Source organism: Dendrobates tinctorius, unplaced genomic scaffold, assembly GCF_039654945.1.
Source record: "Dendrobates tinctorius isolate UK_male_01 unplaced genomic scaffold, ASM3965494v1 ptg000082l, whole genome shotgun sequence".
NCBI classification, from domain to species: domain Eukaryota; kingdom Metazoa; phylum Chordata; class Amphibia; order Anura; family Dendrobatidae; genus Dendrobates; species Dendrobates tinctorius.
Genome location: NW_027361750.1, coordinates 22763095 through 22907273, shown reverse-complemented (window position 1 = coordinate 22907273; position 144179 = coordinate 22763095). Strand labels below are relative to the sequence as shown.

General features: G+C 45.6%; 1 protein-coding gene and 1 long non-coding RNA gene across 2 annotated transcripts; both read right to left on the bottom strand.

Annotated features, from left to right (window-relative positions):
• Positions 1–26017: 26017 nt before the first annotated feature.
• Positions 26018–131189, bottom strand: LOC141096999 (uncharacterized). The gene is made up of 4 exons (XR_012233824.1): positions 131153–131189; positions 109980–110070; positions 43635–43863; positions 26018–26651 (listed from the first exon to the last, which is right to left on the bottom strand). It is a non-coding gene; the product is annotated as an uncharacterized lncRNA (long non-coding RNA).
• Positions 120174–130956, bottom strand: PENK (proenkephalin). Its single transcript, XM_073583970.1, has 3 exons — positions 130648–130956; positions 130268–130408; positions 120174–121107 (listed from the first exon to the last, which is right to left on the bottom strand). The coding sequence occupies exons 1-3, from the start codon at positions 130651–130653 to the stop codon at positions 120466–120468; spliced, it is 789 nt and encodes a 262-aa protein (XP_073440071.1). The 5' UTR covers positions 130654–130956; the 3' UTR covers positions 120174–120465.
• Positions 131190–144179: the final 12990 nt, after the last annotated feature.

The following is a 144179-nucleotide window of genomic DNA, read 5'->3' as shown; positions in this document are numbered from 1 at the left end:
GACAACTTATCCACCACTTGGTCCCAGATCTGGTGCATTCTCTCCACCACAGTGTCAACACCTGGGCAGGCAGAAGACTCCACCTGCCCTGAAGAGAATCGAGGATGAAACCCAAAGTTACAAAAAAAAGGTGACATCAAAGTGGCAGAACTAGCTCTATTATTTAAAGCAAATTCGGCCAAGGGCAAAAATGAAACCCAATCATCCTAATCAGCAGAAATAAAACATCTCAAATAAGACTCCAAAGTCTGGTTTGTTCTCTCCGTCTGCCCATTGGTCTGAGGGTGAAACGCAGAGGAGAAGAACAACTGAATTCCCAGCTTGGAACAAAAAGTCCTCCAAAATCTAGAAACAAACTGAACTCCTCTGTCAGACACAATGTTCTCAGGAATTCCATGCAAGCGAACCACCTGTTGCTAAAACAAGGGCACCAACTCTGAGGAAGATGGCAACTTAGGGAGTGGTACAAGATGGACCATCTTAGAGAATCTATCACAAATCACCCAAATAACAGTCATTCTCTGAGAGACAGGCATATCAGAAATAAAATCCATTGAAATATGGGTCCATGGCCTCCTGGGCACCGGCAAAGGCATCAACAACCCACTAGAGCGAGAACAAGGTTTAGACCAGGAGCAAGTCCCACAGGACTGCACAAAATTCCTGACATCATGAGACAAGGCGGGCCACCAAAAAGACCGACTCCCCAAATCTCTAGTACCAAAAATACCTGGATGACCAGCCAATGCGGAGCAATGAACTTCAGACATTACTCTCTTCCTCCACTGGTCAGGAACATACAATTTTCCAATGGGACAACGCTCAGGTTTGTCCTCCTGAAACTCTTCCAGAGCACGTCTCAAATTGGGCGAGATGGCAGAAAGAACTACCCCCTCACCTAAGATGGTAGCAGGCTTGGTCACAATAGGAGAGTCAGCAAAGAAGCTCCTAGAGAGGGCGTCTGCCTTGACATTCTTAGTGCCCGGAAGAAAACAGACCACAAAATCAAAACGTGTGAAAAACAAGGCCCACCTAGCCTGTCTAGGATTCAAGTGTTTGGCCGACTCAAGATAAATCAAATTCTTGTGGTCAGTAAGGACCACGACTTGATGTTTAGCTCCCTCCAACCAATGTCTCCACTCCTCAAATGCCCATTTCATGGCTAACAGTTCCCGATTCCCCACATCATAGTTGCGCTCGGATTGGGGAGAACTTTCGAGAAAAGAAAGCACAGGGATTCATTTTAGATGTTACCGGATCTTTTTGGGACAAAACAGCTCCTGCACCAATCTCAGAAGCGTCCACCTCTACCTGAAACGGGAGTGAGACATCAGGTTGCCGCTAAACCGGAGCAGAAGTGAACCTCCGCTTCAGCTCCTGAAAGGAAGAAACAGCCTCTGGAGACCAATTCAGCACATCAGCACCCTTCTTAGTCAAATCAGTCAATGGTTTGGCAATACCAGAAAAATTAGCTATAAATTTAAGATAAAAATTAGCAAAACCCAAAAACTTCTGAAGGGCCTTCAAAGAAGTGGGCTGAACCCAATCATAAATGGCCTGTACCTTGGCCGGGTCCATTTCAATAGTTGACGGAGGCAAATTAAATCCCAAAAATGAAATCCTCTGTACACCAAAAAAGCATTTCGATCCCTTAACATACAGGGAATTCTGCCTCAAAATCCGGAACACAGTCCGAACATGTTCCACATGTGAGTCCCAATCCCTGGAAAAGATCAAAATATCATCCAGATAGATGATCAAAAATTTATCCACAAAGTCCCGGAAAATATCATTCATGAAGCACTGGAAGACAGAAGGGGCATTAGTGAGCCCAAAAGGCATCACCAGGTACTCAAAATGTCCCTCTGGAGTATTAAACGCCGTCTTCCATTCATCCCCATGCTTAATGCGAATAAGATTATACGGCCCCCTGAGGTCAAGCTTGGTAAACCAGCAAGCACCTTTAACTCTGGAGAATAGATCAGAAATCAGGGGTAACGGATACTGATATTTAACAGTAATTTTGTTGAGGGAACGATAGTCAATACAAGGCCTTAATGAACCATCTTTCTTGGCCACGAAAAAACCCCCAGCACTGTTGTGAGTTCATTTTCCCCTTCACCATTGAGGTCTGATGAACTCCCTCTTCTGGTGAAGGAAGGTAGTGAGGCTGATTACCAAGCATCTGGGCAGGATGATGATGACTGGGTGACGGGAATTGCTGACTGGATATAAGGCAGCCGACGCCCTTCTGCCTTGCTGGTGATCTCTCTGAGGGATTCTGGGAGACCAGTCTGATTCCTGCTCCTCAAAAGCTAAGTTTTCTGCTCTGTTTTTTGCATTTGTGTTTTGGTTTTGTTTTTCTGGATTTCTGCCATTCCCTGCTGGGGTGTGCTGAATTCCTTTTTGCTCTGTCTTGAGAAAATACCTGAGTACTGATATAGTCTTTTTGAAGCCTATCGTCTTCAGGGCTTTTTTCCCTATCAGCTGTTGGCTCTTGTTTTGATAGGGTTTTGGCGGATTACAGACAGCAGCTTTTCTATCCTGTCCTATGTAGTTAGCTTGGGCCCCATCGTTTGCTCAGCCTATCTTTCTATCTGTGTGAGTGTTTTTTCATCTTGCTTCACCGTCATTATATGTTGGGGGCTGCCTATTGCTTTGGGGTCTGCTCTGGGGCACTTTAGATTTCCCTTTCTGTCTTTAGGCTATGTAGTTCTCCAGCTGTGATCGAGGGGTCTAGGGCACCGTAGGAACCCCCCACGGCTACTGCTAGTTGTTGTTGATAGGTTCAGGGGTCTGTAATCTGATAGCTGCCAACTTCTCTGGTTTTCTGGACTTAGCTAGTATTTCTGTTTTTGCCTCCTACGGTGACTCATTCATAACAGAATCACCAGCCATACCGCAGATTCTAGGGTACTCAATAGCAGGAAAGAATTGTGTAAAAAAAAAAAAAAAGTGTGTCTATTTTTTCCTCTATATCTCTGAGGCCGTAGGGGGAATTTTTTTTCTCTCAATGTAGATAAAGCAATTGTCTGATCGTGTGGAGCAGCTCGCTGCGGAAGTGCGGGGAATTTCCGCCTACCTTGCTCATTCACATGCTGCTGAACCAAAGATCACTACTCCTGATGTGTTTTTTGGGGACCGGACTAAATTTTTGAATTTCAAAAATAATTGTACATTATTTTTTGCCTTGAAGCCTAACTCGTCAGGGAGCTCCGCGCAGCAGGTTAAAATTGTCATCTCTTTGCTGCGTGGCGATCCCCAGGATTGGGCATTTTCTTTGAAACCAGATGATCCTATTCTGACTAATGTGAACGCATTTTTTCAAGCCTTGGGGTTGTTGTATGATGAACCTAATGCTATTGATCAGGCTGAAAAGACCCTGTTGGCATTGAGCCAGGGTCGAGATTTTGCAGAATTGTACTGTCAAAAATTCCGATAGTGGGCGGTCCTTACTACCTGGAATGATAATGCCTTGGCAGCTCTCTTTCGGAAGGGTTTGTCAGAAGCCGTAAAAGATACTATGGTGGTATTTCCTGTTCCCTCTGGTCTTGACGATTCTATGTCATTAGCCATTCAGGTTGATCGGCGTTTACGTGAACGCAGGACTGCACGAGAGGTGTTGCCACCTGTTGAACAAGTGTCTGAACCTATGCAATGTGATAGAGTTTTGTCCATGGAGCAATGTCAGGAGTTCAGAAGGCGTAATAAGCTGTGTTTTTTTTTGTGGAGATGCCTCGCATATTATTTCTGTCTTTCCTAAACGAGAGAAACGTTTTGCACACACGTTTTCTGTGGGTGGTGTTCAACCTAAGTTTCTTCTGGCAATTACTCTGATCTGCTCCCTGTCCACATTTTCCGCCAAGGCTTTTGTGGATTCGGGAGCAGCCCTGAACCTAATGGACTTGGATTTTGCTAAACGTTGTGGATTTCCGATGACACCTCTGCGGATGCCAGTCCCTTTGAGGGGGATTGATGCTACTCCTTTGGCGAAAAATAAACCTCAGTTTTGGACCCAGGTGGTAATGCGGGTCGCCCCAGACCATCAAGAAAATTGCAGATTTTTGGTGCTGCATAATTTGCATGATACCATTGTTCTGGGGTTTCCCTGGTTGCAAATTCATAATCCAGTTTTGGATTGGAAATCTGTGTCTGTGGTGAGTTGGGGTTGTCGGTGTGCCCTTAGTGAGGCTCCGGTTTTTTCCACCTCACCTCAGTCGCATGATGTTCCTGACTATTTGGCAGATTTTTATGATGTATTTAGTGAGAATGAGTCTGCGTCTTTGCCTCCTCATAGGAGTTATGACTGTGCAATTGAACTGAGCCCGGGGTGTAAATTTCCCAAGGGTCGGCTCTTCAATTTATCTGTACCCGAGCATGAGGCTATGCGATCCTATATTAAGGAGGCGTTGGAGAAGGTTCATATTAGACCATCCTCTTCACCCTTAGGTGCTGGTTTTTTTTTCGTGGCCAAAAAGGATGGTTCATTAAGGCCGTGTATTGATTATCGTGCCCTCAACAAAATTACTATTAAATATCAGTATCCGTTACCCCTGATTTCGGATCTATTCTCCAGAGATAAAGGTGCTTGCTGGTTTACCAAGCTTGACCTCAGGGGGGCGTATAATCTTATCCGCATTAAGCATGGGGATGAATGGAAGACGGCGTTTAATACTCCAGAGGGACATTTTGAGTACCTGGTGATGCCTTTTGGGCTCACTAATGCCCCTTCTGTCTTCCAGTGCTTCATGAACGATATTTTCCGAGACTTTGTGGATAAATTTTTGATTATCTATCTGGATGATATTTTGATCTTCTCCAAGGATTGGGATTCTCATGTGGAACATGTTCGGACTGTGTTCCGGATCTTGAGGGAGAATTCCCTGTATGTCAAAGGATCGAAATGCCTTTTTGGGGTACAGAGGATTTCTTTTTTGGGATTTATTTTGTCTCCGTCAACTATTGAAATGGACCCGGCCAAGGTACGGGCCATTTATGATTGGGTTCAGCCCACTTCTTTGAAGGCCCTCTAGAAGTTTTTGGGTTTTGCTAATTTTTATCGGAAATTTATAGCAAAATTTTCTAGTATTGCCAAGCCATTGACTGATCTGACTAAGAAGGGTGCTGATGTGTTGAATTGGTCTCCGGAGGCTGTTTCTTCCTTTCAGGAGCTGAAGCAAAGATTCACTTCTGCCCCGGTTTTGCGGCAACCTGATGTCTCACTCCCGTTCCAGGTAGAGGTGGATGCTTCTGAGATTGGTGCAGGAGCTGTTCTGTCCCAAAAGGATCCTGTAACATCTAAAATGAATCCCTGTGCTTTCTTTTCCCGAAAGTTCTCTCCATCTGAACGTAACTATGATGTGGGGAATCGGGAACTGTTAGCCATGAAATGGGCATTTGAGGAGTGGAGACATTGGTTGGAGGGAGCTAAACATCAAGTCGTGGTCCTCACTGACCACAAGAATTTGATTTACCTGGAGTCAGCCAAACGCTTGAACCCTAGACAGGCTAGGTGGGCCTCGTTTTTTACACGTTTTGATTTTGTGGTCTTTTTTCTTCCTGGCACTAAGAATGTCAAGGCTGACGCGCTCTCTAGGAGCTTCTTTGCTGATTCTCCTGTGGTGACCAAGCCTGCTACCATCTTAGGCGAAGGGGTAGTTCTTTCTGCCATCTTGCCCGATTGGAGACGTGCTCTGGAAGAGTTCCAGGAGGACAAACCTGAGCGTTGTCCCAGTGGGAAGTTGTATGTTCCTGACCAGTGGAAGAAGAGAGTGATGTCTGAAGTTCATTGCTCTGCATTGGCTGGTCATCCAGGTATTTTTGGTACTAGAGATCTGGTGAGTCGGTCTTTTTGGTGGCCCACCTTGTCTTGTGATGTCAGGAATTTTGTGCAGTCCTGTGGGACTTGCTCCCGGTCTAAACCTTGTTCTCGCTCTAGTGGGTTGTTGATGCCTTTGCCGGTGCCCAGGAGGCCATGGACCCATATTTAGTGTTGAGCATTCCGATACCGCAAGTATCGGGTATCGGCCGATACTTGCTGTATCGGAATTCCGATACCGACTTCCGATATTTTTTCAATATCGGAATTCGGCATCGGAATCGGAAGTTCAAAGTTGATTGACAGCCTGACGTCATCATGATGCGCGGTGTGTGCGCATCATGATGCGCCGTCATTTCGGGCCTTCCGGGGGTCTCTGCCGGCCTGCCGGGGGGCTGTGCCGGCCTGCCGGGGGGCTGTGTGGACTGCCCGGGGTCTGTACCGGCCTGCCGGGGGGCTGTGCCGGCCTGCCGGTGGTCTGTGCACCCTGTGGGGGTCTGTACCGGCCTGCCGGGGGGCTGTGCCGGCCTGCCGGTGGTCTGTGCACCCTGTGGGGGTCTGTACCGGCCTGCCGGGGGGCTGTGCTGATGTCCGGGGGTCTGTGCAAGCATCGTCCGATGGGACTACAAGTCCCATCTGGCGATGCCTGCTACCATGACAGTGATTGACACATTAGCCAATGATGGGACAGTAGTAGTCCCATCATCCGGCTAATGTGTTAAATGTTAAAAAAAAAAAAAAAAAATACTACATACATACTACATGCATGCTACATACATACTACATATATACTACATACATGCTACATACATGCTACATACATGCTACATACATACTACATACATGCTACATGCATGCTACATGCATGCTACATACATACTACATGCATGCTACATACATACTACATGCATGCTACATGCATGCTACATACATACCACATGCTACATACATACCACATACATACTACATACATACTACATACTACATATATACTACATGCATGCTACATACATACTACATGCTACATACATACCACATACATACTACATACATGCTACATACATACTACATATATACTACATACATACTACATACATACTACATACATACTACATGCATGCTACATACATACTACATGCATGCTACATACATACTACATGCTACATACTACATACATACTACATACATGCTACATACATACTACATGCTACATACTACATACATACTACATACATACTACATATATGCTACATACATACTACATACATGCTACATACATACTACATGCTACATACTACATATATACTACATGCATGCTACATACATACTACATGCTACATACTACATATATACTACATGCATGCTACATACATACTACATATATACTACATGCATGCTACATACATACTGCATGCTACATGCATGCTACATGCATGCTACATACATACTACATACATACTACATGCTACATACATACCACATATATACTACATACATACAATACATTCATACAATACATACATAGACATACAGTACATATAACATAGAGTAACATACTTACCAATACTTGTCACATTGTTCCCCGAAGCCATTGTCTTTTCCAGAATAAATATTAACATAACAAACCACAAAAATACTCACCCACGATCCGAAGCAGTCCACGAGTGTGTCCCACGACGATCTTGGGTAGAGAACTGCAGCATCAGATGATGCTGCCGTTCTCTACGGGCTGCAGGAATCCAATGACGGAAGGTAGGTATCCTTCCGCACTGTATTCCTCCGCCACTTAAAAAAAAAAAAGTCCCTAGTCTCACTTTATGCCATTGCTGCGTGGGAAATTCCCACACAGCAATGGCATAAAGTGAGACTAGGGACTTTTTTTTTTTTTAAGTGGCGGAGGAATACAGTGCGGAAGGATACCTACCTTCCGTCATTGGATTCCTGCAGCCCGTAGAGAACGGCAGCATCAGCTGATGCTGCAGTTCTCTACCCAAGATCGTCGTGGGACACACTCGTGGACTGCTTCGGATCGTGGGTGAGTATTTTTGTGGTTTGTTATGTTAATATTTATTCCGGAAAAGACAATGGCTTCGGGGAACAATGTGACAAGTATTGGTAAGTATGTTACTCTATGTTATATGTACTGTATGTCTATGTATGTATTGTATGAATGTATTGTATGTATGTAGTATATATGTGGTATGTATGTAGCATGTAGTATGTATGTAGTATGTATGTAGCATGCATATAGCATGCAGTATGTATGTAGCATGCATGTAGTATATATGTAGTATGTATGTAGCATGCATGTAGCATGTATGTAGTATGTATGTGGTATGTAGCATGTAGTATGTATGTAGCATGCATGTAGTATATATGTAGTATGTATGTAGCATGTAGTATGTATGTAGCATGCATGTAGTATATATGTAGTATGTATGTAGCATGTAGTATGTATGTAGCATGCATGTAGTATATATGTAGTATGTATGTAGCATGTAGTATGTATGTAGCATGCATGTAGTATATATGTAGTATGTATGTAGCATGTAGTATGTATGTAGCATGCATGTAGTATATATGTAGTATGTAGCATGTAGTATGTATGTAGCATGCATGTAGTATATATGTAGTATGTAGCATGTAGTATGTATGTGGTATGTATGTAGCATGTAGTATGTATGTAGCATGCATGTAGTATATATGTGTTATGTATGTAGCATGTAGCATGTATGTAGTATGAATGTAGCATGTATGTAGTATGTAGTATGAATGTAGCATGTATGTAGTATGCATGTAGCATGTATGTAGCATGTAATTTTTTTTTTTTCTTTTTTTTTACATTCAACACATTAGCCGGATGATGGGACTACTACTGTCCCATCATTGGCTAATGTGTCAATCACTGTCATGGTAGCAGGCATCGCCCGATGGGACTTGTAGTCCCATCGGACGATGCCTGCACAGACCCCCGAAGCCTGCACAGACCACCGGCAGGCCGGCACAGCCCCCCGGCAGGCAGGCACAGCCCCCCGGAGCCTGCACAGACCACCGGCAGGCCGGCACAGCCCCCCGGCAGGCCGGCACAGCCCCAAGGAGCCTGCACAGCCCCCCGGCAGGCCGGCACAGCCCCCCGGCAGGCCGGCACAGCCCACCGGAGCCTGCACAGACCACCGGCAGGCCGGCACAGCCCCCCGGCAGGCCGGTACAGACCACCGGAGCCTGCACAGACCCCCTGGCAGGCCGGCACAGCCCCCCGAAAGGCCCGTACAGACCCCAGAGAGGCTGTACAAGGGCAGGAAAGGGTTTTTCTTATTCCGATACCGGAAGTCCCATAGACTTGAATGGGACTTCCGGTATCGGAATCGGCGATACCGATACTTTTTTTAAAGATCGGCCGATACCATCCGATACGATACTTTGAAGTATCGGACGGTATCGCTCAACTCTACCCATATTTCAATGGATTTCATCTCTGATATGCCTGTCTCTCAGAGAATGACTGTTATTTGGGTGATTTGTGATAGGTCCTCTAAGATGGTTCATCTTGTACCACTCCCTAAGTTGCCATCTTCCTCTGAGTTGGTGCCCCTGTTTTTACAACAGGTGGTTCGCTTGCACGGGATTCCTGAGAACATTGTATCTGACAGAGGAGTTCAGTTTGTGTCTAGATTTTGGAGGACTTTCTGTTCCAAGCTGGGAATTCAGTTGTCCTTCTCCTCTGCTTTTCACCCTCAGACCAATGGGCAGACGGAGAGAACAAACCAGACCTTGGAGTCGTATTTGAGATGTTTTATTTCCGCTGATCAGGATGATTGGGTTTCATTTTTGCCCTTGGCCGAATTTGCTTTAAATAATAGAGCTAGTTCTGCCACTTTGATGTCACCTTTTTTTTTGTAACTTTGGGTTTCATCCTCGATTTTGTTCAGGGCAGGTGGAGCCTTCTGCCTGCCCAGGTGTTGACACTGTGGTGGAGAGAATGCACCAGATCTGGGACTAAGTGGTGGATAAGTTATCTCTCTCCCAGGAAAAGGCCCAGCGGTTTTCCAACCGACATAGGACCATTGGTCCCCAGTTTAAGGTTGGTGATATGGTTTGGTTATCATCAAAAAATATCGCTATGAAGGTGACTTCTCCTAAGTTTAAGCCTAGATTTATTGGACCTTACAAGATTTTGGAGATTATTAATCCGGTCTCTTTTCGTTTGGCTCTTCCTGTCACATTTAAAATCCATAATGTGTTTCATAAGTCCTTGTTGAAGAGGTTTGTTGAACCAGTAGTTCCTGGAGTGGCACCTCCGGACCCTGTATTGGTTGAAGGTAACATGGAATATGAGGTAGAGAAGATACTGGATTCCCATCTGGCTAGACGGAGACTCCAGTATTTGGTTAAGTGGAAGGGTTATGGTCAGGAGGATAATTCCTGGGTCTCTGCCTCTGATATTCATGCCAAAAGATTGGTGCGTGCCTTTCATCGGGCTCACCCTGATCGCCCTGGTGGCGTGGATGAGGGTTCGGTGACCCCTCCTCAAGGGGGAGGTACTGTTGTGAGTTCATTTTCTCCTTCACCATTGCGGTCTGATGAACTCCCTCTTCTGGTGAAGGAAGGTAGTGAGGCTGATTACCAAGCATCTGGGCAGGATGATGATGACTGGGTGACGGGAATTGCTGACTGGATATAAGGCAGCCGACGCCCTTCTGCCTTGCTGGTGATCTCTCTGAGGGATTCTAGGAGACCAGTATGATTCCTGCTCCTCAAAAGCTAAGTTTTCTGCTCTGTTTTTTGCATTTGTGTTTTGGTTTTGTTTTTCTGGATTTCTGCCATTCCTTGCTGGGGTGTGCTGAATTCCTTTTTGCTCTGTCTTCAGAAAATACCTGAGTGCTGATATAGTCTTTTTGAAGCCTAGCGTCTTCAGGGCTTTTTTCCCTATCAGCTGTTGGCTCTTGTTTTGATAGGGTTTTGGCGGATTACAGACAGCAGCTTTTCTATCCTGTCCTATCTAGTTAGTGAGGGCCCCATCATTTGCTCAGCCTATCTTTCTATCTGTGTGAGTGTTTTTTCATCTTGCTTCACCGTCATTATATGTTGGGGGCTGCCTATTGCTTTGGGGTCTGCTCTGGGGCAGTTTAGATTTCTCTTTCTGTCTTTAGGCTATGTAGTTCTCCAGCTGTGATCGAGGGGTCTAGGGCACCGTAGGAACCCCCCACGGCTACTGCTAGTTGTTGTTGATAGGTTCAGGGGTCTGTAATCCGATAGCTGCCAACTTCTCTGGTTTTCTGGACTTAGCTAGTATTTTTGTTTTTGCCTCCTACGGTGACTCATTCATAACACAGCACCCAAGGGTGAAGAGGATGGCCTAATATGACCCTTCTCCAACGACTCCTTAATATAGGATCGCATAGCCTCGTGCTCGGGTACAGATAAATTGAAAAGTCGACCCTTGGGAAATTTACACCCAGGGTTCAACTCAATTGCACAGTCATAACTCCTATGAGGAGGCAAAGACGCAGACTTATTCTCACTAAATACATCATAAAAATCAGCCAAATAATCAGGAACATCTTGCGACTGGGGTAGAGGTGGAGTAAACAGGAGTGTCACCAAGAGCACACCGACAACCCCAACTCACCACAGACACAGACTTCCAATCCAAAACTGGATTATGGATTTGCAACCAGGGAAATCCCAGAACAATGGTATCATGCAAATTATGCAACACCAAAAGTCTGCAATTTTCTTGATGGTCTGGGGCGACCCAAATTACCACCTGGGTCCAAAACTGAGGTTTATTCTTCGCCAAAGGAGTAGCATCAATACCCCTCAAAGGGATAGGCTCCGCAGAGGTGTCATAGGAAATCCACAACGTTTAGCAAAATCCAAGTCCATCAGGTTCAGAGCCACTCCTGAATCCACAAAAGCCTTAGCGGAAAATGTGGACAGGGAGCAGATCAGAGTAATTGCCAGAAGAAACTTAGGTTGAACACCACCCACAGCAAATGTGTGTGCAAAACGTTTATCTCGTTTAGGGCAGACAGAAATCACATGAGAGGCATCTCCACAGAAAAAACACAGCTTATTACGCCTTCTGAACTCCTGACGTTGCGCCCTAGACAAAACTATCACATTGCATAGGTTCAGACATTTGCTCAACAGGTGGCAACATTTCTCGTGTACTTTTATGTTCACTTAAACGCCGATCAACCTGAATGGCTAATGACATAGAATCGTCAAGACCAGAGGGAGCAGGAAATCCCACCATAGTATCTTTTACAGTTTCTGACAAACCCTTCCGAAAGAGAGCTGCCAAGGCACCATCATTCCAGGTAGTAAGGACCGCCCACTTTCGGAATTTTTGACAGTATAACTCTGCAGAATCCTGACCCTGGCTCAATGCCAACAGGGCTTTCTGAGCTTGATCAATAGCATTAGGTTCATCATACAACAACCCCAAGGCTTGAAAAAATGCGTCCACATTAGTTAGAATAGGATCATCAGGTGTCAAAGAAAATGCCCAATCCTGGGGATCGCCGCGCAGCAAAGAGATGACAATTTTAACCTGCTGCACAGAGCTCCCCGATGAGTTAGGCTTCAAGGCAAGAAATAATTTACAATTATTCTTAAAATTCAAAAATTTAGACCGATCCCCAAAAAACACATCAGGAGTAGGAATCTTTGGTTCAGCAGCATGTGAATGAGCAAGATAGGCGGAAATTCCCCGCACTTCAGCAGCCAGCTGCTCCACACGATCAGACAATTGCTTAATCTCCATTAAGAAAATTCCTCCTACGGCCCCAGAGAAAAAGAGGAAAAAATATACATAAAAAAATAAAATTCTGACACTTTTCTTTTTTTTTTTTTTACAGTTCTTTCCTGCTATTGAGTACCCTAGAATCTGCGGTATGGCTGGTGATTCTGTTATGAATGAGTCACCGGAGGAGGAAAAAACAAAAATACAAGCTAAGTCCAGAAAACCGGAGAGGTTGGAAACTAGCGGATTGCAGACTCCTGATCCTATTCACAACAACTAACAGTAGCCGTGGGGTGTTCCTACGGTGGTCCTAGACACCTCGTTCACAGACGGAGAACTAAATAAACCTAAAGAAAGAAAGAGGAAATCTAAACTGCCCCAGATTAGACCCCAAAGCAATAGACAGCCCCCCACATGTATTGATGGTGAAAAACTGATGAAAACACAAACACAGACAGAAAGACAGGCTGAGCAAATGATGGGGCCCTCACTAACTAGATAGGACAGGAAAGAAAAGCAACTGTCTGCAATCACGCAAAAACCCTGCCAAAAATAATGTCCAACACGTGTGATAGAAAAGGCCCTGAAGTCACTAGACTTCAAAATCACTATATCAGCACTCAGGTATATTCTGAAGACAGAGCAAAGAGATCAACTGATCAGAGACAAAAATGGAGTTCAGCCAGTCCCAACCAGGGCTGGCTGAACACAAACACTAAGTAAACAGACAAAATCTCATGGAACAATAGCAGAGCAAAAAACTTAGCTTTAGTAGACAGGTCTAAACTGGAGGCCAGAGCTAAGAGCAGAGAGGATCACCAGCAACCCAGCAGGGCGTCGGCGGCCTTATATCCACTCAGAGATTCCGGATGTCCAATCACACTCCACCTGTTCAGATGACAGGTTTTTCCCATCCAAATCAATTTCACTACCTCCTTTCACCAGCAGAGGGAGTTCATCGGACATCAAAGGTGAAGGAGAAAATGAGCTCATAACACACAATACTTTAGGAAAATGGAAACCTGATGAAGGCGTTAGAACAACTCCGAAATAAAATTGTCAATAAAATTCCCCTCTTACTAATCTCCTAGACATCCTGTTTCCTTTGGACTCAGCAGTGCTCTCAAATGCTGCATTTTTCTTTCTTTTTACCTTACGTCATATAAAACACTCAAGTTCAGAGAGAATCACTGTACACGTACAAAAAATATAATGCTTCAGGTGAGTATTTATTTGATGCTGATAGGTGAAGTGACAATTTAAACGACGTTTCGGCCAATTTATGGCCTTTATCATATAGTCGCCCTTTCAAAAAAGCATCATGGGAAAACCAGGTAAGTGGTGTCACCGCAATGAAATATGACATAGAGCCTATTAGGTCCCGTTTAGAGTCAATGCCCAGTGTAAGCAATGGGTTCAGGAGGAGCCGGTCTCCAGGGAGTATGGGCTTGATTCATTTGTGGCGCAGTGGAGGATGCAGGCACTTCTGTGTCCCTGTGGTGTATAAAACACTCAAACATGTACTGGGCTGAGCATCACAATTTCTTTAGGCAGCAAGCCTAACGGACCTGTTGTATATTGCTTTTTAACACACACAAGGTTATGTTGTTTTTAATAAGTTCACTGACTATTCAGTCATTGCAATACATCAACATTAACATCATATCCAAATACAGAAAGATATGCAAGCTCAATGCAATATAATATCAATGCTTGTTTCTAGAGTAAAATGGAAATAAATTAACTGGATTTCACACTAGCCATTAAACAGACAAAACTTAAGATAGAAATAAAGTGTACATATTAAAAAGCAGTAGTGCATATAAATAACATGGGGTACTTAGTAAACACTGTTTTTGATCTAAAAAGCATAAACCACCCACCAGCACTAAGGTGTACCCACTTGGAACCCTCCTACCTTTAGTATTAACCCCATTTATCCCGCAAAGCTGTATGCATCTTAATGACCATGCCAAATTTTACAATTCTGACCAGTGTCATTTTATGTGGTAGTAACTCTGGAACGCTTCAATGGATCCCACTAATTCTGAGAATGTTTTTCGTGACATATTGTGCTTCATGATAGTGGTAAAATTTCTTCGATGTGACTTGCATTTATTTGTGAAAAAAATGGAAATTTGGCAAAAATGTAAAAAATTTTGAAATGTTCAAACTTTTAATTTTTAAGCCCATAAATCAGAGTTACACAAAATAGTGAATAAATAACATTTCCCACATGTCTACTTTACATCAATACAATTTTGAAACATATTTTTTTTTGTTAGGAAGTTATAAGGGTTAAAAGTTGACCAGCGATTTTTCAACAAAATTTACAAAACCATTTTTTTTAGGGAACACATTGCATTTGAAGTAACTTTGAAGGCTCTATACGACTGAAAATACCCCAAAATGACACCATTATAAAAGCTACAGCTCTCAAGGTGCTCAAAACCACATTCAAGAAGTTTATTAACCCTTGAGATGCCTATCGGGAATTTTTAGAATGTGGAAGGGAAAATGAAAATGCTACTTTTTTCATAAAAATTTTACTTTAGACCCCAATTTTTTTATTTTCACAAGGTTAATAGGAAAAATGGACAACAAAATTTGTTGTGAAATTTCTCTTGAGCATGCTGATATCCTATATGTGGGAGAAAACCACTGATTGGGTGCATTGCAGGGCTCGAAAGGGAAGGAGCGACATTTGACTTTTTGAATATTTGCTGGAATAAATAGCAGACGCCATGTCGCATTTGCCTGAACAGTGCAAACCTCAGACAAGTGACACCATTTTGGAAACTATACCCTTCAGGGAACTTATCTAGATGTGTGGTGAGCACCTTGAACCCACAGTAGCTTCTTAGAAGTTTATAACATTGAGACATGAAAATAAAAAAATAAAATTTTTCCCATAAAAATGTTTTTAGCCCCAAATTTTGCATTTTCACAAAGATAAAAGGAGAATTTGCACCATACAATTTGTTGTGCAATTTCTCCTGAGTAGGCTTATGCTCAATATGTGGGGTAAAACTGCTGCTTGAGTGCATGCAAGGCTCTGAAGGGAAAGAGCGCCATTTGACTTTTTGAATAAAAAATTTGCTGAAATAATTAGCGGATGCAATGTCATGTTTGGAGAGCCTCTGATGTGTCTGAACAGTGGCAACCCCTCACAAGTGACACCATTTGGGAAACTAGACCCCTAGGGGAACTTATCTATATGTGTTGAACACCTTGAATCCCCAGGTGCTTTCCAGAAGTTTATAACATTGAGCCATGAAAAAAAGAAATCACATTTTTCCCACAAAAAATTGTTTTATTTTAGCCATAGATTTTGCATTTTCACAAGGGTAACAGGAGAAATTGCACCAATTTGTTGTGCAATTTTTCCTTAGTGCGCCTATACACCATATGTGGGAGACAACAAGTGTATAACATTAAGCTACGACAATAAGAAATATAAAATCCTTCCCACAAAATGGTTTTTTTTTATTTTTTTGCATTTTCATAAGTGTATTATGAGAAATTGCACCATACAATTTACAGTATTGTGCAATTTCTCCTAAGTACACAGATACCCCATATGTGGTTGGTCAGATTTTGCTGGACTAGTTTCAGGGTGCCATAGAACACCAGAATCCCCCATAAGAGACATCATTTTACAAACTACACCTCTCAATGAATTAATCTACAGGTGCAGTGTTCATATTGACACCACAGGTGGGTCACAGAATTTTATACCATTGGGCAGTGAAGAAAAAATAATTACATTTTTGCCACCAAAATTTAGTTTTAGCCCCAGATTTTAAATTTTCACACTGGGAAATTGGTAAAAAATGGCACCAAAATTTGTCCTACAATTTCTGCTCCATGTACAAATACCCAATATATGACTGTATAGTACTGCTTTACCACACGGTGAGACTCGGAAGTGACACAGCACTATTGCCTCCTGGAGTACAAATTTTCCTAAAATAGTTTGCAGACTCCATAGACAGAACCCCTACATGCTAGAAAAAGCAGAATCCCCCCTCAAGTGAGCCCATTTTGGAAATTATACCCTTTTAAGAATTTATCTACAGGGGTAGTCACAATTTTTACTCTATGGGTGATTTTCAGAAACAAGCAGCAGTGAATGTTGCTGAGTGAAAATTGCAAACTGCCATTGTAGTGACCAGTACGTTGTAGTGACCAGAACGTCCTGCCCAGCTCATGCTTCGGTAGACACGCACACATAAATTAGGCGGGCTATCTTCATTACAGAAATGCCAAATATGTGGACGCTAAATGTGATTTAGGCACACTGTGGCGCTCAGAAGGGAGAGGTGTAATTGGAATTGGGAGCGCAGAATTTGTTGAATTTCTTTTGCGGGGGCATGGAGCTATATCACTTTTCCAGAGCCTTTGTGCTACCAGTGACGTCGAATCCCCCTATATTTCCATTGACAGATGACAGACCTGAAAGAGGATTTTTTTTGTGGATTGAGTTGAAGCTTTTATTGGGAAAATTTTACATAATGTTTGGGATCACTTTTATCCACACTGAGCACTTACTTTGGGGTTCCCTTCTTAATCTCTGAGTGACATGTTTCAGATGAAACCCCTGAGAGATTCATCCACCATAATGAGGCAGCAGAGTTACTCTGGATGTCGTCTGGCCCCTGTACAGCAGCGTCAATCTGTGGCACTCCTCAAAAGACGCTCACTTCTCACAGCCCAGATGGCATCCACAGTGTTTATATCTGCTTCATCATGAGGAATTTTCTGCTGGGTGATCCGTCTGAGTCTCGTATTTCAGAGATTTCACTCAAATCCCGGTGTAAGCAATCATCGCAGAGCGTAGGATAAATGTGAGCCGAGCTTTACTGCAATCTTTGGGAGGCAGAAAGAAGAAATCAACAGCAGGTGAAGTATTGGTTTTGTTTATTTTTAAGCCATTCCTCATGCGGTATAAGTGATTAGATTACTTTATTCTTGGAGTCAATGCGATTTCAATGATACCAGGTTTATATTGGGTTTTTCTGTTTTGGTGCTGTCACTCACTAAAAGACGCTTTTATTTTTCTCGCCCTGCTCCCCGGGATACTTCAGATGGTGAAGATGCCAGGGCTTCCGCCCTTGCCTTATCTCCTAAGTTAGCCCTTTGTCTGTTCTCTTCCCCCACCCAGGGAAGAGGGGGCGCTAACATGCACCGTAGTACTGTGGTAGGGGGCCGGATTGGGGGGGGTGGTCCACTGCTTACCACGACCAGACGATGCAAAGACGAGACGGAGGCAGAATCCAATTGTAACAGGTCCGAGCTTATTGGCCGTCCTCCTGACGACCATAGCCATACACCGCAGCATGTTTACAGCGCTCCGTTTTCAGGCTGGGTACCTTCACTTTTCCTCCAGTCATGATGACGTCCCTCGCGGATCTTTCTCTGGGGCTGTCCTAGACCAATCTACTGCCAGCGCTTCACCTGCCCGAGGTTGTCATCCAATCGGTACCCCCAGGGCCTCATCTGTCCTGCGGTCCGTTGTGTCAGGGGCCACCCCCCTGACTGTCTCTTCCTGTCAGTCCCCTGGTCGAGCTCTTCCACCGTTCTCAGTTTTCTGTCCTGAGTCTTCTCCCCCTGAGCTCCTCCCAGGACTAGCCTCCTCTGGAAGCCCAACCTGTCCTATTTATCCCCTCTCTCACTGCGAATTTCCCTCCTGGGTTCCTATCTCCCCGCCCCCCATGACTAAGCAGTTTCTATAGCCGTAAGCTGATGTTAAGTCCTGAACTACACTCCCCCCTGCCATCTTGCGGTCAAATTTCGGTACTGCACTCCCTTTTCTCTTTCCCTTCTGTTACCTTTCTGTCATTGCCAATCTCCGTCTGTAGTGCACAAATTGTCCCCTCCTACTTTCAGTCAAGGCTGTCCGTCAAGTCACCTTCCCCACAGTACACCAACCTGACAAACAAGGCAACACTGACAAGGGTTAACAGAAAACTCCAGTCATACAAAATATTCACTCACATATACAGAGAAATGCACCGGGGTGTGGAGGTATGGAAATAAAGCAAAATAAAGTAGGATAAGGAATTACCATGCATGCAAACCAATCAACAGTCACTAATAACTCCTTCAGCTCTCCTTCTTATACCAACTCCTCTCCCACCATTAGCCTTGCAGCAAATTCTATCTTGACAAGGATTATAAAGAGAAAAGCAGTGACTAACTGAGCACAGCTGTGAGCACAGGGATTTCCAACATGGCCCTGTTCTGCCAGAAGAAATAAACACATTTAAAATGAAGGAGAGGTGCTTCTTCTCAGTGCCGGAGTAGGAGCAATCAGACGCTGCGGTCTTCTGGCACCACACTGTCAAGGTAACCCCGTGACACATGGCCTCCCTATATTTGAGTTGGGCATTACATTTATATAACTTCCCATCACTGGATGTTCATAGTTGGGCTCCAGTCCTGCTTGACCCTTATTCATATTGAGTTCATTTATTGGCACATGGTAAGGCTTTAAGACTAGAGGTTAGAACCTTACAGACTGGGTACACCTTGCTGCTAGTGGAATGGCTTTTATGCTTTTTTTGATCAAAAACAGGGTTTACTAAGTACCCTATATTATTTATATGCAGTATTGCTTTTTACTCACAGCAGGGTATATGTTCATTTTATTTATATCTTAGGTTTTTACTACAGTAAAAAGTGGCATCATGTTGTACAGTGGATGATGAAGAGCTTCTATGCTCCTATGCTAAATTATTGAATTTTATTTGAAAAGAGGAGACGCTACATCAGCAGCAGACAAAACCATTTTGTGTCTTCTACAGCAACGGAATTCAGACAGGCGATAAATAAATATGTGGGCCATATTACTCTGAGAATATCAACATTAATGTATCTCATTTTGACATATGAGCTAGCGTGTAGCTTTGCAGTGAAGATGATGATTAGTAATGTCATTAATACTTTACATTGTCCACTCTCTAATGTATATAAACATTACTGAATGTTGTGCTTGTTCTCCCAAAAGGAAGAATAGTAATGTTTGATTGATTCCAAGGATCACAGAAGTCGCACATTCCATTATTTTCGGGATTGATGATGTGATTTTCTATGTTTACATTACAGTTTGGTTGAGGTTGAACATTATTCATGATGTAATTGAAGCTTAGCAGGTCTGTAGCCACAATCCCTTTCCTTCACATGTTATCTGTATTTATAGGCCTTGTATAAAAAGTGTTCTTTCGAGCATAAATGTAAAAGGAGATCTTTTAGTTTTTATTTTACTGAATATCATGTCTTAAGGGCCTGTCACACTAAGCGATATCGCTAGCAATATCGCTATAACATCACCGATTTTGTGACGCAGCAGCGATATTGCTAGCGATATCGCTATGTGTGACACTTACCTCCGACCGGCTCCCCCGCTGGTTATCGCTGATCGTCCTGGGCCGTTTCTCCTCGGCCACTTCCTGCTGGGCTTCCTGCTGTGGCGACGAGCGACGCGTGGATGCAGGCGGGAAGACGTCTTCATTGCCTCATCTGACAGATAAGTAGCGACCCCCGACCGCTGCTATGTTGCTGGTGAGATCTGCCTGTTTGGCAGCTCACTAGCGACCACTTAGCGATGCACCAGCGATCCTGACTGGTGCATCGCTAAGTGTAACGGTACCCTTAGTTAGAGTATATTTATGTAATTTAAATGAGTATGATGACATTTAAAAGCATTGTCTATTCTAATACCAACAGATAAAAATGGTATTAGGAATTATATATTAGTTGCACACATTAAAGAAATTAAGGCAAACTTCTCACAAATCCGCCACTCACTTTGTTCTAGGAATGAAGTTGACGCGCCCCTGGGACCATGGGATACTCGTACCGGGCCAGTCGTCTTAAAGGGATATGTCACAGTGGCAGTGACCCGGTCCGTGGCCCCAGGCGGTCATGTAAAAGGGGAGTATTGATTAGGGATAAAGTTTATGTGGTGATTAGTGACGCCAGTTGGAGTGTTTGACTGTAGTATAGCCGGCACTGAAGATGATCCTTGGGCAGGGCCGGACTGGGACTAAAATTCAGCCCTGGCATTTGAAGTTACACAGGCCCACTAGTCACATGGTGACTATATAATATCTTTGTACACTTGTAGGTTACAAGAAGTGAGAGGAGATTAACACGACTATATAACATGTAGTCAGAGCTGTGCCCAGTATTTCAGCTCAGTCCTATTTATTGCTTTTAGGTACAGTACTCCTCCCAAAGCTCTGTCCCCTTTTGTACGAACAGTGACAGAATTCCTGGCAGAACTGCTATCCATTGGGCAACCAGACCCCCTGGTCATAGCTGCCCCTATCATACCTCCCAACTTTTGAAGAAGGGAAAGAGGGACAAAGACTGCGGCGCGTGCAGCGCACCGCTGCAAATTTTAGGCCACGCCCGGCCACATCCATTTCGCAACTAGTTACACCCATGTCCATGCCTAATCGCACCCATTTAGCACTGCTGATCACACTAACTGGTACTGAGGGCACAGTGGCTGGCATTATGGGCACACTAACTGGCACTAAGGAAGAGAGAAAACAGAGAGAGAGAAAAGAAAACAGAGAGAAAGAAAGGAGAGCGAGAGAGAAAGAAAGAACAGAGAGAGACAGAGAGAACAGAGAGAGAGAAAGAAAGAAGTAAAGAAAAGTAAGAAAGAACAGAGAAAGAAAGAGGAAAGCAGGGGAAAGAAAGAACAGAGAAAGAAAGAAAGAAAAAAGAAAGATTAGAGAGAGAAAGAAAGAACAGAGAGAGAAAGAAAATGAGGGAAAGACAGAACAGAGAATGAGAAAGAAAGAACAGAGAAAGAAAAAGAGAGAAAGAAATAAAGAAAGATTCTATAAAGATACTATAGCAGCCCGGCTCCCATTGTAGTGCCCACCTGAGCCTCCCGATGTAGGACATATCATGATCCGCTCACATGGCCGGCATCCCCGATTCCAAGGTGATCCTGCTGTCTGTGCTGTCGGAGGAGGACACGGTGATGGATCTGAAGCGTTCCTGGTTCCGTCACAATCTCCTCAAGAAATTATCTCATTTCCGGTCAGCTTCCAGCACATCACTTCAGGTAGAACGTCATGTGTGTGTTTTAAAATGCTCTTCGGGGCTCCGCCATGGACTCCTGTGTCCGTGGGAAAAGCCTGCTTTGTATGCTTCGTACACACTTGGCTCCGCTCCGTACATCCCGTACACATATGGCTCCACCTCGTACACACGCGGCTCCGCTCCGTACACCAAGTACACACATGGCTCCGCTCCGTACACCTCGTACACACACGGCTCCGCTCCGTACACCTCGTACACACACGGCTCCGCTCCGTACACCTCGTACACAAGTGGCTCCGCTCCGTACACCTCGTGCACACGACTCCGCTCCGTACACCTCGTACAGAAGCGGCTCCGCTCAGTACACCTCGTACACACACGCCTCGCACACAAGCGGCTCTGCTCCGTACACCTCGTACACATGCGGCTCCGCTCAGTACACCTCGTACACACAGGGCTCCGCTCCGTACACCTCATACACACACGGCTCTGCTCCGTACACTTCGTACACACACGGCTCCGCTCCGTACACCTCGTGCACACAACTCCGCTCTGTACACCTCGTACACAAGCGGCTCCGCTCAGTACACCTCGTACACACAGGGCTCTGCTCCGTACACCTCGTACACACACGACTCCGCTCCGTACACCTCATACACACACGGCTCCGCTCCGTACACCTCGTACACACACGGCTCCGCTCCATACACCTCGTACACACACGGCTCCGCTCCGTACACCTCGTAGACACACGACTCCGCTTCATACACCTCGTACACACACGGCTCCACTCCGTACACCTCTTACACAAACAGCTCTGCTACATCTACCCTGTAAACCCCTCCTGACCCCACACATACTTACCTCATCCAGCACCATGACAACAGCACAGCAGAGTCTTGCAGACACCAAGAGGCAAGGCTGAGCGCACAGGACCTCTGATGAGGTCACAGGAGGGGCGGAGTCAAGGAGTCACATGATCAGGGGTCTGGACAAAGGCTCCTGATCATGTGACCCCCTGACTCCTCCCCTCCTGTGACCTCATCACAGGTCCTGTGAACAGAGAACAGAACAGGCAAGTGAGTGGCTGCGGGGGGGAGGTCTCATGCTACGGCAGGATTGGGTGAGTGGGGGGGGCGTGGCGGCTTATCTCCCCGCTGTGCGGGAGGGTTGGAAAACTATAACCGCTGTGCCCGCAGAGGGCTGGTGGCAGGAGCAACAGCCAGGCCAGTGGCCGCATCAGCTGGCAAGCGGACAGATGATCGGGCGCTGTCGCCCGCGGCCCACATGACAGCGGCCCAGCGGGAAAATGCCCGGTTGGTTATATTACCAATCCGGGCCTGTCCTTGGGGGAGTAGATGGTGATGGCAGTGCAGATGTTTAACCCTCTCCAACCAGGGCTGGCCCCCAGAGATTGTAATGGAAGTAGAAGGCATGGAGTAATAAGGCAAGTCACATTATCATTTACTGTAGTTCAGGTTCAGTTCAGAGGAGACATTACAACTCTCACCAGGATACAGTCTGCTCTGCAGAATGAAAGTTATCCTTCACTCTGCTGTGTCTTGGTGTAAGCTTCCTGCTATTCTAATCCCTTCTGCGACCAAGGCTTCCCATAGTCTAAAACTATCCAGTATAGCCACTACTCACTGTGTTTTCCTCCTTTGGCAACTTTCAGCTTGGATCCTGTGTAAAGCTCACGTTCCTTCTTGCACAATCCTCACTGATCCTAGTTCGCTGCAGTAATCCCGGGGAAAACACTGTGCTGTTGGTTGTATAAACTCACACAGTCTCTCAGCTTACCACCCTGCTCTGAAAGCATGGATGGCCTAGGGGCTGATACCCTGATGCTTATTAGCTTTACTCCTGAGGGAGCACATGTCATCATGGCTTCCAGGAGTGTTCTTCTCCTTCTTCTTCACTGAAACAACTCTCGACTCCTCCTCCTCCCAGTTAGGGTATGTCTGCAAAGCTCTAAGCTTCAGACAAGTAAGGGAGTGAGGTAAATTGTGTGTGTGTGTTGTGGTCTCTAGCAGAGAAAGCATAACTCCCATTGCTCACAAAACACACACAAAACAGTACATATTTAACCCTTTTGTGGAGGTAAAGACGCAGGGCACCACATTCCCCCCTAGTTAACCCTTGCAGGGGTGCGACTCACTGCTTCAGTTGCTGCAGGTCGTTGCTCCTGTAGGAATTTAGGTATGCATGGTATTCTGTTCGAATCCTGTTCGTGACGCAAAAAAAAAAAATGACGCCCCCCCAGGGGCCGTGGGATACTCGGTACTGGGCCAGTTGTCTTAAAGGGATGTGTCACAGTGGCAGTGACCCGGTCCGTGGCCCCAGGTGGTCATGTAAAAGGGGTAGAATTGAATGGAATAAAATTTATGTAGTGATTCGTGACACCACCTGTGGTTTCTGGTCAGTGTGACCAGCGCTGCAGTGTTGCTTCTCTGGGACAGATGTTATAGGCAGCAGTGATGTTAAAGCTCTCCACAGGTAGAGCTGTAGTCCCAGGGCAGTTGAGGTGAGGTTTGTAGATGGTGAGTTCGTGTGGAAAGGAGGATGTAGCAGAGCGAAGTTCAAGACGCAGGAAAAATGCAGATGACACTATCACATGTAGTTCCAAAGGCTTTACTCAAAGTCTGTCTGCAGTACAGGTGCCCACTTCGGTGCTGCATCCTCCTGGTGAGGGGTCCAGCCAACTTCCAGATAAGATGAAGTACACCTTTCCAGCCTTTCCTGTCAGTATGTACCTTTCTTGGCCGTATCCACACACTATGCTGCTTTTACTCCTTCCTTCCTTCCAGCACTTCAGAGTTATGGTTCTGGGCCAGCAGCTGCGAATCCTGCCCAGACAACGTATAATCTTCCGTTTCTGTGATCCTATATAGCCGCCTTTCCAGTCAGACTAACTGTGGTAGGGGCGATGGTCCATAAAGTAACCAAAGCTATCGACTTGCTAATAGCGCCCTGGGGTACGCGAACTAGGCTAGGGGCCGTTCCCTTTGCGACCAGTTTCTCTCTCCACCTGACTTGTAGTCAGCGTGGATAAGGGACCCATGGGGAGTACGCTCCAGCCGTGGCCCAGAAAAACCTTCCTTCCTAGGGTTCATTCTTTGCAATCCAATCTGTTGTGAGTTCATTTTCCCCTTCACCATTGAGGTCTGATGAACTCCCTCTTCTGGTGAAGGAAGGTAGTGAGGCTGATTACCAAGCACCTGGGCAGGATGATGAATACTGGGTGACGGGAATTACTGACTGGATATAAGGCATCCGACGCCCTTCTGCTTTGCTGGTGATCTCTCTGAGGGATTCTAGGAGACCAGTCTGATTCCTGCTCCTCAAAAGCTAAGTTTTCTGCTCTACTTTTTGCATTTGTGTTTTGGTTTTGTTTTGCATTGTTTTCCTTGATTTCTGCCATTCCCTGCTGGGGTGAGCTGAATTCCTTTTTGCTCTGTCTTCAGAAAATACCTGAGTACTGATAGTCTTTTTGAAGCCTAGCGTCTTTAGGGCTTTTTTCACTATCAGCTGTTGGCTCTTGTTTTGATAGGGTTTTGGCGGATTACAGACAGCAGCTTTTCTATCCTGTCCTATCTAGTTAGCTTGGGCCCCATCATTTGCTCAGCCTATCTTTCTATCTGTGTGAGTGTTTTTTCATCTTGCTTCACCGTCATTATATGTTGGGGGCTGCCTATTGCTTTGGGGTCTGCTCTGGGGCAGTTTAGATTTCCCTTTTTGTCTTTAGGCTATGTAGTTCTCCGGCTGTGATCTAGGGGTCTAGGGCACCATAGGAACCCCCCACGGCTACTGCTAGTTGTTGTTGATAGGTTCAGGGGTCTGCAATCCGATAGCTGCCAATTTCTCTGGTTTTCTGGACTTAGCTAGTATTTCTGTTTTTGCCTCCTACGGTGACTCATTCATAACACCAATCCGTCCAGCAGCCTCTAATCCGTAGAGCTGCTGAAGACACGTCCTTCTGCTTCCCTCCCTCAGAGGGATCACTGCCTCACTTTCTATCCTGCTCCCGCTCTAGGCTACGCTCCGCCCACCTCCCAGCACTCTTCGTGTTCCAAGCAGGGGCCATAAATGGTGCTCTGCTACACTATTGGTTGTGGGATGTGGGTGCTGGAGTCTGGTCAGGTGCACTCACCTTGCCTGGTTGTGGGATACCTGTGACGAGCGTCAGCTTAAGCTGAGTCATTTTTCTTGAATGAGTGGACCCTCTGAACCGTGGCAACCACCCAGCTAGGGCGAGCTGACCTAGTGAGAACCACCCCCTATACAGGGAGTGTCAGGGGCAGGACCAAGGGGGTGAGCCACCACGGCTGCTGGACCAGACGGCCGGCTCAGGAAGCAAGACAAGACGAGACAAGGCATTAATTCAAGTAAACTTCATTCAGGAACACTTCAGGGTACAACAGATGCAAAGATGAACACACAAAGAACATAAAGCAAGATGCATGCTAGGGCACGCCGAGGTCCAAGGCATGAGGAACTCTTCAAGGTAAAACAGGTGCAAAACGTGAACACACAGAATCCATATAACAAGGTGCGTGCCAGTGCACGCCAAAGTTCAAGGCAGGGTGCGAGGCATCGGACTCCGGAAGGCTGGCAAGGACTGACAGGGTCCAGGCATCTGGCTCCAAACCTCCGGCAGTGGTCAGCAGGCTTCAGGAATACGGGAGACAAACTAGGAGACAAAACAGGGTGCGTGCAAGGAGACACGCCAGGATCAGATTCACAGAACGGAGACCTGCGCATGCCGAGGGGCATGTCAGGGATGGGTACAACGACGGAGGCCTGCGCGTGCGAGGGCACACTAGGGAGAAGCACAAGGACAGTGGCCTGCACATGCGAGGGCACACCAGGGACAGGTGCAATGGCATTGGAATCCGGGGTCCAGACATCGACCGACAGGTTCCAGGAATCAGGCTACGGACATCTGCTCCGGACATCAGGTCGCAGTCATCTAGGTCCAGACCTCTGGCATCGGTCGGCAGGTTATGGAAACCGGCAGGCAAACTAGGGTTCAGAGCAGAGCAAAGAGACAAAGAGATTAGTGCAAGAGTAGCATGAAAAGGCACAGTGTGAGAACCAGCGTGCGTACAAGGGAGCACGGAAACCACAGCTGGGGCACCGGCAGGTGGTACCGACGGTGGCATAAGCAGGCGAGCACGACTAGAGGCGGCACCGCTGCGGCTCACGCAGCCGGTAACCACTATAGCACTGGACGGGGGCACGGCTGAGGCACACAGGCGAGTATGGCTAGAGGCGGCACAGCTGAGGCACACCAGGCAGGCACAGGTGACCAGGCATGTGCATGGAGGCTCGGAGCCACAAGGCAGGGCTAGGCAAAGATACAGGACAGAGACGCGTGCAGACAGCACGGCAAAGCCTAGTACGAAAAGTGCAAGAGCGCACGAAGTATCAGAGACAAGGCATAGAGTAGTAGACAGGACCCTGCGCATGCAAAGGACATGCCAGGGGCAAAGTACAAGGCAAGGCCTGCGTGTACCGAGGGGCACGCCTGGGACAGAGCACAGAATGGTGGCCTGCATGTGTAGGAGACACGCCAGGGACAGGGCACAGAACAGAGGCCTGCACGTGTAGACTGACACGTCAGGGACAGGGACAGAATCTAGCAGCGGAGCGTAGGCCGAAGCCCAGAGCCGGGCAAGGGAGAACCTTGGGACTAGACAGAGTACAGAGCGGGGGCCTGAACGTGTCGAGAGGCATGCCAGGGACAGGGTACAGAATGGAGGCCTGCACGTGTAGAGAGACACGACAGGGACAGAGTCTAGCAGCGGAGCATAGGCCGAAGCCCAGAGCCGGGCCAAGGGAGAGCCTTGGGACTAGACAGAGGACAGAGCGGAGGCCTGCACGTGTCGAAAGGCACGCCAGGGACAGGGTGCAGAACGGAGACCTGCACGTGTAGAGAGACATGTCAGGGACAGGGACAGAGTCTAGCAGCAGAGCGTAGGCCGAAGCCCAGAGCCGGGCCAAGGGAAAACCTTGGGACTAGACAGAGTACAGAGCGGAGACCTGAACGTGTAGAGAGACAAGTCAGGGACAGGGACAGAGCGGAGGCCTGCATGTGTAGAAAGACTCGTCAGGGACAGGGTACAGAACATAGCATAACAACGAAGCATAGTGAGGACAAACAAAGCACGAAGGACAACACGAGACAAAACACGAGACAAGAGACGGAATACGAGCACGGAGCGTGTGCAGAGACGCACAACAGAGCAAAGTGCAAGGGCACAGAATAGAGGGAGCGACCCAGCAGACCAAGCAGCCATGCAGGGAAGCAACACAATACTCAGGCCCTGAGCATAGGAAGGGGCGGTCTGATATAGAGCATAGCACCACCACTTCCGGGTCAGGACCAGGGAAGAGCTTCCAGTTCAGTTCCTCCAGGATCACAAAGCGCAGTCACATGATCAGGATTCCAGACATGCAGGGATGATTGCAGAACCGGACAGTGCAGGATTCTAGGAAAGGTCACATGATCAGGGTTTCAGACATGCAGAAACGATTGCAGAACCGGACAGTGCAGGATCCTAGGAAAGGTCACATGATCAGGGTTTCAGACATGTAGAGACGAATGCAGAACCAGCCTATGCTGGAACATAGAAAGGACACATGATCAGGGTTTCAGACATGCAGAGACGAATGCAGAACCAGCCTATGCTGGAACATAGAAAGGACACATGATCAGGGATTCTAGACATGACAAGATGATCACAGAAGGCAGAGCAGAAACGCAGGCATCCTGCAGCTCAACAGACATGAGGTGAGTGTGCACACTGCTCTAGGGAACATGCAGGATAGCAGACACGACATGCGCGTACACACCGCTCCAGGGGTTCTTGAGGCAAAACAGACATGGCAGACATGACAGACATGGCGGACATGACAGTACCTCCCTCCTTAAGCCCTCTCTTACTGGGGCTGGAAAGAAGAAAAAAAAAATTCTTCGGCAGAATCCAGAGTTAGTACAAAACACTCCAACAAAGTTGATCCGACATCTGAAACGGACACCTGCACCAGTCAAGACACAGGAGCCGCGGACGCGACACGGGGATCCAGTGGGGAGGACTGCGGGTAGACAAGCAAGTCTTCTTACTCTGGCTGCCATCATTTCCAAACAAGTTCAGAGGTCAAGGGCCGGGTCTGATTTACATCAGAAGAGTGGCCGGGGTACCGCCATTTTCAAGCGAGTTCAGGAGACATAGAGCAGATCAGATTCTTCATCAGAAGGTTAGCCGAGGTACCAGCGGAGTCCATGGCCTGAGTATTCTGTGACGAGCGTCAGCTTAAGCTGAGTCATTTTTCTTGAATGAGTGGACCCTCTGGACCGTGTCACCCACCTAGGGCGAGCTGACCTAGTGAGAACCACCCCCTATACAGGGAGTGTCAGGGGCAGGACCAAGGGGGTGAGCCACCATGGCTGCTGGACCAGACGGCCGGCTCAGGAAGCAAAACAAGATGAGACAAGGCATTAGTTCAAGTAAACTTCATTCAGGAACACTTCAGGGTACAACAGGTGCAAAGGTGAACACACAAAGAACATAAAGCAAGATGCGTGCAAGGGCACGCCGAGGTCCAAGGCATGAGGAACTCTTCAAGGTAAAACAGGTGCAAAACGTGAACACACAGAATCCATATAACAAGGTGCGTGCCAGGGCACGCCAAAGTCCAAGGCAGGGTGCGAGGCATCGGACTCCGGAAGGCTGGCAAGGACTGACAGGGTCCAGGCATCTGGCTCCAAACCTCCGGCAGCGGTCAGCAGGCTTCAGGAATCCGGGAGACAAACTAGGAGACAAAACAGGATGCGTGCATGGAGACACGCCAGGATCAGATTCACAGAACGGAGACCTGCGCATGCCGAGGGGCATGCCAGGGACGGGTACAAGGACGGAGGCCTGCGCGTGCGAGGGCACGCCAGGGAGAAGCACAAGGACGGTGGCCTGCGCGTGCGAGGGCACGCCAGGGACAGGTACAATGGCATCGGAATCCGGGGTCCAGGCATCGACCGACAGGGTCCAGTAATCAGGCTACGGACATCAGCTCCGGACATCAGGTCGCAGTCATCTAGGTCCCGACCTCTGGCAGCGGTCGGCAGGTTACGGAATCCGGCAGGCAAACTAGGTTTCAGAGCAGAGCAAAGAGACAAAGGGCTTTGTGCAAGAGTAGCACGAAGAGGCACAGTGCGAGAACCAGCGTGCGTACAAGGGAGCACGGAAATCACGGCTGGGGCACCGACAGGTGGTACCGATGGTGGCATAAGCAGGCGGGCACGACTAGAGGCGGCACCGCTGTGGCTCACGCAGCCGGTAACCACTATAGCACTGGACGGTGGCACAGCTGAGGCACACAGGCGAGCACGGCTACAGGCAGCATGGCTGAGGCACACCAGGCAGGCACGTGCACGGAGGCACGGAGCCACAAGGCAGGGCTAGGCAAAGATACAGGACAGAGACGCGTGCAGACAGCATGGCAAAGCATAGTATGAAAAGTGCAAGAGTGCACGAAGTATCAGAGACAAGGCATAGAGTAGTAGACAGGACCCTGCACATACAAAGGACATGCCAGGGGCAAAGTACAAGGCAAGGCCTGTGCGTACCAAGGGGCAAGCCAGGGACAGAGCACAGAATGGTGGCCTGCATGTGTAGGAGACACGCCAGGGACAGGGCACAGAACAGAGGCCTGCACATGTAGACAGACACGTCAGGGACAGGAACAGAGTCTAGCAGTGGAGCGTAGGCCAAAGCCCAGAGCTGGGGCAAGGGAGAACCTTGGGACTAGACAGAGTACAGAGCGGAGGCCTGCACGTGTCAAGAGGCACGCCAGGGACAGAGTACAGAACGGAGGCCTGCACGTGTAGAGAGACACGACAGGGACAGAGTCTAGCAGCGGAACGTAGGCCGAAGCCCAGAGCCGGGCCAAGGGAGAGCCTTGGGACCAGACAGGGGACAGAGCGGAGGCCTGCACGTGTCGAGAGGCACGCCAGGGACAGGGTACAGAACGGAGACCTGCACGTGTAGAGAGACACGTCAGGGACAGGGACAGAGTCTAGCAGCGGAGCGTAGGCCGAAGCCCAGAGCCGGGCAAAGGGAGAGCCTTGGGACTAGACAGAGTACAGAGCGGAGACCTGAACGTGCAGAGAGACACGTCAGGGACAGGGTACAGAGCGGAGGCCTGCACGTGTCGAGAGACACGTCAGGGACAGGGTACAGAGCGGATGCCTGCATGTAGAGAGACACGTCAGGGACAGGGACAGAGCGGAGGCCTGCACGTGTAGAAAGACTCGTCAGGGACAGGGTGCAGAACATAGCATAACAAGGAAGCATAGCGAGGACAAACAAAGCACGAAGGACAACACGAGACAAAACACGAGACAAGAGACGGAATACGAGCATGGAGCGTGTGCAGAGACGCACGACAGAGCAAAGTGCAAGGGCACTGAATAGAGGGAGCGACCCAGCAGACCAAGCAGCCATGCAGGGAAGCAACACAATACTCAGGCCCTGAGCATAGAAAGGGGCGGTCTGATATAGGGCATAGCACCACCACTTCCGGGTCAGGACCAGGGAAGAGCTTCCAGTTCAGATCCTCCAGGATCAAAGAGCGCAGTCACATGATCATGATTCCAGACATGCAGGGATGATTGCAGAACCGGACAGTGCAGGATCCTAGGAAAGGTCACATGATCAGGGTTTCAGACATGCAGAAACGATTGCAGAATCGGACAGTGCAGGATCCTAAGAAAGGTCACATGATCAGGGTTTCAGACATGCAGAGATGAATGCAGAACCAGCCTATGCTGGAACATAGGAAGGACACATGATCAGGGATTCTAGACATGATGAGATGATCACAGAAGGCAGAGCAGAAATGCAGGCATCCTGCAGCTCAACAGACATGAGGTGAGTGTGCACACTGCTCTAGGGAACATGCAGGATAGCAGACATGAGATGCGTGTGCACACCGCTCCAGGGGTTCTTGAGGTAAAACAGACATGGCAGACATGACAGACATGGCAGACATGACAGACATGGCGGACATGACAATACCACACCTCTGGGGGAGGTGCAGTACCTCTGTGGCGACTAGACCCTTAGGGGTGCCACACAGTGAGTGACAGCTCAGCTGCCCAATAGATGGCAGGGGTGTACTGGGCTGTCAGAATTGTTTATGGGATTGTCCAGCTGCCCAGTCAGGGACTGGGAGGTGCTTATTATCCTTATTCTACTTAGGGATAGTCCAGCTGCCCAATCAGGAGTTGGGTCGTGTTGGGCTATCCCTATGCAAATTAAGGATTGCCCAGTAGCCCATTCACAGGTTGGGTCTGTTAGGCCTCATCCAGGTGTCAGTCTTTCATGGTGATTGTCTGCTATTTACCTGTCTGACAATGATCAGACCACTGCCAGCCATAGCTTTGCTCGATGGTGTGTGTGTCCTTTGCTTCTGTGTTCTGTTGTTCTGATCTTTTGCTGCCTGACCTCAGACCTTGTTTTTCACTATTCATTTGCTTAGACCCTTTGTCTCAATGCGTTACTGTTTTGGAATTCTGACCTCGGACTGTGACCGACTTACTCTTTTTGTCTTGTCTCTCTGCCTTACATACCCAGTTGTTATTTAACTCCGGACTTCTTGATTCCCCTGCTTCCCGGCTTATCTGTGAGACATAACTATAGCCAGCATCATTAGGATGTGCCTCCATCTACTGTATATGAGGCCTCCTGACCAGGGCTGCCAGCTTGACTGTTTATTGTTTTTCTTGACAACTTATCAAAAAATCACAGAAAGATAATATTTTTTATGTACATACATTATGTCTACAGCCCATAATTCTGATAAGAAGACATCATCTGCAAACTCTAAAACGATGATAATTATGGTAAAAATAATCTGTATACCGGATATACTCGAGTATAAGCCGAGTTTTTCAGCACATTTTTTTGTGCTGAAAATGCCCCCCTCGGCTTATACTCGAGTGAGGGTCCCAGAAGATGGAGCGGTAGGGGGAGTGGCGGGTCACAAGAGTCAGGAGCTGGCAGCTGCGGCTAACTCCGGTGCCCACTGCTAAACAAAAATGAATATTCACTGCGCTGCCAATGAATATTCATTTCTCTGTAATAGCTCGAAGAGTGTCAACCGTGGCTGCCGACTTCCAGCAGTGGACAGGCAATCACGTGTGCCCACTACTTAAGAGAAATTAATTTTCACCTCTCCCTACTCACATAGTTATGGAGCTCAGTTAATATTCATTCCCTTAAGTAGCGGGCACACGTGATCACCCAGCCGCTGCAGCTACTAGCACCAGAACAAGATGCTGTGAGGGAGCGCTGGGACGGTAAGTAGGATGGTTTATTTTTTTAATGCTTTTCTGATATGAGCATACCAGGATAGGGATGAGGAACCATACATACCAGGATAGGGATGAGGAATCATGCATACAAGGATAGGGATGAGGAATCATGCATACAAGCATAGGGATGAGGAGCCATGCACACCAGGATAGGGATGAGGAATCATGCATACCAGGATAGGAATGCGATGGCCATGCATACAAGGATGGGGATGAGGAGCCATGCATACCAGAATAGGGATGAGAAACCATGCATACAGGATAGGGGCGAGATGGACATGCATGCAAGGATGGGGATGAGATGGCCATGCATACAAGGATGGGGATGTGGGGACTATGCACACAAGTATGGGGATGAGAATGCCATGCGTACCAGGATAGGGATGAGGAGGCCATGCGTACCAGTACAGTTATGAGGAGGCAGTTCATACCAGGATAGGGATGAGGAGGCCATGCGTACCAGTACAGTGATGAGTAGGCCGTGCATATCAGGATGGGGTTGAGAGGACAATGCATACCCAGCTTATACTCGAATCAATAAGTTTTCCCAGTTTTTCGTGGCAAAATTAGGTGCCTCAGCTTATACTCGGGTTGGCTTATACTCGAGTATATAAGGTAATTTTCTTCAGCTTCAAAAAAATCAGGGATGCTTTACATTTTTTTATGGACAGGTCACAAAAGTGCCCTATTTTTATGAGCTGTTCTGGAATTTCTGGATGGTTGGTAATCTGCTCCTTACTTACCCCAAGACATTTTTCTGCCAGGAGATAAATTGGCTCCTGTATTTGGCAGTAACTTGTCTACCTTTCCCAAACTAAATAAGCATGCAATTTTGGCTGATCTTACATATAAATGGGAAAGTTAGGTGAGACAGATGTTCACCAGATATGTATTTTGCAAACAAATATCTTTCAATATTGTATGGCTATCCTTAGTGTGGGAATAAACATGCCAATAATTTAGCAGATCTAATTCATAATAATTGTTGTGAATGATATAATGTCACCATCACCTCAAAATGGGCTTCCAAGTTCAGACATAACACAGGACACTCTGTTTAGTGGAATCTAAGAAGCTATGTGTTTTTCACCCTTTCACCCCTTTACAGAGATTTAGATTTCACTGTAAGTGCTAATATCTTGGGTCTGCAGACTAGCAACAACTGGTGGACTGAGCTAAAATCAGACAAGCTGGGATCAGAGTCAAAGAATAAACTAGACTGAATGAAACACAATCAGAAGCAAAGACAATGGTGGGAAAAGCTGGGTCAGATTCCAGGAGAGGCAGAAAAGGTAGTCACACAAATGAAAAGTCAAACTGTCTGACAGGCCTAGATTTAGCGGGGGGGGGGGGCCTCCCACCAATATAGGGATAAATGTTGTGAGTTCATTTTCCCCTCCGTCACTGAGGCCTGGTGAACTCCCTATTCTAGTGAAGGAAGGTAGTGAGCCTGATTATCAGGCACCTGGGACTAATGAAGACGATTGGCTGAGTGGAGTCTCTGACTGGATTTAAGGCAGCCTACGCCCTTTCTGCCCTGCAGGTGATTTCTCTGTGGACTCTTGGACACCAGTCTGATTCCTGCTCTCCTAAAGCTAAGTTTTCTGTTTTGCCTTTTTGCATTTAAGATTTGTTTTTGTTTCTCTTTCTTTTTGGATTCTGCCACTCCCTGCTGGAGTGTGCAGTGTTCCGTGAGCTCTGTCTTCTGAAGGTACCTGAGTGCTGATTTAGTTTTTGAAGCTTAGTTGCTTCAGGGCCATTTTTATATCAGCTGGTTGGCTTTTGTCTCTGATAGGGTTTTGGCAGATTGCAGACAGCAGCCTTCCTATCCGTTCCTATCTAGGTAGTTTTTGGGCCCCGTCTTTGCTCAGCCTGTCTTTCTGTCTGTGTAAGTATTTTCATCTTGCTTCACCGTCATTATATGTGGGGGGCTGCCTATTGCCTTGGGGTCTGCTCTGGGGCAGTTAGATTTCCCCTTTCCTTCTTTAGGCCTATGTATCTCTCCGGCTGTGATCGAGGGGTCTAGGTCATCGTAGGAAGCCCCCACGGCTACTGCTAGTTGTGTTGATAGGTTCAGGGGTCTGCAATCTGATAGTTGCCAACTTCTCTGGTTTTCTGGACTTAGCTAGCATTTCTGTTTTTGCCTCCTACGGTGACTCAATCATAACAGATAAATATTTCAAAACATGTAAAATACACATCTCTCTTTGCTGTGAACTGTTTCTAATGATAAGGAACATTTAACAAAATAGTAACTATTGAAAGTGTACGGTCCTACATCTCAGTGGCTGGCGCAGAGCGGCAGAGTCATGGCACCTGCGTCAGCATCCACTGACCTGGCTAGCCAGACTTCCTTAGTACCTGTACCTAATGCTTAGCTTATGGCATGCGGCAGCCTTCTCCGATCCCAACAGAAGCTTCTAGGCGCGCAGCGCTACTATTTAGCTATATCGCTCCCTCAGATGAGATCAGATGAGAGTTTGTTCAGTCCAGCTACCTTCGAGGAAGGAGGCGGAGCCACGATCTCGGCACGAGAAGAGGATTCTCCACCGTGGAGCGCCGCAGGACTTCACTCTGGATCTTCAGTCACTGAAGATCCAGAGTGAAGTGGTTCAGTCTTTACAGTGTCACGGTGGGTGAGTATGATGTCTGTCTGTCTGTGTGTCTGTCTGTGTGTGTGTTTGTGTGTGTCTGTGCATCTTTCTTGCAACTCCTGTCCTACACAGTACCATACTGTATATACAGGTCCACACTATATCCTGCATTACATTGTGTCTGTGTATACTGTATGTATATAGTGTGGACCTGTATAGTGCTGTGTATACACTTTATACAGCCCCTCAGCCTCTATTCTATATACAGCCAGCACAGCAACAGCCTTTGATATATACAGTCAGGTAAACAGCCTCTGATAAATACAGCCCAGCAGGAGCCTCTCACACATATACAGCCCAGCAGAAGCCTTTAACATATAGAGCCCAGCAGCAGTCTTTGATATAGACAGCCCAAATTTCTACAATATACATACATATGTACATATTTTAATCCTCAATTCCCTTTCAGGACTTCAAGGGTTGACAAGGTCATTTTGCTACTTTTAGATTACCATTATGGACAATTGTGAAGGAGATAGGCACAGACATTGCACAAGAATTTGGGAGTCTGGGGCTTCTAAAAGACGTAAGGCAAAAGAAGCAACAATGAAATCAACAGAAGAGATAGCGAAGACAAGAAAATTGGATGAGTTCTTCAATGTTCATTCAAATCAAGTGTCAGAAAGGAGTAATGACCTTGTAGAACCTGATCAACCTGACAATGCTTCAGTGGAAATGGTTGCTGATCCTTGCAAAGAAAAGGCTGAAGTAGTAATGTGTACAACTGAAGAACACAAAGAAAAGGAAACTGATAGTGGCACATCTTATGAAGAAGGTGAAGTTGAGGGCCCACCAGGGGGCGATGACGTTGGACTTTGGCCATCCATTATTTCAGAACAGATGCGAGATTACTGGCTGAAAAGGGGTGTATCAACAATCCAGCACTGTGATGAAAGTTTGTTCATTGCACACTCGGTTCAGCAACCTAGAAAGGACCACAATATTCCAAGAATGTACACTCTTGGGCTTTTCTGTCATCAAAATCATAATGGAGAAGTCATAACAAGGAATTGGTTATGCTTCTCTCCCTCTAAAGGATGCATTTACTGTTTCTCGTGCAGATTGATGTGCTTTATTACAGCATCTGCTTCTTCTCAGCTTTTGTCAAATGGATTCTGTGATTGGAAACATTCACAAGAATGTATAAGAAGTCATGAGCAGTCAGCGGAACATCTGAACTCTACAATTGCTTTCACTATGAGGTTAAAAGCGATTGGGCGAATTGATACGGAGCTAACACAACAGGTCAAGGCTCAGGAGCATTATTGGAGGTCAGTATTGAAATGAGTAGTAAATGTTATTTACTTTATTGCCGAGCGTGGCTTAGCATTTATAGGAGATAACGAATTGGTTGGATCATCTAGAAATTTAAACTTTCTGGGCATTCTTGAACTCATCACCCAGTACGACGACTTTCTTGAACAGCATATCAAAACTCAAGCCAATCGCGGCAAGGATCATACAAACTACCTGTCATCTACAATTATGGAGGAAATTATCAATGTAATGGGCGAACAAGTCCTCAGAGAAATTATTTCTCAAGTTAACAAATCAAAATACTACTCCATCACTTTGGACTCCACACCCGAGAAGCTCACGTTGACCAACTAACCCTTGTATTGAGGTATATGGAGAAAGATAGCCCTGTGGAACGCTTTGTAACATTCAAGGAAAACAAAGGCCATGGCGCTCAATACATGTTCAATGCCTTGTTGGAATTTTTGAAGAGACATGACCTAGACCTGGGAAATTGCCATGGTCAAAGTTATGACAATGCATCTGCAATGAGTGGCAAATACAATGGCCTGCAAGCCAAAATGAGAGAGAAGAACAATCTTGCATCCTGGATTCCATGTACGGCACCCTCTTTAAATGTGGTTGCTAAAAATGCTGTAGAAAGCTGCTCGAGTGCTGTACATTTTTTTGACTTCCTTGAAAAGCTGTTCCTCTTCTTCACAGTTTCAATGCATCGACATCAGCTCCTGACTGAGGCTTTGAAAAATATTGACTCAGCAACAGCAGTGAATGTTAAATGTGTCACAACAACGTGTTTGTCCTGCAGAGCTGACGGTACTAAGGCCCTTAAGCATGATTAGCAGCAGATTAAAGATGTACTTAAACAGATTGCTGATGACTTTGAGGAAAAAGCTGTGTATGGTGTGAAGCAGAAGGACGGTTAAGACAAATGAATCAGCTTTAAATTGGTATTAACCCCTTCACTACCAAGGGTGGTTTGCACGTTAACTACCGGGCCAATTTTTACAATTCTGACCACTGTCCCTTTATGAGGTAATAACTCTGAAACGCTTCCATGGATCCCGGTGATTCTGACATTGTTTTCTCATGACATATTGTACTTCATGTTAGTGGTAAAATTTCATTCATATAACTTGCGTTTTTTGTGAGAAAAACGGAAATTTGGCGAAAATTTTGAAAATTCCGCAATTTTCCAACTTTGAATTTTTATGCCCTTAAATCACAGAGATATGGCACACAAAAAAGTTAATAAGTAACATTTGCCACATGTTTACTTTACATCAGCACAATTTTGGAACCAAAATTTTTATTTGTTAGTAAGATATAAGGGTTAAAAGTTGACCAGCGATTTCTCATTTTTACAACACCATTTTATTTTTACGGACCACATCACATTTGAAGCCACTTTGAGGGGTCTATATGATAGAAAATACCCAAAAGTGACACCATTCTAAAAACTGCACCCCTTAAGGTGCTTAAAACCACATTCAAGGAGTTTATTAACCCTTCAGGTGCGTCACAGGAATTTTTTGAATATTTAAAAAAAATTAACATTTAACTTTTTTTCACAAAAAAAATTACTTCAGGTTCAATTTTTTTTATTTTACCAAGTGTAACAGGAGAAATTGGACAGCAAAAGTTATTGTGCAATTTGTCCTGAGCACGCTGATACCTGATATGTGGGGGGGAACCACTGTTTCGGCGCATGGCAGAGATCAGAAGGGAAGGAGCGCCGTTTGACTTTTTCAATTGAAAATTGGCTGGAATTCTGATCGGACGCCATGTCGCGTTTGGAGAGCCCCTGATGTACCTAAACAGTGGAAACCCCCCACAAGTGACCCCATTTTTGAAACTAAACCCCTAAGGAACTTATCTAGATATGTGGTGAGAACTTTGAACCCACAAGGGCTTCACAGAAGTTTATAATGTACAGCGGTAGAATTAAAAAATCATATTTTTTCCACAAAATGATCTTTTCACCCCCAATTTTTATTTTCCCAAGGGTAACAGGACCCTAAAAGTTATTGTGCAATTTGTCCTGAGTACGCTGATACCCCATATGTGGGTGTAAATGACTATTTGGGCACATGGCAGAGCTCGGAAGGCAGGCAGCGCCATTTGACTTTTTTGGCTGGAATTGAGATCGGACACCATGTCGCGTTTGGAAAGCCCCTGATGTACCAAAACAGTGGAAACCCCCCACAAATGACACCATTTTGGAAACTAGACCCCCCCAAGGAACTTATCTAGATGTGTGGTGAGAACGTTGAACCCCCAAGTGCTTCACAGAAGTTTGTAACGCCCTGGCGTGAAAATAACAAAAATTTTTTTTTCCACAAAAATGATATTTTTGCCCCAAAATTGTTATTTTCCTAAGGGCAACAGGAGAAATAGGACCCCAAAAGTTGTTTTGCAAATTGTCCTGAGTAGGCTGATACCCCATATGAGGGGGTAAAACACTGTTTGGGTGCATGGCAGAGCTTGGAAGGGAAGGGGCACCATTTGACTTTTTCAACGCAGAATTGGCTGGAATTGAGATCAGACGCCATGTTGCGTTTGGAGAGCACCTGATGTGCGCAAATAGTGGAAACCCCCAATTCTAACCCTAACCCTAACCCTAGCCCTAGCCCTAACCCTAACCCTAACCCTAACCCTAGCCATAACCCTAATGGGAAAATGGAAATAAATACATTTTTTTAATTTTATTATTTTTCCCTAACTAAGGGGGTGATAACGGGGGATTTGATTTACTATATATGGCGGTTTTTATGTTTGGCAGCTGTCGCACACTAAAAGACGCTTTTTATTGTAAAAATAGTTTTTGCATCACCACATATTGAGAGCTATAATTTTTCCATATTTTGACCCACCAAGTCATGTGAGGTCTTATTTTTTGCGGGACGAGTTGACGCTTTTATTGGTATCATGTTCGGGCATGTGACTTTTTTTGATCGCTTTTTATTTCGTTTTTTGGGACGCAGAATGAACAAAAACCAGCGTTTCATGAATTTCTTTTGGGTGGTGCGTTTACACCGTTCCGGGTGCGGTAAAATTTATAAGGCGGTTTTATTCTTCGGGTCAGTACGGTTACAGCGATACCTCATTTAGGTCTTTTTTTATGTTTTGGCGCTTTTATGCAATGAAAACAATTTTATATAAAAAATAATTATTTTTGCATCACTTTATTCTGCGAGCTATAACTTTTTTATTTTTTCGCTGATGATGCTGTATGGTGGCTCGTTTTTTTGCGGGACAAGATGACGTTTTCAGCGGTACCGTGGATATTTATATGCGTCTTTTTGATCGCGCGTTATTGCACTTTTTGTTCGGCGGTAGGATAATAAATCATTATTTTTTGCTTCGTTTTTTATTTTTATTTTTTAAGGGGTTCACTTAAGGGGTTAACTATTGGGACAGTTTTATAGGGCGGGTCGTTATGGACGCGGCGATACCAAATATGTGTACTTTTATTGTTTTTTTTTTTATTTCCAAAAAATGAATTTATTGGGAATATTTTTTTTTTTTTTTTATTTATTTAGCGATTTTTTTAAAATTATTTTTACACTTTTTTTTTAATTTTTTTACTTTATTACAATGTTCCAGGGGGGACATAACTGTCCTGTGACAGATCGCTGATCTGTCACATCACAGATCACTGTGACAGATCAGCGATCTGTCACAGGCACTGCACAGGCTTCCTCATGCCTGCGCTTTGCAGGCACTGAGGAAGCCAGCTTCCTGCAGGCCCCTGGAGGTCCCCGTCGCCATATTGGATCCAGGGACCTGCAGGAAAGGAGCCCCCCGCAGCAGCGCTGCACATTGCGCTGCCGTGGGGGGCTCAGGGAAGCACGGAGGGAGCCCCCTCCCCTGCCGATGCTTCCCTTTAACCCCCGGTACACCGCGATCGTGTTTGATCGTGGTGTGCAAGGGGTTAACGTGCCGGGTGTCAGCTATGATAATTAGCTGACACTCGGCCGCGATTAGCGGCGCTCACCACGTGGGCGCCGCTGATCGCGATGATGTAATATTCCGTCCATGGTAATTAGGTCCATGGTCACATGGACGGAATATTACGTCAATTGTAGGTAAGGGGTTAACACCACCTTCTGGAATGTAATCCTGCAAAGAACAGATGCTACTAGTAAATATCTACAACACGCAAAACTCGATCTAAACACTGCAGTGATGTCACTGACCAGCTTAAAAAACTATGTCGCATCAAAGTGTGACTCCTTCAAAATTTATGAGAAGCAAGGCGAAGAGCTATCTGGTTCTCTGGTTCATCTGAGTATGTTCAGATGATAACTCAACACAGGCGCCGAAACGCGTGTCTCAATCCATTGGATTATGGCCATATGGAAGACGTACAACTCAGCCCTTCTGAAAAATACAGAACAGAAACTTTCTTGCTTATCATTGATCAGTTTATCGCTTCTCTTGACCAACGTCTTCAAGCAAATAAAAATATATCAAGCAAATTTAGCTTTTTTAGCCATCTGAAAGAACTGTCTTCAGACAAGCTTAAGGCCACAGCAGAGCAACTTGTCAGGTCTTATTCAGATGACTTGGACATTACATTTATCGATTAACTGTGTCAGTTTGTAAGATTTGCCAATTTATTCACAGACGAGGAGCCAAAAGATATCAGATATCAGCACTGAACTTTTCATGTACAAGCTTATCATGGAAAAGGGTGTGCAGGACACTATCCCAAATATTGAGATAGCTCTAAGGATATATCTAATTTTCATGGTAACAAACTGAAGTGGTGAGCGTTCCTTCTCAAAACTCAAATTAGTTGAAAACATGCAGTAGGAACGACTTGTAAATTTGGCTATCATGAGCATCGAGTCAGATATTCTGCATGAATTGGACTTTACTGACATCATTAGTGATTTTGCAGCACGAATATCAAGGAAAGTGCCTGGATTGTAAAAAGTGAATGATTTTACCTGAATTCCTCTGGGCAAATGATTTTTGTAAATAAACTTGCGATCGTTTCATTTTGTGTTTATGCATTACATATTGCAACACCTTGAAAAATGGGCCTCCCTCCAAAATGGGCCACCCACCTCTTAAATCCGACCCTGATTAGTATGATGTTCTAAACAGCTCTCGTGTATACTAAGATGATCCCCACAACACACCATACATTATAATGGCCCATAAACAAAACCCCAAACAGTATGATATTCTACACATCCCCCTATCCAGTATGGTCCCCGCAGCCCCCAGTATGATGACCTCCACAGCCCCATATACAATATGGTCACGCCAGGTACTCATATATACTTTGCTGTCCCACATTCACAGCCACTCATTACAAGACCAAATTGCACATCCCCTCATTTCATGGCCAAAATGGACATCCCCTCATTTTATGGCCCCCTCACAGCCCCTCATTTCAACCCCTGAACAGATCACATGTAATTATATGTTTTTTTTGCACTTTTTATATTTTTGATGTGCATTTGGTCCCAGATTGCTCTGTAAACTGTGACCTCTGTTCACACAAGATGCCTAGGCAGCCCGCCATAGGGTGTCATTAATAGGCTGTAAGCCAGATGCTCTGCATCCTCTGTGTGTGAACAGTGCCGCATACAGATTATATTTGTATGCACTGTTGTACCAAATGGCCAATCCCTGATTGTAGGCTGGCTGTCTTATCGGTATTACTGCACCTGAGTAGCCGCCATCTTTATTTGGGTCTGCTGCACCCTGTTAGTATATTTGTCTTGAGGCCTAGACAGGTAAGCATCTCTGCTTGTTTTTTGGTGTTTCTTCATTTCTTGACCCCTGCACAGCCCCTCATTTTATTCATCCCATCTGCACAACCCCTCAGTTTATTGCCCCGTCTGCACAGCCCAATAATTCCCCCATTTGCGCAGCCACCCATTTTATTTTTCCTATCTGCACAGCCCCTCGTTTTACCTCCTCTTCACAGTCCCTCAGCTGATTCTCCCATCTGCACAGCACCTAATTTTATTCCCTTATCTGCATAGACCATCAGTTTATTCCCCATCTGCACAGCTCCTTACCTCATTTTATTCCTTCATCAGCGCAGCCCTCATCTCATTTCATTGCCCCCATCACCACAGCCCCTCCACTCATTTTACCCCCCATCTGCACAGCACCTTCCTCCATTTTATGCCTTTCTGCACAGTAATATAAGAATTAAAAAATGCTCATACTCACCGAATCCGGGCTCCCGGTCTACCGTCTCCTCCGTGCAGCAGTGAACGCTGGATGGTGCGATGACACTGCGCCGCGCCATCCAAAGTCCCCTGCACGTGCATCTTCTCCAACAAAGCGCAGTCCAAAAGTGTCCTGTGTCTTGCCAGAGATCCCAGAGGAGCAGGGGAGATGACCGTTCCTCTGCTCGTGTCCCATGCGGCACACACAGCGCATGGAAGGAGTGACGGTCGGTGCGCAGGACAGAGCGAGGGGTGAGTAGTGTCAGTGGCTGACATCGCTAACCTCCATGCCTGCGCACCCCTCGGTTAGGCAGGAGGAAGCGTTCTATGCAGGTGCTTATGGATCGCCCCCTGTTGTCGGCAGGGTAGGGCCGTGGGGTACTCGGCACCGGGCCTGTTGGTTTCAATGGGAGAAGTCACGGTAGCTGTGACCCGGTCCGTGGCCCTGGGCATCCATTGTAAAAGGGAGGATGTTGAGCGTGTGGATGATGATTAAAGTTTATAAGTGAATAATTTGTGACGCCACCTGTGGTGTTCGGCAATGAAGATGTTAAGCCGACGCTGCAGACAGATCCTCTGGGACAGATGGTGTGGTGCAGCAATGATGTTGTGGCCCTCCACAGGTAGGGCTGTAGTCCCAGGGCAGTGTAGCTGAAGAGATAGTGGAGAGACGTAGATGGTGCAGCGTTAGGCACAGCGATGACTGAACCCTCAGGGGTGCCACATACCCCCGTTAAACACAGCACGTCTGCGGGCTGCAAGTGAAACAAAGATGAAACAAAATAAGAAACATACAAAATTTTTGAAATGCTAAATAAACAATTCTTATACTAAACTTCCCAATGTGGGAGGTACGGACTCTTGAACGTTGCATAACATCTTAACTATCTATAATTTAACATTTTACCTAATCCTAAAGTGCTATTGGAAGTAAACTCACTACCAGTTCAAGTATTATCATTAACACAATTCTCTTCTGTTATTCACGTTTTCCATACTCTCCTTCCGTCTCTTTCTTGACCTTGGGAGACAACCGCTGATGCCTGGTTCGTCACCTGTATTCAATTTTTATTCAAATTTTCAAAATATTCATTCCTAATCCGATACCTACATATTACTATCAGCTAAACTCTGTATAAAATCTGTTCTATTACTATCAACATTTTCATAAGGCACATTATACAATACTTCACATTAAGACATCAATAATTCTTGCACGTGCTGGACACCGCTCCCAGCCGGGATTTCTTGCAGTGTCCTTGGGGTTGGAGCAATGCTCCAGGTCGAGGTAGTTCTTATCTATAGAAAACTTATGTAAAACCAAGAGAGGGCACCTTAAAAGGCGCAACTATTTACAAGAAAGTTTGTGAGTCATTCCAAGTTCATGATCACTGCAGTTCTATATCAATGCTGCCAACGCAACTAGGCAAGAAAACATAATAAACAATGAGGCACAATGATGCCAATACCCTCCTGGGTAACAGTTTAGTTATTTGTGGGCGTGTTCTTTATTGGGGATCTCCTCCTGGGGTGGTGAAGCTGATTTCTTTGGCTGCTTCCAGGGGAGAACTTCAGGCTTTCCTCTTCCTGTTGATGGTTGCACAAGGGATGAGGTGGCAGCTGGTGGAGCTGCTGCCTGTGGTACAGCAGGGGTAACAACTTGTACCAATGGATGTTGTACTGGAGTGGACGTGGCTTGCCTGGCCTTGGCAGGTACAATTACTACAGTAGGAGGTATCCCTGCCGGGGGAACATAGGCGTTTTCCCGCTTGTAGGCCGCTATGAAGTCCTCCGGTATGTGGCCTACATTCACGGCATACCAGCCACGGAGCCCCTCATGCCGGGTAAAGGTGACATACTCTCCCGGGTGTAAGTCATGAGCAGGGTGTCCCCTCCGGAGGTGGGACTCTACATTCCTCTGGCTGAAGAAGAGGTCAGAGATCCTTTGGGGGGCTGAGATGAAACCAAAACCCCGTTCCTGGTTGACATTGAGGACCTGACCCCATCCTGCTGAGTCTCGGGGGCCATAGTGACCAGCATGGACCTTCTCCTTCCGGTCCATGTCAGGGTCCAGCACTGCCAGTCTCCGCTGTTCTCATTCCCTCTGCTCGGCTGCAAGCTGGCGGAGGGTCTTCTGGCAATAGGACTCTTCTTCCTCCTCCACCTCTTGGGGACGGCCTCTACCCACTGTGGACAGGGGCACTACTGCTAGGGGTTCAGGTGTTTCCCCCCAGGGACTAGAATCCCGGTCGCAGACCAAGTCCAGCACGACCTGCCCGGATGCTGCAGCAGCTGTGCACCCCGAGGCCTTCCCAGCTGCAGGGGCGGCGGTCATACCTGGAGCCTCCTGGCGGTGTTGTGTTGGCTCCGGTTCAGGCATAAGGCGGCAGTCGGTGGCAGTGGCGGTGACTGGAGCTGCCTGGTCAGAGGCGGGAGACGGTGGTGGAGCGGATGGCGTCTCCAGGTCTGCAGGGGCCTCCGGTGGGACTGGCGCGGCTGCGCTAGGTCCAGGCAGGAGCACAGCTTCTTCCTGTTCAGCTCCCGGGCCCTCCGGTAACTCCTACTGGCAGGCAGCGCTCAGTGGCGGTTGCAGCGGGGAGATGGCAACAGGCACTGCTGATGGCATTGCAGCAGTCACAGGTTCCACAGATGCTGCCTGAGGGAGAACCAGGGCAGCGGTGATGGGTACCGGTGGTGAAGGTACCGTTGGTCTAGGCCCTGCCTGGGCGCGCTGCAGGTTCAGGGTCCAGAGAGCCTCTTGTTTCAGCCGCAGGCGGTGGGTAAGCTGGGCAATTTTGTCCTCCTGCTGCTGGCGGTCCATTGTGGAAGCGGTGTTGGAGCCTTCAGCTACTGCGCCGGGGAAGTTCAGCTCAACCTCCTTGCGCTCTTCGGGCCTCCTTCCTTCTTCCATCATGGCGTCCTGGCGTTCTCTCTCCTTCCCGGGCTCCTTTCCCGCCACGGGGCTTCGCTCCTCCTTCTGGGGGTGGCGTCTTCTTCCTACTCCTCCATACCAGACCAGTATACGAACCCCTCTGGGGGTGGGCCATGTCGCTGTAGCATAGAAGTTTAGGCAGGGGAGGCCCAGGACAGTTCACGCTCTTTTCTTAGGACCACCCATGTTGTCACGCCCTTCTTCACCGTGCCGACGGCCATTTTGAGAGTCCATTTTACAGTCTATAATTTTGGTTATTTTGCACATTCTCAGCAATTAAGTCCAATAAATCTTCAGCACACAGAACCTGGTGGCACCGGGCCTCGTCATCCTGTTCGTGACGCCAGAAATGGATCACCCCTTGTAGTCGGCAGGGTAGGGCCATGGGTTACTCGGTACCGGGCCTGTTGGTTTCAATGGGAGAAGTCACGGTAGCTGTGACCCGGTCCGTGGCCCTGGGCGTCCATTGTAAAAGGTAGGATGTTGAGCGTGTGGATGATGATTAAAGTTTATAACTGAATGATTCATGACGCCACCTGTGGTTTTCGGCAATGAAGATGTTAAGCCGACGCTGCAGACAGATCCTCTGGGACAGATGGTGTGGTGCAGCAATGATGTTGTGGCCCTCCACAGGTAGGGCTGTAGACCCAGGGCAGTGTAGATGAAGATATAGTGTAGAGACATAGATGGTGCAGTGTTAGGCACAGCGATGTAGCTGTGCTGAGTGTGCTCGTGCAGGAATAAGTGGAGGACACCATGGCATGTAGTTCTAAAGCTTTACTCAGTCTGTTGTGCGTACAGGTGCCCGCATCCGTGCTATGTCCTCCGGGTCAGGAGCTCAGCCAACTTCCAGGCAAGATGAAGTACTCCGTTCCAACACTCTGCCAACATGTGCCTTTCCTGAACGTCTCCCTTCTAGCGCCTATTTGAAGTACTCACAGTACTGAGTTACACTGGAGTTCCTCCTTTCAGATGTTCTTAGAACTCTACTTGTACGGCAGACAGCTGTAGCCTGCTTCGGGGACTCCTTGCTACGAACTCCCAGCTCACTCTCGTTGCTGTTGTGCCCCCAAGTCTTGTGTGGGAATAAAGTGGTGACAACTTCTATTCTTCCGGTGTCTGCTGCAGGACCATTAGTATCCATACAACCTCGGGGACCGGACCCCGGCCATGCGCTTAGAACTTGAGGAAGGGCTCTGCTCTAACCCTAGTCCTTAGTTCTCTTCTTCTCCTTATGTTCCGTGCTAATCTTTCTTTCTTATGGAGAATTAGGCTTTCTGAATATAACTCTTTCATGTGCCAGCAGACTCAGGTCACTGAAGTTTGCTGCAGCACTTCCTTCAATCCATCCCACTCTGGGGAGCTTCTCTCACCGACTCCTCCAATCCTAATCATCTCCCGCTCTTTGGTGCAGACTAAGCTCCACCCACCTCCCAGCACTCTTCGTGGTCCAAGCAGGGAGCCACCAAAGGTGCTTTGCTACACTACTATGTTGTGTGGGATGCAGGTGTTGGAGCGTGGTCAGTTGTCACCTTACCTGGATGGTGGGGTACCACACCTCAGGAGGAGGTGCAGTACCTCTGCGGCAACTGAACCCTCAGGGGCGCCACACTTACCCTGCCTATCCCTCATCCTAGCCCATTGTGGGTTATATCATGCTCTACCTGCCCTCTGTGTGGAGTCTGTCACTTTCTACCTGCCCACTGTGTATAGTGCAGAGGTCTGTCACTCCCTACCTGCCCTCCATGTATAATGCAGGGGTCTGTCACTATCTACATGCCCTGCATCTGTAGTGCAGAGGTCTGTCACTCTCTACCTGCCTTCCATGTGTAGTGCGGGATCTGTAACTATCTAACTTTCCTCCATATGCAGTTTGGGGTCTGGCACTCCCTACCGGCCATCCATGTGTAGTGCAGGGGTCTGTCACTGTCTACCTGCCCTCTGTGTACTGTGTACTGAGGGGTCTGTCACTCCCTACCTACCCTCTATGTGTAGTGCAGGGTTCTGTCATTCTCAACCTGCCCTCTTTGTGTAGTGCAGGGGTCTGTCACTCTCTACCTGCCCTCCATGTGTAGTGCAGCAGTCTGTCACTCCCTACCTGCCCTCCATGTGTAGTGCGGGGTCTGTCACTCTCTACCTACCCTCCATGTGTAGTGCAGCGGTCAGTCACTCCCTACCTGCCCTCCAAGTGTAGGCTGGGGTCTGTTACTCCCTTTCTGCATTCCATGTGTAGTGCAGGGGTCTGTCACTATCTACCTGCCCTCCATGTGTACTGCAGGGTTCTTACACTTTTTACTTGCCCTCTGTGTAGTGATGGGTCTGTCTCTCACTCTCTACCTGTCCTCTATATGTAGTGTGGGTTTTAACTCTCTTTACCTGCCCTCCATGTGAAATGTTATCTCACAATCTACCTACACTTTCAGCACCCTGGGCCTACCAAAGAAAATCATTCTTGGGGCCCACTTTGTAGCTACATAGAAATAAATACAATACTGTTATGGCTGCGACTGTGGACGTGGCCCAGTCAACGCCTCCACGTCGCCCGACTACGACGACGTGGGGTGAGCGTCCCAGGTGGGTATGGAATTTGGACCCACTGGACCACATAGGGTAACCTGGACCAACCCAGACTAGGGAAGGACAGCGAGCAGGGTCTGTGGCAGCTGACCATGTGGACAAGATGGTGACAAGCAGAACTAGATAACACCGCACTTCAGGTATGAAGAAACATAAAGTTTACTTAAGCGAAATCAGAGTACATAAACAGAACATAATGAGGCCAGGCTCCCGATTCCGCACATCAAGGAAGGGTATACATCTCAGGGTAACAGACGAAGGCAAGAGGACATCACGGGTTGATGCAGTCCACAGTCATCTGGCACGGGCTTACTAGGACAGCCTCTCTCTCAAGCTGTAGGCGTAGCACAGGCTCAGCAGGAGAACATCAGACACTGACCCAGGACAGACGTCATCACAGGGTGGATCCTGCAGAACCAGCGGAACTTCGGGACACAGGCAGAACATCAGGATTCAGACTGGACATCAGGACACAGGCAGGTTATAAGGACATCTGGTGACAGGCTGAACACCAGGACATCTGGTCACAGGCAGGACATCAGGACATCTGGTCACAGGCAGGACATCAGGACATCTGGTCACAGGTTGGACATCAGGACATCAGGACACAGGCAGGACATCGGGACACAGGTAGGACATCTGGACACAGGCTGGACATCGGAATACAGGCATGGCAGCCCAGGTCATCGGCTGGGACACGGATGGTACAGGATCAGGAATAACAGCGTGGCAGCTCAGATCATTGACAGAGACACAGACAGCGCAGGACCAGGAACACCGGCTTGGCAACTCAGGACATCAGCTGAGACACGTACGGCACAGGACAAGGCAGAGGTGGTTGGGCTTCAGATACCAGACAGCGGTCGCCAGACTCCGGACATCGGACACCATCTCCAGGCACAAGTCAGCGGCTGTCAGGTTCCAAACTACGGTCATCAGGCTTTGGGTATCGGACCTAGAAAGGAACTCAAGTGGGATGGTGCAAGCACTGTCGGGTAGAACCAGGGCCGGACGGAGTTAGCACCTCAGAGCAGGCTGAGCAAAGCATAGTAAATGCTCAGCATAAACACCGGACTCCATCTTTAAAAGACGAACCCAGGTTAGGTCCCAGTCACTGGGTACAGAGTTACAAACACAGGGGGACTTCAGGAACATAACACAGAGGACACAGTTCAGACAGGGTCAGGTACAGGAATAGATACAGGATCAAGGGTTCAGGCCTGAGAATGTAGCCCTCAGGGAGGCCGGAAACAAAACACAACAGAAACGGACCTGGATATGCAGCCTCCAGGAAAGGCGAAAAAACAGGCATCAGCTTTCCCAGAACTGAACCCTGGCAGAACAGGAGCTGAACACCAAACACACATGGCAAGACTCAGAACCTTAATGCGAAGCTCTGGCAAAGCCCAGCAGCAAAGAGTAACTTTATGTAGGAGCTGCCCCTCAGCAATAGGCTGGGGAAAGCAACTCAAGTGCACACACTAACCCTAATAAAAGCAGGGAAGGTGTGGCCGCGTACACCCTAAGCACAGGCACTGAGGCTTAGGGCACTTGGCAGCGGCTGCAAGCCTGGTCACATGTGGAAAGTCATGTACCAGCTGCAGAGGACCTTGCAACCCACGGATAGCTTCCACAGCGGCAGCCAGGGACCGCACATGCGGATGGTCATGCAGCAGAGCAAAGACATCACAACACATGTACAGCTACGCAGCGGAGCAGGGAGCTGAGCAGCATCCATACAGGTAACAGACAACAGTATCCCTGCTAGTTAGGGGGAGAGGAGCAAAGGGTTAAAGCAGAGACATGCAGAGTAACGCAGGAGAAACAAGGTACAAACCCACCGGCGTTACAAATACCACCAATTGTATTGTTATACATGCTAATATCAGGGTGTAATATAGGGTAGTACACTTCTTAATAATATAGTAAGGTTTGGCACCCACATTTTGGTACAAACTCAATGATAAATGTCTCCTGGTGCTTATTAACTGTAACGATAATGTAAAAAATATCCTGTATGACTTTTCTGGAACATTCCAGAATCTTCCATCCACTACACTGACCAGAACGATCCATGGCTGTCACAACAGCAGATGTGACCCCCCCCCTTGCATTCCCCCTACCCAGGATAGATTTTTGCCTGTCAGCCCAGCAGGTGTCTGCTCACTCACAGGCTGTAACCCTACACCCTTTCCTCACCAGCCCTTTCCTGTGCCAACCTCCTCCCTCCCCAGCTAAGGAATGTTAATTAGCTAGTAGAAAGAATTTCCTTTGTCTGAAGCCCATGTGCTGGGATAAATGTGGGAAGTATTAAAGAGGCCGAATCTTGGATCCAATCCGCGACAGAAATATGAAAATTACATGTCTGCGAAGGGCGCCGACCCAGCTTACTAGCCCATGTTTTTCACGGTTCCAGCGGCGACAGAATCAGAGAAATGGATTTCTCCTGAACCATGGAAAATAATTAGTCTGTGTTTGGTCTTGAATTAATGCCAGTGATGATCTGGAAAAGATAATACCATGTGCGTGTCTATACGAGGTACCCTCTGCAAGATATAGTTATTAGAAGTTTTGCAGTCAGATTTTAGCTCCAAGAGTAAGGGGAAGACCATCACAAGCCAGCCCCTTCAGTGATGTCATTAGCCCAAAGCTATAAGGCATTGTCCCCTAAACCTTCATTCATTCGAGCCTGAGATGCTGTGCCAGTAGGATCTCAAATGCATGGAGACGTCTGGCTCCACCCCCCAGCATGGTTCTGCCAGCCATGATCTAAGCATTATGTAAGTGTATTGTTTTAACCCTTATTTTATTTGTAGTCGTATTGTACATATATTATTGTCTCATTTTATAAAGCCTTTTTATCTTCTATAAACACTGCCCATTTTTGGGAATAAACTATAAAATGTATTAGTTCTGTCTCCTTGCTGTGTGGCGAATGTACACGTGCCTGAAGTAATCACGCTACTAATTTGGGGGTTTGCTACGGACCCTCATAATTAACTTATTGATGAAGAGAATCGTAGCTGGTGGCAGCGAAGTGTGGTCCCGGTTGGGTGGATGAAGCTTGCAGCGACGGAAAGGGTTTTATAATCTGATTGTGTGGCTGCGGCCAAAGCATTTATAATTCCCTCGCTGCAGCGGCCTAACAACCAGTCCACAGTGAGCCGCCTGTCTGGCAACCAATTATCCAAGATGTAGTTCCCTGACTGACCTGAGGGTAAGGGGGGTGCCGGAGAGCTGCAAGTTCCAAAGTGGAACTGGGAAAGTGGGATATCCATAAATCCCGACAGCTTGTAACATTGTGGCAATGGTGGGATAACCAAAATAAACCCCCCTGCAGGAAAATTGTTAGGGCAAGACTAGCTTGCTGTGTTTTATCACATGGTGCCAGTGGTGGGATGACTAAGATAAGCCCCCCTGTGCCTATGATAGCCGTGTGCAGCCATGGGTCACATCCCCCTGTCCGTGACATACCGGTGTCAGTGGGTGGGATCGTGACATTAACCATATAGAGTCTGCCTATGGGGGGGTGCATTATACAATATAGAGTCTGCCTATGAGGGTGCATTATACTACAGAGTCTGCTTATGGGGTATGCATTATACAATGCAGAGTCTGCCTATGGGGTTGCATTATACTATAGAGTCTGCTTATGGGGGATGCTTTATACAATATATAGTCTGCCTATAGAGGCCTATAGGGAGTGCATTATACAATATAGAGTCTGCTTATGGGTGGTGTATTATAAAATATGGCATCTGCCTATGTGGGGTGCATTATACAATATAGAGTCTGCCTATGGGGGGTGCATTATACTATATAGAGTCTGCCCACGGGATACGGGGGTGCATTACAAAGTGTAGAGTCTGCCTATGGGGGTGCATTATTCCATACAGAGTCTGCTTATGGGGGGTGCATTATACTACAGTTGAAACTAGATAAATAAAATGCCTTAAAACATTCTCTCATTTGGCAAATAACTGTGGTAATCCTAATTAACCTAAAACAGGAAAGGTTTATTCTGATTTCATGTCAGATTTTGAGAAAAACATGCATATGTGTTTTATATAGTGTATGTAAACTTCTGGTTTCATACATACAGTATATACAGTATGTGTCCCTATAGTTAGATTTCCTTTCTGTGGTAGAAAGATACATAGATTTGGATGATTACCACTGTCCCTTCATTGTCGGTGCCGTTGCATCCAAATAACCTGTTCACAATATCAAAGTATGTCATTGGGTGGGCAAGGGTTAAACAGTTAGTTTTGATGACATCACAAAGCACATAATCATCATAGACATCATATGACATCACAATTGGCATAGAATGAGGAAAGTGCAACACATGAGCCATCTTGTTTCATTAGAGTCTGACAGCTTGAAGGAAACAAGTTCAGGTAGGGAACTCTTCACTTATGACCTCACTCACAAATTGTATAGATGGGGGGTTAGAAGTGGGATTCAGAACTGCATCATTCACCTGAAAATCTTATCAAAAAGGGCTACAGTATATCCTATGTCCTGTGATTGCTATAATGATTCTATGATTAAAAAAGTTATTGATCAGATTCTAAGGAAAATCTGCACATTTGGGTTCTTTATTAAGCCAGAGTGAGCCCGGCCTAACAGGAGTTACCAATCTGGACTACCCCTTCCCTAAATGAGGACTTGCTGGCAGTCAGCTGATCATTGTCACTGGTCTTGAAGACACTCAGCAATCAGCTGGTTTTGCCCTCTATGACACCCATGTACTCTGATAAAAGCATATAGAAAGGGGTGGGCCAGTGAGACAACGCCACTTGGTTCCATTTTAGGGTAGCTTTGCCATTAGTGTGAAAACATTATCATAACATATATTTAATTGCAGACTGCCACAGTTCTCCATTGTCAGCTCTCTTGGTCCTGTTGGATCAGGGGTGACCGGGAACTGACGGTTTATCGTGATCAGGAATTGCAGTATGGCATCCTGTGTTTTCCTTTAGTGCATAGAAAAGTAGGTGATACAGATTAGAATAAAAAGATGCAAATGCTTAGGTTTTAATATGCGTCATGACTCAACAAATGAGGCTGGTGGTTATTTGTGGCCTGTGATTTTGTTTTATTAATTCAACTCTTGTTGGAAACTTGATACATAACACACCACTGGCAGTTATTACGACAGGACACATGACATCACAATGCTCATGACATCACAATGCACATGACATCACAATGCACATGACATCACAGGGCACATGACATCACAGGGCACATGACATCACAGGACACATGACATCACAATGCACATGACATCACAATGCTCATGACATCACAGGGCTCATGACATCACAATGCACATGACATCACAATGCACATGACATCATACATATCACAATCGGTACAGAATGTATAAAGTTCTTATCCTGAACCACCTTGTGTCCCCAGAGGAAGCATCTTGAGGAAGACAAGTCCAAGTAGGTAGCTGCTCAATTAACACTAAGGCCCCATTCACACATTGTGTAGCTGTGGGGTATAGTGGTGAAGTTTAGAACTGCACCATTTATTCCTAAAAAATCTCCTCAAACATCTCTCTCTTGTGTATTAGAATGATTCTTTAAATAGAACCTACCATTTAATCCTCTTTTTTGTACTGATAGGTGTTATGTCTCATCTAGTTCAGAAGATCTGTTGCAATGAAGCACGGACAGATGACGGTGGCGCGGCTGGAAGGCTAAGCAGAAACAACGGAGAACGTAGGAGCACGATGGAAGCAGGAGAACCACAACTGGAACCACAGGATATCATAAGTAGAATTGATTTAACGGCAAATGAGGCCAGAGTTGCAGACTCCGATCAGGCACAGATCAGAGTTGCATCAGTTTTCTTCAGGCAAGGAGAGGGGGAAAAAAGGTTTCTCCACCTTCTGCATTATGTCAATCTGTGAAAATCAGACACACTTAGATGTCATCCAAGTGGGGACCAATTTTTTCATGGGCCCATAGACTTGCACTGACAATTTTGATCTGACACTGGGATCAAAAATTGGACTTTTCTCCGATTTTTTTTTTTTCCATGGAGCACTGGGTCCGAGCAAAAATCTGACATTTGCACAACCCCATAGAATATCATAGGTATGAGTGTTATCTGTCAAAACCACGGATAGCAAACTCATTTATTTATTTTACTTGTTTACATAGCGCCATTATTTCCACAGCGCTATGTATATATACTATAGAAAAAGATTAAATATTTATAAATAAATATAGATATATTTATAGATATATATTCACTCATATATATGCTCTCCGATTCTCATAGACTGACAAAATGGAGAAACTTTTTTTTCCTCTCTCCACTGATACTACTCTGATCAAAGCCTGATCGGAGTCTGCAACTCTGGTATGGCTGGTTGTATGGCTAGGTATATTTATCTATGGTTGTTGTATGGCTAGGTATATTTCTCTATAGTCGGTTGTATGGCTAGGTATATTTATCTATAGTCGGTTGTATTGCTAGGTATATTTATCTATAGTCGGTTGTATGGCTAGGTATATTTATCTATATTCGGTTGTATGGCTAGGTATATTTATCTATGGTTGTTGTATGGCTAGGTATATTTATCTATGGTTGTTGTATGGCTGGGTATATTTATCTATAGTCGGTTGTATGGCTGGGTATATTTATCTATAGTCGGTTGTATGGCTGGGTATATTTCTCTACAGTCGGTTGTATGGCTAGGTGTATTTCTCTATAGTCGGTTGTATGGCTAGGTATATTTATCTATGGTTGTTGTATGGCTAGGTATATTTATCTATGGTTGTTGTATGGCTAGTTATATTTATCTATAGTCGGTAGTATGGCTGGGTATATTTATCTATAGTCGGTTGTATGGCTAGGTATATTTATCTATAGTCGGTTATATGGCTAGGTATATTTATCTATAGTCGGTTGTATGGCTAGGTATATTTCTCTACAGTCGGTTGTATGGCTAGGTGTATTTCTCTATAGTCGGTTGTATGGCTAGGTATATTTATCTATGGTTGTTGTATGGCTATGTATATTTATCTATGGTTGTTGTATGGCTAGGTATATTTACCTATAGTCGGTTGTATGGCTGGGTATATTCATCTATAGTCGGTTGTATGGCTAGGTATATTTATCTATAGTCGGTTGTATGGCTAGGTGTATTTATCTATAGTCGGTTGTATGGCTAGGTACATTTATCTATAGTCGGTTGTATGGCTAGGTATATTTATCTATGGTTGTTGTATGGCTAGGTATATTTATCTATAGCCGGTTGTATGGGTAGGTGTATTTATCTATAGTCGGTTGTATGGCTGGGTATATTCATCTATAGTCGGTTGTATGGCTAGGTATATTTCTCTATAGTCGGTTGTATGGCTAGGTATATTTATCTATAGTCGGTTGTATGGCTAGGTATATTTATCTATAGTCGGTTGTATGGCTAGGTATATTTCTCTATAGTCGGTTGTATGGCTGGGTATATTTATCTATAGTCGGGTGTATGGCTGGGTATATTTATCTATAGTCGGGTGTATGGCTGGGTATATTTATCTATGGTTGTTGTATGGCTAGGTATATTTATCTATAGTCGGTTGTATGGCTAGGTATATTTATCTATAGTCGGTTGTATGGCTAGGTATATTTATCTATGTTGTTGTATGGCTAGGTATATTTCTCTATAGCCGGTTGTATGGCTAGGTATATTTATCTATGGTTGGTTGTATGGCTAGGTATATTTCTCTATAGTCGGTTGTATGGCTGGGTATATTTATCTATAGTCGGTTGTATGGCTAGGTATATTTATCTATAGTCGGTTGTATGGCTAGGTATATTTATCTATAGTCGGTTGTATGGCTAGGTGTATTTATCTATAGTCGGTTGTAGGGCTAGGTATATTTCTCTATAGTCGGTTGTATGGCTAGGTGTATTTATCTATAGTCGGTTGTAGGGCTAGGTATATTTCTCTATAGTCGGTTGTATGGCTAGGTATATTTATCTATAGTCGGTTGTGTGGCTAGGTATATTTATCTATAGTCGGTTGTATGGCTGGGTGTATTTATCTATAGTCGGTTGTATGGCTAGGTATATTTATCTATGGTTGGTTGTATGGCTAGGTGTATTTATCTATAGTCGGTTGTATGGCTAGGTATATTTCTCTATAGTTGGTTGTATGGCTAGGTATATTTATCTATAGTCGGTTGTATGGCTGGGTGTATTTATCTATAGTCGGTTGTATGGCTAGGTATATTTATCTATAGTCGGTTGTATGGCTAGGTATATTTATCTATGGTTGTTGTATGGCAAGGTATATTTATCTATAGTCGGTTGTATGGCTAGGTATATTTATCTATAGTCGGTTGTATGGCTAGGTATATTTATCTATGGTTGTTGTATGGCAAGGTATATTTATCTATAGTCGGTTGTATGGCTAGGTATATTTATCTATGGTTGTTGTATGGCAAGGTATATTTATCTATAGTCGGGTGTATGGCTGGGTATAACTATCTATGGTTGTTGTATGGCTAGGTATATTTATCTATAGTCGGTTGTATGGCTAGGTATATTTATCTATGGTTGTTGTATGGCTAGGTATATTTATCTATAGCCGGTTGTATGGCTAGGTATATTTCTCTATAGTCGGTTGTATGGCTAGGTGTATTTATCTATAGTCGGTTGTAGGGCTAGGTATATTTCTCTATAGTCGGTTGTATGGCTAGGTATATTTATCTATAGTCGGTTGTATGGCTAGGTATATTTATCTATAGTCGGTTGTATGGCTAGGTGTATTTATCTATAGTCGGTTGTAGGGCTAGGTATATTTCTCTATAGTCGGTTGTATGGCTAGGTATATTTCTCTATAGTCGGTTGTGTGGCTAGGGATATTTATCTATAGTCGGTTGTGTGGCTGGGTGTATTTATCTATAGTCGGTTGTATGGCTAGGTATATTTATCTATGGTTGGTTGTATGGCTAGGTGTATTTATCTATAGTCGGTTGTATGGCTAGGTATATTTCTCTATAGTCGGTTGTATGGCTAGGTATATTTATCTATAGTCGGTTGTATGGCTGGGTGTATTTATCTATAGTCGGTTGTATGGCTAGGTATATTTATCTATAGTCGGTTGTATGGCTAGGTATATTTATCTACAGTCGGTTGTATGGCTAGGTGTATTTCTCTATAGTCGGTTGTATGGCTAGGTATATTTATCTATGGTTGTTGTATGGCTAGGTATATTTATCTATGGTTGTTGTATGGCTAGGTATATTTACCTATAGTCGGTTGTATGGCTGGGTATATTCATCTATAGTCGGTTGTATGGCTAGGTATATTTATCTATAGTCGGTTGTATGGCTAGGTGTATTTATCTATAGTCGGTTGTATGGCTAGGTACATTTATCTATAGTCGGTTGTATGGCTAGGTATATTTATCTATGGTTGTTGTATGGCTATGTATATTTATCTATGGTTGTTGTATGGCTAGGTATATTTATCTATAGCCGGTTGTATGGGTAGGTGTATTTATCTATAGTCGGTTGTATGGCTGGGTATATTCATCTATAGTCGGTTGTATGGCTAGGTATATTTCTCTATAGTCGGTTGTATGGCTAGGTATATTTATCTATAGTCGGTTGTATGGCTAGGTATATTTATCTATAGTCGGTTGTATGGCTAGGTATATTTCTCTATAGTCGGTTGTATGGCTGGGTATATTTATCTATAGTCGGGTGTATGGCTGGGTATATTTATCTATGGTTGTTGTATGGCTAGGTATATTTATCTATAGTCGGTTGTATGGCTAGGTATATTTATCTATAGTCGGTTGTATGGCTAGGTATATTTATCTATGTTGTTGTATGGCTAGGTATATTTCTCTATAGCCGGTTGTATGGCTAGGTATATTTATTTATGGTTGGTTGTATGGCTAGGTATATTTCTCTATAGTCGGTTGTATGGCTGGGTATATTTATCTATAGTCGGTTGTATGGCTAGGTATATTTATCTATAGTCGGTTGTATGGCTAGGTATATTTATCTATAGTCGGTTGTATGGCTAGGTGTATTTATCTATAGTCGGTTGTAGGGCTAGGTATATTTCTCTATAGTCGGTTGTATGGCTAGGTATATTTATCTATAGTCGGTTGTATGGCTAGGTATATTTATCTATAGTCGGTTGTATGGCTAGGTGTATTTATCTATAGTCGGTTGTAGGGCTAGGTATATTTCTCTATAGTCGGTTGTATGGCTAGGTATATTTATCTATAGTCGGTTGTGTGGCTAGGTATATTTATCTATAGTCGGTTGTATGGCTGGGTGTATTTATCTATAGTCGGTTGTATGGCTAGGTATATTTATCTATGGTTGGTTGTATGGCTAGGTGTATTTATCTATAGTCGGTTGTATGGCTAGGTATATTTCTCTATAGTTGGTTGTATGGCTAGGTATATTTATCTATAGTCGGTTGTATGGCTGGGTGTATTTATCTATAGTCGGTTGTATGGCTAGGTATATTTATCTATAGTCGGTTGTATGGCTAGGTATATTTATCTATGGTTGTTGTATGGCAAGGTATATTTATCTATAGTCGGTTGTATGGCTAGGTATATTTATCTATAGTCGGTTGTATGGCTAGGTATATTTATCTATGGTTGTTGTATGGCAAGGTATATTTATCTATAGTCGGTTGTATGGCTAGGTATATTTATCTATGGTTGTTGTATGGCAAGGTATATTTATCTATAGTCGGGTGTATGGCTGGGTATAACTATCTATGGTTGTTGTATGGCTAGGTATATTTATCTATAGTCGGTTGTATGGCTAGGTATATTTATCTATAGTCGGATGTATGGCTAGGTATATTTATCTATGGTTGTTGTATGGCTAGGTATATTTATCTATAGCCGGTTGTATGGCTAGGTATATTTCTCTATAGTCGGTTGTATGGCTAGGTGTATTTATCTATAGTCGGTTGTAGGGCTAGGTATATTTCTCTATAGTCGGTTGTATGGCTAGGTATATTTATCTATAGTCGGTTGTATGGCTAGGTATATTTATCTATAGTCGGTTGTATGGCTAGGTGTATTTATCTATAGTCGGTTGTAGGGCTAGGTATATTTCTCTATAGTCGGTTGTATGGCTAGGTATATTTCTCTATAGTCGGTTGTGTGGCTAGGTATATTTATCTATAGTCGGTTGTGTGGCTGGGTGTATTTATCTATAGTCGGTTATATGGCTAGGTATATTTATCTATGGTTGGTTTTATGGCTAGGTGTATTTATCTATAGTCGGTTGTATGGCTAGGTATATTTCTCTATAGTCGGTTGTATGGCTAGGTATATTTATCTATAGTCGGTTGTATGGCTGGGTGTATTTATCTATAGTCGGTTGTATGGCTAGGTATATTTATCTATAGTCGGTTGTATGGCTAGGTATATTTATCTATGGTTGTTGTATGGCAAGGTATATTTATCTATAGTCGGTTGTATGGCTAGGTGTATTTATCTATAGTCGGTTGTATGGCTGGGTATATTTATCTATAGTCGGTTGTATGGCTAGGTATATTTATCTATAGCCGGTTGTATGGCTAGGTATATTTATCTATAGTTGGTTGTATGGCTGGGTATATTTATCTATAGTCGGTTGTATGGCTAGGTATATTTATCTATAGTCGGTTGTATGGCTGGGTATATTTATCTATAGTTGGTTGTATGGCTGGGTATATTTATCTATAGTCGGTTGTATGGCTGGGTATATTTATCTATAGTCGGTTGTATGGCTGGGTATATTTATCTATAGTCGGTTGTATGGCTGGGTATATTTATCTATAGTCGGTTGTATGGCTGGGTATATTTATCTTTAGTCGGTTGTATGGCTGGGTATATTTATCTATAGTCGGTTGTATGGCTGGGTATATTTATCTATAGTCGGTTGTATGGCTGGGTATATTTATCTATAGTTGGTTGTATGGCTGGGTATATTTATCTATAGTTGGTTGTATGGCTGGGTATATTTATCTATAGTCGGTTGTATGGCTAGGTATATTTATCTATAGTCGGTTGTATGGCTGGGTATATTTATCTATAGTTGGTTGTATGGCTGGGTATATTTATCTATAGTTGGTTGTATGGCTGGGTATATTTATCTATAGTCGGTTGTATGGCTGGGTATATTTATCTATAGTCGGTTGTATGGCTGGGTATATTTATCTATAGTCGGTTGTATGGCTGGGTATATTTATCTATAGTTGGTTGTATGGCTGGGTATATTTATCTATAGTCGGTTGTATGGCTGGGTATATTTATCTATAGTCGGTTGTATGGCTGGGTATATTTATCTATAGTCGGTTGTATGGCTGGGTATATTTATCTATAGTCGGTTGTATGGCTGGGTATATTTATCTTTAGTCGGTTGTATGGCTGGGTATATTTATCTATAGTCGGTTGTATGGCTGGGTATATTTATCTATAGTCGGTTGTATGGCTGGGTATATTTATCTATAGTCGGTTGTATGGCTGGGTATATTTATCTATAGTCGGTTGTATGGCTGGGTATATTTATCTATAGTCGGTTGTATGGCTGGGTATATTTATCTATAGTCGGTTGTATGGCTAGGTATATTTATCTTTAGTTGGTTGTATGGCTAGGTGTATTTATCTATAGTTGGTTGTATGGCTAGGTGTATTTATCTATAGTCGGTTGTATGGCTAGGTGTATTTATCTATAGTCGGTTGTATGGCTGGGTATATTTATCTATAGTCGGTTGTATGGCTGGGTATATTTATCTATAGTCGGTTGTATGGCTGGGTATATTTATCTATAGTCGGTTGTATGGCTGGGTATATTTATCTATAGTCGGTTGTATGGCTGGGTATATTTATCTATAGTCGGTTGTATGGCTGGGTATATTTATCTATAGTCGGTTGTATGGCTGGGTATATTTATCTATAGTCGGTTGTATGGCTAGGTATATTTATCTTTAGTCGGTTGTATGGCTAGGTGTATTTATCTATAGTTGGTTGTATGGCTAGGTGTATTTATCTATAGTCGGTTGTATGGCTAGGTGTATTTATCTATAGTCGGTTGTATGGCTAGGTATATTTATCTTTAGTCGGTTGTATGGCTAGGTGTATTTATCTATAGTCGGTTGTATGGCTGGGTATATTTATCTATAGTCGATTGTATGGCTGGGTATATTTATCTATAGTCGGTTGTATGGCTGGGTATATTTATCTATAGTCGGTTGTATGGCTGGGTATATTTATCTATAGTCGGTTGTATGGCTGGGTATGTTTAGCTATAGTCGGTTGTATGGCTGGGTATGTTTATCTATAGTCGGTTGTATGGCTGGGTATGTTTATCTATAGTTGGTTGTATGGCTGGGTATGTTTATCTATAGTTGGTTGTATGGCTGGGTATGTTTATCTATAGTTGGTTGTATGGCTGGGTATGTTTATCTATAGTTGGTTGTATGGCTAGGTATTTTTATCTATAGTTGGTTGTATGGCTGGGTATGTTTATCTATAGTCGGTTGTATGGCTAGGTATGTTTATCTATAGTTGGTTGTATGGCTGGGTATGTTTATCTATAGTTGGTTGTATGGCTGGGTATGTTTATCTATAGTTGGTTGTATGGCTGGGTATGTTTATCTATAGTTGGTTGTATGGCTAGGTATTTTTATCTATAGTTGGTTGTATGGCTGGGTATGTTTATCTATAGTTGGTTGTATGGCTGGGTATATTTATCTATAGTCGGTTGTATGGCTAGGTATATTTATCTATAGTCGGTTGTATGGCTAGGTATATTTATCTATAGTCGGTTGTATGGCTAGGTATATTTATCTATAGTCGGTTGTATGGCTAGGTATATTTATCTATAGTCAGTTGTATGGCTAGGTATATTTATCTATAGTCGGTTGTATGGCTAGGTATATTTAACTATAGTCGGTTGTATGGCTAGGTATATTTATCTATAGTCGGTTGTATGGCTAGGTATATTTAACTATAGTCGGTTGTATGGCTAGGTATATTTATCTATAGTCGGTTGTATGGCTAGGTATTTTTATCTATAGTTGGTTGTATGGCTGGGTATGTTTATCTATAGTTGTTTGTATGGCTGGGTATATTTATCTATAGTCGGTTGTATGGCTAGGTATATTTATCTATAGTCGGTTGTATGGCTAGGTATATTTATCTATAGTCGGTTGTATGGCTAGGTATATTTATCTATAGTCGGTTGTATGGCTTGGTATATTTATCTATAGTCGGTTGTATGGCTAGGTATATTTAACTATAGTCGGTTGTATGGCTAGGTATATTTATCTATAGTCGGTTGTATAGCTAGGTATATTCATCTGTAGCTGGTTGTATGGCTAGGTATATTGATCTGTAGCTGGTTGTATGGCTAGGTATATAGTTATATTTTGTGGACTATATGACGCACTTAACTAAGATGCCTATTAGTTAGAGTGTATATTGTATATTAGAGTGTAAGCTCCTTGGATCAGGGTGTATTTTGTATATTAGATTGTAAGCTCCTAGGAGCAAGGTGCATTTATCTTTTCCCTTCTAGATCGACTCTCCTGAGCCTTTAATTCATGCAGATATACAGCAATATGCAGCAGGACAGATGTGATCCAGGGAACTATCCGATCGCCACAACTGGGGTCAGGAAGGAATTTTTTTCCCCCCTGAGGCAGAACTCTCCGGGGGGTTTCTTTGCCTTCCTCTGGATCTTGCGGTCCAGTGGCTCTCAGCCGCTCCTCAATGCCCACAGCTAGTTCTGTGGTCTGTATAGAGACTGACCTGAGAGTCATTGTGATCATGGTTTAATTTCTTAAAGGGCCGGTAATATTTTTATTACAGTATTGCTTATTGCTATTCCAATAAAAAAATAATAAGAAAGAAAATAAAAAAGTGTCATGGGAGTTTTTTTCTATTCACTTTCTTTTTACACAGTTACAATGATGGGTGTGATCATTACTAGTCTCAGTACTCTACAAGTTGAACCAGAAATTAAGGGGGCCGCTATTTACAGAAGGCAGACCACATATCTCTCCACCCATTGTGGTATCGTAATGTCAGCTCCTGTCCCAAGTTACATTAAAAGTGTTATGGAGACAGTACCCTAAAATAGTATATGTCCTACACAAAATACTGCCAGATAGAAGATTGAAGACAGGGACACAGAGCTGCAGAATGCAAGAGACACAAACAGTGTCGGACTGGGGTGCCAAGGGCCCACTAGCAACCAACTCCAGGGCCCCACTTTTACAGCTACATGCAAATGTGACATTATCCTCAATCACAAATTTATATAGCAATGAACTGGGAAGATTGTTACATGAATAAGATGCTGCCTCTGTAAGTACATAGTGAATAAAGGATATTTTGCCAAGTACTGCTATATAAGAGGGTGGTGGCACACTAATGCACAGGATTTATCCGGTTCTCCTGTGGGCCAGTCCTAGCCTGGGTATAATATGTGTAATAAATGTAATACTTTGTGTTTGTGGTGGAGATCTGCGCTGCTACATAATGTAGAGACAGACATAGTTAAAGCTTAGGACTGGCCCATAGTGGGAGGGGAACCCTCCCAGTAAAAGAGGACTACTTCATGATAGATAGGGAAGTACAGTAACCAAGGTCAAGTTCAAATTGCAGTGGGGGGCACTTATCGTTCCAGGCAGTGGGAGGCCTTACTAGAATCTCTTGCGGACATTCCTGCAACATCCAGCTCCTAGGGTTCGGTACAGATACTGCCAAGAGTGCCTTATTCTCTAGTGTACAGAGGAAGCGGATGTGAAACTACAATAAGAGAAGGTAACGGATGCCCGGTGCACTGAGGGACTGGACAGGAAATCCCTGGAAAACCAGTTAACATGAGGATAGTCCAGGAGGAACGGAGAGCAATGATGGAGACATACTGTACTAAAGAAACAAAGAATAAGAAGTGTTGTGCCAGAAACTGCATGTTACAGTCTGATGAACATAAACCGCTCAATAAATGTTTGCTTGTTACAATGAACTGTGTGTTCCCTGAGGTATGTGTGGCGTCTCCTGAGGAGGGAGATCTGGGGAAAGCAAAGGTCTGCGGTTTACAGGTGAAAGTGATGCACCCCACACTTGACAGTAAGTTGGGACTGGGACCAGGCCGGTTTTAGACAAAGTGGGGCCCTGGGCAAAAGTTTAAAGTGGGGTCCTAAATGCTCACATATTGCACCATCACACAGGCACATTTCTGTTGTATTGGAGGGCACTGTACTGCATAAGGAAAGTGCCCCTGACTGGGGTGCCTTTCCTCCCCTCCCCTTAGGGTTAATTGAGCTGGCCCACCCATGTTGCTTTGGGGCAGGTATTTAGTATTGTAGGGCCAATGGGGATCAGGAAGGGGTTAGTACAGCCCCTTCCTGTAGTTATATAGCACCAGTCACCAGGCCGCCCTCCCTCTTTCTCATGGCAGCTAATCCTGGAAGTGCTTGTCGAGCACTGTCTGGCGGTATTATGGCAGACCCTCTAATGGAGGCCCTGCGATTGCGCGTGCTGCAAGAGGGAGAGTCCTGGCTGCATAGTTTCCTGGCGGGGATTGACACTCACCTAGCATCCCCACGGGCTGCGGCTTCTCTGGGGGCACCTGGTCCTGGCGCGGCTTCACCGCGGTCGGGTCTGGCCGCCGCCGCGGTGGTACAGGAGGATCAGCCGGCGGCGGTGGGGGTGAGTGGAGGCAGGCGGTCCGAGCGTCGATCCCGCCCTCCTTTAAGGCTGCGCGATGCCTCGCCGGCGCTGGCTGGGGTTTCCCGGCGGCGCACGGCTAGGCGGAAGTCGCCGCCCCCAGACTTCCGGTCCAGGGACACAGATCGTGCAGCGGCGCCTGCACGTGGGAAAAAGAGGCGCGGGTCCAGGGTTAGGGAGGCGGAGGGTCCCGGGCAAGCGAGCGGCATATCGGTGGTGGTTGGGAGGGATCAGGGCCAGTCGGCACGGGGGAGTAATTTGGTTGGGGACGTGGGAACAATAATGGGAGGGAGGCACAGTGCGTCCTCCTCTGGGTCAACCGAGGACCGGGTCATTGAGCAGCCCATTGCGAGCAGGGTGGAGGAACGGGGGGGGGGCAGTGTGTCCCAGATTACTTTGGCGGGGGTTCAGGCATCCTCTCCTCTCGTAGGGTTGTGTGTGCCGAGCACTACAGTGCTTGCTCCTGCGCCGCAGGGTGGTGGCGTTCAAGGGGATGTCGGTTTGGGCCAGGCTTCGGCTACTGCCGTAGCCGGTGATAGCAGGGAGACTTCCGTGGCTGCTCCAGTGGCTGATTACCCCCCGAAAGGGAGGCGAGGCAGGCGTAGATGCCGGGGATCCTCCTCCTCCTCTTCCACTTACTCATCATCCCCGCAGACGCGTCGGCACGGGCACCACGCATCGCAGCGTCGCCATAAGAAATCAAGGCACTCTGGCCGCAGAGCGTCCTCTCGTGGTCGTCACCGTCCCCGGTCCTCGAGACGTGGCTCTCCATCTTCAATGTCAGAGGTGTCCAGCGCGTCTGTGAGTCCCGAGCTGATCCGTGGTCCTTCTCCCGAGCGTCGGGAGTCGAGGGCTCGATCAAGGACTTTCAGCCTAGTCGAGACGGGCGCGACTCCTGAGGCTACAAGTCACGGCATCAACGTTCTGGCGGGTCATCCGGGAGCCGGAGTTCCTCCATCTATGGGAGTCCCTCCTCCAACGGTGAATCCGGGTGAGTGTTCCCTGTTGGGATCTTCAAGTGTGGATAACGCAGCTATGATATCGGTTTTGCGAGCGTTGATAGGGCAATTGCCCCCTACGGCTGGCACAGCAACGGAGTGTCAAAAGGTGGATTCCCCATTAGCAGGGGTGTATAAGGATACCATGTTTTGTGGGGTTAGTGCGCTAGGGTCGCACATTGATGATGATACCAAAAAGAAGATTTGGAGTAATGATTATATAGATATTTGGTCGCTGGTCTCGGTGGACCAGCACACCGTGGATAAAGAAAGGAGGTCGGTTGAGAGGTTTTCAGAGAGAGTTCGTCCCAAGGTGGCTAAGACTATGAATAATTGGTTGCAAGCTTTCGCTGTACTGGGTTGCATCATGGGGCTGAAGCATCCGAGCCGCTGCTCCGAGCTGTTTATTTACCAGGATATGATTTACAATTCATATAAGGCTCATGGGGGATCGGCTTGGTGGAAGTACGATGAGGAATTCAGGAGGCGTTTAGCCCTTCACCCGGAAATTGGCTGGGGGGTGAAGGCGACTGAGGTGTGGCTGCGCCTTATGATGACTCAGAAGCAGTATCCCTTTCCGTCAGCGGCTGCTGGACAAGGATCAACAGGTTCCGGTTCAGTGGTCGTGCGGAGACCGGGTACCTGTTGGTTGTTCAATGAGGGACATTGTCGTTTTTACGGCCTCTGCAAATTCCGACATGAATGTTCGGCATGTGGAGGACCCCACCCGGCTTCCAGGTGTTCCCGCCCTGCGGGAAAGCTGCCAGTCAAGCCGCAGCAACCTGAGAGGAAAGACGCCGGTGAACGTGGTCGCGATGGAGCCATGGTTGGACCGTTATCATAATAAGGAGGCTGCAGGTATGCTGCGTTTTGGTTTTTCAGAAGGTTTTTTCACCCCTTTTAAATTGCATAGGTCCCTCGGTTTTGAGTCAAATTTGAAGTCTGCTCGGGAACACCCGGAGGTCCTGGTGGCGAAAGTGCAGAAGGCGGTAGCGTTGGGTAGTATGGCTGGTCCATTTGTATTCCCGCCTTTTCAGGATTTTAGAGTATCACCGTTGGGAGTGGTGCCGTAGAAAGACCCGGGTTCCTTTCGTTTGATTCACCATTTGTCTCACCCGAAGGGGTCTTCGGTGAATGATGGTATTTCCCCTGAGGATGCGTCAGTATCGTATGCATCTTTTGACAGGGCTGTGGCTTTGGTCAGGGACGCGGGTAATGGAGCCTGGTTGGCGAAGTCTGATATTGATTCGGCGTTTCGTTTGCTTCCGGTGCACCCGGACTGTTTTCATTTGTTGGGTTGTCAAATAGAAGGAGAGTTTTATTTTGACATGTGTCTTCCCATGGGATGTTCTATTCCGTGTTATTATTTTGAACTTTTTAGTTCATTTTGGAGTGGGTGGTGAGATGGGAGTCTGGAATGAGGTCTGTCACTCATTACTTGGATGATTTCCTTTTTGTCGGCCCCAAGGACTCAGAGGTGTGCAGCACTTTGCTTTCAACATTCACATCTATTGCGCGGACCTTTGGTGTACCTCTGTCACCAGAGAAGACCATCGGTCCGGTTCAAACCTTGTTGTTTTTAGGCATTGAAATTGATACGGTGGCAATGGTGTATCGATTGCCAGGCGACAAGATTTAGAAGTTGGTCTCGTTGATTGAGGGTTTCATGTCTGTTCGGAAGGTTACACTGTTGCAGATGCAATCACTGTTGGGATAGTTGGTTTTTGCGAGCAGAGTTATGCCGGTAGGTAGGGCATTTTCACGTCGGCTGTCGTTGGCTACGAAAGGGGCCTCCAGCCCGCACCACAGGGAGCGGTTGACGAGGGTCATGAAGGCGGATTTGGAGGTGCGGCTCTCTTTTTTGCAAACATTCAACGGGCATACTTGCTTTATGTTACCGTGCCGGACGGCACAGTATTTGCTTTTGTTTACATCAGTGGATGGTGTCGTTGGTTTCACGGCAGGTTTTGGGAACCGTCTGTGTCGGGAGACTTGGTCGGAGTTTTGGACCAGGTTGGGTTTTGATCGTGACAGGACCCTGTGCGAGATTTTTCAATTGTTGTATTGATTGAGTTATGGGGCAATTTGCTGTGCAATCAGGAGATTCATTGGAAGACAATTACTCCAGGGGTGTCTCGCTGTCTCAATCATATGTCGTCTAGGTCTCCGCCGGTCTTGGGCCTTCTTCGTAGATTGGCTTTGCTCTGTTTGAAATTCAACATTTGGCTTCAGGGCTCAATTGGTACAAGGCCCTGATGTTTTGTTGCTTAACTTTTCTGATTTTTCTGACCTCCTTGGTCAGCTCATAGGTATAGCAGGTAAAGTTTGCAGTTCTGCGTTTGCAGCGGCTCTTGTGTCCGCTGCTTTTGGACTGGCATTTTTCGGAGCCTTACGGGTAGGGGAGTTGGTTCCACGTTCGAAGCTTGATTTGTGGTGTGGTTTGCGGTTTGAGGACGTGGTTTTCTTGGAAGAGTCCGTGCGCGTGAGAATACGAAAATCGAAGACTGATCTTTTGGGTAGGGGTTCCTGGGTTCTGCTGCGTGCTGCTAGATTCTCGTTGTGCCCGGTTGCTTTACTTCGGTCGTATGTAGCTGTTAGGACCGGAGGTAGTTTTTTCTTTTCGCATGCAGATGGTTTACCTTTAATTAGGTATCAATTTCAGGCTGTGTTTAATAGATGCTTGAAGGGGTTAGGAGTTCCAGCTGGTGAGTATGGCACTCATTCTTTTCGCATTGGGGCAGCTACGGAGGCGGCAAGTGAGGGTCTTCCTGATGCCGAAGTTCAAAGGATAGGGAGGTGGAAGTCGGCATGCTTTGCTCGTTACATTCGTCCGGATTTGTTATATTAACAATTTCTTTTTCCGCAGATTCCGTCAGACCGACTGTATGGTTGCTGGGACATTCCTACATCTTCTGGGCGGCGCAACGAGCCGAGTGTCGCCCGGGTGGACGGCACCTTGGATTTCGGGACGTAGCGTTTATGTGGAGAGGCATTAGGGGCCTGCAGTGGCCGCAAGTTTTACCTGAGGTGGTTTCGATTGCAAGGGGAGCTCGGGGGCCGAGCATTCTGGTGCTACATGCGGGGGGTAACGATCTTTGCTCGTACAAGGTGGCGGAGCTTTTGACTATGATGCGGGCTGATATGGAACGCTTTCATAGTTTTTTCCAGGAATTGGTGCTGGTTTGGTCAGAGATTGTCCCGAGGGCGGTGTGGCAAGGGGCTCGAGATGGTATGGCAGTTGAGCGCACGAGGAGGTCTATCAATGCCGGTATCTCTAAGTTTGTGCGTGAGAAATTCGGTGTGGTTGTTCGTCACAGACAACTGGAAGGAAATAACAGTGCCCTGCTAAGGCCTGACGGGGTGCAATTGGACGACATCGGGCTTGATATCATCTTATCCGGTTTGCAGGATGGGGTAGAGCAAGCTTTGTTATGGATGGGTGGGGGTCGGAGTCCTGTTTAGAAAACAGGATCCTCCGTGGCGGTGTAAGAAGGAATGGCACAAAGCTACGGCTCGCTGGCTGACTTGCCTGCGATTACAGAGCAGGGCATTTGCGGCGAGTGTGTGTTAAGAGAAGCTAAGTGCCTCTAAAATGGTTGTTTGAGATACATTCAATAAAGCTGTGACCGACCTTCACCCATCATTTGGTTTCCGTGTTTGATTTATTAATGGTTAAGTGGGGTAGAGGAAATGCTATTGGGGTTCTAGCCCTGAGTCACAACAGTCTGGAGGGCACTGTACTGCATAAGGAAAGTGCCCCTGACTGGGGTGCCTTTCCTCCCCTCCCCTTAGGGTTAATTGAGCTGGCCCACCCATGTTGCTTTGGGGCAGGTATTTAGTATTGTAGGGCCAATGGGGATCAGGAAGGGGTTAGTACAGCCCCTTCCTGTAGTTATATAGCACCAGTCACCAGGCCGCCCTCCCTCTTTCTCATGGCAGCTAATCCTGGAAGTGCTTGTCCCACCCTCCCTCCCTTTTGTATGATTGTTTACTAATGTTTATTCTATTCTGTTTTGTAGTTTCAAGTCACAGCGGTGTAAGAAGGAATGGCACAAAGCTACGGCTCGCTGGCTGACTTGCCTGCGATTACAGAGCAGGGCATTTGCGGCGAGTGTGTGTTAAGAGAAGCTAAGTGCCTCTAAAATGGTTGTTTGAGATACATTCAATAAAGCTGTGACTGACCTTCACCCATCATTTGGTTTCCGTGTTTGATTTATTAATGGTTAAGTGGGGTAGAGGAAATGCTATTGGGGTTCTAGCCCTGAGTCACAACAGTCTTACATGCGCAGAGTTCAGGCCGCTAAATGAGTGTGATCAACAATATTGAAGTCATTCAACGCTTGTTTCCTGGCCTCTTTACTCCGGCTGGGGAAAAATGATAGGGACAGATGCTGAAATCTACAAGTCATGAAGCCTCATACACTTTCAGACTCCCTGCACTCATCACTGTCCCCAATCTCCTCTTTTTCGTGTCCTGATCTGGCTGTACATCACTACAATGACATCACACTCTCAGAAGCACCCTGGACCAAGTAGCAACCCTCACCCTCAGAACACAGAGTAAAACAGCCCTGGCTCACATTGCAAACTCGATTTCTCCAGCGATGCTCTAGAAGTGCCGCACGCCTATGGAAGAAAACTTTATCCACTACAAATTTATGTTATGGACCTATAACGCTGCCCTTCACCTCGCCAAACAGGCATAAAGGACACTCCTCTCTCCTGGTTCTCTTCCTATCTTTCTGATTGCTCTTTCAGTTTTTCGTTCGCTGGCTCCATTTCCTTTCATCTTCCTCTAAGGGTGTGTGCAGACGCTGCGGAATCCGCTGTGGATTAATCCGCACGGATTTTGCAAAAACCGCAGTTAAACCGCAGGTCAAAAGACCTGCGGATTATCTGCGGGTTTTTCCTGCGGTTTGGTCCTGCGGATTCACCATCTCCACAATGGTGGAGATAGGAACCCGCTGCGGATTCCGCAGAAAGAATTGACATGTCACTTCTTTCTGCGGTTTCAAAACCGCAGCAAATCCGCGCGGATTTTTCCGCAACGTCTACACAGTGGTTTTTTTTTACCATTCTTTTGAATGGTACTGTACACCGCAGCTAAAACTGCTGCGTGTCCGCAGCGGCCAAAACCGCTGCGTGTCCGCAGCGGAATCCGCAGCGTGTGCACATACCCTTACTATTGGGGTTTCTCAGGGCTTAGATCTTGGCCCACTTCTCTTTTCTCTCTACATGGCCCCAGTTGGACTGACCATCAGCAGATTTGGCTTTCAGTACCATCTTTATGCTGATGACACACAGCTATACAAGTCATCACCTGATCTTACCCCCCCGCTGTGCTCTAGAACACCAATGACTGTCTGTCTGTAGGCTCAAACATCATGTTCGCTCTCTATCTGAAACTCAACCTTTCCAAAACTGAACTTCTGCTTCCGCCGTCTACTAACCTCCCTAAATCTGACATCTCCCTCTCTGTGGGTGACACCACAATAACTCCCCGGCAGCAGGCAGCACTGTCTGGATGTTACGTTTGACACCAATCTTTCCTTCACCTCCCATATACAATCTCTTTCCCGCTCTTGCCTCTTACGCTTAAAGAACATCTCTAGAATCCACCCTTTTCTCACCTTGGAAACAACGAAGACCCTCACTGTCGCCCTGATCCACTCCCGCCTGTACTACTGTAATGCTCTATTAACTGGCCTCCCCTCACCAGTCCATCCTTAATACAGCAGCCAAGGTCGTACATCTGTTTAATCGTTACTCAGACACGTCCACTCTTGCTAGTCATTGAACTGACTGCCCATTCCCTTTTAGGATCCAATTCAAACTGCTCGCTCTCACACTCAGTGAGACACCCTGCTACATCTCCTCCCTTATTCCTGTTTATTGACCTACCCACTCATTACGCACTGCAAGCGACTTTCGACTAACCTCTGCACTAATCCGTACCTCCCACTCCCGGCTCCAAGACCTCTCCCAGGTCGCGCCAATCCTATGGAATGCTATACACCAAGAACTTAGGACTATCCACAACTTACACAGTTTTAGGCAACCCCTAAAAACACATTAATTAGGGCAGCCTATCACATTCCCTAATCGAAGTGTGTGTGTGTGTGCGCACCACAAATACTGTCTGGTGATTAGCTCATGCAACCTTTATCTATCCCCACTCTCTCAAGATGGCTGGACTATCAATGTAAATGAACCCCTGTACCTTGTCTTCCCCCATCTCATTGTAGATTGCAAGCACTCACAAGCAGGGTAGTCTTATTTTGCTTTAATTATTGTATTATTTTTAATGTTGAAACTTATGACTTGTGTATGAACTGTTAAACTGTAAAGCACTGCGGAATATGTTGGCGCTATACAAATAAAGATTATTATGTATTTATATAGTCCTTGATACAGTATAATGCAGGTTCTATAAAGTACACAGTTTAATGCACTGACATTGGTTCTTGATAGAGTATGATGCAGCCGCCCTTATAGAGTATAACGCAGTCCCCCTCAGAGTATAATACAGTCCCCCTCATAGAGTATAATACAGTCCCCCTCATAGAGTATAATGCAGTTCCCATCATGCAGTATAATGTAGCCCCACACACACAGTATAATGTAGCTGTAATGGTAATGTGAAATATAACGTAAGATTCCCCGGATTTATCACATTGCAGAATCTTCTATTTACATACTGAACTATGCTATGTCAGTGTGGGGGGCTTGACCCCCCCTTCCTTTCCTTAGCTTGTCACACATTGCAGCCTCTGCCTGCATCTGCATTCACAGCTTGTAACACGTCACCAGCTCTTTCCTGTCTTCTCCCCTCCTCACTGCAAGGAATGTTAATTAGCCAGGAGAGGATTTTCCTTTGTCCTCAACATGTGAGTGTATATAAGTGTGGGAAATATTAAGGAGGCCGTACCTCAGAACCCGTCTGTGACAGAAATATGAAAATTACATATTGGGACGTGCGCCGATCGGAAATTCTAGCATCAATAGAACCAGAGAAATGGAGTTCTCCTGAACAGAGTGGAATAAACAGCTAGTGTTTGATGTAATTACAAAGCTAATTTCAATATAAGATGAATGATGGTTCTGCCGATATTCTGCTAGGTTCTCAAGCCCAGATATGATGGTTATAAGTATTCAGAACCCAAATCTGTACTTTGAGATAGGGGAGGACCGTCACCAGCCAGCCCCTTTGGTGATGTCACAAGCCCAGACTTATAAGTCTGCAACTGAGCCCCTCCCCCCGGTCAGTTGCTGCTTGGGAGCTCTGTGCCACAAGACCTCATCCATGAACTACGATGTCAGGCTCCACCCCCAGCATGGTTCTGCCTGAAATGACCTAAGCAATATGTAAGTGTATCTCTCTGCTTTTAAATCCCTTTTATTTGTAATCGTATTGTACATATTTTAATTCTCATTCCGTAAAGCCTTTTTATCATCTGTAAACACTGCCCATCTTTTGGGAACAAACTATAAAATTTATTAGTTCTGCCTCCTTGCTCTGTGACGAATGTTCACGTGCCTGAAATAATTACGCTACTAATTTGGGGTTTGCTAGGACCCTCTTAATTAAATTATTGAGTAAAAGAATCGTTAGCTGGTGGCAGCGAAGTGTGGTCCCGGTTGGGTGGGTGAAGATGGCAGCAACAGAAGGGTTTTATAAGCTTTTGTGTGGCTGTGGCCAGAGCATTTATAATTCCCTCGCAGCAGCGCACTTAACAGCCAGTCCACAGTGAGGGGCCTGTCCGGCGACCAATTATCCCAGGTGTAGTTCCCTGACTGACCTGAGGGTAAGGGGGGCGCCGGAGAGCTGCAAGTTCCAAAGTGGAACTGAAAGTGGGATATACATAAATCCCGACAGCTTGTAACATATTGTGGCAGTGGTGGGATAACTAAAATAAACCCCCCTGCGGTTAATTGCTAGGGCAAGACTAGCTTGCTGTTTTTTATCACATAGTGCCAGTGGTGGGATAACTAAGATAAGCCCCCCTGTGCCTGTGATAGCCGTGTACAGCAACAGGTCACATCCCCTAGTCCATGACATATTGGTGGCAGCGGCGGGATCATGACAAATTGGTGGCAGAGCGGTGGGATCATAGAGCATTAGTGATCTGGTTTGAGCAATCATTCCTCTCATTAAAAACCTGCACGGTTCCTGAGGGATTCCTGCATCACAGGTTTTGGAGACCGAAACTCAGTGTTTATTAGTTCTGAGAAAATTGTGTGTACTTGCGATTACCCCCTTCCTTCTCTTTGTTTTTCTATCCTATATTTTATTTGGCAACCATGGCTACGAGGGGAGAATCTCATTATAAGCAGCTTAAGAAGGAAGCCCTTAAGGCCCTGTGCACGGAAAACCAGATTGATGCCGCCAACAAGACCAAAGCCCAGTTGGTCGCGGCTCTGGTGCAATGGGAGCGGAGCCAGGGTGCAGTAGGCAGCACCAGTGTCGATGGTGCAGCCACAGAGGTCCAGCTGGTGAAGGCCGGCCTGACTGGCAGCCAGGAAGTCGTGGACCGCTATCTGTAAATGGGCCTGCAACAGATCTCCAACGATGATATGGACAGGCGCCTACAGCTGATCCTGGAAGCTCGAGAGAGAGCTGAGCACCAAGCAGAGTCCCAGAGAGCCGAGCAAGAAGCCCAGAGAGCTGAACGAGAGGCTGAGCGAGCCCATGAACTGGAGCTGCTCCGACAAGGGGTGATGCCCTCCGCAGCCTGGAGCCGTGAGCCCAGCAGCACCCAGAGTCCTGAGGTGTACCGCAAGAAGTTCTGGAACCTCCAGCGTGGCCCACGAGACAGCTATACCGATGTGGTGCAAGGACTCAGGACCCACTTTGACCAGTGGATCCATGGACTGTCAGTGGACACCTTTGACCTGCTGAAAGACCTGATGATAAAAGACCAGTTCTTACATCTGTGCCCAGCTGAGGACCAACAGTTCATCCTGGACTGAGAACCAACGAATGCGGACAAAGCATTACAGATCGCTGACAACTATGAGTCCAACCGGAAACCGGAGACTCGGAAGCCAGTCACCACCAGCTGGAAAGGGGGTAATCCTGCAACCAACGCCAGTGCCCCTGCCAGCCAACACACTGGAGTCCCGTCCCATTTGCCAATGCCAGGCCTACATCAGACCCTCGCCAGTTTTTCCTCTGCAAACGGACTGGACATATCAGTGCCACCTGTTCGGAGAGACAGAAGAACTCTCCAGCCAAGGCCTCTGGGTCCAATGCCTCTGTTCTTTTGGTGGGTGGTGTGGTTGGGAGGATTGATGACAACGTGCAGCCCGTCTGGGTGGGGGCCCGTCTTGCTACAGGTTTCAAGGACACCGAGGCTGAACGAACCCTCATCCGACCCGAACTGGTGACCCGTGAAGAGATGATTGAGGGGAAAACGCTAACTGTCACCGGGATTGGGAGCACCCGCTGACTCTTGCCAATGGCCCAGGTTTTTCTTGATTGGGGTGCTGGGAGCTGGGTGAGGGAAGTGAGGGTGTCCGAATACCTGCCCACTGATGTTTTATTGGGGACTGATTTGGGGAGGATGGTTGCATACTATGTCCCTGACACTTCTTCCCAATCTGATAATAAGGGTAACGTTAACCCTGATGATGATGATGGGAAACTGAATGTGTTACCTGCCAATGCCTTGATGAGTAATGATGATGCAACTAATAACCTTTCTTTCCCTAGGAATGACGCTGATGATGATGTAAATGTGCCAACTAAAATTAACTACCATTCTTTCCCAAGGAAGGATGATGATGATGATGTAAATGTGCCAACTGAACCTGATAACCATTTTTCTGGAAAGGTCGATGTGTCCGCAGGTACAGGATTGCTCAGCCCCGTCGCTCTGCAGAGTGAGACAGCTGAGGGACCCCTAGCAGGGGCAAACGTCGGTGCTACAGGAAATGGGGAGGTGCATGGGAGCTGTGAGGAAGGTGATGCCATGCCACTGACCAGTGCCACCGAGGAAGGTAACTGGCCGATAAGTAGCACTGCTCCTGAAATATTGGGGGTGGCTGATGGGTCTGTAGAAATCCCTGGGGATACAGCATACGTAGCCTCTGTCGCCCGCAGTCAGAGTGCCAGGAACGCAGGTAGAGCCCTGCCTTCTGGACCCTGCTCCGCTACAGGAGAGACTGAACCAAAGGTGAACCCAGAGCAGGTTCCAGAGGGTCCCAGTGAGGAAGGGACCTTGATGTCACTTCTGGCTGCCTCCAGTCAGGAGTTCAAGGCCGCTCTGCACTCAGATGCAAGCCTGGAGAAGTTGAGAGACCTCGCCAAGACACCCACCTCTATGCCTGATAAGGAGAGGGTGTTCTGGGAACGAGGAAGGTTGTACTGGGAGACAGTACCCGGAGAATTCCAAAAGGCGTCGTTGAGGGAAAGACAGCTGGTAGTCCCCTATCAATATAGAGCTGAGTTGTTACGGATTGCCCATGAGATTCCACTCGCTGGACACTTGGGGATCAGCAAAACTAAGGCCCGGCTGTCTCAACACTTCTATTGGCCCAAGATGGGGAAAGACGTGACCCAATACTGCCGCTGCTGTGCCACCTGTCAAAGAGTGGGGAAGGCGGGGCCTGCTCTTAAGGCTCCCCTGATCCCTTTGCCGGTGATAGAGGAGCCTTTCCAGAGAATCGCAGTGGACATTGTGGGCCCGCTGGCCGTCCCCAGCAGCTCTGTAAAGTAATACATTCTCACCGTGGTAGACTATGCTACCCGGTACCCAGAGGCAGTAGCTCTGTCCTCCACCAGGACAGATAAGTTGGCGGATGCACTGGTGACCATCTTTTCACGTCTTGCCTAATGGAGGCTCTCTGTAAGAGAATGCAGGTGAAGCGTCTGGTGTCAAGTGCGCATCACCCACAGACCAATGGCTTGTGTGAACGCTTCAATGGTACCCTCAAACAGATGCTCTGCATGCTGGTTGAGACCCAAGGGCGCGACTGGGAGCGGTACCTCCCACACCTGCTGTTTGCTTACAGAGAAGTTCCGCAGGCCTCGACGGGGTTCTCCCCCTTCGAGCTCCTGTATGGCAGGTGAGTCTGGGGACCCCTTGGGTTGATAAGAGAATCCTGGGAAGATGAGTCAAACCCCACTGAAGTGTCCATCGTGCAGTATGTTATGTGCTTCCACGACAAGATGCAGACCTTGACGCAGTTGGTACATGACAACATGGTGCAGGCTCAGGCTGACCAGAAGCACTGGTATGACCAGAACCACTGGGAACGGACCTACCAGGTGGGTCAAAAGGTGTGGTTGCTGGTCCCCGTACCAATGGATAAGCTTCAGGTATCCTGGGAAGGCCCATACGTCGTCCACCAACAGCTCAACCCGGTCACCTATGTGGTCACACTTGACCATGCTTGGGGTAGGCGCAAGGCCTTTCACGTCAACATGCTGAAGGCTCATCGCGAACATGAAGCCTGCGTCCTACCGGTCTGCAACCTGCCCGAGGACAGGGAGGAAGACCCCCTCCTGGACATGCTGGCCCAAGCCAAGGCCAATGGGTCCATTGAGGACATGGAGGTAAGTGCCTCACTATCCTAATCCCAGCGGTCGCAGTTGTTGGCCACCCTGGAACTCTTCCGGGCCATGTTCTCCAACCGACCCAGACGGACTGAGTTAGCAGTACATGAGGTGGACATCGGGATTCATGCCGCACTACGTCAAACACCTTATCGGATCTCTGAGGAGGTGCACCATGTTATGCGCCAGGAGATCGATGAGATTTTACAGCTGGAGGTGATTCAACGGTCCAAGAGCACGTGGGCCTTGCCTGTAGTTCTTGTGCCCAAAAAGGATCGGACCACTCGGTTCTGCGTGAACTACGGGGGCTCAACGCCATCACAACTTCTGATGCACACCCAATGCCGCGCATCAAGGATCTGCTTGAGCGGTTGGCAAACACAAAGTACATATCCATAATGGATTTGACTTGGGGATACTAGCAGATTCCCCTGAGCCCTGCAGCACAGGAGAGATTCACCTTTATCACCCCCTTTGAACTGTACGAGTCCACATTCATGCCCTTTGGCATGAAGAATTGCCATCTTCAGTTCCGCCTGGGAGGAACACCTTCAGCATCTCCAGGAGATGCTCAAGTTTATTCACCAGGCAGGTCTGACCATCAAGCTGGGAAAGTGCCAAATGGGCATGAGCAAGGTCCACTACCTGGGGCACCGGGTTGGTGGGGGTTCCATGAGTCCAGAACCGGAGAAAGTGGATGCAATTGTGTCCTGACCCACCCCCAGGACCAAGAAATAGGTGATGTCCTTCAGGGACGAACCCGCTGATGTGAGCATGGATGAGTACCGATGGGTCCTACCTCCTTAGCGCACTCTAAAAGGGGGAGGTGTAATGGTAATGTAAAATATGATGTAAGATTCCCTGGATTTATCACACTGCAGAATCTTCTATTTACACACTGAACTATGCTATGTCAGTGTGGGGGGCTTGACCACCCTTCCTTTCCTTAGCTGTGGCAGTGAAGTTTGGTCCCGGTTGGGTGGGTGAAGCTGGCAGCGAAGGGAGGGGTTTTATAAGCTTTTGTGTGGCTGCGGCCAGAACATTTATAATTCCCTCGCTGCAGCGTGCCTAACAGCCAGTCCACAATGAGCGGCCCATCCGGCAACCAATTATCCCAGGTGTAGTTTCCTGACTGACCTGGGGGTAAGGGGGGTGCCGGAGAGCTGCAAGTTCCAAAGTGGAACTGGAAAGTGGGATATGCATAAATCCTGACAGCTTGTAACATTTTGTGGCAGTGGTGGGATAACTAAAATAAACCCCCCCTGCGGTAAACTGTTAGGGCAAGACTAGCTTGCTGTTTTTTATCACATGGTGCCAGCGGTGGGATAACTAAGATAAGCTCCCCTGTGCATGTGATAGCCGTGTGCGGCCAAAGGTCACCTACCCTGGTCCGTGACATATTGGTGGCAGCGGCGGGATCGTGACAGTAGCCCCATCAGAGTATAATGCAGCCACCTTCATAGAGAATAATGCAGCCCCCCCACAGAATATGATCCAGCCCCACTCATAGAGTATAATGCAGCCCCATGCACACAGTATAATGTAGCCCCCCTCATAGTATAATGCAGCTCCACACACACAGTATAATGCAGCCCCACCACACACAGTATGGTAGCCCCCCTCATAGTGCATAATGTATCTCCCTCATAGAGGATAATGCAGCCCCTTCAGAGTATAATGCAGCACCCTCAGAGTATAATGCAGCCCCACCACACACAGTATATTGCAGCCCCCACACACAGTACAATTCAGCCCCCCCACAAACACACACACAGTATAGTGCAGCCCCCCCATACACAGTATACAATGGGTATGGAAAGTATTCAGACCCCTTTAAATTTTTCACACTTTGTTTCATTGCAGCCATTTGGTAAATTCAAAAAAGTTCATTTTTTCTCATTAATGTACACTCTGGACCCCATCTTGAATGAAAAAAAAATGTAGAAATTTTTGCAAATTTATTAAAAAAATAAATTCTGAAATATCTCATGGTCATATGTATTCAGACCAGAGGCGTAACTAGGGGTTCAGCTCAGGCTGGGTAAAAAATCTCGAGTGGGCACCTAACAGGAGGACATATCATTGGTGCAACCTTCATGGTCGCACATGGGTGCAAGAGGTAAGGGAGCCCATTCATACCTAAAAAAAGGTGCAATTTTTCATTTTAGGAGCTCTTAGGCTGCAAAGGGCTCATATATTGTTCTTGCACAGGGGTCCTTTCTGTCTGTGTCCACCTGTGGACCCTAACCAGGTAATCATGACTATATCTATGGTGGTATAAAGGAACCTCAGGAGATGTTATTGAAGATAAAAGTCTATACAAAGACCAGCACTGATATTAGCGCCTTATGGTGACATATAGTGGTAGATACCAGTCCTGCAGGACATATAGAGATTACTGCACAGTTATAGATGCTGACTTACAGATGACGTTCTTTTTGGTGTCAAGAAACCCGCTCGTGTAAACTGGGAAAACAGTTTTAGTAGGCCATCCTCCACGTCTCTTCTGACACCACCACTAGATCACCAGGGTAATCGTGGTCCGTGATGCAACAGCCACTATACTTTTTTGCAAGGGTGTTTATGATGGCCGTAAAAAAATATTTACACAGTAGGTTGATGTGTACCCCCCCAGGGGGAAATGCTTGTCAGTCCATACACTTGGTGTATGGGCATTACAAGTATACGAGACCCGCTTCTGTAAACTGGGAAAACATTTTGCGGTGACAGTCCTCCACATTTCTTCCTTGGGGGATTGGAGTGTGTGCAAATTTTGGGCAGACCTTGTTTTCACTTCATTGGCAAACTTTAGGTGACTTAAAAAATCAGAATAATGGGAACTTTGGTTTCATGTGGCCATCCAGTACGTGGCTTCAAAGACTTATAGGGGTGCGTGTAACTTTGGTGCAGGGCAGGCCTAGCATTCAATGCATAAGCAAACAGCATGGGAGTTCCAAATGAATACCAGGAACTATGGATGCATGTGGTCATCCATGACGTCTGTTCAATGGGTTGTTGGGGTGCGTCCAAATTTTGGACAGCCCTGCCACTGATTGTATAGGCAATAAAAGTATAAGAGACCTAATATTTAATAATGGGAACAACAAAGCATAGCCGGCTGATGGCTCTCTAAGAATAGTGAGGGCCGACTGCTGGCCCTCTAAAAATAGACTTTGTGACTTTCAGGAGTCCCTCCTTCATAAATTAAATAGGATGTGTCTGATGATGTGTCACACACCACATGGCCAAAGAAGGTTGCAAACTGTTAAAATAACATTTCACAGTGAATGCATGTGTCTTGGTTAAAAGAAATGCTAAAGTTGAAAAACGCATCAAAAACGCTACGTGTGAACATAGCCCCAGTGGTTGAGGCAAATTTTTGTTTTGGGTTAATTATTTTGCCTGATATAAAAGTCATTACCCTGGAAAGGATGTTCCTTAACATATTTCCCAGGAAAATCCATTTCGGTTTCGTTTTGTATGCTTTCTGGTCCGCCTGTAAAAATGGCATAAGACTGACAACATTGATAACAGCTGTGACCTAGGAGTCAGAAATGCTTCCAAGAGCATTCCCCATGATGTTCCCATGTCATATGAGCACTGTTTCCATTATTTTCAGACGTTTGTAGACTTTAGGGCTCATACCCATATGTGAGAAAAAAAACAGTCCAATTTCCGGACAGAAAAAAACGGGCGAGTGTCATGTGATTGTCATGCGAGTGCTATGCGAGTGTAATTAGATTTCCATGCGATTTTTACACAGAACATCCATATGACATGCGTATGCAATCCGCATGCAATGCGATTTTAACATGAGGTTTTAAATACAGCAGTTCTCTGTATGTAAAAGATAATGTTAAAATCGCATTGTAATACACAACTGTACACGTCGTTTTAAAACCAAATTTTTTTCAAAACTATAAAAAAAACTTCCTTCTCGCCCTTCAATGGGGGTGATCTTTGTTGTCTTTACTCATTCTCGGGTCCTCTAACAGAGGCCTGGGAGTTTGAGGGTTCTGCGCAGGATCTTAGTTGTTCCAAGTATTGCGCTTTTCTGGACAGAGAGCTAAGATGTTGCTCCTGGGATCTGTTGTAGCCATTCTTCCAACTTAGGGGTCACTGATCCAAGTGCTCCTATTGTGGTGGGGGGCTTGGATTGGGGGGTGGTCCACTGCTTACCACGATCAAACGATGCAAAGACGAGACGGAGGCAGATTCCAACTGTAACAAGTCAGAGTTTATTGGCTGTCCTCCTGACGACCGTAGCCATACACCGCAGCACGTTTACAGCTCTCCAATTTCAGGCCCGGGTACCTTTCACCTTTCCTTTAGTCGTGATGACGTCCCTCGCAGATCTTTCGCTGGGGCTGTCCTAGACCAATCTACCGCCAGCGCTTCACTTGTCCGAGGTCATCGTCCAATCGGTACCTCCAGGCCTCGTCTGTCCTGCGGTACGTTGTGTCAGGGCCACCCGCCTGGCTGTCTTCTCCTGTCAGTCCCCTGGTCGAGCTCTTCACCGTTCTCTGTCTTCTGTCCTGAGTCTTCCTCTGCTGAGCTCCTCCTGGGACTTGCCTAGCCTCTGGAACCCCAACCTGTCCTATTTATCCCCTCTCTCACTGGGAATTTCCCTCCTGAGTTCCTATCTCCCCGCCCCCCATGACTAAGCAGTTTCTATAGCCGTAAGCTGATGTTAAGTCCTGAACTACACTCCCCCTGCCATCTTGTGGTCAAATTTCGGTACTGCACTCCCTTTTCTGTCTTTCCCTGCTGTTACCTTTCTGTCATTGCCAATCTCCATCTGTAGTGCACAAATCGTCACCTCCTACTTCCAGTCAAGTCTGTCCATCAATTCACCTTCCCCACACTCCCCCTTCCTTTGTCCATTGTCGTCCCGACAATCGTACTCCCTACCTACTTTGTCCTAAAGCTTGTCCACAGTCTGTTGTCGGACCAGTCGTTGGGCCAATGCGCCGCCCACGGGGGCCAAACCAAACTGGGAGCACCATGCTCCGAGCAGCCTACTGCTACCCGCCAGCACACACACCACGTGACAACTTCTTTCAGGTTGGCGAGGTCCACCCGGACTACTCTACGGTGTGTACCTCCCACTACTCTCCCCTTCTACTACCTTCAGCTGTCCGGAACGCCATGACCAAGGCCTTTTGCCTACCAGGTCATCATTGGCGCCCGCCCGTCCTTTTGGGGTGTCTGTGGTGTCGGGGACCTGACTGACCGACCACTGTCTGGTTCGATATCTCTCGTCTCTTTGTCCTTCACTTAAAAGAGTCATGGTCGGCGTCTTCATCACATCTACCTCGTACCCAGGACCTGTTACACACACATTTTTTTTTTTAATACATTCTACACATTAATTCAACTTTTAGTCTACCACATATATAGTTACTTCTACTTTAATAACAGTATGAGTTACCCAACAGGGGTAACCCCCTCTTTCTTTTTTTTATCTTTTCCTTTTTTTCTCTAACTTTAACTCCTTTTCAAATACAGCATCCCAAAAACAAAATGTAAGTGCTCCCCCTTCCTTTAACATTAGCACTTTCTCACCTATATCCCCGCTATATCGGGAGCAAACAATCAACAATAAATCAATCATCAATAAAATATGTCCTTTATCTTGGACGTTGAACTGTCCTCTTGAGGCCTGCACAACGGTGCAGCGAAATCCTGGTAGTCCAGGCCATCTCCTGATGGCCGATGCTGCGCCAGTCCAGCAGGGAACCCCACAGCCGTGAGGCCCCCAGGATATCTCGACTGTTCCTGAGCCCCGAGTGTTCTTTTTGCCCAGGGTTCAGGGGTCATCTCCCTCCTGAGAGATGCGTCAAAAGGGGTAGAAGGGGCTGAAGGTAGTCCCACGGCGCGTATCTTGCGCCCTCTCTTCACTTAGCAGCCAGGCCCTGGTACGGGCTGAAGAGAGCTCTTCTGTTGCATTTTGAGCAGCAGGGGCGTGCTTATCTCCGGCGATGTGATGGTTCCGCTCCCTCCGGCCCCCAGCCCTCGTAGATCCAGCCGCAGGCGCGGCGCCGGGGACGTCGGCCGGGGTGAAGCGGAGCGGGGAAGCTGGGGCCTGATAACGCGGATGGCAGTCTGCCCTGCCAAGGCCGCAGAGCCCGGCAACCTGGCCACAGGCCCAGCATAGGCTGCAGGGCCGGGTAACCCTGCCAAAGCCGCGATCTGGAGTGGGGCCGGAGCAGCCATGAACCTTGATGGGCAGGCTGCAGCCGCGGTATGGAGTGCGGCAGAGGCGGCCGCGGGTGGACCAGAGGCAGCCGCGGAGCAAGCCGCAGCCGGTGAGGGCCACGGAGTCATCCGGAGCCGTGGTCGCTGGGGAGCGGGAGGCCAAGCGGGGAGGCCGAGGGCCAGTGTTGGGGCCCTGGGACCGGTCTTGTGCTCGGAAGGTGGGGGCGGGACCTGCCTGCGGCACCACCGGCTGGGTCGGAGGTACTCTCACCTTTCCTGGCACCGCGGCTTTCTGCAGGTTGTTCCTCCGCTCCCCCAGAAGTCGGTCTGGGAAGTAGCTGGCCTCCTGCTCCTCCGCCGCTCCTGCTCCCGTCATCTGGCGCCCGCCGCTGCTCTTCATCCCGCCCTTTGGCAGGACCGGCTTCCCGGCCTGATGGCTCCGCAGGGATGATCTGCCACAGCTCCTCCAACGGCTGCTCCTGGTAGTCCACGTTGGCGCCAACCTCATCCTGCCCGGAGGTCACCAGCGCTGGGGAGGCACAAAGTCTCCTTTGGGTTTCCTTTGGATAGATCCAGCCACAGTCCCAATTTGTATTCCACTCGGGCACCATCTTGCAAAATTTTCCTTTTCCGGATCCGCTCGAGAAAAGCCGGTGATCCACCATCCAGTTTTGTTCCACCCCGGATCCTCTGATGACAGCCCAGGATCCGGAACCAAGTCTCAAATTTGTAATCCACAGGCGGGTAAATTTGTAATCCACAGGTGAGCAAATTTGTAATCCACAGGTGAGCAGCTCAAGTCCTTTTAGATTTTCCTAGCGCAGGCCTGCCGCAGAAGCTGTAGTATTGGCGGCGGCGATCCTGCCGTCTACTCCAAATGTGATGGGGGGCCCGGTTTGGGGGGTGGTCCACTGCTTACCACGATCAGACGATGCAAGGACGAGATGGAGGTAGAGTCCAATGGTAACAGGTCCGAGTTTATTGGCCGTCCTCCTGACGACCGTAGCCATACACCGCAGCACGTTTACAGCTCTCCGTTTCCAGGCCCGGGTACCTTTCACCTTTCCTTTAGTCGTGATGACGTCCCTCACGGATCTTTCGCTGGGCTGTCCTAGACCAATCTACAGCCAGCGCTTCACCTGCCCGAGGTCGTCGTCCAATCGGTACCCCCGGGGCCTCGTCTGTCCTGCGGTACGTCGTGTCAGGGCCTCCCCACGGCTGTCTTCTCCTGTCAGTCCCCTGGTCGAGCTCTTCACCGTTCTCTGTCTTCTGTCCTGAGTCTTCCTCTGCTGAGCTCCTCCCGGAACTTTCCTAGCCTCTGGAACCCCAACCTGTCCTATTTATCCCCTCTCTCACTGGGAATTTCCCTCCTGGGTTCCTATCTCCCCGCCCCCCATGACTAAGCAGTTTCTATAGCCGTAAGATGATGTTATGTCCTGAACTACACTCCCCCTGCCATCTTGTGGTCAAATTTCGGTACTGCACTCCCTTTTCTGTCTTTCCCTGCTGTTAACTTTCTGTCATTACCAATCTCCATCTGTAGTGCACAAATCGTCCCCTCCTACTTCCAGTCAAGCCTGTCCGTCAAGTCACCTTCCCCACACTATCACCACTGGAATCACAGTTGCCTTCACTTTTCATATCTTCTCCAGTTCTCCTTTGAGGCCCTGGTATTTCTCCAGCTTCACATATTCCTTCTTTCTGATGTTGCTGTCACTTGGCATTGCCACATCTATTATCATTGTTGTCTTCTGCTACTTGTCTACTATCACAATGTCTGGTTGGTTAGCCAACACCTGCTTATCGGTCTGGATCTTGAAGTCCCACAGGATTTTAGCCCTTTCATTCTCCACCGCTTTTTCTGGGGTCTTCCACCTGGACTTAGGAGGATCTTAGCCCATATGCTGTGCAAAGGTTCCTGTATACAATTCCTGCTACTTGGTTGTGGCGTTCAGTATACGCTGTTCCTGCTTGCCTTTTGCATCCTGATACTATGTGTTGGACGGTTTCTGAGATTCCTTTGCACAGTCTGCACCTTGGGTCTTGTCTTGTGTGATTTATTCCTTCTTCTATGGATCTGGTACTTAGTGCTTGCTCTTGTGCTGTAAGGATTAGTGCCTCTGTGCTGTCTCGGAGTCCAACTGTAACAACCCTGCTGGCATCACTGCATGGCCACTCATCCATCCGCACACCAACTTACTCACTGCTCCAGATCATGCTGTGATTTCTGTCTGCTGCCAGGTCCATGCTCTGTGGCTCTTGCTTCCTGTCTGCATGCTTCCTGGTTGTGTGCATAGGGGGCGGCGCCGACACTCTGGTTCTTATGGAATTAGTGTGGACCTGCCTATTGTGCTCCTGGCCAATCGTCAAGAGGTCTCTGGTATTTAGGGCAGCTCCACCCAGTGGAACTGGCCTTTGCAATGTTCTAACTCAGTTAGTGTCTTGCTGCTGAGTTGCCTGGTTTTGCTATGTGTTTCGCCTTCTCTGGAGGCTTTATTCCTAGCTTTGCTTTGTGCTTGTATGTCTGCCCTCCAGGAGGCAGAATATCCTGGTCTCTGTGCTATTGTTGCTAGCCTTGCCTTGAACCTGTGTATACCCTGCTCCCTGTGTCCTTGGTCCTGTACCTTGTCTCACACTGTTACCTTGTATAAACTCTTTCCTACCTCTGCCTGTCAATCTCCTTGTCTTTGGCTTTTTTCCCTTCTGTGTCTTTCCTTGTGTCCTCTGTCTGCTTGTGCTCCACACTCTTGTGGCTGTACTTGTGCTCCACACTCTTGTGGCTCTGCCTGGGCTCTCTACTCTTGCGGCTCTGCCCATGCTCAGCACTCTTGCGGCTCTGCCTGTGCTCCACACTCTTGCAGCTCTGCCCATGCTCCACACTCTTGCGACTCTGCCTGTTCTGTACTCTTGCAGCTCTGCCTGTGCTCCGTACTCTTGTGGTTCTGCTTTGCTCTGGTTCTGCAGCTGCAAAACCTCTTGCTGCTCTACAGCTCTTCTCTGCAGCTTTGCAGTTCTCCTCCTGCGTGAACAGGTCCAAACCTGTTCCTTCATACTCCATTTCTTCCTGCCTGTACCAGTATCTGCATTTGCTGTGTGAACAGGCCTCTACCTGTTCATACACCATTCCTTCCTGTCAGTGCCAGTACCTGCACCCGTTGTGTGAACCAGACCCTACCTATTCCATACACCACTCCTTCCTGCCCGTGTCCCTGTGCCTTTCCAGTTGGTCCCTGCCCCTGTGTCAGCCATGCCTGCCTGCCCTGTGTCTCAACCGTGCCTGCCATGTGTCTCAGCCGTGCCTGCCTGTCAATCTCTCAGCCATGCCCACCTGCCAGTGTCTCAGCTGTTCCCGCCTGCCAGTGTCTCAACCGTGCCCACTGTGGGCACCTGTCCATCTGCTACTCGTGCCTGTCGCTCGTACCGTCTCCCCAAGTGGGATCAGCAGCCACAGCCAGACACCAGCCTGGAGTGGCACCTGTCAGCTGCCTGCCACACAAGCCTGACCTCACCATCAGAGGCTCCAGTGAAAACCAAAGCAGCTGTCTTAGTCACGCCCCTTCCAGGGTTGTCTGGTTTGTGGCACAGTGGGGTCACAACCCCCTGGCTCACACCCACCTGTCAGGGCATGAGTGTGACAGTTTTCACAGGCCATGGTCTCCACTGTATCCCATGTCCTTCTGCTCGCAGAGCATGATGAACTTTTCCTCTACCCATATGAGCAACCGGAAGAATTTGTTCCACCCAGGGTAGTTTAGATTGATGATACCCAAGACCCCATCATAGTCTCTAATACTATCTACAATCAACTCTTGGCTTATGAGAGGCTCAACTCAGCAGACCCGCCTACGTTCTGTGGGAATCCTAAAGAGTGCCAAGAGTACCTGGAGCAGTGCTTGCGCTACATCCAGGGTAATGCAGCCTGTTTCCCCTCTGACTGGGTCAAGGTGGGATGCATCATGTCCTACCTGGCCGAAGATGCACTGGTAAGGATCACTCCCCTCTGGGAAGCAGGGGATCCTATCATCACGGACTTTGAGGCCTTCCTGGTGGCCTTCCGCAAAGCCTTTGATGTACCTAGTCCAGCTACTCCTACCAAGTCTTCCCTTTCCAGATCCAAGAGGCTCTCCAGAGGGGCGAAACCAGAGAGGAAACCGCCACGTCAAACCGTGACCATCCGAAACCCTCCTGTTCCTCTACCTGTTAAAGCAGCTACTCGAGTAGAACCCAAGAAGACTGACGAGAGTGGGCTGGCAAAGCACCAGCCTAAGACCAGTCGTAAGAAGAGCATACTGTATTGCTGCGGTTGTGAGGAACACCCAGATGGCCTCTGTCCAAAGGATCTAAGGCTCCAGAACCTTGGGTCAGTAGGAGAGACTGCCCTTGGTGAGAGTAACTCCCCTCTACTTAAGTCTGTGACTGTTCCAGTGCCTTGTGGGAGCTTCGGTGCTGCAGATGTATTCAAGCTGTAATCCAGACGGAGTCTGTGTGTGGTTCCTGTTCCACAGCTCCAGATTCCAGTGGGGGTGTTTGGTAATTGCCGAGCCCTACTTATGAACAGTCCAGTGTTGAAGGGACAACAACAGCTCCTAATCGGAGCATTATACACAGAGAAGTTTGTTTTCCACTTGCTGACCAGTTTGCCCATCGGTCGTTCTGAGCCGGGTACTCTACTGCCCATTCTGGTCCGAAGACCCAGCGTGGTGCTGCATTTGGAGCTACCTAGTCACCAGAGGTCTTTAGTTCCAATACTGCAAGGTCAGTCTACAGTGCTGTCACCTTCTCCACATGATCTGCTGGTCACTAAATCATGGTGCGCTGATGCCACTGAAGAAAAGTAAGCAGTGGCGCCCTCTCCAAACACCTCCTTTGACTATACCTATGACCAGTCCCCAGGAACATCCCTATCACTTGAAAATTTTCCTCTAGACCATGGGCAGAAGATGGATCCTGTGAGGATGCCTTCAGATTCCATGTGGCAGGTGGATGAAGAAGTTGAAGCAGAAGTCTTTGTATCTCTGTTTTTCACCAACCCGGTGGAAGAGACCCAATTTTCTTTTGATAACGGGCAGAGGATGGATCCTATGTGGGTACCCTCAGCTTCCATGTGGTCGACTGGTGAAGATACCCAGTCGGAGGTGCTTCCCTCTGATCCGAAAGAGCAGCCCCAGTTTTCTCGGGATAACTGACTGAAGTTGGACCCAGTGAAGTTGTCTTCAGTTTTCAAGTGGCCAGCTGATGTAGAGGTCAAATCAGAAACTTCCAAGTCTCTGCTTTCCACCAGTCCAAAGGTGGAGGTCCAGGTCATTGTGGAGGTTGACCCCGTCGGGCACCAAGAAACTTGACACTCAGTGCCCTGTACCCCTCCCCCACAATATCCACATCCTCTTACATTCACCCCACAGTGACCATGACATGCATATGCTGAGTGAAATTAATAAATTCCTTCCCCACTTACCATGAAGTTTGCAGGCAGTGACTGAGGCAAGGACTAGGAAGTGTCCAGTTTAATGCACACGGATGGCACTAGGACCCAGCATGCCTGAGACAAGCAGAGCCTGCACGGCAGAAACTGCAGCTGCTGGCGGCCAAGAAGCAGCTCCTGGGTTGAGACAGCAGCAACGTACGCTGCACAGACAGGCTCTGCAACCTGCCACTGTGCTGCAGAATCTGTCAGACAGGGGAGCTGGTATTGTGCTGCTCTCTCCCTGACACCTGAGATACTGGCCATGTCTCCCAGTGGGTTCCTGCATGTGACTGGTCCAGGGGCAATGGCCCCCTCTGCCCCCCCAAGTAGCTATGATACTGATTCAGACCTTTTGCTCAGTATTGAGTAGAAGCACCCTTTTGAGCTAGTATAGCCATGAATCTTCTTGGGAATGATGCAACAAGTTTTTCACACCAGGATTTAGGGATCCTCTGCCATTCTTCTTTGCAGATCCTCTCCAGTTCCATCTGGTTGGATGGTGAATGTTGGTGGACAACCAATTTCAGGTCTCTCCAGAGATGCTCAATTGGGTTTAGGTCAGGGCTCTGGCTGTTCCAGTCTAGAATGTTCACAGAGTTGTTCTAAAGTCACTCCTTTGTTATTTTAGCTGTGTGCTTAGGGTCATTGTTTTGTTGGAAGCTGAACTTTCGGCTAAGTCTGAGGTCCAGAGCACTCTGGAAGAGGTTATCATCCAGGATATCTGTAATAATTATATGGGTACTACGGAATCTGATTGCGTGGGATAATATGAAACTGAGACCAACATTGATGCAAATGAGTATATTAACAAGAGAAACAAAACTAACAGCATTTCCTGCAATAGTAACAAAAACACAGCACAATATAGAATGATGCACGTGAAACAAAACTAACAGAGCACTTCCTGCAACAGTAAAAAATTCACAGTACAATATGGAAATGTCCAGTGTAACCGAAGAGTGGGCGCAAAAGATATTATGAACCAGTCCAAAAGTAATATGGCGCAGATGTGCACAAGGCACTAAACGTTAGAGTCCAGCATGAGAGTAAGCACACCGCGTTTAATAAGGAAGTCCAGCTATACAGTGTGTCCGTAAAGCCATGGTGCACTTTTGAACAGTCACAGGAAAGTATACAAGTATACCACGATCCCCGGATCTGACGCTCTTGGACTTTTACTTTTGGGTTATGTGAAGCAAAATATGTACATTGAACGTATCAACGACATTAATCGCCTAAAACAGAGAATCACGGACGTTATTTGCTCTGTTACACCAGACGCCCTTAGCCATGTGTGGAAAGAACTTCACTATCGTTTGGATGTGCGTAGGGCAATAAAGGGAGCCCACATCGAACTGCACTGAACAGGTATGAAACTGAGAGAGTCTTTGCTTTATTTGGAGCAGATTTCACATTTCTATAGTTTTTTGTTGATTTCCAGTGACTGGTCAAAAGTGCACCATGACTTTACGGACATACTGTATTATGAATGAGAACACACACAGCACTAAAGTGTAGAAGTCCAGCAATCATATGGGTGGAAATGCACATGACACTTAAATGTAGAAGACCAGCATTATATGGTAGTGGCATTAACAGGATAAGGTCACTATATGTACCTTTTTTGGGCTGAATGTCCTGCACAAGTCCAGCACCACACCCCAACAAACACAGGCCTAGAGGAGATGGTGATGTCAGGATTCTTTACAGGCCACAGCAGATCCAGAGGTAAATAATTCCACACTAGAAGTGCAGACAGTATTTAAGCACAGACAGCATCAGGGAGATGCACAGAAGACTGTAGGCAGCATAACATGGAGAGGCAGAGCACCAAGTAAAGAGCAGCAGCAGGGAGTCCACCAGTAGGCATGCAGGAGCTCAGGAGCCAAGAACAACAACATACTCAGGCAAAGAGGAACATATAGCCTGGACTTAAATAATCAGAACAGACAGGAAGTTCCATGACAAGGCGAGATACAAGACTCCATCTTGGATAAGGGCGAACCGACTCAAAGGAAAGTCCAGAATCCTTATGTTATTCCCACCTCAGAAGCTGCCTCAGGATGATCCAGGACCAGGTTTTCCATGATATATTTGATGGAACAGAGAAATCTTCTGTGTAGGACAGATATTACTCACTGGCTCTCAAGAGTTTTCATCAGATGGATATCCTTGCCACTTGATGAGGTATTGTAGCTGATTCCTGCGGATTCTAGAGTCCAGAATCCTATCTACAAAAAATTGTTCTTTTCCGTCCACCAGCACAGGCTGAGGAGGAGGCGTAATACGAACCTGAAAAGTATTTGGAGACATTGGTTTTAATAGGGAGACATGAAACAAAGGATGTACCTTCAAGGTCCTTGGTAACTTCAGATGACAGGCAACGCAACTCACGATCTCAGAGATCTTGAGCGGGCCAATGAATTTTTGTTGCAGTTTCTGTGACGGAACTTTCAATCTCAAGTTTTTTGTGGATAACCACACCGAGTCCCTTACCTTGAACATAGGTGCAGGCCTCCAAAGCCTATAGGCAAATCTTTTATATCTCTCCTGTGCAATAGATAGCGATTCCTTCAGGGTTCCCAGATTCTGTCTCATTGTCACCAACCTCTCATGAACTGCAGGCATAGGTGCATCGATCGGAGGTCTGGGAAGAATTCTGGGATGATAAGCCAGGTTGGAAAAGAAGGGTGTTACCTTAGTAGATTAACTCTGAGAGTTGTTGTAACAGAATTCTGCTAGTGGAAGCAACTCGAACCAGTCATCCTGCGAATAGCTGATATAGCATTGAAGATACTGTTCCAGAGTCTGATTAGTCCGCTCCATCTGCCCATTAGTCTGATGATGATACGCAGAAGACAGACAAGCATTAACACCAAGTGCAGAACAGAATCCCTTCCAGAACCTGGACGTAAACTGCTCTCCCCGATCCGAGATGATTTAGTCTGGAACTCCATGCAGCCGGAACTCATTCTGGATGACCAAATCTACAGTCTCCTTGGCTGAGGGAAGACCAGTACAAGGGATGAAGTGGGCAGTCTTAGTAAGGTGATCTATTACCACCAGAATAGAATTCTTTCCCACCAGAAGTGGGCAATTCTACAATAAAGTCCATAGAACTAGACCCCCAAGGGCGAGAGGGGACGGGTAGTGGTTGTAGCAATCCAGTAGTTGATACACGAGGAGTCTTAAAGCATGCACATACCTCACAAGAGAGAACGTAGCTCTTCATGTCTTTCAGACAGGTAGGACACCAAAAGAAAAGGCTCAGAAACTCCTGAGTCTTCTGTACCCCCCGATGACCAGACAACTTGGAGTCATGGACAAACTTGAGGACCTGCAGCTTTACGGCCTCCGCAACGTATAAACGTTGATCCCGGACCCACATGTTTTTGAGAACTAAGTTCACATCAGCAGTGGGGTTGGCAAGAAATGGGTCTGCATCATAGGTCTCCTTAATGGTCTTCCATAAGTCCTTATTCTGAATGACGCTGACAAAGTTGGCATCAGGCAAGACAGTCTTTGATGGGGTCCCAGTCACGGAATCCATAGCATGGATTCAGGACAAAGCATCTGCTTTCCCATTACGTGAACCTGGGTGGTACAAAACAACAAAATTAAATTGGTTCAAAAATAGACTCCAACGAGCCTGCCGTGGAGAAAGACATCTAGCAGATCTAAGAAATTCCAGATTGCGATGATCCGTGAGCACAATAACTTGTTGTGCTGCCCCCTCCAGATGGTGCCTCCATTCCTTAAATGCAGCGATAATGGCTTGAAGCTCTTTATCTCCAACATTATAGTTCTTCTCTGCAGCGGAAAGTCTGAGAGAAAAAAAAGCACATGGATGTAACAAACCCTTCTCTCCTGTTCTCTGTGAAAGGATGGCCCCCAGAACACAGTCCGAAGCGTCCACTTCCACGATGAAAGGATGTGTTAGGTTAGGATGAATCACTACAGGTGCAGAAGTAAACCAGGACATAAGACAATCAAAATCTTCCTGAGCCTGTGAGGACCACAAGAAAGTCTTTTCCTTCTTAGTCAGCTGTGTAATGGGTCGAACAATTTCAGAGAAATTACGAATAAATTGTCTATAAAAGTTTGCGAAACCTATGAAACGCTGTACCTCCTTGACATTTTTAGATGCGAGCCAATCAAGAATAGCCTCCATGTTAAGTCCCTGTGGCAAGATGACATATCCCAGAAATTGAATCTCTGTGCAATGTAACTCACATTTCTCAGGCTTAATGTAGCGAAGATTCCCTTTCAAACGTCTTAAGACAGTTTTAACAAGCTCCTGAGGCACCTGCAATAAATCAGAAAAAATCAAAATATCGTCCAGATAGATCACAACAAATGGTCTAACAGATCTCTAAAAATATCATTAGCCAGATGTTGTAAGGTTGCCAGAGCATTGCAGAGACCAAAAGGCATCACAAGATATTCGAAATGCCCATACCGACATCTAAATGCAGTCTTCCATTCATCTCCAGAGCGGATCCGAATCAAATTATACGCTCCTAGAAGATCCAACTTAGAGAAGATCTTAGCATGTCATACTCTTTCCAGCAGTTCATGAATCACTGGTAAAGGGTAGCGATTCCGGATGGTTACCTTATTGAGCTCACAATAATCAATACAAGGTCTAAGAGTTCCATCCTTCTTTTTTACGAAAAAGATGGGTGCTCCAGCCGGTTATGACGAGAGACAAATGAAACTCTTAGCCAAATTCTCATCAATGTATTCCTTCAAAGTCTGCAGCTCCAGAGCTGCTGGTGGGTAGACATTCTTGAATGGAATAGCTGCCCCCCGGAAGCAGTTCAATGGGACAATTATAAGGTCTGTGAGGAGAGGAGAAAGTTGGTCTGCCATCTTCTTTTCACAAATATCCGAGAATTCATTATAAATAGATTGTAGCAAAGATACCTCAGTGGTACATTCCATATCCCGAGAACTTGCCTGGATTGTCACTGGTGTTTCCCTTTAAAGGAAAGTGATTTCCTTGGTCTCCCAGTTAATAGGATTCTGCAACTGTAGCCATGGAATTTCTAAAATTAAAGGGAAATGTGGTGAAGAAATCAACATAAAGGATAACATTTCCCGATGGACGGGTTCAATGAAAACTTCCAAAGTTACAGTTTCCTGATCTACTGGTCCAGAAACTAGAGGAGAATCATCCACCATTTCCATAGTTACCGGGGTGGCTCTCTGCTGAGTCTGCCATGTTCTTGGCAAAGGTTAAGTCCATAAAATTACATCTTGCCCCTGAATCCACCATAGCTGCACAGGGAATCCATTGTCCCGACAACCGGATCTTAATGGGAAGGGAGCAATGTGTCTCTTCCTCTGTGTTTTAGGAGAAGCAGTCACAGACTGAGAATGAAAGATGGCATTCACAGAAAAATTAGACTCAGATGTAACAGATTCAGCATCCTGATTCTCAAATTCCCCTACCGTGGCCAGTACCTTGCGAGGCCACTTGGGACAGTTGATAAATAAGTGATCTGACTGACCACAGTAAAAACACAGACTTTCCCAATAACGATGCTCCCTGCGCTCGTTACTCTCACGCCGCTGTAAAGCATCCACCTGCATAGGAACTGGTTCAGCCTCCCAAGAGGGTTTGCCTGTAGAAGAAAGGGAAGAGTCAGTGACACTATTAGAGGCTGCAAATCTCTCCTGTCTACGGTCAGTAATTTGTATGTCAGTGCGTACATAATGCTGTATAAAAGCATCTAACTCTTGTGGAGCATCTGCATGAGCTAACTTGTCTTTCATCACACTAGACAATCCCTTCTTAAAAATTAGTAATTGTGTGTAATAGTCCCAAATCGTATCCACCGCCAGCTGTCTAAACTCAGTAGCGTATTCAATGGCAGAACGCTTACCCTAACAAAATGATAACAAGGCGGTCTCAGCTGTAGTGCGACGATTAGGATCATCAAACATCATAGACATTGCAGCAACAAAATCGTCAAGGTTATTCAAAAGAGGGTCACAAGTCTCCATAAATGGATTTGCCCACATGAGAGTGCGGGAAGCAAGTAACATGATTATACATAAAACCTTGAATCGATCAGTAAGGAAGTGGGCGGCATGCACATCAAAATACACAAGGCATTGATTTACAATCGCACGAAACTTGTAGTGGTCTCCACTGAACCTAAACGGTGGTAACTTGGGAGGGCTATTTGGCAGTGGCTGCCCCGGGTGTGGAGGGGCCCGTGCTGTTATCTTATTACTTAAATCCTGAAGCGCCTGTGCAAAATGGGCCTCCCAGTTAGCAAACTTGCTTTGCAGCTCCTCTATATCCCCTTGTAAAGAGTGGATCATAGAGAACAACTGATCCAACTTTGTGTCAGTCGACATTATCCCAGCACTGAGTATTCTGTAACCATTATATGGGTACTACGGAATCTGATTGCATGGGATAATACGAAATTGAGACCAAAGTTGATGCAAATTAGTATATTAACAAGTGAAACAAAACTAACAGTGCACTTCCTGCAACAGTAACGAATGCACAGCACAATATGGAAATGTCCATGTAACTGAAGAACGGGGCACGACCGATAATATGAACCAGTCCAACAGTAATATGACATAGGTGTGCACAAGGCACTAAACGTGGGAGTCCAGCAGTAAGTATGAGAGTAAGGCTAGTTTCACACTACCATTTATTCCATGAAGCGCACGGCGCCACTAAGCCACGCCCCCTGCCGGCTCCCTGCCCGCCCCATCCGGTCATCGCCGCCTACTATCGCACACGGCTGCATGAGATCTGCGCACCCTATCTTTAGCATAGGGTTCGCAGATTGTGCGCTGGCCGTGGGCTAGTAGGATTTTAGCGTGCACTGCGCACTTTTGAAGGTGTGCCGAGCGCGCCAAAATGCAACATGCTGCGTTCGGCGCACACCGGTGCACCTTCAAAAGTACGCAGCGCATGCTAAAATCCTACTAGCGCACGGCCAGCGCACGATCTGTGCACCCTATGCTAAAGATAGGGTGTGCAGATCGCATGCAGCCATGTGCGATAGTAGGCGGCGATGACCGGATGGGGCAGACAGTGAGTTGGCAGGGGGCGTGGCTTAGCGGTGCCGTGCGCTGCATGGAATAAACGCTAGTGTGAAACTAGCCTAAGCACACCACATTTAATAAGGAAGTCCAGCTATATTATGAATGAGCACGCACACAGCACTAAAGTGTAGAAGTCCGGCAAACATATGGGTGGAAATGCACATGGCACTGAAACGTAGAAGACCAGCATTATATGGGAGTGGCATTAACAGAAGAAGGTCACTTTATGCACCTTTTTTGGGGCTCAAAGTCCCGTACAAGTCCAGCACCGCAGCCCAACAAACACAGGCCTAGAGGAGATGGTGATATCAGAATTGTTTACAGGTCACAGTAGATCCAGAGGTGAATAGTTCCACACTAGAAATCCAGACAGTAGTTAAGCACAGACAGCATCAGGGAGATGCACAGAGGACAGTAGGCAGCAAAACGTGGAGAGGCAGAGCACTGAGTAACGAGCAGCAGCAGCAGGGAGTCCACCAGTAGACATGCAGGAGCCCAGGAGCCAAGAACAACAAAATACTCAGGTAAAGAGTAACACATGGCCTGGACTTAAATAATCAGAACAGACAGGAAGTTCCATGACAAGGCGAGATACAGGACTCCATCTTGGATAAGGGCGAACAGGCACAAAGGAAAGTCCGGAATCCTTACAATATCTCTGTACTTTGCCGCATTCATGTTTCCTTCAACTGTAACCAGCCATCCTGTCCCTGCAGCTGAAAAACACCCCCATAACATGATGCTGCCACCACCATGTTTTACTGTTGGGATTGTATTGGGCAGGTGATGAGCAGTGCCTGGTTTTCTCCACGCATACCGCTTAGAATTATCACTAAAAAGTTCTATCTTCATCTCATCAGACTAGAGAATCTTATTTCTCATAGTCTGGGAGTCCTTCATGTTTTTTTTAGCAAACTCTATGCAGGCTTTTATATGTCTAGCACTGAGGAGAGGCTTCCGTCGGGCCACTCTGCCACAAAAAGCTGACTGGTGGAGGGCTACAGTGATAGTTACTGTAACACTAGTAGGAGCTAGCTTCCAGGAGTGGGTCACGGCACCGAATCTCTCCCGACACCTATACAGGGACCGTTAGGAGCAGTCCCGGGGGAGTCAGGTACTGCAACAGTCGGTACCAAGAAGGGCGGTTCGAAGAGAAGCTGAGAGATGAAGGAGAATAGGGAAGGCTGGAGAGTAAGGGCCAGGAAGGCTTGCAGGAGCCGGGTACTGGAGAGTGGGACCAGAGGCACTAGGAAAGGGACCAGGGACCGCTGGACAGGACCAGAAGGCGAGGAGGCACCAAGACATCTGAGGATCTGGAACCACAGGTAGCATCACAGGGAAGCTGGGGAACAAGTAGCAACACAAAGGGTTAATTAGTACAGCGGGCGAGAACCCACAGAAAGGCCTAGATCAAGTATACTGGAGCACACTTGATAATCAGGCACCTCCATTAAGGGAGGGCAGCCTGATATAGACAGCCAGAGCACCTGATTGGACCGCAGATGGTCCAGATTAGGTGTAATTCATTAAAGGGCTGGCAGAGCACGCGGCCATGACCTCAGGGGCATGCACAGATCCACCGTCGGACGTGATGCCGACAGAGCGGAGGGGGAACGCCAGGATCCCGGAGCAGCAGGACGCCGCGCAGGCGCAACAGCACTGTGAGCATTGGGAGGCGGGGCGGGCATGGTGGCTGCAAGTGTGAACATGACAGGCGCGGTAGCCGCCGCAGTCATGACAGTTGACTTTGTGCAACTTTTTCTCGTCCCCCTACTGCATCTGTGGAGCTCAGCCACAGTGATCTTGGGGTTGTTCTTTACTTCACTCACCAAGGCTCTTCTCCCATGTTTGCTCAGTTTGGCTGGACGGCCAGGTCTAGGAAGACTTCTAGTGGTCCCAAACTTCTTCCATTAAGGATTATGGAGGCCTCTGAGCTCTTAGGAATCTTGAGTAATTCTTTTGTAACCTTGGCCAGATATGTGCCTTGTAATAAAGCAACCCACACAGTATAATGCAACCCTCCACCCCCCCACACACACATACAATCCTTACCTCTCCTCCTTATCCCCCTGCTGCTCTGGCCTCTGCAGTGTGTCTCATCAGCTCCACTACTGGAACAGACTGCTGAGTTAGAGGCAGAGGGGGAGTGAAGGGAGAGGGAGTATCATCTGACGCTCCCTCCTTCATCACTGCTTTCAACTGTATTAGCATCTATGATGCCGATAGGGTGAATGTGCGATGCAGGTGGGGGGTAGTGCTGGGCCCCTCTTACTCAAGGGCCCTTTAGCGGCTGCATTGTGTGCCGCTTTTAGTGCCACGCCACTCGATGGGGCCCCTGGAGGAGTGGGGGCCCTAGGCAGCTGCCTGGTCTGCCTGCCCCTACACTGTCCCTGAGTGGAACACAGTTTTCCTGTAAAGTGCCAGTGTGAAATGGAGCAGCAGCTCAACCATGGTTACCACCCACGGTCACTTTACATCAGCATGGCAGTACATTTTTTGCGGAGACCAGTAGAAGCGCCACTGCAGCGCGAAACAGCTGTCGTCATCTCCACTCCTGCTCCCATCCTCCCTATGCCGATGTTTTAAAGAAATAGAATAAAGAAGATTTTAACCGGTGAGTGCCATCTGTATTTCTTTTCTGGTGAAGTTGTTGTGCCTATTGCTTTGGAGTGGCACCCCGGTCTATGGAGAACTTCTTATACTGCACGCACTCTTAGGCGGCAGTTCATACAGGCATGTGCACAATGAATGCATTTTCTTGCTGTGCGGATTAATTCCTGGTTGGAGACATTTTTTGTGAAAGTTTAATTCAATTTCTAGACACCTAGACAAACTGACAGCTCCTCAATTTCCCTTTTCTCTTTTAAAATCTTGCTGAATACAAGTTGCAGCTGTCATTCATGCTGGGTCAGAGGTTTTTTTTTCGCATGATAAAAAAGATCTCATCTGAACAGCTCTACTGAATGACATTGGCTAGTGTGATACATAATTTAAACATGGAAAGCTCACCTAAGCATATTATGCTCAAATGAACAAGTCTTAAAAGCTAATATCCTATAAAGCAAAAATTATTTTTTTCTGTTTATATATATATAAAACCCGTTCACCCCTCCCAGCCTGTTTGCACCTTCATGGCCAGGCCATATTTTACAATTATGACCAGCATCGATTTATGTGGTAATAACTTTGAAACGCTTCAACAAATCTCAGTAATTCTGACACTGTTTTTTTTCGTGACACATTGCACTTTATGTTGATAGTAAATTTATGATGAAATTTTTTGCGTTTATTTGTAAAAATATTGGAATCTTGGCAAAAATTTAGCAATTTTCAATCTTTTCATTTTTAGGTCCTTAAACTAGATAGTTATATCAACCAAAATAAAAAAATAACATTTACCACATGTCTACTTTACGTCAGCATCATTTTTAAAACAATTTGTTTTTGTTAGGACGTTAGAAAGGTTAAAACTGATCAGCAGTTTTTAATTTTTTCCACCAAAATTTAGAAAATCAATTATTTTAGGGACCACATGCCATTTGAAGTGATTTTGGGGAGCATATGTGACAGAAAATACCCTAAAGTAACAACATTCTAAAAACTGCACCCCAAAAAGGGCTTGAAACCACATGCAAGAAGTTTATTAACCCTTCAGATGTTTCACAGGGTTGCATTTTCACAAGGGTAACAGGAGAAAATTTACCATACAATTTGTTGTGCAATTTCTCTTCAGTGCGCCGACATGCCAAATGGAAAATCATTATTTGGCACCATTTCACTTTTGGAACACAAAATTGACTGGAATAGATAGCGGACACTATGTCATGTTTACAGAGCCCCTGATGTGCCTCAACAGTGGAAACCTCCCATAAGTGACCCCATCTTGGATACTACTCCCCTTAAGGAATTTATCTAGTTGTGTGGTAAGCAGCCTGAACCTGCAGGTACTTCACAGAGTTTTATAACGTTGAGTCGTGAAATAAAAAAAAATAAAATAATTAATCTAAGGGTGCAATGATCATATTGACACCATGAGGGGGGGGGGGGGTTACAGAATTTTATACCATTAGGCAGTGAAGAAAAAATAATTACATTTTTACCACAAAAATGTTGTTTTTGCCAAAGATTTTACATTTTCACATGGCGGATTGGGTAAAAATGGCACAAAAAATTTTTTTACACTTGACTCTTGGTGACAAAATTTCATAGAATAATTTGCAGACTCCATATACAGAACTCCTAAGTTCCAGAAGAGCAGAATCCCCCCTAGAGTGACCCCATTCTGGATATTGTACTACTCTGGGAATTTATCTACAGGTGTAGTCATGATTTGACACCAGGGATGTTTTTCAGAAACAAACCGCAGTGCATGTTGCTGAGTGTAAATTGCAAAGCTGCCGTTGTAGTCACCAGTACATTGTATTACCCAGTACATTATGCCCAGATCGTGCTTCTGTGGGGAGGTTGAGCTGACAGACAGGTCTGACTGTGGTGAGAGGCAGAGGGACAGCGCAGTGTAGGTACAGGGGCGCTGAGATAAAGAGAAAGGGGTGCTGTGTTGCAGTTTGACCATTAGAGGGCAGTGGGGAGTGTAGGAGAGTGACTGTGTAACTGTCATTGGTCAAGGTAACTGTCAGGTGATAGTGGGCGGAGCTACCAGGACTGGGAGTATAAAGGCTGAGGGAAGGTTCTGGAAAGTCCAGTCAGCCAGGGGAGCTCACTAGATAGAAGGATCTGCCGTAGTAAGGAAGATGGTAAAAAGCCTTCAGAGAAACTGACAGTTGAGACGGTCATGGGGGGTGGCCCAGAGGACAGTAGCCGCAGACGGAGACAGTCTGGGTGTAGCAAGTGGACGGTGTACTTTGAATGGTGAAGCGCTGTGGTGGATGTTCCTAGGGCAGCCACAGTGGGGAGAGCCACAAAGGATGCCATGACAGAGAATATAAGAATTTAAGGTACCCGGGTCTGTGAACAAAAAGGACTGTGAAATTCCTGTGATGCATGGCGGTGGTCATCAGAGAGGCGGCCAAAAAAAACGGACCTGTTGAATATAACCCCTGTCTCAGTCTTGTGTCTGTCGGCGGCAAGAAGTGGGTCACGCCCCATTCCTGTAGGATCGCTCTCTCACCTTACCTACACTTCTGCAGACACTCATCCTGTAAATTAAGCGAGCTCTCATCACTGCAGAATTGCTAACTGCAGTTTAGGCACACAGTGTTATCAATAGCATCATTTAGGGGGTTAAATGGCCTGGGGCGGTGCGAGCACCGCTTGTGACAGTGACTACCAGGTCTCAGCTATTACTTACATCAAGCAGTCATGTGGGTCCAGAACCCTCTATCTACTATGAGTGGGTTCAGAGCCAGTACAAAGTGTGGCGCCCCCAGGAGCATGGCCGCCACAGTGACTTTGCCTTCCTCCAGGGAGGGTAATGCAGGGCTTGGAGGCAATGACGGGTCTCTCTCGCTGTCAATCTATGCATGCAACACAGTTCCACTCCAGGCCAGCAGGGGGAGCTCTGAACTGGAATTCAGGGGAGGAGTGCTCTCTGAGGGCCAAGAGGAAGGAGTGGGTAGTTAGTCTGCGGAGGGTGAAGTGTGCAGACATGTGGAAGGAGCGCTGAGATAGAGCTGAGAGGAAGAGCTCATCTCCCGTAAGAGCGCATTAACTGGAGCCTGGTCTCCACGGCTGTATGGACACTGATGGTCCTACAGCAGACACCAGAGGAGCAGAAGGCTGTAAATGCAATACTCCCATCTAAGACTTGAGGGTACAACAGCAACACGGATAGTGAGCCGGGACTTAGGAGTGAGGAGTCCCTGGAACAGGCTACAGTTGTCTGCCGTACAAGTAGAGTTCTTGGGAACATCTGACAGGAGGAACTCCAGTGTAACTCAGTACTGGAGATTCCTCAAGTAAGCACTAGGAAGGAGACTGCACAGCCCATCTGCTGAGAGAGAATCCCTGAGTTGCTTCCAGGCTAGCCTGCTCCGGTACCGTCTGTAATCAGGACCCTGGACTGCATTTACCAAGTAAAGGTACAGAAATTGCACCCCGCTGTGTCTTGTCTGCTTCCTACCTTTCCGGCACCGCTACATCCCCGTGCCAACCACATCTACACTGCCCTGGGACTACAGCTTCACCTGTGGGGAGCTTTTACATCTTTGCTGCACCATACCACCAGTCCCGGCGGATCTGCATGCAGCGTCGGCTTAACACCTCTCTTGCCGAGCACCACAGGTGGCGTCAAAAGCTATTCCATTCACTACATTCAACCATTCAATTTCCCCCATTAATTGGGCGCCCAGGGCCACGGACTGGGTCACCGCTGCTGTGACACATCCCGCCGACACCGGCCCGGTACCGAGTACCCTACAGCCCTGGGAGGGCAACCCAAAAGTATTTTGGTGCCCTAAGTAGATGAAGCCAATGGTGCCCCCAATCCCAAAGCAAAGGAATTGCTCAGACATTAACGTAACATTAGCCCTAATGCACATCCCCCACTTCCCCTCCGATGAGTTAAGTAGCCAAATCCGATGACTACCGTTTTTTTCGGACTATAAAATGCACCGGACCATATGACGCACCCCAAATTTTGGGGTTGAAAATAGGGGAAAAAAAATAATGTGTCAAATGAGGGTCCGTCTTACAGTCCAAATTCCGTGGGGTGGCTGTGCTCTGTGGGGTGGCAGTGCTCTGTGGGGTGGCAGTGCTCTGTGGGGTGGCAGTGCTCTGTGGGGTGGCAGTGCTCTGTGGGGTGGCAGTGCTCTGTGGGGTGGCTGTGCTCTGGTCACAATATACTTACAAATCTTGTTGTGGCAGTCCTGTGGCGGCGGTCCCAATGCAGCCTCCCTGTGCTCTGTGGTGCGGTGGTGTCAGGGCTCTGTAGGGTGGCTGCAGCGGGGCTCTGTGCTGCGTGGGGGCTCCGCCTGCATTTTGTTAAAGCCCGAATGCCCCTCGCAGCTCCGTTGCTGCGACGTGGAGGCCTCCGGACAGATGGCCGCCAGGGGCCCCCGGAAAGATGGCCGCTGCTCAGTTTCAGATCTCCACAACGAGATCTTGTCCCGAGATATTGTCCCAACATCTCGGGAGACGAGATCTCGGGACGAGATCTTGTTCCCGTGATTTGAATTTGAGTATGCGCCGCTCCCGGCAGCCATCTTTCTGGAGGCCACCCCCGCTGCAGCAACGGAGCTGCGGGGGGCTTTCGGGCTTTAACGAAATGCCGGCGGAGCCCCCCACGCAGCACAGAGCCCCGCTGCAGCCACACTACAGAGCCCCGACCCCACCGCACCACAGAGCACAGGGAGGCTGCATTGGGACCGCCGCCACGGGACCACTGCAACAGGATTTGTAAGTATACTGCGATCATAAGACGCACTCCCATTTTCCCCAAAAATCCTTGGGGAAAAAAGTGCGTCTTATGGTCTGAAAAATACGGTACTTTCCCTTGAATTGTTACCTTTTTCACAAAAAAAAATCAAAAGTAAAAAAAAAAGTGATGTACTTTAGGGGTGCAACTTAATAGGGAGTGCAATATCAAAGTCAAAAGCAGAATCATTGCAGACCATTTACACAGTACAGGAAAAAAATAGCGATGTTTGTCCCTGACGTCCTATATTTTAAATGTAAAACCCAAGGATAGTTGTGGAAACTAATAAAGCGTATCTAAAATTGGGGCTGTTTGGTTTCAATTAAGGTATCCAGCCTTTGGCAAATATCCTAATGGAAAATAAACAGACCCCCATTATAAATAAAGGTATATATCTGATGATTTTTGTGCCCATCATGCGACATAAACAACTTGCACATTATCAGTTATAAAAGTCACACCATCCTATACCATGGCTGTCCCATGTCTAATTTTCTATTACACTTTCTGTATCTCCACACTGTCACCCCATCATGCTAACCTCTCTCCATATTGTGCCTCCATTTCACGCTGTCTCCTCTCCATATCGATTCTGTGACCCTTTTTACACTATGCCCTCTTACTGCCCCCCACTCTGCCCTCTTCAAAGTTCAAATGATGGTCACCACAGCTGCCCATATGGTATTATATCCACAGCAATCCCCCAATATATAGTACTAGCTATGAACCCGTTCTACATTCGGGTGGCGAGCATTTTTATTGGTATATGGTCTTCCATCCTGGTATGTGCTGCCCCCCTCCTATACTGGTGTGCATGACACCCCTCATCCCTATCCTGGTAAGCATCGCACCCTTTTCCTCATCCTGGTATGCATGGTCCCTCATCCCCCTATTCTGGTATGCATGGCCCCCTCATACCCCAATCCTGGTATGCATGGTACTCTCACCCCCCAAATCCTAGCATGCATGGTCCCCTCACACCCCTATCCTGTTAAGCATGGTCCTCTCACTCCCGTATCCTGGTATTCATGGTCCTCTCACCCCCCTATCCTGGTATGCATGGTCCTCTCACTCTCCTTATCATGGTATGCATGGTCCTCTTAGACCCCAATCCTGGTATGCATGTTCTCCTCACCCCCCAATCCTGGTATGCATGGTCCCCTCACCCCCCTTTCGTGGTATACATGGTCCCCTCACCGCCTTTCGTGGTATGCATGGTCCCCTCACCCCCCTTTCGTAGTTTGCATGGTCCCCTTACTGCCCTTTCGTGGTATGCATGGTGCCCTCACTCCCCTTTCGTGGTATGCATGGTCCCCTCACCTTCCTTTTGTGGTATGCATGGTTCCCTCACTCCCCTTTCGTGGTATGCATGGTCCCCTCACCCTCCTTTCATGGTATGCATGGCCCCCTCACTCCCCTTTTGTGGTATGCATGATCCCCTCACCCTTCTTTTGTGGTATGCATGGTCCCCTCACTCCTCTTTCGTGGTATGTATGGTCCCCTCACTCCCCTTTCGTGGTATGCATGGTCTCCTCACCCTCCTTTCGTGGTATGCATTGTCCCCTCACCCTCCTTTCATGGTATGCATGGTCCTCTCACCCTCCTTTTGTGGTATGCATGGTCCCCTCACCCCCTTTCATGTTATGCATGGTCCCAACACCCTCCTTTCGTGGTATGCATGGTCCCCTCACCCCCAATCGTGGTATGTATGGTCCCCTCACCCTCCTTTCGTGGTATGCATGGTCCCCTCACCCTCCTTTTGTGGTATGCATGGTCCCCTCACTCCCCTTTCCTGGTATGTGTGGTCTCCTCACCCCCCTTTCGTGGTATGCATTGTCCCCTCACCCCCCTTTCGTGGTATGCATGGTCCCCTCACCCCCCTTTCCTGGTATGCGTTGTCCCCTCACCCCCTTTCCAGGTATGCGTGGTCCTCTCACCCCCCTTTCCTGGCATGCATGGTCCCCTCACTTCCCTTTCCTGGTATGTATGGGTCCCCTCACCCCCCTTTCCTGGTATGCATGGTCCCCTCACCCCCCTTTCCTGGTATGCATGGTCCTCTCACTCCCCTATCCTGGTATGCATGGTCCCCTCACCCCCCTATCCTGATATGCATGGTCCCCTCACCCTCCAATCCTGGTATACATAGTCCCCTCACCCTCCTTTTGTGGTATGCATGGTCCCCTCATCCCCCTTTCCTGGTATGCATGGTCCCCTCACCCCACTTTCCTGGTATGCATTGTCCCCTCACCCTCCTTTTGTGGCATGCATGGTCCCCTCACCCTCCTTTCCTAGTATGCATGGCCCCCTCACCCCCCCTATCCTGGTATACATAGAATCATAGAATCATAGAATCGTAGAATTGGAAGGGACCTCCTGGGCCATCTGGTCCAACCCCCTGCTTAAAGCAGGATTCGCTAAATCATCCCAGACAGATGTCTGTCCAGCCTCTGTTTGAAGACTTCTATTGAAGGAGAACTCACCACCTCTCGTGGCAGCCTGTTCCACTCATTGATCACTCTAACTGTCAAAAAGTTTTTTCTAATATCTAATCTGTGTCTCCTCCCATTCAGTTTCATTCCATTGCTTCTAGTCTTTCCTTGTGCAAATGAGAATAAAGATGATCCTTCTACAATGTGACAGCCCTTGAGATATTTGTAGACAGCTGTTAGGTCTCCTCTCAGTCTTCTCTTTTGCAAGCTAAACATTCCCAAATCCTGCAACCTTTCCTCATAAGACAGGGTTTACAGACCGGTCACCATTCTGGTCGCTCTTTTCTGAACTTGCTCCAGTTTATTGATGTATTTTTTAAAATGTGGCGCCCAGAACTGGACACAGTATTCCAGATGAGGTCTGACCAAAGAGGAGAAGAGGGCAATAATGACTTCACGTGATCTAGACTGTATACTTCTGTTAATACATCCTAGAATTGCATTTGCCTTTTTTGCTGCTGCATCACACTGTTGACTCATATTCAGTCTGTGATCTATTAGTATACCCAAGTCTTTATCACTTGTGCTGTTGCTTAGCCCTATTTCTCCCATTCTGTATATGCTTTTTTCATTTTTATTGCCCAGATGCAGTACTTTGCATTTTTCCCTGTTAAAACCATTCTGTTAGTTGCTGCCCACTGCTCCAGTTTATTTATATATTTTTGAATCCTCTCTCTCTTCTCTAGTATTAGCTATCCCTTCTAGCTTTGTGTCATCAGCCAATTAAATCAGTTTACCCTCAATTCCTTCATCTAAATCGTTGATAAATATGTTGAACAATACAGGGCCCAGGACAGAGCCCTGTGGTACCCCACTTGAGACATTCTTCCAACTGGATGTGCAGCCATTTACGACCACTCTTTGGGTCCTATCACTAAGCCAGTTTTGAAACCACCTAACAGTTGCCTTGTCCATTCCATACTTAGTCATTTTTTAAATAAGGATTGTGTGAGTTACTTTGTCAAATGCTTTGCTGAAGTCAAGATATACTATATCTACAGCATTTCCCTGATCCACCCAATCAGTGATTCTGTCATAGAAGGAAATTAGGTTAGTCTGACATGACTTATTAGTTACAATCCCATGCTGATTCTGTTTAATTACTTCATTCTTATCCAGGTACTTACATACATGTTGTTTAATAATTTGTTCAAAGATCTTTCCTGGTATAGAAGTCAGACTCACTGGCCTATAGTTGCATGGGACCACCTTCTTCCCCTTTTTGAAGACAGGAACAACATTTGCTCTTCTCCAGTCTTCTGGGACTTCTCCTGTTCTCCACGAATTTTCAAAGATTATGGAGAGGGGTTCAAAAATTTCTTCTGCTATCTCCTTCATTACTCTGGGGTGTAATTCATCTGGACCTGGAGACTTGAATTAATTTAGGTTAGCTAAGTGTTTCCTCACAATATTTCTGTTTATAGATATCCTGGATTCTTCTATTCCCTTAATAGGACAGTGAAGAACAGTTGATGTTACATTTCCTTTCTGAGAGAAAACAGATGCAAAATAGGAATTTAAAAGTTTGGCCTTCTCAACATCCTGTCTTACCATTTCATCATTTTCATCCTGTAAAAATCCTATAGTATCTTTGACTTTTCTTTTACTTTTGACATATCCCCAAAATCCTTTATTATTGCTTTTGACATCTCTTGCAAGCCTCAATTCATTGTCAGCTTTAGTAATCTGATTTGTGCCCTGCAGGTTCTGCAGACAGCATTATATTCTTCTTTAGATATGCCTCCCTCTTTCCATTTTATAAACATTTCTTTCTTCCTTTTTAGCATGTGCTTAAGTTCTGTGTTCATCCATCCTGGTTTCCTTAAATGCTTCCTATTCTTCCCTCTTTTCGGAATTGTTAACAATTGTGCTTTGAGAATGTCATTTTTCAAGATTTCCCATTCTTCATGGACATTTTTGTCTTTAAGGATATCCAGCCATTGGATCGCTCCAATTCTCTTTCTGAATCCATTAAAATCTGCCTTTCTGAAATCTAACCTTGACGTCTGAGTCTTCACAGGTCTTCCTCCTCTAGTTATCCAAAATTATAAAATAGCATGGTCGCTACCTCCTAGGTTCCAAGCCACTTTTACCTTCTCAACCAATTCCTCCCTGTTTATAAGGATTAGATCCAAGGTAGCAATTCCTGTTGTTTTCTCCCCTACATTTTGGAAGATAAAGTTGTCAGCAAGAGAGGATAAGACTTTTCTTGACCTGTTAGTTTTGCCTGAGAGAGATTCCCAACAAATGTCTGGATAGTTGAAATCTCTCATGACAACTATGTCATATTTTTTGGAGAATTTGGCCATTTGATGCATAAAGAGTTCATCCATATCTTCAACTTGCACAGACGGCCTGTACTAAATGCCTAAAATGGTATCCTTTCCATCATTCTGTCCTTGTATTCTTACCCAAACACAGTTTCCACAGAACTCCCAGTCTCTGAAGCTTCAATCTCTGTGCAGATATACGCGTTTCTAACTTACAATGCGGCACCTCCTCCTCGTTTATAAAGTCTGTTTCTTGGAAATAAGTTGTATCCTTCTAGTCTTGTATTCCAATCATGTGTATTGTCCCACCAAGTTTCAGTGATTCCAATGACATCATATTTCTTTTCCTGCGTTAGTAGTTCCAATTCTCCGTGTTTGTTGCCCATGCTTTGTGCATTAGTATAGAAACATTTTAGCCCCCCTCACCCTCATTTCGTGGTATGCATGGTCCCCTCACCCCCCTTTCCTGGTATGCATGGTCCAATCACCCCCCTTTCCTGGTATGCATGGTCCCCTCACCCTCCTTTCGTGGTATGCATGGTCCCCTCACCCTCCTTTCCTGGTATGCATGGTCCCCTCACCCCCCTATCCTGGTATACATGGTCCCCTCACCCTCCTTTCATGGTATGCATTGTCCCCTCATCCCCCTTTCCTGGTATGCATGGTCTCCTCACCCTCATTTCGTGGTATGCATGGTCTCCTCACCCTCATTTCGTGGTATGCATGGTCCCCTCACCCCCCTTTTCTGGAGTGCAAATATGTCTTCAGTAAAATGGCGCCGGATCGCGCTATGCGCATGCGTAATTCCGGCCGCACTCCTGCCCCGGTCTCCGGCCGAAGAGAAGCACCACGGCAATGCTCCTCCCGGTCAGGTAAGTATGTAAGTATGGCGTCGGAGATGGCGGTATGCAGTGTGTACGGTACCGCCATCTCCGACGCCATAAACACTCCTCACTGCTGGATGCCTCATTCTGTCTGGAGCCAGACTGCGCAGGCGCGTCGTGCTTGTGCAGGCTATAAAGGCTTCAGACCGAGTGATGCTTAGCCCGTTATATTATAGATGGTAACCACCACAGCCACCATATAGAGTATGATGTCCACCACAGACTCCCATAAATAGTGTCTGATGTAAAACAGATAGAGCAGCAGATGAAGAGTCAACCCAAAAGCGGCTTTCTGACATAGCGGTGGATACCGCTTGGCCTTACCCTGTGATGTTGCATGCAGTTTTGTCTTCATTCAGCTGACTGATGAAGGTCATGTTTTGACTGAAACATCTCTAATTTTTGTCTGGATTTTCTGCAATAAAAATTACATCTTTGTTTATCATACCAAACGTGTGCCAAGTCTTTTACGCTATAGTTAACAGATTTTGGACCCTACTTGTGCACCATTTTTCAGAAGTGCCATGTCTATCTTTCTGTTTATCAACCCATCATAGGTTAAAAATCTAGTATAGAACACAAAGGAGATCACATAAGGAACCAGGTTATTGATCAGTCTGGGTCCCTTGATTGGCTCTCAGATGGACCTTTGCATTGGCTAGACTGTTAGGTCCTCTGAGTTGGTGAGCCATGCAGCATCTCTGTCTTTACCTTCAAAAAGACTAGATTGATGGCTGGCAGAGGAACACATCAAACACATATCAGTATGTACCATTGTTAGTGGTTGATTATAATCAGTGTTGGGACTGCTCATGAGTACTCATATGGTTAGGGTATATTTCCAGAGTTTATGACTACTATTTCATGCTATGTGGAAATAGAGAATATTTAAGACATTTGACACTATCCCCCAAAATTATGTATTCAATATTCAGGAAAACATTTCTGCCATTGAATGGTGTCTTTACATATACAAGTGCTTCTTACTAAATTAGAATATCATCAAAATGTTGATTTATTTCAGTTCTTCAATACAAAAAGTGAAAAAAGTGAAACTCTTATACTGTATTATATAGAGTCATTACAGAGTGATCTATTTCAAGAGTTTATTTCTGTTAATATTGATGATTATGTCTTACAGCCAATGAAAACACAAAAGTCATTATCTCAGTAAACTAGAATAATTAACAAAAAACACCTACAAAGGCTTCCTAAGCATTTAAAAATGTCCCTTAGTCTGTTTCAGTAGGCTCCACAATCATGGGGAAGACTGATGACCCGACAGATGTTCAGAAGGGAGTCATTGACACACTCCACAAGGAGGATAAGTCATAAAAGGTCATTGCTAAAGAAGCTGGCTGTTCACAGAGTGCTGTATCCAAGCATATTAATGGAAAGTTGAGTGGTAGGAAAAAATGTGATAGAAAAAGGTGAACAAGCAACCGGGATAACCACAGCCTTGAAAGGATTAAGAAAAGGACCTTCAAAAATTTAGGGGAGATTCACAAGGAGTGGATTGCTGCAGGAGTCATGGCTTCAAGAGCCACCACACACAGACGTATCCAGGATATGGGCTACAAAAGTCGCATTCCTTGTGTCAAGACACTCATGACCAATTGACTACGCCAGAAGCGTCTTACCTGGGCCAACGAGAAAGGGAACCAGACTGTTGCTCAGTGGTCCAAGGTTTTGTTTTCAGATGAAAGTAAATTTTCCATTTGATTTGGAAATCAAGGTCCCAGAATCTGGAGGAAGAGTGGAGAGGCACACAATCCAAGCAGCATAGTGTGAAATTTCCACAATCAGTGATGGTTTGTGGAGCCATGTCATCTGCTGGTGTAGGTCCACTGTGTTTTATCAAGACCAAAGTCAGTGCAGCCATTTACCAGGAAATTTTAATGCACTTCATGCTTCCCTCTGACAACAAGCTTTTTGGAGATGGAAATTTCATCCTCCAGCAGGACTTGGCACCTGTCCACACTGCCAAAAGTACCAATACCTGGTTTAAAAACAACAGTATCACTGTGCTTGATTGGCCAGCAAACTCACCTGACCTTAACCCCATAGAGAATCTATGTAAAGGAAACAGTGTGCAGTTCACCCCGTTATGTCCTGGTTCTGTCACGAGGAAGATGAGAGACACCAGACCCAACAATGCAGATGAGCTGAAGGCTGCTATCAAAGCAACCTGGGCTTCCATAACACCTCAGCAGTGCCACAGGCTGATCGCCTCCATGCCACGCCGCACTGATGCAGTAGTTGATGCAAAAGGAGCCCTGACCAAGTATTGAGTGCATTTACTGATCATACATTTCAGTAGGCCAACATTTCAGATTTTAAAATCATTTTTCAAGCTGGTGTTATAAAGTATTGTAATTTACTGAGATAATGACTTTTGGGTTTTCATTGGCTGTAAGCCATAATCATCAACATTAACAGAAATAAATCCATGAAATAGATCACTCTGTTTGTAATGACTCTATATAATTTATGAGTTTCACTTTTTGTATTGAAGAACTGAAATAAATTAACTTTTTAATGTTCTAATTTGGTGAGAATCACCTGTAATAAGTGTACGATACAAAGGTTATTTGGAGTTTTCTTTTAAGTGGAAGATTTTACATTGATACATTACTTGCTATCTATAGAAGATCCACAGATTGGACTGGACTGTTTGTCATGGTGAAGTCTTGCATGCGTCATACGGATTTTCTGTGTATGTTGTTTGTATTGTGAATATTAAAAAGCCGGTAAATGATATGTGATATGTGCTCCTGAGTCTGGATGATCTCCCAGTGCAGTAAGCATTTGCTACATATTAATAAATTGTTTTCAGTCAAGCTTCATTAATCTTTACCGTAAAATTTCCCCAACATTTTTCATCTGCACGGCCATTTCAACACAATGTTTCCTGACAAATAATCACCATAAGCTCTTAAAAGATGAAAGCAGCAGCAGCAGCAGGAGCTATTCACATATTTGCACAACTCATTACTATATTAGTTGAAGAAATGGTAGGCTAGAATTAGACCACTTGAAACGCTTCTGAAAGACTGGATGACTTCTCATACAATGCTGTTTAAATGTTCGGAATTGCAAAAATGTTATGATTTTTTTATATAACATTATCATAAAGTAGTAATGGGATTGTGATAATGCAAGGCTAAAATTAATGATTTGTACTTGAAAAAATTGATAATGCAATTTTTTAAAGTTGGGTATGCTTTTAGCTGCGTTCTTTTGGTTTGCGTCAAATGTATCAAAGCCTTGCATGATGTTTGGTAAATTTGCAGCATCTTTAGATAAAACACTTTACTCTAGAGCTGTTATTCCACATTATATATCATCAACCTTTTGCAAGACTTTTCAAAAAGCTGCCATTTATAAATCTGGCTTAGGATGCTTTCATACTGCGTTTTGGAACCCATTCATTGGTTCTGACTGGGCTTACGCCCAAATCCCCGCATGATGGTGTCGACATAGTGAACGTGCGCTCTGTCGTGCATCATTTTTTGATGTGTATGCCTACCGGAGACGGACACCCACCCGCAGTCTACAATGTCTGAGTGTCTGCCTCCAGTAGGCGCATGTATACTCTGTTGGCACCATTATAGTCTATGGCCCCTTTGGCACATATGCCAGAATCATGTTTTGTGGAGGATCAGACATAAGCCCAGATGGGACCAACAGACGGGTGTCAAAACGCAATGTGAAAGCACCCTTAGGGTCATACTTGCGAGTGTGATGCGAGAAACTCGCGCGAGTCTCTCGCATCAATACCCAGCACTGCTGTCGGCACTTGGGATGGTGTGTGCAGCTTCTTGTCTTTCTATGCAACCGCACACTCCTGTCTGAGTGCCGGCGGCAGTGTCGGGTATTGATGCAAAAGACTCGCGCGAGTTTCTTGCATCACACTTGCAAGAGTGACCCTGGCCTTAGACTTACATGCACAGCTAACCAGACATACTTTCCTACCCACTTTTTAAGTGATCTGTGACTTAAAAATCGCTATTTTTTGGAGCATAAAAATTTGCAACAAAATTTTTAACTTTTTGACTCTTGAAAACTGGCAAATAAACTTGATAAATTCCCCTGTAAAGCTCTGATTATTTAATGGAAATCTGTCAGTAGGTTTTTACTATATAATCTGACAACTGTTTGAGGTAGGGAAAGAGACCCTGATTCCAGCGATGTATCATTAAGTTTACAGGGTGAAGCACTTATGATGATTACAGTTTTCTGTGCTGCAGTTCTGGCAGAGCTGAGAATGCTGAGCTGTGTATAGCCCGCCCACACCACTGATTGGCAACTTTCTGAGTGCATTGTATAGTGAGCTGCTAATCAGTGCTGGGGGCGTAGTTGGTCTAAAAGACATGAGGCAGCTTGTCATGTAATGATAATCTACTGCTGATAAAACACTGATTGTATTGAAACAGCATGTCACAGCTCAGTTAGAGGCACATCACTGGAATCCGTGTCTCTGCCCCTACATCACGGTGCTGTCAGATTACATGGCAAAAACCTGGTAACAGATTACAATTAAAACTGGCAATTTGCACGACACTCTTAATGAAGGGAACAATGGAGAAAGATGTACTTTTCTAAAAGTTGGTGAAGCTGGCTGAGAGTGACATAAAAAATGCCAAATGTGACAGCATTTTTGCGCAACTTCAAGTTGAGCAAAAATGTTGCTACATTTCAGGCGGCTTTACCCCAGAAAGCTCTAAATGTTTCAAACTTTTGCTTTCATCAAAGGATCCCCCACCTGCTGCAGATCTGTCCTTGCTTCCCTTTTCAACTGACATTTTACAAGATGTGCGGCACGGAATGAGCAGCTTTGAAAAACGATATTCTGTCAGGAGACATATGCTATGTGTGTGTCGATGTGTGGCCACACTATGGTTGTGCTGTAAATGGCAGCCTATCAAGGATTTTGCTGGCATGTCACAATAATGTACTGTATTTGTCTTTTGACTTGAACTTTGGTAATTGTAATTAAGCTGAAAGCTTCTTTCCTACAAAGTTTTTCTCTAATCTGCAACATTAATTGTCCTGTAGTGGGATAAAAACAGTCCCAATCTTCAGATTTCATTACATACTGTTGTACAATGGAGTGGTAGAATTTTGGGATTATTATGTTTGACCTGTATGACAGGTGCCAGAGGGCGGTTGCCATGGTCGGGCTGCTGCTGCAGGTCACCCTGGCGCTTTACAGGAATATTGTGTCCCAGTGCCAGTATGCTGCCTAATGTAGGGTGCATTACACTCACTCCTCCACTGTCCTATAGTCTCCATCTTCAGAATCAGCCGCACACATCAGGGGACACACAGTTCATTTTAACATTCTAAAGTTTAGTGGCCAGTTCAAGTGCATCAGATTGTAACACTCAGTATCGGGCGCAGCGCCCTCTGGTGCTTATTTCAGTAATACAGTACATTTTCCGTTTCACTTTTGCTTCCCCATGAACCATTCCTATGCATACTGGTTCCTTCAGCCTCAGGAATTTCCCATCTAGCATGCAGTGTTGTTCAGGTCCACTACCTTTCCCACACACGGTTCCACGTCCATCTTTCTCTGTATGCAAATTGGTTAAGGTACTCTTCATAGCACCCATTTCGAGCCTTAGGCTACGGACATTGCAGGAATGTCCACGAGTAGTGTTGCAAGGTCTCATACCGCCCAACACCAAATGTACTCCTCTAGCTGTTGGCCCACTGCTCCTTGAATTTCACCTTGCCTATGTCACCAACGAACTCTCTCACTAACTAGCTAAAACAGGAGGTGATTCCTTTTAAACTTACCCGCTCTCCCTCTCAATCTGGGCTAGTCCCAAATCATTAACTGTATCATTCCCTAATGTATCTACAGTCACTATCTATCTCCAACCTAAGTGCTATATTGTGCTATGCTATGCTTACACTATTCTTACCCTATACTGCTGGAGTGTACCTTACTCACACTAGGTATTACCTTTACAGTACCTATACAGCAGCATCATTACCTTAAAGGGAACCTGTCACCTGTTTTGCCCACTATAACATGCGGCCACTGCCTTTCATAGCTTATCTACAGCATTCTATAATGCTATGCTGAAGATAAGCCCCTGGTCCAACCTGAAAGATAAAAAAAAAAAAGTTTTATTATACTCACCCAGGGAGGGGGGGCGGTCCAGTGTGGTCCAGTCCAATGGGTGTCGCAGATCCTGGTCAAGCGCCTCCCATCTTCTTGTGATGGCGTCCTTCTGCTTGCTTCATCGCTCTCGGCATTGCGCTCCTGCACAGGCGTACTTCTCTGCCCTGTTGAGGACAGAGCAAAGTACTGCAGTGTGCAGGCACCGGGGAAAGGTCAGAAAGGCCCAGCGCCTTCGCACTGGAGTACTTTGCTCTGCCCTCAACAAGGCAGAGAAGCACGCCTGCGCAGCAGTGTGGTGCCGGGAGCGATGAAGCAAGCAGGAGGGCGGTGTCTCAAGAAGATGGGAGGAACTGGACCAGGACCTGCGACACTCATCGGACCGGACTGCCCCCCCAGGTGAGTATAATAAAACTTATTTTTCTTATCTTTCAGGTTGGACCGGGGCTTATCTACAGCATTACGGAATGCTGTAGATAAGGCCTGAAAGGCAGCGGCTGCATCTTATAGCGGCCAAAACTGGTGACAGGTGTACTTTAAGAAACTATGTATTATTACACATTACATTCCTTAAAATCGCATGACATAGTTCACACGTCACATATCACAATACATGTACAAAAACACATGACACTATTCACTTTTCCAGATTGCTCTCTTGACGGGCAGGAAGACGACACCACAGTCCAGACCCTTACATGTACACCCAGAGGACTAAAAAAATAATGTAAAAAAATACATTTTAAAAAATAAAAATGTAAATCACTCCTTTTTAATCTGTTAAAAATAGAGAAATGTAAAGAAAAATAAATAACCATATTTGGTATTGAATTGCCGTGCCCATAAAAGTCCAATTTATCAAAATATAAATGTTAAAAGTCTCAAAATATGGCAACTCAAAGAAAAACATTTTTTTGCAAATTTTTTTTACCACACTTAAATAAAAAAAATTGATGCAAGTTTGGTATCGCCATAATTATACTGACCTAGCTGCTGAAGTATACTGCTCAAAGAAATAAACGGAACTCAAACAGCCTGTTGCAAATGGAATAGTGTTCCCTTTATTTTTTTGAGCAGTATATATACTGTATCTAGGTCAATTTTACCTCACAATAAATCCTATTAAAACAAAACCCCCTAAATAATGGGAGAATTGGATTTTTACCGCAATATTACACCACTGGGATTTTTTTCCCTGCTTTTCCGTGTATTTTAGGGCAAAATGAATGAAGTCATCCATGCCTACATGCCTCATGAAGAACAAACCTCACACGTCTATGTTGATAGAAAAATAAAAACTTTCTCTCTTGGAATCTTGGAAAAAGGCGAGGAACACACAAAAGTGAACAATTTAAAGGTTGGTTGGTCATGAAATGGTTTAAGTATAGAGGAGGAGTTGAGAAAAAATAGTGACTGAGGACATTGGATGCCACCAATCTATAAGATCCCATCTTGGATTAAACAAACCGATGAAGATTTTCCTAATACATGAAAGGTTTGATAAAGATTTTCCAGGGGTAAATGCAAGTCCATAATTAAACAGCATGAGCCCCCACCAGATCCAGTTCCAAGGATCATGTAGTCGCCTTAAAACGACGTTGGATTTGCTATATGATGTGTTCTGGTAGTAATTGTATAGTTTGCTCCCATGTCTGATGTCTTACTCACGCTTTCCGACACCTCTACTCAGTAGGCCTGTGGGTTAAAGTCAGTGCGTTTATTTGGTGCTAGCAATGTAAGTAGAAAAGTCTTACGGACTGCTGCAGATATACAACCATGACATCATGTATGAGACAGAGGAATATAAGTTCTTTTAGTTATAAGGATCCAAAAAGTGCAAGGCTGGAGTAAGCTCTTTTCTTATATGGGGTTTTATGCGTGCGGAGAAGTATGTATTCTTCTCCAAAATTAATGAATCTGGGGACACGTTATAATTATAATTCATTATATGGGGTTTTATGCGTGCGGAGAAGTATGTATTCTTCTCCAAAATTAATGAATCTGGGGACACTCTATAATTATAATTCATTTGCTTTACACCAATTATTGCCTATTCTAAGTGCATGAAAAGATGACTAATAAAAGATGACATTTTTTGTGCATACATTAAAAAACATCATCACTGTCAGCCGACCCCACTAATCTGACATTTATAATACTTATGTCACTACAAGTTCTTGTATTCCAACAGGGCAGAGCTAAAGTGGATGCAGACATGTCAGTTACACCCAGACCCTGATGTCTGAGTGAGTCGACAGTCCTCTCCTCATATAAGAAGAATTCAGTATTATCAGTGTTACATAGTATATGGGGGGCAGGAGGGGGCAGGAGGGAGGGGGCATTAACATTTTTTCATTAGGATTTAGAAACATGATGATACACATAAGTGTTAAAATATAGCAGCATATGTATGTTGATGATTTGAAAAATTGCTATAAGTTAATACAACTTTAAGGCTGCGTTCACATGTTGCGTTTTTTTTTCGCGGCGGTCTTTAACACGAAAACGCAAAAAAAACAGCATCCCATGCAATCCTATTGGATTCCGCAATGCTGTGCTAATGCTGCTGATTTTCCCGTGGCGGAATCGCATCGCGGAAAAATATGCAGCATGCTCATTAATTTCCACCCATATAGGAATGCATTATTCTGCTTACTTTCCGCATGTGGCTGTGCCCACCATGCGAAAAGTAAGCAGAACATTTGCGGATGGTACCCAGGGGGTGGAGGAGACTGTCCTCCGGGCTCTGGGTACCATATCCCTATAAAAAATTGAATTAAGGTAAAAAATCGGGTAATATTCACCTTCCGGCGTCCTGCGCAGCCTTACCGATGCTCCCACCAACTCCCGTTCCCAGTAATGCCTTGCGGCAAGGACCTGTGATGACGTAGCGGTCCCGTGAGACCGCTACAGTGTCGTGAGACCGCTACGTCATCAAAGGTCTCGCTAGGCATTACTGGGAACGGGAGCATCGCGATGATAGGGAACGCTGCGCGGGACGTTGGAAGGTGAGAAAAACTCGCAGTATCGCGAGACCGCTACAGTATTGTGAGACCGCTACGTCATCAAAGGTCTCGCAAGGCATTACTGGGAACAGGAGCATCGCGATGATCAGGAACGCGGGATGTCGGAAGGTGAGAAAACACGATTTTTTATTTTTTTATTATTTTTAACATTAGATCTTTTTACTACTGATGCTGCATAGGCAGCCTCAATAGTAAAAAGTTGGTCACACTCGTCAAACACTATGTTTGACGAGTGTGACCAACCTGTCAAACAGTTCTCCAAGCTATGCTACAGATCGCTTGGAAAACGCTAGCATTCTGCAAGCTAATTACGCTTGCAAATCGCTAGTTTTTCCGTGGGAAAATCGCGGGAATTTAAAATGCGGTTTTCCCGCTGAATGGAATTCCGGAATTCCCGCGGTAACTTCCGTGTGAGTTCCGCACATAGCCTAAAAGTAGCCATCATATTGTTTATGCAGTCCTATCCTTGGGAAGCATTGTATATATTACACACCTGTCCAGAGTCCAGGTTCTGCTCCCCTCCCCCAGTCTGCTGAACTCTGTTGTGCTCCACGTAGGTCTTTGCAAGTGGCTCGATCTGCTCCCATGTGATCATCTGCCTGGGCTTATATAAGACCAACCAAGATAGTCACCTGTGTCTTCATCTTAAGAATTTTAATGTTTCTGAGTCCTGTTTGAGTGCTACCTGTCTGCAGTCTACAGGACTTCTGCTCTCTATTTGCAGCTTACCGTATCTCTGCTCCCTGACTGCATCCTCTAGAACCTCTTGTTCCTGTCTGCAGCTTTCAGGACCCTTGCTATCTATCTGTGCTTTCAGGACCCCAGCTCCCTGTCGGCAGCCTTCAAAGCCTGTTCTTATTGTCTGCATCCTCCAGGGCTCTGCTTACTGTCTGCAGCCTCCAGGACCTCTGCTACCTGTCTATGGCCTCCAGAACCTCTGCCACCTTTCTGCGGTCTCCAGGATCTCTGCTACCTGTTCCCGGGATCCTGTCTGTCTATGGTCTTTAGTACCTCTAATATCTGTTTCCCACGTGCAACACCTGTCCGCTGCACTGATGCCCATGTTCTGTGTGCCCTCCCAGACCTTGAGCTTGGAGGATACACCTCAAAACCAAAACAGAAGAGCCAGAGTTGAGCAACTTGATAGTTTTGTGGAAAAAAGTTCAATACAACTTGCATTATTTATTTGCTCTTTCTTCATTTAGGAGTCCAGTTTGGCAGTCATATTTAGTGACTGACAGTTATCTCTTTATGCACAGTCATACAGAGAAGCCTTCCCTACATTTCTGTGCCTACAACATAAGGTTCTCTTTAAGGGGAACATGTGATCATAACCTGTAGATGGAAAAATGACAAACCATGAACTGTGCAGATAAGATGAATAATTTATTTTATATACAGTAAGCATTGGTAGATGTATTCTGTTTAAAAGAAAAAAATACAGTAACAAAAATATATTCAGCATAAGACCTACAGTATAAACCAAAGTGTGACAAACTGATTCTGTTGTTGAGTTATAAAGAACACAAAGCCTGGTGTAACAGATTACAAGTTGCATTGTTAACTAAGACAGTAAAAAACTGTACAGTGCAGGCAACACATTACAATAAAATATGGTCAATGAGGCAGTCTTTTTGATAATTGGATAAAGGGGCTAAAATCTCATAAATCCGCCGTATCTCTTATCCATTTCTGGGGTCTCTTTGGAATAGCTCTCACCATCTTCATCTGAAGGAAGTAGAGAATCTGCAAAGCGCCTCATGAAACCTCCATATCTTTTCTGGTAGTCTTGCCACCATTCTGGCCTGCCTACTCTTCTCATAAAGCCTCCATATCGCTTGTGTAGTTCCCTTCCTTCATCTTCTATGTCTGAACTTCTTCGGTAATCTCTCATGAACCCACCATATCGTTTGTTGATTTCTCCTGGTGTCTCACTGTTGTTGTCACGGTAAAGACCAGACTCCGGATCAACACCAGTGCCCAGAAGCTCCCTTAGGAGATCTGATGTGTCACTATTGTACTCTTTCTTCATGAACCCTCCATATTTCTTAGCAAGAATTTCTCCACCATTAGATTCCTCTTCTGGTTCAACATGGTACAGCTCATCCATTTTCTTCTTCATGAAGCCACCATATCGTTTCATAAAACCTCCATACTTTTTGTCAAGTAAATGGCTATCGATGCCTTGCTCTTTCTCTGCCTCTAGAGAGTTATCTTTGGCAGTTTGCAGAAACTCTTTGCAGGAATTCCATGCTCTGACCGTTGGTAGCTTACCCTCACATTCCAACGTGCAAGCCTGAAAAGAGGGAAAAAGTCATTTAATGAAAAACAGTCATTTCACTTTTCAGATTTGTGAAGATTAGCTTCAACTCAACCCAGTCGTGTGAGAGAGATGAGTTATGACTTAATGACTGTGTCAAAAACTATAATTTTACACTAATATTAATGAAATATTTCTTTTTCTGGTGGATGTTCTGTTTTGCCTCTTTTGAAGAAGGTTTTATTAAGTTGATCTCTGAGTACATGTCCTATAGAACACTCTCATATGTGAGTCCAAAATGCATTCTAAAATTTCTTTTTCATAAACCTTTTTGAAGAACTGAATAAGCTGGAATGAGATATGTTCTCTAATTGTCCTGTTTTTTTCAAATGAAGTGATAGTCATATTTTAGACCTTGAGCTACAGGACTATTATATTTAAAAAAAGCTTACAATAAGCTAAAAAGTATATCTATTATTTTTATATATGCACATTAGTTACATTTGTGCATATATAACAATAATAGATATACATATATATATATATCTCACCATTGGAATAAGAAAAAGGGAAACAATAGGTCTATAATTTTCAACTTCAAAAGTTGTCAATAAGAGTTCTTTCAAAGACATCAGAAAGCAATCTTGAGTCTTGAGCCCATCCTACTGTTCAGCCTATATCCATTGAGAAGTAATATCAGTATGTCAAAAATTGAGACACCTTCAAATCTCCAAGAGCTGCTATGATGAAGGACAAATTATTAGTCTACCTAATGTGCCTGGGGTGACTTGTACCAGTAATTTAGATTTTTATTTTTGGTAAATGACCGTATAACCAGTCAAACAAAGAACTACGTGTAGATTCCCTACATATATGGAACCATCCTAATAGGCATGATGTGACTGGTGTGCAAAAAAATGCATCATCTTAGCTATTCCGTTATTGGGGGTAGCAAGTAGGTGCATAGAGTGGATGATTCTTCTGAGAAAGTTTACAGTTAACAAGGCAAGAAGTTAAACACAGAAGCTAGAAAGGGTAAAAATCAGTTGAAAGGGTGTTTTGCACTTCAAAGAAACAAAAAATCCTAAAATTTATAAAATCATCAGCTAAACCTTGTCTAAAACACTGGCATATAATTGGAACTAGGCACAGCATTGCATTACTATCATCTATATGTATATATTAATATATTATTCATACCATGCAAAAGACAAAATTTAGAAGAAAATCTCCCTCGCTGTACCTTATATCAACCTCAGGGTTGCTTGTCTCATTCCATTGTTAATTTGATGAAGTAATAAGCAAGTGCTTGTAATATTATATACTGGTCAGCCATAGCCTTACAACCTATTCTCTAGGTCATCTTTCGTGTCACCTAAACCCTCTTGGCATGGACTCCGCAAGACCTTTTGAAGCTGTCATGGAACATCTGGTATCATACCATTATAAGTCATGTAAGTTGTGCGTTGTGGCCTTACATGGTTTGGACTTGTTTTTCCAGCACATCCCAAAGATGCTTGAAGGCCAAGAACATTTTGCCCCTTTGTCATGCTTGTTGAACCATTTCTTAATAATTTCTACAGTGTGTCAGGGTGCATTATCCTGCTGAAATAGGCTACTGTCATTAAATATATACCGATGCCTTAGAGTGGTATGCTCAGTATGTAATCACCTTTACGTAACACCTGCAGTTTTGGAGATTCTTATACCCAGTTGACTATCCATAACAATTAGGCCCTTCTCAGAGTTGCTCAAGTTCTGACACTTGTACATTTTTCCTTTCCTGCTTCCAACACATTAACTTTAAGACTTGATTGTTGTCTTGTTGCCTTATATATCTCACCTCTTGGCAGGTTCAACTGTAGCAAGATAAATATAATAGCATAATCATATTAACTAATTCATGTTCAATTATTCTCCCAGTGGTTTCAATGTTACGGCGAGTTGTTATACATTCACTCAAGACCCGATGATGCTTTAGTAGCTCAGTGGATAATTAACGCTTAACTTGGATCTGTTTACATGTGCCTTAGGGTCCGTTGACTTGGACCAGCAGGCGGCACTATACAACCACAGATCAGTAAAAATTTACAGATTAGTGGTCTTTAATAGGCTGTTTGCACAGGCAGACTGCAGTAAATAATGTACACTGAATGATATGTAGTAGATCACTCAGTGAGCATACTACTGCTTTTCTCGGCAGTGCGAGTCCTGTTTAGACATAATGATACACCTCCTAGAACGATGATCTTTTGCCCTGCATAAAAGATCATTTAACCCAATGGATGAGCATTTTGCTCTTTTATCAAGTGGTCGAAGAATCATGAAGGATATAGGCTCATATCCTGGTCAGAATCCTTAGTGAGCAAACAAACCCCTTAATCCCCGGAGCTTTTTTCGGTTTTGCGTTTTAGTTTTTTGCTGGCCTTTTTCTAAGACCCATAACTTTTTTATTTTTCTGTCAATATGGCCATGTGAGGGCTTTTTTTTGCATGCCGAGCTGACATTTTTAATGATACCATTTTGGTGCAGATACGATCTTTTGATCGCCGTTATTGCATTTTAATTCAATGTCACGGCAACAACAAAAACCGTAATTCTGGCGTTTTGACTATTCTTCTCGCTATGCCGTTTACAGATCAGGTTAATCCTTTTTTTATGGATAGATCGGGCGATTCTGAATTCGACGATACCGAATATGTGTTTGATTTAATTTTTTTGTTTTATTTTGAATGGGGCGAAAGGGGGGTGATTTGAACTTTTATTTTTTATTTATTTTATATTTTTAAAAACTTTTTTTTACTTTTGGCATGCTTCAATAGTCTCCGTAAGAGACTAGAAGCTGCCACAACCTGATCGGCTCTGCTGCATAGAGGCCATGATCAGATCGCCTCTATATAGCAGATTTACTCACTTGCTATGAGCCCCGACCACTGGGTGGCGTTCACAGCAAGCCAGCACTGACAGCCATAGAGGTCACCAGGAGACATCCGGTTGTCATGCCAACACACCGGTGACCCACGAACACGTGGCAGGGTCACCGGTGGGCGTATGTCCACCTCGATTGCAGGAAGCGCTTGTTAAATGCTGCTGTCAGCGTTTGACAGCGGCATTTAACTTGTTAACAGCTGCGGGTGGATCGCTATTCCACCCGTGGGTATTGCAGGCACATGTCACCTGTTCAAAACAGCTGACATGTCTCGGGAAAGATGTGGGCTCACCGCCGGAACCCACATCAAAGAGAGGGAGTCCGACATCGGCGTATATTACGCCTGATGTCGGAAAGGGTTTAAAGGGGTTTTCCCATGAACAAACTTAATTTCAGTCAACATTATAATCAATAGATCGTTGAATAAAAATATGGTCAACAATTTGATGTGTTAAAAAAAATGTTCCTATGTTGAGATAATCTTATAAATGTGCCCCTGCTGTGTGCTGTGTAATGGCCGTGTCTGACCGTGCAGGAACATGGTCTGATCATACCACATGTACTGGCCAGGAGAGGAAGCAAAAGATAGTATACAGACATTACATCACGGGATCAAGCTGATTCTTTTGTTCAGGTAAAGCATTGCTGAAAAACAGACAATTAAATGTTTTACCTAACAGAAAGCATTCGCTGTAATCCACTGCTATCCTGTTTGTATACTCTTTTCCTTCCCCCTCTGCCCAGGAGCTGTGGTATGATCAGACCATGTTCCTGCACAGTCAGACACAGACATTACACAGTACACAGCAGGGGCACATTTATATGATTAGCTCAGCACAGGAACATTTCATTTAAACACATCCAAATGTGGAAATTATTATTATTCCAGGATGTATTAATGAAAAACATTAAAAAACTTTATTTGTGGGAAACCCTCTTTAAGCATCCACACAATCCACACAATCCCCTAAATTGAGAAACATTCATATCTGTGGGGCTAACTGTAGGACCACTGTGTACTTTACACCTGCCCCAGAAGCCACTGTAAATTTACACAGCCTCCATATAGTAACGTGTAAAAAAAAAAAAACAATATAATGTTCAAAGCCAACTACTAGGCTTTCCTTCACTACCCTAGCCAAATATCTAAATACAACTGCTAAGGCAGAGTACCTTGCGCTCTCCTCTCTCCCAGAGAGAAGAGTAATGCATTTTTTTATTATCCTGAAATGTGTTACCAAAATTATTAGCATTTCCCTATCTGCTATAAAGGAGATTAGGTTTGATAACCTCCTTGGGTACATTCATATATCAGGAATAAGCAGAGTTGCAATTTGATTTTTTTTATTTTTTTCTGGACAGACAAAAAATTTTTATGGACACATTGGAAAACCATAATTGAGTTGAAGTGATCCGTAATCTACAGCCCGTAATTCTGATTTGAAGACATTAGCCGCATTTGTTGCGCACTGGAAAAGACTGATTATTACAGTGATAATAATCTGCACATGTCTCTCCATCATGGACCCATCATTTTATTTTTAAGGACGTAGCAAAAAAAGCGAAGGCAGGGCTTCGTTTCACATGGGGCAAATTACCAAAAATCAGTGGTACTGTTATTAGAGGGCATCTCTTACCATGAAAAGTAAACTTGCTGTGAAAATAGTATACATCTCCATTTTGATATAAATTATGTCACAAGAGATACTTTTATAGACACAGTGCCCCTCTTTTCCATAGGTTTTGTCTGGTATTGCACCTCAGTGTTTTTTCACTAGCTGCTGTAAAAGCAGTTAGTGACCCATGGCAAGGACATTGATTCTAGGAAACACTGCAGAACTAGGTGGCGTGCACAAAAAACCTTTATATATGCCCTTGCAGACACCTTTATATCATTAAGTCTTAGAACTTCTTACTACTTTGTCAAATGGTAGCAGATTATCATTCCTTTTCATGAATAATGATCTGGGATATGAAACATCTGTTCTATGGATACAGATGCAGATTAGCAGCTCAGGGCACGGAAAAGACCAAAATTTGTATTTTGCTTCTAATACGGAGCTCAAAGCACAGAAACAAATAAATAATAAAGTATAATAAAACAAATGTTGAGTGAAATTACCTTGATGCGTATTGGGAACACAATGGTAGAGCGGGAGTGTGATTTCTCTTTCTTGCTCTCTCTTTATGTTTCTCTTTTTTCTCTTTTTTTCTATACTGATTATTATTACTCTTTCTGCTTTCACGGTACACTGTGGTATGACGGATGCATCTGTTGCCATATATCTCATTAAGATGTAAACGGCGTGAAAGCATCTAGTGATTTTTTTTAATGCTTAAAGTGATATTCATAGTATTAGTATGTGATTTTGGAAGCAACTGATCTCTTAAAGGGTCAGTTGAGCTTCTGGCATAAAGACATTTCAGAAGGCAAGATGGAGAGAGCTGAGTTACATTCCAGATCTCGTATGTCGGATACTTGATGGTAGAGTCCCTTTAAAATTGAAGTTTTGTCATGTTAATGTATTTGTCTTGACTTTTTACAGACAATTTAGATTTTATTATGGTGAAAAAAAGAAAAATAGTGGGTTTTAGTTCTGAGCCATGAATAATGAAGTTTTCTTCCGGCGCGCGTCGGGTGTTTGATGACCTGTGTTAAGTGGTTTTAGCATGTATGGAGTAAAGTTAAAAGAAACTTTGCATTTCTCGAGAAGGACGGAGCGTTGGCTCTTCTCTTACTGGAGTGTGTTGTGTTCTGATAGACTGAAGGGGCTCAGGATATAAATTAATTGCAGATATCAATCTCTACCATGATATTATTTGCTAGACTAAGGACTGAACTGCGTCACACTTTTTATACTTGATGACATATTTCACAATATGCATTTTTGTGGGTTTTTTTTGCCTATTAACAATGTTAATATAATAGTAAGTACTGTAGAAAAAAACAGTTTAGAAAATAAATGTACGCTGCATTACAGGAATGAAACTACCCAAGCTATGAAATGCTGCAGAAGCCAAACATATGTGAGCTGTAGTGTTCAAAGGGGCATGAATCAGATCAGTAATGTTATCTCATGGGGGTAAATGTATTATTATGGCAAATTACAATGCCGGCTGATCGGAATTGACTCATAATGGACACTAATGTCGTATTTGCATAATACAATGTGATGCATAGTTATGTTTTTTAGGGTGTGAGACAAATGCAGCTGAGTCGAATGTGTAATTTATTTTGTGGGGGTTATGGGGGTGATCACTTTGATTTCCTGATTTAACGGTAATGCTGACAATGGACATTGTCATTTCTGTAACATAGCCTGTCTATGCAGTACGGTGGCTCAGTGGTTAGCCTTGTATTACAGCACGGTGGCTTAGTGGTTAGCCTTGTATTACAGCACGGTGGCTCAGTGGTTAGACTTGTATTACAGCACGGTGGCTCAGTGGTTAGCCTTGTATTACAGCACGGTGGCTCAGTGGTTAGCCTTGTATTACAGCACGGTGGCTCAGTGGTTAGCCTTGTATTACAGCACGGTGGCTCAGTGGTTAGCCTTGTATTACAGCACGGTGGCTCAGTGGTTAGCCTTGTATTACAGCACGGTGGCTCAGTGGTTAGCCTTGTATTACAGCACGGTGGCTCAGTGGTTAGCCTTGTATTACAGCACAGTGGCTCAGTGGATAGCACTGCAGCCGTGCAGCGCTGAGGTCCTCGCTTCAAATCCTACCAAGGACAGCATCTGCAAGGAGTTTGTGTGTTCTTCCCATGTTTGTGTGGGAACATGGGAAATGTTTTTCTCCAGTTTCCTCCCACATTCCAAAGACATACTGATAGGGGATCTTGATTGTGAGCCCCAATGGGGAAAGTGACCATGTCTGTAAAGTGCTGAGAAATTAATGGCACTAAGTAATAAGTTAAATAAAAATAATGCACCATTTATAAGTGAGGAAGGATTCCTAACAGCTCTATGGGATCCGGATTTCTGGCAAATTGCTTTGACTTAGTAAAGTCTAACGTAAGAAAATGAGGCCGTTATCAGGATCTACACAGTAATATTGCTACAGGGCAGCAGTGCCCATCACAAAAAGTAATAAGATGCAGGAGACAGAGAGCTTGCTGTAGTGCACCCTGCCCGCAGCAGTAGTGATAGCGCTGACAGGAGCGTTTAACATAGTGACATAGTTAGGAAGGTTGAGAAGAGACATATGGCCACAGTGCATCAATCCCAACCAAGGGGATAGGAGAGGGGTAGAGAAAGGGAATGGGTATGAATAGGGTTCCTAATCAAACTGAATCCTGAGATAGGATTCATTTTATATTAAATGGCAAAAGAACATATCCCAATATTACTTGTCATATTTGCTGCAGCCGTGTGTAGCAGAGCTGACTGTGTCATATGGCTATTCTAATCTCAGGGTTTACTTTGCATTTTCTTTACTGGTAAATCTGTTTCATCAATTTGAGGACTCATCACCGTGCTCTAGAGTTGAGCGACTTTGGTCGGATCGGGTTTCATTAAACAAAATTTGTTTCAGATGAAACTGGTCCGACTAGGGCAAAAAAAGTCGGAGTTTCGTCCGAAACCCGACCCCAATGCAAGTCAATGGAGAATAAAAGTCGGCATTGAGCGGACGACATTCATTGCATTGGGGTTGGGTTTCGGACGAAACTCCGACATTTTTTGCCCTAGTCGGACCAGTTTCATCTGAAACAAATTTTGTTTCATGAAACCCGATCTGACCAAAGTCACTCAACTCTACCGTGCTCAAATAATGTACAATGTAATAGCAAAGTCAGCTCCGCTACACCTGTACAAGAATACAATAATATCTAACAACCTTACACGTGCAGGTTATTGTCACTAAATATCCACTCGTTTAGCCTTTTTATTTAGCGTGAAAAAATAATTATCTAAAAATATGTCCATTCTATATTATATCTGTGCAATCATTCCAAGTAGTGAATGACAAGTGAGGTTCCATTCTCCCACTGCTGCTATATCTAACAGGAACAGAAAGCTGTTCAATATGATCCGTTTTTCCATTTATCCAGTTGTCTAACGCTAGGAATAAATGTGCAGATTGATCATGAACAGCAAGATTACAGTAAGAATATTTTTTTTAAGTAATCTTAATAAATATATTTTACTAATGCCATGTTTTTTACATTATACTGCACACCTAAATGGGTCATGATGACATGTGGACCAAGATGTATTAAGCAAACTAAATGAAAGTCAATACATACAGTCAGTCTATAGATTAGATTCTATTATTGCAACATTATGTAAGATTGCATGCACTTATCTATCCATCTATCATCTATCTATCCCATATCTATCTATGTATTTATCTATCTATTTATGTATCTATTTATCTATTATCTATCTATCCCATATCTATATATCTATTTATCTATCTATTTATCTATCTATTTATCTATTATCTATCTATCTATCTATCTATCTATTATCTATCTATCTATCTATCCCATATCTATCTATCTATCTATCTATCTATGTATTTATCTATCTATTTATGTATCTATTTATCTATTATCTATCTATCCCATATCTATCTATGTATTTATCTATTTTTTTTATGTGTCTATTTATCTATTATCTATCTATCTATCATATTTCTATCTCTCTATCTCTCTATCTCTGTCTATAGCCTGGACATCCAGCAGCTGATACACTTTTCAGTAAGGTATTTTATTTTAATTTACAATTCCCCTTCCGTCCAATCTTATTTCTGATTTGTTATATTGTAATTATCTTGCACTATTTCCCATGCATTGGAATTCTGCAGTATTTGACCCATTCCAACTAATGATTCCACCTGCCTGTACATTGTGATCTGTATAATGTGCGATTCGCAGCAATAAAGTAACAACCAAAAAATAAAACATACTCATCTATATGTGACTGTAAGACTTTTTGAATTACTACAAACTTTGAGATTAAGAATAAACAAATCTGACTCCTCCATCCATAGCTGACTGTGTTTTTGCCTTATAAATTCACATTAGCAGATTGTGAGTTCCTCTGACCATACAGACTGGAGTGAGGGAATATAGGAGTACATCAGTAGTCCTATGTAGTATATCTAGGTTACATTCACCACATTAATATGAAACTTTCCTCCTCTACATGATTCTGACTTGGGATTGAGCTTTCTGCTGTCCAAGGTGCTGAAGAGCTCTCTGAGTTTAGTTGGGCACAAGCTGCAGAGTCTGCATGTATAGAGGATATTGTAGAAGAAACTTACCAAAGAGTTGATTTCAGTAGTCTGTCCCATATGATAAGCACAAGACACACAGTCCTTGCTACAGTCTGCTCGGATTGCCACAGCAAGATATGTGGTTATAGCCAAGACTAGACAGTAGGATCTAGTAACCAGCCCCATTGACTGTAACACAAAAGGGGATCATCAGGAATACAGAACACTTCAATAGAGAGCATGAACACACAGCTAAAGTATTAGTATTGTAAACCTATCTCATGATATAGCACTTATTATACTAATATTTACATAATATTGCACTAATATTTACATAACATAGCACTTACTACACTAATAAGTTCTTCCAGTAAATTAGTGTAAAACTCTCCTAAGGCTGAGGCTCAGCAGTGTGATATGATACTTACTTGCATGGCAGCTTTGCAAACGATCCACAATAAATATTCTGGCAGCCAAGTCTGTAGAGAGGAGCAGAATGAGGTCTGGAGCCAGCAGAGATGGAGAGCAAGTCTTGCAGTGCCCTCTTGTAGATGTGAGCTGTAGAGAGCAGCAGTCCTCCCCAGCTCTCTGCTCTCTTACAGGACTTGTGCCTGGTTGGAGGGTTGTCAGAAGAATCCCAGAGCTGGGCTACTTTATAATTACTTAAAAAAAGAGAGCAGGGAGCTTCCCCCAATAGCCTGTGGGCTCCATCTGACGCAACTGCTACGTTTCCTACTCTCTGTCCCATAGCTTACAATAATTAAGCACAGTCATGATCACCATCAGCAGCACTTCTGGGGGAGGACAGACCCTCCACACCTGCTGGGGGATGATGCATGTGTTGCAATATGATGGAATGTCTGTAGAATCCTTAATAACTCCATATGGAGCCTTTACTGTCACATCCACCTGTACAAGAAATGAGAAACTCACATGTAAAGAACACGAAAACATTTCCAAATTGAATGACATGTACTCCTCTTATTTCTATACGTGTATAGTACAATACAGCATAACAGTTGTCCTCTAGGGGGCGCCCAACACCTTCTTCAGGCAATGATGACATTTGGTGAGACTCACACTACGTATGGGTTTACATGTGTCTGTCATTATATTAAATAACCCGATCCTTGATATATTGCTTCATGTATCAAGGAACATACAGATCACATACATACATACATATATATACACAGCTCTGGCAAAAACTAAGAGACCCCTGCAAAATTTTCAGTTTGTCTGATTTTTCTCTTTATAGGTATATTTATGAGTAAAATGTAAATTGCTCTATTATTCTATAAACTACTGACAACATCTTTTCGAATTTCCAAGCACTAAATTTTGTATTTATTTTCATGAAAACAAGAAATGGTCAAAATAACAGAAAAGTGCAGTGCTTGTAGATCTCAAATAACACTAAGAAAACAAGTTCATAATCATTTAGAAACAACAATACTAATGTTTTAACTCAGGAAGAGTTCAGAAATCAATATTTTGTGGAATAACTATGATTTCTAAACACAGCTTTCATGCGTCTTGGCATGCTTCCCACCAGTCTTTCACACTGCTTTTAGGTGACCTTATGCCACTCCTGGTACAAAAATGTAAGCAGTTCTTCTTTGTTTGATGGCTTGTGACTATCCATCTTCCTCTTGATTACATTCCAGAGGTTTTCAATGGGGTTCAGGTTTGGAGTTTGGGCTTGCCATGACAGGGATTTGATGCGGTGGTCCTTCATCCACACATTGATTGACCTAGCTGTGTGCCATGGCGCATTGTCCTGGTGGAAAAAAACAGTCCTCAGAGTTGGGGAACATTGCCTGAGCAGAAGGAATCAACTGTTTTTCCAGGATAACCTTGTATGTGGCTTGATTCATTCGTCCTTCGCAAAGAATAACCTGCCCAATTCCAGCATTGCTGAAGCATCCCCAGATCATCACCGATCTTCCACCAATTTCACAGTGGGTGCAAGACACTGTGGCTTTTACACCTCTCCAGGTCTTTGTCTAACCATTAGACAACCAGGTGTTGGGCAAAGCTGAAAATTAGACTCATCAGAGAAGATTACATTACTCCAGTCCTCTATGGTCCAGTCCTTATGGTCTTTGGCAAACTTCAGCCTGGTACCTTGTAGGTAACTTGATGTCATCCTTCGGCTCCTGAGTGACATTCAAATAAGATGATGGTTATCCCAGTCAGTGGAGAGTTGTTTTTGCCCTCTGTTGGTGTTGCTATCAGTGTCACAAAAGTGGGAGAAGAGGGTTGCATTGACAATCCAACACAATGGGCAGCACTTTGAACACATTTTATAAGTGGTTATAAACTTGTAAATACCTCATGAAAGAATAAAGTTACGTTAAAACCAAGCATACCTTTGTTTTTCTTGTGAAATTCTCAATAAGTTTGAGGTGTCACATGACCCTCTTGCCAATGAAAAAAATAAAGTTGGATCCAAAATGGCGAACTTCAAAATGGCCACTATGGTCACCACCCAACTTGAAAAGTTTCCCCCCTCCCATATACTAATGTGCCACAAACAGAAAATTGATATCACCAACCATTCCCATTTTATTTAGGTGTAGCCATATAAATGGCCCACCCTGTATATATATAGATACTGTATATATATATATATATATATATATATATATATTTATTTATGTATTGCAACTATTCCTTACATAAAGGTACTTCATAGTGGGTTACTTGCAGTATACAATTACTGAATGATACGTGCAGGGGCGTGACTACCGTGGTCGCAGCGGTCGCAGCTGCAACGGGGCCTGGAGTGCTTAGAGGACCGATCGCAGAGCTGCAGCCGCTCATTGGCTGTGCAGCTCGGTGCTTTGATTGGCTGCCAGGCTGCAATTGGGCTGACACAATGGCTGCTCTCTGCGCGCAGGACCTGTGATGCAGTCACAGGAGGGAGGAGTCAGCGGTCACATGATCAGGAGCCTCCATGTATGCAGGACTCTGCTGTGCTGGTTGTCACGATGCTGGATGAGGGTAAGTTTATGAGTGGAGTTAGGAGGGATTTACAGGGTGGATGTAGCAGAGCCGTGTGTGTAGGAGGTGTACGGAGCGGAGCCATGTGTGTACGAAGTGTATGGAGCACAGCCGTGTGTGTAAGAGGTGAGCGGAGCTGTGTGTGTATGAGGTGAGCAGAGCCTGGTGTGTACGAGGTGAGCAGAGCCGCGTATGTGTGGCACCCCTGAGGCTCAGTCACCACAGAGGTACTGCACCTTCTCCTAAGGTGTAGTGCCCCACCAACTAGGTGAGTTGGGAACTCCTTTCCACATTCCAACATCTGCATCCCACACACAGGATAGTTCAGTAGGTCCACATAGCAGTTTCAGGCTGGGGGTAGCAGAGCACCCTTCGTGGAACCCTGCTTCGTAACACGAGATGTGCTGGGAGGTGGGTGGAGGTAGTATAAAAGAGGGGGAAAGTGGAGAATTGTAGGTCAGTCTGACGGGAGGTCAGGCGAGAGGAGTTCAGTTCTGAAGTTAGTTTTGAGTTCAGTTTAGAAAGAGTGCTGCAGCTGCCTCAGTGATCTGAGCCAGCTGGCACGGGAAAGAGAAGAGAAGGAGAAAGACGTAGACCTGCAACCTAAGCTTCCATAAGAGAGAGAAGGAACAGTGTGGAACGGAGGAGTAGGAGAACAGAGAGCAGTTGTGGGTTGGAAGAGGAACCCTGCCTATAGGTTCTCAGCGCAAGGCCGGGGCCCGGTCCCCGAGGTGGTATGGACGCTTATGGTTCTGCAGCAGACACCGGTGGAGTAGTTGGCTGTAAATGCACTACTCCCACCCAAGACTTGGGACACAACAGCAACTGATTTGTGAGCCAGGCCTCTGAGAGGAGTCCCCGAAAGAGGCTACAGCTGTCTGTCATACAAGTTAGGTTCTAGGAACATCTGACAGGAGGAATTCCAGAGAACTACGGTACTGGAGCTCTTCACATTAACCCCTTCCTGACATCCGACGTACTATCCTGTCCACGGTACCCGGGCCCGTATGACCGTGGACGGGATAGTACGTCTACCGCGATCAGCGGCGCCCACGTGGTGAGCGCCGCTGATCGCGGCCGGGTGTCAGCTGATTATCACAGCTGACACCCGGCACAATGTGTCAGGGTCGGTCACGGACCGCCCCCGACACATTAACCCCTTGCACACCGCGATCAAACATGATCGCGGTGTACCGGGAGTTAAAGGGAAGCATCGGCAGGGAGGGGGCTCCCTCCGTGCTTCCCTGAGCCCCCCACGGCAGCGCAATGTGCAGCGCTACTGCGGGGGCTCCTATCCTCCAGGTCCCCGAATCCAAGATGGCGACGGGGGCCTTCGGGGACCTGAGGAAGCTGGCTTCTTCAGTGCCTGCAAAGCGCAGGCATGAGGAAGCCTTCGGCACTGCCTGTGACAGATCGCTGATCTGTCACAGTGATCTGTGATGTGACAGATCAGCGATCTGTCACAGGACAGTGATGTCCCACCTGGGACTATGTAATAAAGTAAAAAAAAAATTAAAAAAAATGTAAAAATAAATTAAAAAAAATCGCCAAATAAATTAGTAAAAAAAAAAAAAATTATTCCCCAATAAATTCATTTTTTGAAAATAATAAAAAAAAACAATAAAAGTACACATATTAGGTATCGCCGCGTCCGTAACGACCTGCCCTATAAAACTGTCCCATTAGTTAACCCCTTTAGCGAACCCCTTAAAAAATAAAAATAAAAAACGAAGCAAAAAATAATGATTTATTATCATACTGCCAAACAAAAAGTGTAATAACGCGCGATCAAAAAGACGCATATAAAAATCCATGGCACAGCTGAAAACGTCATCTTGTCCCGCAAAAAACGAGCTGCCACACAGCATCATCAGCGAAAAAATAAAAAAGTTATAGCTCGCAGAATAAAGCGATGCAAAAATAAATATTTTTTATATAAAATAGTTTTCATTGCATAAAACCGACAAAACATAAAAAAACGACCTAAATGAGGTATCGCTGTAACCGTACTGACCCAAAAAATAAAACCGCTTTATCAATTTTACCGCACGCGGAACGGTGTAAACGCACCCCCCCAAAAGAAATTCATGAAACGCTGGTTTTTGTTCATTCTGCGTCCCAAAAATCGGAATAAAAAGCGATCAAAAAATGTCACGTGCCCGAAAATGGTACCGATAAAAACGTCAACTCGTCTCGCAAAAAATAAGACCTCACATGACTTGGTGGGTCAAAATATGGAAAAATTATAGCTCTCAATATGTGGTGATGCAAAAACTATTTTTACAATAAAAAGCGTCTTTTAGCGTGCGACAGCTGCCAAACATAAAAACAGCCACAAATAGTAAATCAAACCCCCCGTTATCACCTCCTTAGTTAGGGAAAAATAATAAAATAAAAAAAATGTATTTATTTCCATTTTTCCATTAGGGCTAGGGTTAGGGCCAGGGTTAGGGCTAGGGTTAGGGTTAGGGTTAGGGCTAGGGTTAGGGCTAGGGTTAGGGTTAGGGCTTGGGTTAGGGCTAGGGTTAGGGTTAGGGCTGAGATTAGGGTTAGGGGTGTGTTGGGGTTCTGGTTGGAGTTAGAATTGGGGGTTTCCACTGTTTGGGCACATCAGGGGCTCTCCAAATGCAACATTGCGTCTGATCTCAATTTCAGCCAATTCTGAGTTGAAAAAGTCATATGGTGCTCCTTCCCTTCCAAGCCTACTCAGGACAAATTGCAAAACAATTTTTGGGGTCCAATTTCTCCTGTTACCCTTAGGAAAATAAAAATTTGGGGGCAAAAATATCATTTTTGTGGAAAAAAATGATTTTTTTATTTTCACGTCCGAGCGTTATAAACTTCTGTGAAGCACTTGGGGGTTCAAAGTGCTCACCACACATCTAGATAAGTTCCGTGAGGGGGTCTAGTGTCCAAAATGGGGTCATTTGTGGGGGGTTTCCACTGTTTAGGTACATTAGGGGCTCTCCAAAGGCAACATGACACCCGCAGACCATTCCATCAATGTCTGCATTCCAAAACGTCACTACTTCCCTTCCGAGCCCTGACGTGTGTCCATACAGTAGTTTTCTCCCACATATGGGGTGTCAGCGTACTCAGGACAAATTGGACAACAACTTTTGGGGTTCAATTTCTCCTGTTACCCTTGGGAAAATAAAAAAAATGGTGACTAAAAGATCATGTTTGTGGAAAAAATACGAATTTTTTATTTTCACGCCCGGGCGTTATAAACTTCTGTGAAGCACTGGGGGGTTCAAAGTGCTCACCACACATCTAGATAAATTCCTTGGGGGGTCTAGTTTACAAAATGGTGTCATTTGTGGGGGGTTTCCACTGTTTAGGTACATCAGGGGTTTTCCAATCGCGACATGGTGTCCGATCTCAATTCCAGCCAAAAACGTTAAATAGCGCTGCTTCCCTTCGGAGCTCTGCCATGCGCCCAAATAGTGGTTTACCCCCACATGTGGGGTATCAGCGTACTCAGGACAAATTGCACAATAACTTTTAGGGTGCTGTTACCCTTGGAAAAATAAGAATTGAGGGTGAAAAGATCATTTTTGTGGAAAAAAATATGATTTTTTAATTGTACGGCTTTATGTTATAAACTTCTGTGAAGCCCTTGGGGGTTCAAAGTTCTCACCACACATCTAGATAAGTTCCTTATGGGGTCTAGTTTCCAAAATGGTGTCATTTGTGGGGGGTTTCTACTGTTTAGGTACATCAGGGGTTTTCCAATCGCGACATGATGTCCGATCTCAATTCCAGCCAAAAACGTCAAATGGCGCTGCTTCCCTTCCGAGCTCTGCCATGCGCCCAAATAGTGGTTTACCCCCACATGTGGGGTATCAGCATACTCAGGACAAATTGCACAATAACTTTTAGGGTCCTGTTACCCTTGGGAAAATAAAAATTGGGGTGAAAAGTTCATTTTTGTGTTAAAAATATGATTTTTTAATTGTACCGCTGTACGTTATAAACTTTTGTAAAGCCCTTGTGGGTTCAAAGTTCTCACCACATATCTAGATAAGTTCCTTGGGGGGTCTAGTTTCCAAAATGGGGTCACTTGTAGGGGGTTTCCACTGTTTAGGTACATCAGGGACTCTCCAAACGTGACATGGCGTCCGATCTGAATTCCAGCCAATTTTGCATTGAAAAAGTCAAACGGCGCTCCTTCCATTCTGAGCTCTGCCATGCGCCGAAACAGTCGTTCCTCCCCACAAATCAGGTATCAGCGTACTCAGGACAAATTGCACAATAACTTTTGCAGTCCAATTTCTCCTGTTACCCTTGGTAAAATAAAAAAAATTGAACCTGAAGTATTTTTTTTGTGAAAAAAAGTTAGATGTTCATTTCTTTTTAAATATTCAAAAAAATTCCTGTGATGCACCTAATGGGTTAATAAACTTCTTGAATGTGGTTTTGAGCACCTTAAGGGGTTCAGTTTTTAGAATGGTGTCACTTTTGGGTATTTTCTATCATATAGACCCCTCAAAGTGGCTTCAAATGTGATGTGGTCCTAAAAATAAAATGGTGTTGTAAAAATGAGAAATCGCTGGTCAACTTTTAACCCTTATAACTTCCTAACAAAAAAAAATTTTGGTTCCAAAATTGTGCTGATGTAAAGTAAACATGTGGGAAATGTTACTTATCAAGCTTTTTGTGTGCCGTATCTCTGTGATTTAAGAGCATAAAAATTCAAAGTTGGAAAATTGCGAAATTTTCAAAATTTTTGCCAAATTTCCATTTTTTTCACAAATAAACGCAAGTTATTTGAATGAAATTTTACCACTAACATGAAGTACAATATGTCACGAGAAAACAATGTCAGAATCACCGGGATCCATGGAAGCGTTCCAGAGTTATGACCTCATAAAGGTACAGTGGTCAGAATTGTAAAAATTGGCCCGGTCATGAACGTGCAAACCACCCTTGGGGGTGAAGGGGTTAAAAGGCGCAATAGAGGAGTCGTTCAGGAAAGGCACATGTTGGCGGAGTGTTGGAGAGGAGAACCCTGACTTGCCCGGGAGGTTGATTGGGTCTCTACCCCGGAGGACACGGCACGAAGGCGGGCACCAGTGGGTACCACGAACTGTGAGTAAAGTTTTGAAACTGCAAGCCCTGGTGTCCTCCATTCATTCGCCGCTAACACCTTCAGCACCGCTACATCTGGGTACCAGCATCTATACCATTCTGCGCCTCTCCTCATCCATTGCACCTACACTGCCCTGGGACTACAGCTCCACCTGTGGGGAGCTATACCATCTTTGCTACACCACACCATCAGTCCCAGCGGATCTGCATGCAGCGTTGGCTTACCATCTCCCTTGCCAAACACCACGGGTGGCGTCACGAACTATTCAAATAAACTTTAACACCATTAACCTCACCGCCATTGATATTGGGCGCCCAGGGCCACGGACCGGGTCACCGCTGCTGTGACACATCCCCGACACCGGCCCGGTGCCGGGTACCCCGCTGCCCTGGGTGTGAGGGGCAACCCATATGTACAAGGTGTATGGAGAGAAGCCGCGGTGTGCGAGGTGTATGAAGCAGAGCCGCCTGTGTATGAAGTGGATGGAACGGAGCCGCGTGTGTACGAAGTGTATGGAGCGGAGCTGCATGTGTATGAGGTGGACGGAGAGGAGCCGCATGTGTAAGAAGTGTACGGAGTGGAGCCGCGAGTGTACGAAGTGTACGGAGCGGAGCCGCGTGTGTATAAAGTGTACGGAGCGGAGCCGCGTGTGTATAAAGTGTACGGAGCGGAGCCGCGTGTGTATAAAGTGTACGGAGCGGAGCTGCGTGTGTATAAAGTGTACAGAGCAGAGCCTCATGTGTATGAGGTGTACGGAGTGGAGCCAAGTGTCTATGAGGTGTACGGAGTGGAGCCATGTGTCTATGAGGTGTACAGAATGGAGCCACGTGTCTATGAGGTGTACGGAGCGGAGCCGCGCGTGTATGAGGTGTACGGAGCGGAGCCGCGCATGTACGAGGTGTACGGAGCAGAGCCACGCGTGTACGAGGTGTACGGAGCGGAGCTGCGCGTGTCCGAGGTGTACGGAGTGGAGCCGCGAGTGTACGAGGTGTACGGAGCGGAGCCGCGCGTGTACGAGGTATACGAAGCGGAGATGTGTGTGTACGAGGTGTGCGGAGCCACGTGTGTACAAGGTGTGCGAAGCCACGCGTGTACGAGGTGTACGGAGCGGAGATATGCATATATTTTTGCATAGGGGGGCCATTTGAAAGTTTGCACCGGGGCCCATAACTTTGTAGTTACACCACTGGATACGTGTGATCTAACCTTTAACAAGCGCACCACAACTGTAATTACTGCAATAGATGCATTCAACACTCTTTGTAGCTGCCATTCATACATAATTATTTTAATAGAAATAGCTTGAAAATGTGCAAGAAATATGTATACAGTGAAATACAGTTGCATGTACTGTAAATGTTTGGGCATCCCCTAGTCAAAATTGCTGTTATAGTGAACAGATAAAGAGGTTGTCTGACTCCAACATCCAAACTTTTTTTTAAAAGGAACCTGTCACCAGGTTTTGCCGATCTGAAATGTGGCCGCAGCCTTTCAGGGCTTTTCTACAGCATTCTATAATGTTATATAATATAATATAATAATGACTGTCAGCATTCTGCAGTATAGGTACAAACACAAATTATACAGAAAGCCCGGACAACCCCTTTAACCCCTTCACCCCCAAGGGTGGTTTGCACGTTCATGACCGGGCCAATTTTTACAATTCTGACCACTGTACCTTTATGAGGTCATAACTCTGGAACGCTTCCATGGATCCCGGTGATTCTGACATTGTTTTCTCGTGACATATTGTACTTCATGTTAGTGGTAAAATTTCATTCAAATAACTTGCGTTTATTTGTGAAAAAAATGGAAATTTGGCAAAAATTTTGAAAATTTCGCAATTTTCCAACTTTGAATTTTTATGCTCTTAAATCACAGAGATACGGCACACAAAAAACTTGATAAGTAACATTTCCCACATGTTTACTTTACATCAGCACAATTTTGGAACCAAAATTTTTTTTTGTTAGGAAGTTATAAGGGTTAAAAGTTGACCAGCGATTTCTCATTTTTACAACACCATTTTATTTTTAGGACCACATCACATTTGAAGCCACTTTGAGGGGTCTATATGATAGAAAATACCCAAAAGTGACACCATTCTAAAAACTGAACCCCTTAAGGTGCTCAAAACCACATTCAAGAAGTTTATTAACCCATTAGGTGCGTCACAGGAATTTTTTTGAATATTTAAAAAGAAATGAACATCTAACTTTTTTTCACAAAAAAAATACTTCAGGTTCAATTTTTTTTATTTTACCAAGGGTAACAGGAGAAATTGGACTGCAAAAGTTATTGTGCAATTTGTCCTGAGTACGCTGATACCTGATTTGTGGGGGGGAACGACTGTTTCGGCGCATGGCAGAGCTCAGAATGGAAGGAGCGCCGTTTGACTTTTTCAATGCAAAATTGGCTGGAATTCAGATCGGACGCCATGTCACGTTTGGAGAGTCACTGATGTACCTAAACAGTGGAAACCCCCTACAAGTGACCCCATTTTGGAAACTAGACCCCCCAAGGAACTTATCTAGATATGTGGTGAGAACTTTGAACCCACAAGGGCTTTACAGAAGTTTATAACGTACAGCGGTACAATTAAAAAATCATATTTTTTCCACAAAAATGATCTTTTCACCCCAATTTTTATTTTCCCAAGGGTAACAGGACCCTAACAGTTATTGTGCAATTTGTCCTGAGTATGCTGATACCCCACATGTGGGGGTAAACCACTATTTGGGCGCATGGCAGAGCTCGGAAGGGAAGCAGCGCCATTTGACGTTTTTGGCTGGAATTGAGATCGGACATCATGTCGCGATTGGAAAACCCCTGATGTACCAAAACAGTGGAAACCCCCCACAAATGACACCATTTTGGAAACTAGACCCCATAAGGAACTTATCTAGATGTGTGGTGAGAACTTTGAACCCCCAAGGGCTTCACAGAAGTTTATAACATAAAGCCGTACAATTAAAAAATCATATTTTTTCCACAAAAATGATCTTTTCACCCTCAATTCTTATTTTTCCAAGGGTAACAGCACCCTAAAAGTTATTGTGCAATTTGTCCTGAGTACGCTGATACCCCATATGTGGGGGTAAACCACTATTTGGGCGCATGGCAGAGCTCCGAAGGGAAGCAGCGCCATTTGACGTTTTTGGCTGGAATTGAGATCGGACACCATGTCGCGATTGGAAAACCCCTGATGTACCTAAACAGTGGAAACCCCCCACAAATGACACCATTTTGGAAACTAGACCCCATAAGGAACTTATCTAGATGTGTGGTGAGAACTTTGAACCCCCAAGGGCTTCACAGAAGTTTATAACATAAAGCCGTACAATTAAAAAATCATATTTTTTCCACAAAAATGATCTTTTCACCCTCAATTCTTATTTTTCCAAGGGTAACAGCACCCTAAAAGTTATTGTGCAATTTGTCCTGAGTACGCTGATACCCCACATGTGGGGGTAAACCACTATTTGGGCGCATGGCAGAGCTCCGAAGGGAAGCAGCGCCATTTGACGTTTTTGGCTGGAATTGAGATCGGACACCATGTCGCGATTGGAAAACCCCTGATGTACCTAAACAGTGGAAACCCCCCACAAATGACACCATTTTGTAAACTAGACCCCCCAAGGAATTTATCTAGATGTGTGGTGAGCACTTTGAACCCCCCAGTGCTTCACAGAAGTTTATAACGCCCGGGCGTGAAAATAAAATATTCGTATTTTTTCCACAAACATGATCTTTTAGTCACCATTTTTTTTATTTTCCCAAGGGTAACAGGAGAAATTGAACCCCAAAAGTTGTTGTCCAATTTGTCCTGAGTACGCTGACACCCCATATGTGGGAGAAAACTACTGTATGGACACACGTCAGGGCTCGGAAGGGAAGTAGTGACGTTTTGGAATGCAGACATTGATGGAATGGTCTGCGGGTGTCATGTTGCCTTTGGAGAGCCCCTAATGTACCTAAACAGTGGAAACCCCCCACAAATGACCCCATTTTGGAAACTAGACCCCCTAAGGAACTTATCTAGATGTGAGGTGAGCACTTTGAAGCCCCAAGGGCTTCACAGAAGTTTATAATGCCCGGGCATGAAAATAAAAAAATCGTATTTTTTCCACAAACATGATCAATTAGTCCCCAATTTTTTCATTTTCCCAAGGGTAACAGGAGAAATTGGACCCCAAAAGTTGTTGTCCAATTTGTCATGAGTACGCTGACACCCCATATGTGGGAGAAAACTACTGTATGGACACACGTCGGGGCTCGGAAGGGAAGCAGTGACGTTTTGGAATGCAGACTTTGATGGAATGGTCTGCGGGTGTCATGTGCGTTTGGAGAGCCCCTGATGTACCTAAACTATTGAAACTCCCCACAAGTGACCCCATTTTGGACACTAGACCCCCTCACGGAACTTATCTAGATGTGTGGTGAGCACTTTGAACCCCCAAGTGCTTCACAGAAGTTTATAACGCTCGGACGTGAAAATAAAAAAATCATTTTTTTCCACAAAAATGATATTTTTGCCCCCAAATTTTTATTTTCCTAAGGGTAACAGGAGAAATTGGACCCCAAAAATTGTTTTGCAATTTGTCCTGAGTAGGCTGATACCCTACATGTGGGGGTAAAACACTGTTTGGGCGCATGGCAGAGCTTGGAAGGGAAGGAGCACCATATGACTTTTTCAACTCAGAATTGGTTGAAATTGAGATCAGACGCCATGTTGCATTTGGAGAGCCCCTGATGTGCCCAAACAGTGGAAACCCCCAATTCTAACTCCAACCCAAACCCCAGCACACCCCTAACCCTAATCTCAGCCCTAACCCTAACCCTAACACTAGCCCTAACCCTAACCCTAACCCTGGCCCTAACCCTAGCCCTAATGGAAAAATGGAAATAAATACATTTTTTTTATTTTATTATTTTTCCCTAACTAAGGGGGTGATAACGGGGGGTTTGATTTACTATTTGTGGCGGTTTTTATGTTTGGCAGCTGTCGCACGCTAAGGCCTCTTTCACACGTCAGGTTTTCGCCGTCAGGCGCGATCCGGCGCTTTTGACAGAAACCGGATCCGGCGAAATGCAATGCCGGATCCGGTTTCCCCCCCATTGACTTGCATTAGAGCCGGATCGAGCCGGATGGCCATGCGTTTCATCCGATTTTCGCCGGATCCGGCAATGTGACGCGATCCGGCGTCTGGAAAAAATGGCTACTGTAACGTTTTTTGTCTCCGGCGAAAAAGCCGGACACGCCGGATCCGGCATGTCCGGCTTTTTCATACAATGAAAGCCTATGAGCGCCGCAATGCGCCTGATCCGGCGACAGCCGGATCCGGTGGCCGGATCCAGTTTTTTTGGTCTGAGCATGCTCAGTAGCTCTGCCCACAAGACATATATAAAAGCAAGACAGTGGGACCCTCAGCCACACCCAACATGCCACCCAAGCCAAGAACCAGGAGAAGGCAGCAGACATCTGCAGCACCATCAGCACCACCACCACCCCAAATGGAGCAGCAAAGGGAACATGCTGAGGAACGGGAGGGGAGTCCAGCAGCAGATGAGAGACGGTAATTATCAAATCCCCCATTCCTCCAAACTAGGGCTATTGAATATCAAGATATTCATTGGCCCTTTGTTTCTCTTTATTCAACAGCCGCCCAATAGATGCAGCAGCAGCAGCAGCAATGGCAGCAGCTGGAACACCACCCACAAGCATGGAGTGTGGCCACCAGGAAGACAGCACATCATCTTCTGGGAGCCCTCCCTCGCATCGTCAGCGTTTGACGGTAAGTTTTTATTTCCAAAATCCATCATCTCTGTAATATATGTCTATTCATTGCCTTTTATTTCAAA

What these genes read in the sequence shown, in the direction of transcription:
- PENK (XM_073583970.1), bottom strand. An exon ending in CTACTGAAATCAACTCTTTG is followed by an intron (nt 121,108 to 130,267) that starts GTAAGTTTCTTC and finishes CCCTCTTTTCAG; the next exon opens with GCTTGCACGTTGGAATGTGA.